This window comes from Oncorhynchus gorbuscha, linkage group LG16 (genome assembly GCF_021184085.1).
Source record: "Oncorhynchus gorbuscha isolate QuinsamMale2020 ecotype Even-year linkage group LG16, OgorEven_v1.0, whole genome shotgun sequence".
NCBI classification, from domain to species: domain Eukaryota; kingdom Metazoa; phylum Chordata; class Actinopteri; order Salmoniformes; family Salmonidae; genus Oncorhynchus; species Oncorhynchus gorbuscha.
Genome location: NC_060188.1, coordinates 80011326 through 80155504, shown reverse-complemented (window position 1 = coordinate 80155504; position 144179 = coordinate 80011326). Strand labels below are relative to the sequence as shown.

The 144179-nt window shown below is 43.1% G+C and overlaps 3 protein-coding genes across 8 annotated transcripts; 1 reads left to right on the top strand and 2 right to left on the bottom strand.

Annotated features, from left to right (window-relative positions):
* Positions 1 to 3080: 3080 nt before the first annotated feature.
* Positions 3081 to 6753, top strand: LOC124000628 (ubiquitin-conjugating enzyme E2 L3-like). The gene is made up of 4 exons (XM_046307147.1): positions 3081 to 3145; positions 4658 to 4753; positions 4920 to 5106; positions 5525 to 6753. The coding sequence occupies exons 1-4, from the start codon at positions 3119 to 3121 to the stop codon at positions 5677 to 5679; spliced, it is 465 nt and encodes a 154-aa protein (XP_046163103.1). The 5' UTR covers positions 3081 to 3118; the 3' UTR covers positions 5680 to 6753.
* Positions 6754 to 9793: 3040 nt separating this feature from the next.
* Positions 9794 to 16465, bottom strand: LOC124000815 (creatine kinase S-type, mitochondrial-like). Its single transcript, XM_046307441.1, has 10 exons — positions 16309 to 16465; positions 13663 to 13843; positions 12934 to 13132; positions 12747 to 12842; positions 12434 to 12655; positions 11716 to 11801; positions 10958 to 11081; positions 10628 to 10762; positions 10379 to 10504; positions 9794 to 10250 (listed from the first exon to the last, which is right to left on the bottom strand). The coding sequence occupies exons 2-10, from the start codon at positions 13809 to 13811 to the stop codon at positions 10134 to 10136; spliced, it is 1254 nt and encodes a 417-aa protein (XP_046163397.1). The 5' UTR covers positions 13812 to 13843; positions 16309 to 16465; the 3' UTR covers positions 9794 to 10133.
* A 35377-nt stretch (positions 16466 to 51842) lies between these two features.
* LOC123999349 (ras-specific guanine nucleotide-releasing factor 2-like) lies at positions 51843 to 132735 on the bottom strand. Of its 6 annotated transcripts, none has more exons than XM_046305007.1 (26): positions 132049 to 132735; positions 121424 to 121530; positions 120378 to 120525; positions 116459 to 116548; positions 116092 to 116345; positions 115893 to 115972; positions 111206 to 111399; positions 110925 to 111034; positions 108047 to 108165; positions 107708 to 107871; positions 107479 to 107545; positions 107108 to 107244; positions 106845 to 106927; positions 106461 to 106709; positions 84676 to 85226; positions 84354 to 84515; positions 83732 to 83838; positions 65190 to 65302; positions 62329 to 62389; positions 61701 to 61796; positions 53975 to 54078; positions 53793 to 53877; positions 53356 to 53633; positions 53107 to 53224; positions 52816 to 52884; positions 51843 to 52711 (listed from the first exon to the last, which is right to left on the bottom strand). In XM_046305007.1, the coding sequence occupies exons 1-26, from the start codon at positions 132385 to 132387 to the stop codon at positions 52616 to 52618; spliced, it is 3981 nt and encodes a 1326-aa protein (XP_046160963.1). In that variant the 5' UTR covers positions 132388 to 132735; the 3' UTR covers positions 51843 to 52615. The 6 variants fall into 6 exon arrangements, with proteins under 6 accessions (XP_046160963.1, XP_046160961.1, XP_046160962.1 ...); XM_046305005.1 differs by having other exon boundaries at positions 84288 to 84515; positions 132049 to 132734; XM_046305006.1 differs by having other exon boundaries at positions 84288 to 84515; positions 121451 to 121530; positions 132049 to 132734.
* Positions 132736 to 144179: the final 11444 nt, after the last annotated feature.

Sequence of the window (144179 nt, the reverse complement as noted above, 5' to 3'; positions counted from 1 at the left end):
GCATCTCAGAGCTAGAGGTGTTACTACAGACCCTGGTTTGATTCCAAGCTGTATCACAACCGGCCGTGATTGGGAGTCCCATAGGGCGGCACACAATTGGCCCAGCGTCGTCTGGGTTAGGGTTTGGCTGGGGTAGGCCGTCAATTGTAAATAAGAATTTGTTCTTAACTGGCTTGCCTAGTTAAATAAAAATTCAATTTACTCCATTCCAGCTGTTGCACTCCATTCCAGCCATCATTATGCACCATCCTCCCCTCAGCAGCCGCCACTGCTCTCCAGCTATCCCTATGAACAGTGGGTCACAAGAAGACGAGGTGAAAAGAGGAGGAGAGGAGATGGTGCCAATTTTATCTTTAATTTATTGTGTGTGTGTGTGTTCTCTGCAAGGGATTATATGTTTACTAGTATGCCCCCTAGAGGACATAGCATAGCATACACTATAATAACAACCATATCAGTATTGTCAACAATGATATATATACTGACAAGATACTTGTCTCTCCGCCCTAACAACAGGAGTCGTTGTCCACAAAGCGGCACGGCGGTTGACAAGTGCCCGCAGATACATCTCTTTGGATTGGTGGATACATCTAATTATTGTAATAAAGTTATTTAATATTCAATGAGGGTTGTTGATGTCAACCGCCTGTATTAAATGTAGAGAGATGCTATGCTACTAGCCTCAGGTCATTAATATTAATATGCATCGCCAACTCCGATATAAAGTGTTTTCAAAAAGTGTCCGGGATGTTCCGCGTCCTACTTATATCACTCATAACAACCAAAACATTACAAAACTTATATTCGATTAAATAATCCTCACGTAGCAAATAAGCCATTCTATTTTTTGTTGATAAAATTTGACACTATCATTGAACTCCATACAAACTCCTTGCTTAGGCAAGCGAAGGAAACTAAACAACGCCACCTTCTGGAGGAGGTAGATTTTTGTCCGAGTTGGGCCTCTCGTTTCACCTCTTTCTCTCTGGTATCGTCCATGCAAGTTTTTGAAAGTATGGCACTTGTGTAAATTACTTAATTGACAACGTTTACTTTTACTCCACTACATTCCTAAAGAAAATATGTACTTCCTACTCCCATACATTTTGGTCATTTTCTGACAATTGAGTACTTTTTCCACCACTGAAGTATGGTACCTATGGTATAGCATATGTTCCATCATGGTAGTAGGCTATTCCATAGATTTTAAGGCAAAAGTTTGATTCAGTGAGGGATCTATTTTTTTCACACCAAATACAAAACATACACCTATGAACAACAATTTACAGACCAACTACATCACATACGAACAACAACTTACAGACCCACATAAACAAGGACTACATCTCCTCTGCCATGACCTGCATTGTTTATGTAGGTATGTAAGTTGTTGTTCGTATGTGATGTAGTTCGTTTACATGTTCTGATGACAAAGGGAGGTTTGTTTGCACACTTTATATTGTTCCTGGTGTATAAAACCTTTTGGGAAAAATAAACTTCAGCACACTGGCATTCTTGTATGCTTCAGAATGCTTTATTGATTTGGAAAATGAGCCATTCAGATTAGGCTCACAAGGGGGCATGGCACTATACAAACCGTTGTTAAATATTTTGTACTATGTTCTCAGTGCTGGACAAAGTACCCAATTGTCATACTTGAGTAAAGGTACCTTGATAGAAAATAAATCAAGTAAAATTAAATGTAATTGCTAAAATATACTTCCTTATCAAAAGTAGAAGCATAAATCATTTCACATTCCTTATATTAAGCAAGCCAGAAGGCCTGATTTTCTTATTTTTATTTATTTATGGATAGTCAGGGGCACACTCCAACAATCAGACATGACTTAAATGTAAATGTAAATAATGTACCAATGAAGCATTTGTGTTTAGTGAGTCCACCAGATCAGAAGCAGTAGGGATGACCAGAGAAGTTATCTTGATAAGTGTGTGAATTGGACCATTTTCCTGTCCTGCTAAGCCTTCAAAATGTATGAGTAGGCCTACTTTTGAGTGTCAGGGTAAATTTATGGAGTAAAAACAACATTATTTTCATTAGGAATGTAGGGGAGTAAAAGTTAAAGTTGTCAAAAAATGTAAAGAGTAAAGTACAGATATATCCCAAAAACGACTTAAGTAGAACTTTAAAGTATTTTTAGTTAACACCTCTTAAGGATCTCATCCTTTTTTCAATTTTCGCCTAAAATGACATGTCCAAATCTAACTAATCTAACTACATGTAGCTCAGGACCTGAATCAAGGATATGCATATTCTTGATGCCATTTGAAAGGAAACACTTTGAAGTTTGTGTAAATGTGAAATTAATTTAGGAGAATATAACACATTAGATCTGGTAAAAGAAAATACAATGAAAAAAAATGCGTTATTATTATTGTTTTGAACCAGAAAAAGGGCATAATGTATTATTCCAGCCCAGGTGCAATTTAGATGTTGGCCAATAGATGGCAGCAGTGTATGTGCAAAGTTTTAGAATGATCCAATGAACCATTGCATATTTCTTCAAAACGTTGTATCAAGACTGCCCAAATGTGCCTAATTGGTTTATTAATACGTTTTCATAATTGTGCACTCTCCTGAAACAATAGCGTGGTATTATTTCATTGTAATAGTTACTGTAAATTGGGCAGTGCAGTTAGATGAACAAGAATTTAAGCTTTCTGTCCATGTCAGATATGTCTATGTCCAGGGAAATGTTATCTTTACCTACAACCTCATGCTAATCACATTAGCCTATGTTAGCTCAACCGACCAACGGGGGGAGGGGGGCACGATTTACACCACTGCATGATCTTATTATTTCAACAGCAACCTGCTATAAGTATGTTTTCAGATGTGATTGCCTCAGCTCAGATGTGATTACACTTTCACTATTTAAATCAGGTGACAAATAGTGGCCCATAATGTGTAGGCTTCTCCCAAACTAGGCTAAATACATTGACAAATGCTCTCATTTGACAAAATAACTTCAAGATAATAACTCAAATCAAAGTACACTCAAATTACAGTGCGTACACAGTACACACAGTGGACAGAGGTGAGAGTGAGTGGACTATTTGGATATCGCTGTGTATTCTGGGTACAGACAGTAATTCCACGATGGCGGCGAGCAGGAGGCTGCACAAGGTACATTTCCTGATCAATCAAATTAGGATTTTCAAATATTAGATTAAAGAGAATAAAACATTCAGATTGCTAAATCTCCGATAAAATTAAAAGTGTCGTTAAATTGGTTTAATTTAGCCCCATACTGTTAGAAACCTCATGAATCTCATTAAGCGGAAAATGAAGCTAGCTAGACGTTAGCATGCTAAGTTAACCAGCTAGCAGTTTTTTAGTGATGTTTTGATGTTAGCACCGGTATATTAATATGCAAGATCCGTGTATTGTTAATATAAATTAAGTACCAATGTGTCATCAAATGTATTTAGATTGAATTCATTATTGTGTCATACATTGCGTGGCGCAGGTTCAACATGATTGAACATTGTCTCAGAAAAACTTGGCTAGCTAGCTAACGTTACTAGCTGGCTAACTTGCGAACCTTAGCAAGGGAGTTAATTGTGCAAGGCACAGCAGTTACCTAGTTAGCTAACAGTGTGGTTCTATGAGAACCAGCTAGTTAGCAACTCAGGTTAATTCCGCTTATTTTTTCAATGTGTAACCGAGGAAGCTAACCAGCTAGCCAATTACATGCATTTCCTCAGATTTGGTTTCTTAGTTTTTAAATGTTTTGAATAGTCATCGAGTGAATCGAAAGCGAAATGTATTATCTGGCAAGTACGTTAGCTAAGCTAGTTGAATTTCATTCATTCGACCTCAATAAACTAGCCAGCTAGCTTTATAGCCAACAGTCACATTAGCTGACCAACACTGTATGTAAACAATCCTCCTGTTCTCAACACTGGGTGTTAACAAACTTAATCGATTAACCTAACTTTAGCTTTTTGTTTATTTGTGCCACCGGTGCCATTTCTTAGAACGTTTTTACATAGGCTTGTAAACCATGTATTTTCTCAAAACAACTGTAGGACATAGAGTAAGTCATACATAATTCAAGCTCAGATTTATATGGAGAGAAATTAAACCAGGAAGCTGTGTGCCCATGTTTTATTGTTATGGGTGTGTTAACTGTAATGTCCTTGTCACAATAACACACTGTAACACTACCCCCAATCTTATGATCTGTAGTGAAAGATTACCGGCCCTGGGATTTATGAGTCATTCTTCTGGTTTGGCAGAGAGCAGTGTTCTGTAGTGAGATCAGAGTGTGAGAATGCACCGGAACACTTCCTGGGTGGGTGTCTAAGGGAAGGGATGTGTCTGCTTGGCTACCAGGATGAGAGAGAGAGAGAGAGAGAGACAGTTAAGGTGTCAGATATAGGCTCATCCCTAGTACTCATTGTAGTCATTCGGTCTGTGTTTACCTGTGTGATTCAGTCATTGGGCTGTTTTGGCCTACCGGACACAGCTTGTTTAATGGTTACTAAGACTCAGCCAACAGACATGTTTTATCAGTCCTTTATCTCTAGTTTGATATACACCTTTCTGCTTCCTGTAGTGGTGATGTTTGTGATTAACTGTCATTAATTAGAAGTACAGGAGAATTGTTCATTATGTTTTCTCTCTCTTTTTCAGGAACTTGATGAAATCCGCAAGTCTGGAATGAAAAATTTCCGTAACATTCAAGTTGATGAAACAAATATTTTGACTTGGCAAGGCCTCATTGTTCCAGTAAGTAGCCTAGCGGCACTACGAACTACTTTCTCCAGACAGAATAACAAGGAGGACCAAGGCACTCACAGCGATATTAAAATGTATTTGTTGCTGTGACATGTTCAGCAGGACTCAGTTCACCTTTTAACCAAACATCATTCTCTCTCTTTCTCCTCTCTAAAAGGACAACCCTCCATACGATAAAGGTGCGTTCAGGATCGAGATAATCTTCCCTGCGGAGTACCCCTTCAAGCCCCCCAAGATCACGTTCAAGACGAAGATCTACCACCCCAACATCGACGAGAAGGGACAGGTGTGTCTGCCTGTGATCAGCGCAGAGAATTGGAAACCAGCCACTAAAACTGACCAAGGTACGGTGGAAAGAAACACACACACACACACACACACACACACACACACACACACACACACACACACACACACACACACACACACACACACACACACACACACACACACACACACACACACACACACACACACACACACACACACACACACACACGAAGAGTGAGACAGAGGCAATGGACACTTGTTTTCTTCTGTAGTTATTATTTGCAATTTTTCATAATTTGTCATGCTGTCTGAACCCTAACCCTCTAGTCTCCTCTCCCTCAGGGGCTCATATCTATTTAGCTGGAGACGTTTCCATCCTGTATCCTCTGCCTGGTTATGGATTTCAATGTGTCTTTCTGACTTGTTTCATATGTCGTCATCCATTTTTACGCCATTCTTACGGTCTCTTTTGTCCTGCTTGTCTCTTTGCAGTGATCCAGTCCCTGATCGCGCTGGTCAACGACCCCCAGCCAGAGCATCCTCTCAGGGCAGACCTAGCAGAGGAATACTCTAAGGACCGTAAAAAATTCTTTAAGAACGCAGAAGAGTTTACAAAGAAACATGGAGAAAAACGACCTATGGACTGAGAACGCAAACGTGTGACTCCCTCTTCCCTTTCTTCCCTCCCCCCGGACCCTCTCTCAACTCCTCTCTCTCCCCCCTTCCAAGACCACCTATACCCCCTTTGTTCTTACCCCATCTCCTGAAAATGGCCCTCACACACGTACACATCCTTCTAGCCCCCCTCCTCCTCCTGGGGTGGTATATCTCGGCTCCACTTTGCCCTGGCAACAGGACTTTGTTGTGAATCAGGCTCGTCGGTCACCTCTGGGTGTTAGCTTGTGGCTGTTACTAACTTTCTACTGATTTCTTAAATTAAATTATAAAAGTGCCGGATTTGGGCCAGAGAGAGCAACCTATAACAGGGAGAGGAAACAAATATGTGGATAAAATGTTGTTCTGCTCATGATTTGTTCACAGAAGTGTATTGATTGCTGGAGCAGACCTGTATAAAGATTGTCGACTGTTTTGAAAGCTATTTGCTAAATGCTCAACTTGTGGTCTGTTTGCTAACCCTTTTCCTCTCACTCCTTCCCCTCACTAAAATATGTAACATAAAAAAACAACCCCAAAAGCAACTAAATGATAAACATTTAAAGCATCCAGGTTCAGGAGGTGTGTGACAAAATGTTTATTTTATATTTCTTTTTATTGTTTTGCTTAAGTTGCACTTTGCTCTGTGGAACTAGCTTTTAAGTTCACCATAAAACTTCAGTTTGTCACCAATACGATGTTCCAGATGTTATAAAAAGGAGAAGAAAAAAATGTGTGTGAACCTTAATTGAGAAATTATCATGAAATGTTTTGTAAAGCAGATATGACACTTCCTGTAAAGGTCTGACCATGTGACAGGAAGTACCCCTCTTTACACCTTAGTCCGATTCCCTTCTTGGAAAAGGCAAGTGGGCAATCACATCTTGTTCCCATGGAAACTGCTTATCATTCTTCCTCTGACTGGGGGAATGGCAAAAACGTTTTCTGGGAATTGAAGTGATCAGCCCTAGAAAGGCACTGCACAAATTCACTAATCTTATACACATATTTGTCATACAAAGTGATTTGTGAATCAGATGATTAAATTGCAGAAGTTTAGTCATTTACAAATGTGTTTAGTCATTCCACCTGACCAGTACTAGGAGAACAGCTGCCATTGGGGAATAATAATGGCATTGGACCAGAACATTTGATTATTTTAGTAATATATGTAATTGTAAATGAAAGTTAGCAAGTAACCACCTAGAGGTAGGAGGCAGTTTCCCATCCAGTCCACAGGGATCTGTAAACACTGAAGGGTTAGGACCAATGATGTGATGAATTGGTTGACTGCCAATGAGATGCATGAAAGGTACTGAAGAGACCAGTATATGTCAGTAACACTTTTTCACCACTAGAGGACGATACTTTACAAGAGAAATGGAGCTCCTTATCCAAAGTTCTCTGGGTCTTCAATTGTTTTTCATTTAACCTTTAACTAGGCAAGTCACATAAGAACAAATTCTTATTTACACTGACGGCCTACCCCGGCCAAACCATAACCCGGACTATGCTGGTCAATTGTGTGCCGGGGTTCCTCAACCGGCGACCCACAGGCCAGGTTGCCTTATTTGGCCCCCAAGGTTTTCTGAGTGTAAAATTATAAAAATAAATGGTTTATTTTCATTTTTTATTGTTGGGCATAAATGACACCAGGAGATCAGCTCCAAGTGATTTTAATTTGATATGTGTTCCCTATTCCCACGCATAATATAGAGATGTATACAAATCTAAGCAAGGTTTTAAATGATTGTTTTAGTCAAATATATCTTATTTGGGATTCTTCAATTTGAAGTCAAATAGTTTGTAATTATGTTCTGCGCAGATTAGTGATTCTGGCACTGCTTTGTTCAGATCGATACCCTCACGTGTAGTAGAAACTAGTGTTGTATTTGTCTTTGAAGTGAATGTGGACTCATTTTCCCATGGTCCTCTAGTCTACACCTCCATTGGAACATTTCCATTGATGGTTTACCCCAGTCTTTTACCCAAAAGGCTCAGACTTGTATGTTTCCATCTACGGGGCCGAGCACCCGTGTCTCACTGGGCCTTTGGCTCCGGGGGACCTGCTCTAATTTGGAGACAACGCAAGGGCCTGGGTACTTTTCAAGTGGCATTTATAATAATGTCTATAACTAACTTTTAACACCTTCTCACAAAGCAACAGTCTTGAGTGATGCTGAGGTCGTTGCGGAGGTTCTGTGCATCACAAGTCTTTAGTGTCCCTCCTGATGGAAACACAACACTACAGCTTACTTTAACATAAAACGCTGGCGAGCCACTAGTGTGGGTGTAAGTCTCAATGGAAAAGCACCGAAGTGAAGGGCCCGTAGGAGCGAGGTCAGTGTGGTGACCCCTGCTGCTGATGATGAGCGACCAAGGACCGTAAAGGTTATGGAAAAATTCATTTACAGACAGCACCACACTATTATACTTGTGTAGAATTACATAGCTTGACCATTATGTGAATTGTCCAACGGAAAATGAACATTTTAATAGAGCTCAATGGCAGTTGTGATATTATTGAAGGGGATTTATTTTTGCTTTTATTTCAGTGGGTCGTCTAGATTCTACTATAGGACAGATCATTGTGGGATACAGATGAAGAGTATGTACGGAAACTTTCAGTAAACTACAAAAAGCTATATTCTGGTTGTTTGTGCATTATACCAAACCCCACGTATTACCATGGCACAAATCTACAACCCTCATCTCTCAAATTTCGAATGTCTCCTCCTTGGTATTAGACAGAAGACTAGTGGTCAGCACACAGAACACTGCTAAAAATACACCGACCAGATTCAGTTTCCTCTCTGACCATATTAGTGGTCACAGACCCTCTCACACCTACACACAGAAACCCACTGGCACTTGCTCTCTCAGTCTTGCAATGTCCAAAGCATAGAAGCAGAACATCTAGAGCAGATCTGCCACCTGGTCTTTCCGACATGCAAAAAAATTTCCTATATGCCCTCTGTTTCTGTGTTCCCCTGACCCTCTCAGTGTAAATATAGCAGGCAGCGATTAGCTGATTATCTCCACGCCACTAAGCTGCTCCAAGTAGCCCAATTACCCTCCTAGAGACAGACAGACGGACGGACATACAGATGGACAGACAGATGGACAGAATCTACCCTTTTAAGACAGACAGACGTTTTGGCACTCCCATTCTAGTCTGGAGCCCTCAACTGCAATTTGTATTTTATCTAATTGAGACTAACCTGGATGAATAAAGGTTAAATTAGAGACATCTGTGCCAATTTTACTGGTAGTTCCATTGGTGGAATTGGACTGCTGCCATGTTTCTCTCTGTTCCTCTGTCTGACCTCTAAAAGTGCTTAACTCAGGGTTAAACTCTGTTACTGCAGTAAACCCATTATGGCATCTCAGCTGGTGGGAGACAGAGGCCTGCTGAGAAAAGAGACTCACTGGAGCGATTGGAACTGTACACTGCCAGACTTCCACCTACAACACAGCTATATAGTGGGGCAAAAAAGTATTTAGTCAGCCACCAATTGTGCAAGTTCTCCCACTTAAAAATATGAGAGAGGCCTGTAATTTTCATCATAGGTACACTTCAACTATGAGAGACAAAATGAGAAAAAAATGCAGAAAATCACATTGTAGGATTTTTAATTAATTTATTTGCAAATTATGGTGGAAAATAAGTATTTGATCACCTACAAACAAGAAAGATTTCTGGCTCTCACAGACCATTATAAATCCTTCTTTAAGAGGCTCCTCTGTCCTCCACTCGTTACCTGTATTAATGGCACCTGTTTGAACTTGTTATCAGTATAAAAGACATTCTCATTTTGTCTGTCATAGTTGAAGTGTACATATGATGAAAATTACAGGCCTCTCTCATCTTTTTAAGTGGGAGAACTTGCACAATTGGTGGCTGACTAAATACTTTTTTGCCCCACTGTATATATAGTCAACTTCACAGTGAATGATGGATCTTCTACACAGTCATTACATATAAAAGTCCAATAACATTTTTGGGGAATGGAAATGTACTACAGTTATTATTATTAATTGAAGGTATTTAAGCTTTTAGTTAGGGTAGAATGATTAGTAGGAGAAAACACAATCTGTAACATCGCCTTGGAATCAGAGAATTAGTTGTTTTATTGATCAGAGAACAGTGGTTTTATTAGGGTTGATTTTTATTGAGGTTAGTGTTACAGGTAAGACTTTCGCTCCTGGTAGAAGCTGTCCCTAACCACAGATCTAGGATCAGATTATGATACCCCCAACCCCAGCCTTAACCATCAAGGGGGATACACCAACACTTGTCCCTGGACCAGTGGAAAGACATTCTACTTCTACTTTACTCCAAATTGCTCAGTTTGGGGATGAGGAGGGATCAGGCCTAACTCCTCTTCTTTGGCCCTCTCTAACCGCAGAGCGGGTCACTCCCTCTCAGACTTGGGGCTCAGGTGTTTCACTTTCTGAACTGGGTGATGGGGGAGGGGACCTTGATGTCCTGGCCCCTTTCCAGCTTCTTCTCACAATCAATCAGATAGTTGACTCCATCAACCAGCAACTGGACCAGCTCCACCTATACACACGCACCAATACACACAGTTATCAGCGGTCAAGGGGAGTTTAATCTCTAGTTCAGATAGAGATGGTTTACAGTTTCCTTCAGTTATTCATTCATTCATAGAATACCGGTTCTAGTTTTACCTCAGATTTTCCTAGACGGTCGTTGTTGGATATATCAACGGTGTCTCCAGTTGTGGCTGAGTCAACTCCGCCTGTCCCTCTCTTCTGCAGACGCATGTTGTCCAGGATCTTACCAAAGCGAGGGTCCTGCATGGTAAGTACAGAACTTTAATAAATGCTTTGTCTAGGGAAAGAGGGGTCAATGCACAGGGACAATCCAAGTAAAAACTTTGAGGAAAAGGAAAGAGAAAGAGAGAGCGTGTGTGTTACCTTGCTGAGGTTGGGCAGTCTGATGTGCACACCAGCCCTGAGTCCAGTACCCAGGTTAGAGGGACAGGTCAGGATGTATCCCAGGCGCTCGTTCCACATGAACTCCCAGCCTCTCTCCTGGATCAGCTTCTCCACCTAGAGGATGGGGGGGCCACATTAATGATGGTTAAAATAAAATGGTTCTTCAGCTATCCTCATAGGAGAACCCTTCAAAGAACCCCTTTTGGTTCCAGGGTTCTCCTATGGGGACAGCCGAAGAGCCCTCTTGGAACCCTTTTTTAAGAGTGTACAGACAAGCATCATTACATGTGACATGTAAATGTAAAGTACCTGTTGGAGTCCTCTGCAGAACCTCTCGAACACTCTCTTCATGTTTCCTCCCTTCTCCATGGAGATGACCCTGGTGTGGTCCTCCTCATTGACCCAGATCAAGAAGGTCTTCTCATTGTTGTGCCTGGAGAGAAAGAACACATTCCTAAGAATCTAGAAACATTTGTTGGTTGCATTGATTGTCAACTTCTGTGATCACAGCACACACATGCTGGTTAGAGGATTCTGCTGATGAGAGCCTTGTAGACCCTACCAGAGGCACCTGCCGTCAGGCCATGAATTGCACACGTCAACAAGGGGGGGACAGGCTAGTCAAACAGGAAGTGGTCTTACAGGGGAGAGGAGAGAGAAGGATGAGGAGGAGGAGAGGGAGGGAGGGGAAGAGGAAGAGGAGGAGGATAAGGAGGTGGTCACGGAAATGGGAATTCAGGGCTAGGACTTTGATGTAATGACACTTTGGGGAGAAGAGGACGAGAGGAGGAGGATGAAGAGTAGTCAGAGGAAGAGACCTTTCCCAATGCCATAATTTTATGGAAACATGGTTCTGCTCTCTACTGGTCTTACCAGATGCCCCTAATCACCGATAGTACGATCTCTACAGCTATTACGATATAAGACAGTGCTACAGGTTTTTAAAGCTACAGGGACAGGGTTGGGCTCTCTACTACTCTGGCCTTACCAGTTTCTTAGTACTAAGTCTCTCTACAGGTAGTGTAGTTTTGGGGACATGGGTTGGCTCTCTACTACTCTGGTCTTACCAGATGCCCCTGGCATCAGGCCAGTCACGGGCCATGAAGGCAGAGGTCAGCAGAGGAGAGACGGGCTTGTCGAACAGGAAATGCTCCTGAGGCAACGTGAGGTTCAGAGGACAAAGGTTAATGAGACTGAAAGTTAAAGATCAAGACTAGTGTAATCTCTCCCAAAGATTACCTCTATTTCCAATCTTAATCTTAGCCATTAGGATTAAACGCAAAGTCACCCCAGTCTGTCTAGACTGAGTGGATTAACTGGGTAAGACCCTTTTTTCCACTGTGCTAAACTTCCTGAAATCATTGGTAGGCCTACCACTGGGGAATGAAGACAAATTAGTGCAATTAAGAACCATGTCCTCAAATGAGTCGGGTCAAATAAAAGTAATGAAGCAATGCTGTCACTACAGTCCAGGTTCCAGTTGCACTACTTCAGCATAATCCTCACAACAATCAATGCCATTAGCATGGCAATATAAGTAGACATTATCATGGATAGGAGGAATCCCATATGCAGTCAGATTATGATAATACATGTATGTACATTTTGGGATAAGAGGCGAAGAGAGACATACAAAGAGGAAGAGAGAGAGGGGGATGCAGAGAGAGAGAGAGAGAGAGAGATACAGACGGATGGACAGACAGAGCCACAGACAGAAAGATAGATAGGTAGATTAGATTAGATAGATAGATCGATAGATAGATAGATGTCCTCTGAGTGTCTCACATCAATAAGCTGCTGCTGCTCCTTCTCTGTCATGTCTCCCAGGCTGTAGTAGCGTCCGGCCAGATCACCCTTCAGGCCGGCCAGGGCCTGGACGGTCACACGCTCTACCTCACGGCGCTCCGAGCGGGAGCAGCACGGGGGCAGGCTCAGACCACGGATACTACGGCCTGTACGCACGCGAGACGACAGAACGTATTTCTCATCAAACATACCGTTGGTGATCTGAGGAGAAGGAGGGTTATCAGTAAATCGGAGAATAATGGACTATCTCATGTAGTGTGTAGAGGTTACTGGAGGTGTGTGTGTGTGTTACCTTGGACCCGTCCAGATCAGTGGGGTGTTTCATTGTTTTGGGGTCGTAGCCATTGTGTCGGTCTTTGATGACGGGGTCAAATATATCAGCAAACACCTGCAGAGGACAGGATGAACAGTTAACCAAAAGGAGATACCTCCTTCAAAATATAGAAAAACACACACAAACTCAAGCACACATACAGTACCTCGTAGCTCTCCTCGTCCCCAGCCACCATGCCAACAGTCTTAATGAACGGGTGGCCAGGGTTGTCCACTCCGGTCTGGATGCACTGGTCCAGGCTCCAGTTGTTCGGGGTCACCTTGTCTCTCAGCTTACCGTAGATAGCAGGGGTCAGGGAGTGCGCCATGCAGTTATTGTGCCTCCTCAGGTCAGGATAGTCAGCGCTGGGGATGATGGGAAAAGTAGACATTCCAAATGAATTATCTGTCTGTATAGGATGTGCACTGTGAAGGACATTTCAAATAGGGTTTGATTATGGAGGGCTGCGGTTTTAGATATAATGTGGATGTCGTTTTTTGGACAGGTACATATTAATTGGTTGTTTGATTGATTGAGACAAGTAGAGGAAGTTATTTTAGAGTGTTGGTGATCTGTCTAATCTATGGCTCAAGCCTTAGTTCCTGATCTGGTCTCCCCTTGGCTCCTGTCCCTGTGTGTGTGTGTGTGTGTGTGTGTGTGTGTGTGTGTGTGTGTGTGTGTGTGTGTGTGTGTGTGTGTGTGTGTGTGTGTGTGTGTGTGTGTGTGTGTGTGTGTGTGTGTGTGTGTGTGTGTGCGTGCGTGCGTGTGTGTGTGTGTGTGCGAGCTATCCTAGGCCCAACACCTGTATTCCAAATTAATTATCCATCTGTATAGGATGGCCGTGCCAGGATGGCCGTCCACAGTCCATTAGAGGCCATGTTGTTTGTAGTCCTACCTGGGTGGATAGAGCTTCCTCCTCTCCTCAGCGGACAGGATGTTGCTGTCGGTCATCAGGTAGCCGGTTGCCATGGTGCCTACTCCCAGGCTGGCCAACAGCACGGCCGTGTTACGGCCGGACATCATTCTTGTGAAGGAGGTCGCCATCTTGGACAGTTCAGAGGTCAGAATCAGGTCAACTGGGGGAGAGAGAGAGAGGAATTAGGGAAGAAGAGAGACAAGATAAAATGTACACATTTCAGAGGTTTTACTTCTTAAAAATTCTTAAATATGTATTTATCTATGCATTAGTTTCTTTGTGTTGTAACGGTCAGGGCCGTCACACTGTGTATGTCCTTCACATCAGGTGAGCTGTGGGAAGAATCTCCTACTACAGAACAATACACTTCCTACCTTTAGCCACTACCTTTTGTCTATGAAATACAGACTGTGGATGCTGCAACTCAAACTTACACCATGTCATCAGTTGAGTTAAAATGCACTTCCAGTTGGTTGATTGTACTGTATTCAATTGTATCGTAACAAGTCAATTTTTTTAATGTTTTATATCTTATAGAGTAGATGTAGGTCGTTGATAACGAGCTTACAGTATGAGACCGGAGTATCAGCAGATGGCTGATTAAGCTCAGTCTCCTAAACAGGCCTCACAGGATGGCCTCTTAGCAAGCACAATCTGGCCGCCACCATCAAGGAGGTGTAGGTAGGATGAAGTTGCCCTATACACTGATCTTAGATGACATCTGGTTTTGCCCCTGCCCGAACAAGTTATTCCTTTCAGTATGTCCTGTGACTAAAATCTAAATGTGAAAGCTTGTCCTCCACTGCAGTGCAGAGGACAGAGAGAGAGAGGGAAAGCTGTCTTAAAATAGAGAGGTCTACTGTATTTAGGTCTGTAGAGGTCTAGTAGAGGTCTATTCACTAATCCCTGTCAGAGCGGAAACAAAAGCTGGGATTGACTTCCTGTCTTGATTATCATTTTACACATCTATTCTATCATGATCTGCAGTCGTCAGTTGACTTAGTTCCATGTGATTGTTCTTCATTAAGAATACAGGAAGAGTACTATTCCATCAGATCATCAGTTGGCATCAAAGCTTATGATCCACCCTCTCTGCTCTATGATCCATATCAAGGAAAAGTACATGCATATCAGTGTCTGGACACAAGGTAACATCTCTGGGTCATTTAAACTCTATTGACATCAAAGTTGTGGCTGTGTTTTCCTTGATACAGCATGACTAGAACACACTAGATGGCTGAGGAGTCGGAATGGAGGAGGCTGTCAGCACTGCAAATAAATGATTATTTATAGAAATCTGGAGGAGAGAAGCAGTGCCAGATGGGTGTAATGCCAAGACCGCTCTTTCTGGAATCAAAACACCACAGGCCTCGTGTTCTGTTCTGCTCTGACATTCTGAATCAGCCACAGTCTCTCGAGACAGGACACAGGCCAAGACAAAGACAGTGGGATGGGAAAGGAGGAAAGAGAGAGAGAGAAACACACACACACACACAGCGAGAATGAGATACAGAGAGTTATAGAGACAGAGAAAGAGATCGAGAGATAAGTGAGAGACAGAAAGAGAGGGATGAGGGATGAGGGATGAGGGAGAGATGGAAAATAAGAGGTGGAAAAGATGAGACCTAGAAAGAGAAAGGGGGGCTTACAGCCCTGCCAGCAAAGACCAGTGAATCAGTGATAAGGTTATGTCAGAAACAACAACTTTCTGGTATGACAGGCCTATATGGTGGTTTATAAAGGCAGCCATCAGTCAGTCACATTGGATTGTAATGCTTTAAAGCCAGGATTACTACAGATCTAGGATCAGTTTAAAACCTACAGGAGGGTAGTTCTCCAGGAACAGGGTTGGAGTGAAAACCTACAGGAGGGTAGCTCTCCAGGAACAGGGTTGGAGTGAAAACCTACAGAAGGGTAGTTCTCCGGGAACAGGGTTGGAGTGAAAACCTACAGGAGGGTAGTTCTCCAGGAACAGGGTTGGAGTGAAAACCTACAGGAGGGTAGTTCTCCAGGAACAGCGTTGGAGTGAAAACCAACAGGAGGATAGCTCTCCAGGAGCAGGGTTGGAGCGAAAACCTACAGGATGACAGCTCTTCAGGAACAGGGTTGGAGCGAAAACCTACAGGAGGATAGCTCTCCAGGAACAGGGTTGGAGCGAAAACCTACAGGAGGATATCACTCCAGGAACAGGGTTGGAGCGAAAACCTACAGGAGGATAGCTCTCCAGGAACAGGGTTGGAGCGAAAACTTACAGGAGGATAGCTCTCCAGGAACAGGGTTGGAGAGCCCTGGTCTAGACTATGTAGACCCGTCTACATTTCAACACCAAAAGGCTCCTGTTCTGTTCATCAAATATCATGTCTTACAATGATAGTGACTACATCAGCAAAATCTTATTAAAATATGCAGAAGGAAACATTAACTTCAAATCCGTCTGTAGTTCTCAAGGTGGGAGGGAGGGGCTCTCACCAAAGTCATTTAGATTTGAACAACTACTTGGCTTCATCTACCATTTTAAAATGTATCAAGTATCTAACTTAAAACAGTTTGTTAATATCCCCCCTTCCAGAATGAATGAGAGATAGAGGAGAGCTATAGAGAGAGGAATCATAGAGAGTACAGTACCTGTTTCACTGCCGGTATCCCTCCCTGCTATAGAATCCTCTTTCAGGAGTCTTTTTCTCTATTTCTCATCCCACACTCCGCCCACTAATGTGGGATTAGGACCTGTGCTTTAAACCAATTAAAAATTCAGAATTTACGCTGTGGGCCAATGGGGAGATAAGAACCTGTGCTGCTGACCAATCGTATTTGTATTCCTCGTGCAACACCTTGGAAGGTCCTTGCTCTGCTGTCTGTCTTGACCTTGTTCGTTCCTTAATGTTTACTAGAGGTAACCCCCGCTCCCACACACACAATGAAAATTGTATTTCCATTGTGAATTCATGAAACATATATTGAAAGGCTATGTCATATAATTTTATCACGTCAGTGCATCTGTTAGATACTAATGCATATAACATAGAGGGATTTGATCAATTAGAGGCACGTGTGAAAGTGAAACCATTGTTGAAATAGGCTACTATAAAAGACAGAGATAATGGGAAGTCGAATGAGAGATCAAAATATGATTTTTATTTGTCAAATGCACCGAATACAACAGGTGTAGTATACCTTAATGTGAAGTGTAGTAGACCTTACCGTAAAGTGTAGTAGACCTTACCGTGAAGTGTAGTAGACCTTACCGTGAAGTGTAGTCGACCTTACCGTGAAGTGTAGCAGACCTTACCGTGAAGTGTAGTAGACCTTACCGTGAAGTGTAGTAGACCTTACCGTGAAGTGTAGTAGACCTTACCGTGAAGTGTAGCAGACCTTACCGTGACGTGTAGTAGACCTTACCGTGAAGTGTAGTAGACCTTACCGTGAAGTGTAGCAGACCTTACCGTGAAGTGTAGTAGACCTTACCGTGAAGTGTAGTATACCTTACCGTGAAGTGTAGTAGACCTTACCGTGAAGAGTAGTAGACCTTACCGTGAAGTGTAGTCGACGTTACCGTGAAGTGTAGCAGACCTTACCGTGAAGTGTAGTAGACCTTACCGTGAAGTGTAGTATACCTTACTGTGAAGTGTAGTAGACCTTACCGTGAAGTGTAGTAGACCTTACCGTGAAGTGTAGTAGACCTTACCGTGAAGTGTAGTAGACCTTACCGTGACGTGTAGTAGACCTTACCGTGAAGTGTAGTAGACCTTACCGTGAAGTGTAGTAGACCTTACCGTGAAGTGTAGTAGACCTTACCGTGAAGTGTAGTAGACCTTACCGTGAAGTGTAGTAGACCTTACCGTGAAGTGTAGTAGACCTTATTGTGAAGTGTAGTAGATCTTACCGTGAAATGCAGATGGCTATTCATGCTCTGTTGGAAGACCCTGCGTTTTGCAGAGTGTGTTTTTAGAGACAGGTGGGACTTTTGCTGAAAGTACAGACTGGCTCATCAGATATAGATGAACAAAACACATTTCATTAGATTTCTGCTAGTATTTAAGACCCACATTACAAAGGCAAACACTTGCCATTCCGGTGCACATCTAAGTGCTTTCCACCATCAGGTTTTGCCATTCCGGTGCACATCTAAGTGCTATCCACCATCAGGTTTTGCCATTCCGGTGCTCATCTAAGTGCTGTCCACCATCACGTTTTGCCATTCCGGTGCACATCTAAGTACTTTCCACCATCAGGTTTTGCCATTCCGGTGCACATCTAAGTGCTTTCCACCATCAGGTTTTGCCATTCCGGTGCACATCTAAGTGCTTTCCACCATCAGGTTTTGCCATTCCGGTGCACATCTAAGTGCTTTCCGCCATCAGGTTTTGCCATTCCGGTGCACATCTAAGTGCTTTCCACCATCAGGTTTTAGCAATGGACACTTTTCAGCGGGAGTTTGCCGATCAGCATCTCACAGTTCTTGATGAGCCTGTGGTTTTATATTCACACATTCGGACATTCAACAGACATTCAACAGACATTAAACAAACATTCATCAGACATTCAACAGACATTCGCCAAAAGCCATTTAAAAATGTAAAAATCAATAACTAATTCACCATTTGTCACAGAATGATCAAACTAGATATGGTTTATTCTATAAATGTCTAGCATTATTTTACAACCTTTGTTTTGAGTAGAAATTCCAGTTGGAAATACATAAAATATATAAAATGGAATTTAAAGCAGTATAAATCATTAACTAATTCACAGTTTGTCACGGAAACATCAAACTAAGTAAATGTATTCTATAAATGTCTAGCATACTTTTACAACCTTTATTTTGAGGACATATTCCAGTTTTGACTTGATAGAAATACATAAAATCTATCAAATGCCATTTTAAACTGTATAAATGAGTAACTAATTCACTGTTTGTCACAGAAACATCAAACTAGATATGATTTATTCTATAAATGTCTAGCATACTTTTACAACTTTTGTTTTGAGTAAAAAAATCCAGTTTTGATTTGATAGAGGGCATGTAGTCCGTCTAAAGGGTGTGTGGTCAAAATTCTAACCAGTCTGGTATACCCTATTAGAAGGGGCCCGGCATAAACTTCTGCATCTTCAGTCATATTAAAATAAATAACTGGAATAAACTATGGGATGAAGGGGTCAGGCCTGACTAACAAAGACAGGTGGATGGACCAAGAGGATCAACATGGACATTCCACAGGGCCACAGAAGGTACAGAATGTCACAGTGGAGATAAGGAAAACTAAGATTGAACCATAACATACACTACCGTTCAAAAGTTTGGGGTCACTTCGAAATGTTCTTGTTTTCAACAGTGAAGAGGCGACTCCGGGATGCTGGCCTTCTAGGCAGAATTGCAAAGAAAAAGCCATATCTCAGACTGGCCAATAAAAATAAAAGATTAAGATGGGCAAAAGAACAGATACTAGACAGAGATTTGGCTTTTTCTTTGAAACTCTACCTAAAAGGCCAGTCGTCTCTTCACTGTTGACGTTGAGACTGGTGTTTTGGGGGTACTCTATTTAATGAAGCTGCCAGTTGAGGACTTGTGACACTCTCATGTACTTGTCCTCTTGCTCAGTTGTGCACCGGAGCCTCCAACTCCTCTTTCTATTCCGGTTAGAGCCAGTTTGCGCTGTTCTGTGAAGGCAGTAGTACACAGCATTGTATGAGATCCTCAGTTTCTTGGCAATTTCTCGCATGGAATAGCCTTCATTTCTTAGAACAAAAATAGACTGATGAGTTTCAGAAAAAAAGTTATTTGTTTCTGGCCATTTTGAGCCTGTAATCAAACCCACAAATGCTGATGCTCCAGATACTCAACTAGTCTAAAGAAGGTCAGTTTTATTGCTTCTTTAATCAGGACAACAGTTTTCAGCTGTGCTAACAAAATTGCAAAATTATCAATTAGCCTTTTAAAATTATAAACTTGGATTAGCTAACAAAACATGCCATTGGAACACAGGAGTGATGGTTGCTTATAATGGGCCCCTGTACGCCTATGTAGATATTCCATTAAAAATCAGCCGTTTCCAGTTACAATAGTCATTTATAACATTAACAATGTCTACACTGTATTTCGTATCAATTTGATGTTATTTTAATGGACAAAATTCTGCTTATCTTTCAAAAACAAGGAAATTGACCGTAAACTTTTGAATGTTAGTGTAAATTAGCATGAGTATTGAAAGATAACAGAGGGTGGATAACACAAAAAAGCACTAATATAAGAAGTGGACAGTACATGTTTTGTTTTTGGGCTGAATGTATACATTATGATTTGCTTCTGAACTGTATGTGAACCCTTCTGCAATCTACTGGCACTGACCATTAAAAACGAGGACTTCAACCAGGCTGTCCCTATGCTATTTGCTCTCTTTCTCTCTTAAACTGCTAGCACAAAGTCTACGTGAAAATGTGTTTTTTCAGAAAAGATCATGAAAAAAAATAAACTGTCTCAAATCAGCTCTACATAATTCAGCAGAGAGGTGAGCAACTACCACACATTATACTCATCATACCAGTGTAGAAACTACGTAATACCTACATATGGTAATACCTACATATGGTAATACCTACATATGGTAATACATTTACATTTACATTTAAGTCATTTAGCAGACGCTCTTATCCAGAGCGACTTACAAATTGGTGCATTCACCTTATGACATCCAGTGGAACAGCCACTTTACAATAGTGCATCTAAATATTTTAAGGGGGGGGTGAGAAGGATTACTTTATCCTATCCTAGGTATTCCTTAAAGAGGTGGGGTTTCAGGTGTCTCCGGAAGGTGGTGATTGACTCCGCTGTCCTGGCGTCGTGAGGGAGTTTGTTCCACCATTGGGGAGCCAGAGCAGCGAACAGTTTTGACTGGGCTGAGCGGGAACTGAACTTCCTCAGTGGTAGGGAGGCGAGCAGGCCAGAGGTGGATGAACGCAGTGCCCTTATTTGGGTGTAGGGCCTGATCAGAGCCTGGAGGTACTGAGGTGCCGTTCCCCTCACAGCTCCGTAGGCAAGCACCATGGTCTTGTAGCGGATGCGAGCTTCAACTGGAAGCCAGTGGAGAGAGCGGAGGAGTGGGGTGACGTGAGAGAACTTGGGAAGGTTGAACACTAATACCTACATATGGTAATACCTACATATGGTAATACCTACATATGGTAATACCTACATATGGTAATTCCTACATATGGTAATACCTACATATGGTAATACCTACATATGGTAATACCTACATATGGTAATACCTACATATGGTAATTCCTACATATGGTAATACCTACATATGGTAATACCTACATATGGTAATTCCTACATATGGTAATACCTACATATGGTAATTCCTACATATGGTAATAACTACATATGGTAATACCTACATATGGTAATACCTACATATGGTAATACCTACATAGGTATTACCATATCCCTTTCAATTCACATTACTTGCAGAAATAACTATTTGAAAACCTTGTAAAAGTTCCAGAAAGACAGTGGTCTTAGAAGGGTATTTATGCTTTAAAATACATATTTTATATGAATGGATGTAGATGAAAGAATTCTGCCAGTGTTTTAATGTCCTATTTTCATATTTTTTCTTTACCTCCAACTCTATATATCCGAGTGAGCCTTTGAGGACCTTGGGGATCAGATTTACCATTATACCCATTGATCAAACGTATGTGTCACGCCCTGACCTTGGAGATCCTTTTTATGTCTCTATTTTGGTTTGGTCAGGGTGTGAGTTGGGGTGGGCATTTCTATGTTTTGTGTTTCTATGATTTTCTCTCTCTACGTTTTGGCCAGGTATGGTTCTCAATCAGGGACAGCTGTCTATTGTTGTCTCTGATTGGGAACCATACTTAGGTACCCTTTTTCCCACCTGTGTTTGTGGGAAGTTGACTTTGTTTAGGGCACATAGCCTTTGAGTTTCACAGTTTGGTTTTGTAGTGTTTATTGTTTTGTTTGGCGTCATTTTGAGTTAATAAAGAAAATGTACGCTCACCACGCTGCACCTCGGTCCACTCCTTTCAACAGCCGTGACAGTATGACAGACAGACACTGTTCGAAAGGAGTTGTTTATCTACACTCAGTTGACACTTTATTATGTTCACCACACGATTCACTAAAATAAATTACTCCTACATACACCAAGTCCCGTGGTCTTGCCTTGCTAGACACTAAAGCTTGCAGAGAAGTATTCAGGTATTCTGTTACTGTTTGTTTGAACTTTAGAATGTGCAAAATGACAGTACATTTTGTGATGGTCTTTTGTAACTCAAAAGTTCCAAAACTTGTACTGACAGTAAACTCCAACTGGACTTAAAAACTTGAACCATCAAATAAAATCAAACCAAATTTAGCAGATGTTAGCGGATGTTAATGCCAGTGTAGCGAAATGCTTGTGCTTCTAGTTCCGACCATGCAGTAATATCTAACAAGTAATCTAACAATTTCACAACAACTACCTTATCCACACAAGTGTAAAGGAATGAATAAGAATATGTACATAAAAATATATGGATGAGCGATGGCCGAACGGCATAGGCAAGATGCAGTAGATGGTATAGAGTACAGTATATACGTATGAGATGAGTAATGTAGGATATGTAATCATAGAAATTGGCATTGTTTAAAGTGACTAGTGATACATTTATTACAACCAATTTGAATTATTAAAGTGGCTAGAGATGAGCCAGTATGTTGGCAGCAGCCACTTCAAACCTTCCGGTTACTAGTCCAATGCTCTAACCACTAGGCTACCCTGCCGCTCCAGGAAGCAACTTGAATTGTCCTAAAGGTCATCTCTTTGTAGCTATGTTTTTATTTCTAATGGGCAAGCCACAACTGAGTGAGACAAATAAAACATTTTTGTTGTACCTAATCTCTGACACCAGCACCTATTTCAGACTCGGAAAATATGTTTTCTTCATATCTTTCTTTGGTTAAGCCATTGTATTTCCTGGTACGGCATTGTATATTCCACACGGGCTTTAAAGGGATTGTTTGGACCATACGGTTAATTAGATTAATTAGAAATGCAAATAGCCAAGGTCGTGCACGGGCACTGAGGCTGAGAACCAATGGTATTTATCAATTGTGTGCATTGGACGTTCATAAGATTGCTTGATATATCATACTTTTTTTAATGCCTACGAACATTCTAAATTCCGTTCGTAAGTAGTATTTTAGAATTGTTTCTATGCAATGTTGACCAATTGAGACCAAATTGAGACCATTAATGGTCAAAATCATCCTTTTAATAAAGCCCGCGCGGAATATACAACGCTGTACCATGAAATACAACATCGCAACCAAAAAAACTACAAGACAGAAATATGTGCTGGTGTCAGAGATTGAGTACAACCAAAATGTTTTATTTGGCTATCTCAGTTGTGGCTTGACCAGTAAAAATAAACCCACCTCTACAAAGAGAGGGCTAATAGGACAATTCAAGGTGCTTTAACAATGTCAAATATGCTTAAAATTAGTAGCCAACACTCACAAATCACAAATAAGCCATCCATCCTCAACAGCTCCCTTCTGTAGGCGTATAGGCGAACATTGCTGTTCTGCAGAATTAACAAGTAATGCATTCCACCTTTCCTCCACATTCAGCAGCGTCTTTGCACATCACAACCTATTACTTGCAGATTAAGAGCGGAACCTTTTCTGTTCACATAGTTGAAATCATTTTGGGATGGTTCTTTTGTGACTATGTGTGTGCTGTCTATTGCTCCGTTCATATTTGGGAACCCATTGATGGCATCATGGCAAAGAAATCCCTCTCGATTTCAACCTGTTGTGCGATGGTGTATGGAAATTGCATGCGTTACTGTTCGTTTTGCTGATGTTTGCATCCAAAACATTGTCTCATCGAGGGCTGTGAGATGTAGGCAAGGTCCCATTGAAAAGTGCCCTTTGCCAAAAAAAACAGGGTGGACAGCACTTGGATGTGAACAGGATTGGCCAGCCCGGTCTCATAGACTAGACATAACATAGTACAAGCAAATCCGGGAGTCAGACACTCAAATTAGTATATTTCAGTATATTATGTTTGTTATGGTTACACGAGACAGAATTTTACTTTAGTCAAAACAAAAATTGCTGTGGCAGATGGACGGGCATATAACGCAAATTTCTAGCAACCCAAAGGTTGCGAGGTTAAATCTCATCACAGACAACTTTAGCATTTTAGCTAATTGGCAACTTTTCAACTACTTACTACTTCTTAGCTACTTTGTAACTACTTATTATGTTAGCTAACCCTTCCCCTAACCTTAACCCTTTTAGCTAACCATTCCCCTAATCCTAAACCTTTAACCTAATTCCTAAATTTAACCCTAACCTTTATCCCTAACCCCTAGCCTAGCTAATGTTAGCCAGCTAGCTAGAATTCACAACATATCATATGTTTTGCAAATTCGTAACATATAGTAAGTTTTTCAAGTTCGTATCATATACTGAACAAAAATATACATTTCAACGATTTCAGCAATAAATTTCATCAATTTCAACGATTTTACTGAGTTACATAAGGAAATCTGTCAATTTAAATAAATAAATTATACCCTAATTTATGGATTTCACATGACTGGGCAGTGATGCAACCATGGGTGGGTCAGGAAAACCATAGGCCCACCCACTTTGGAGCCAGGCCCAACTACTGGGGAGCCAGACCCAGACAATCAGAATGAGTTTTTCCACACAAAAGGGCTTTATTACAGACAAAAATACTCCTCCGTTTCATCAGCTATCCGGGTGGCTGGTCACAGACGCCGGATGTGGAGGTCCTGGGCTGGTGTAGTTACACATGGTCTGCGGTTGTGAGGCCGGTTTGGCGTACTGCCAAATTCTCTAAAATGACATTGGCTTATGGTAGAGAAATTAACATGAAATTATCTGGCAACAGCTCTGGTGGACATTCCTGCAGTCATCATGACAATTGCACGCTCCCTGAAGACTTGAGTCATCTGTGGCATTGTGTTGTGTGACAAAACTGCACATTTTAGAGTGGCCTTTTATTGTCTCGAACACAAGGTGCACCTTGTGTAATGATCATTCTGTATAATCATCTTGATATGCTACACCTGTCAGGTGGATGGATTATCTTGACAAAGGCTAAAATGCTCACGAACAGGGATGTAAGCAAATATGTGCCCAACATTTAAGAGAAATAAGCTTTTTGTGTGTATGGAACATTTCTGGGATCTTTTATTTAATCTCATGAAACATGGGACCAACACTTTACAAGTTGCATTTATTTTTTTGTTCAGTATAAATGGAGTGACACGGATTTATCTACAGAATAATGAAAAATGCTCTGAGACCAGTTGGAATGGTAGATCTTAAGCAAAGATCCTATAGGATTTGTTTTGCGAAACAATATCTAATGAGCCAATCTATACCTTCTGTAGAAAAAATCCCATCTGTCTCAACCTCGCAACTAAAAAAATCGAGACTGAAATAGAGGTCCTAGTGTCATAGACTGATTACAACCAAACGAATTTATTTGTCTCGCTCAGTTGTGGCTTGACCAGTAGAAATATAAACATAGTTACAAAGAGAGGATCTTTAGGAACATTTGAGTAGGCAACAGTCATCAATAAGCCAGCCAGCCTCAACAGCTCCCTCCTGTATGCGTATATGTCAACATTGCTGTATTGCAGTATGAACGATTCGTGCGTTTCACCTGACCACAGTGCAACCACATTCAGCAACGTATTTTGCGCATCACATAACCTCAACTGCACATAAAGAGTGGAAGCCTTTACTTTTCACTTCATTTAAATCGTTTTGGGATGAGGGTTTCCCTCTTGACTTCAAGCTGTTGTGCGATGGTGTATGGAAATTGTATTCGTTACTGTTCGTTTTGCTATGAGATGCCAATCGGAAAGTTCCTGCTGAAAAGGGACCGTTGCAAAATACCCGAGGATGGATAGCACTTGGATGTGCACCGGAATGGTATACGTTTGCCTTTTTAAAGTAGGTCCTAAATCCACGCAAAAATCCTATAAGATTGTTTTTTGGAAACGATATCTGATGAGCCAATCGTACTTTCTGCAGAAAAAGTCCCATCTGTCTCTAAAAACGTCTCTCTGTGAAATGCAGCGTGTGCCAAATCTTCCAACTGAGCAAGATCATCATGATTTACCATTATGTCGGTTTTTAAAATAGTATCTCAAAGGTTTCACTTTCACATGTGCCTCTAATTTAACAAATTATTGTACTTTATTGATTATCGTAACAAATTGATTGATATGGCCAAATTATAAAGCATGGTAAGATATGCTGCATGAATTCACAATCGAAATACAATGACATCGAAAAATAATTTAATTATTACCCTCACAATTTCACAAATGTTCAACATTTATTTTCCCCAAGCAGTTCGCTTATTCCATAACTTGGCATGGTCATGGCTGTGCGTACATTTACGCACACTAATAAGCAAAGTTCATACTGATGAATATCAAACTTTGCGTGGAAATGATCCCATGCATGGAAATATGTAAATTATCCAAGGAAATGCATGGAAAAATACTGCGGTAAAACATCAGGTTTCATAACAAAGTACATGGTCATGTATAAAAGCAGGGCTATCGAATGTATCAAGGTGTGAGAAAGATTCCTGCCATTCAGGACTGCAGAAAAACGAAGCAGTCTGAAAGGTGGTTCTGTTACTACTCTCAGCCAATAAGCTTCACAACAAGAAAATGATCTGAAGAACAACACTGCAAGGAAAGAAACATTTACCTCTTTAATAATAAAAAAGTTCAAATGTATTAATTATTGTGAATATCTGGATTATAGACACATGCCCTTTAAAAAATTGTACATAGCACAGAGCACAAACGTTGAGTGTACAAAACATTAGAAACACCTTCCTAGTATTGAGTTGCACCCCATTCTGTGTTGTAAGATCCCCAAGGCACTGCCACGGTATCCTTCAGATATAAAGGACTATGTAATCAGTTCAATAAAATAGGTATGGTATCAAAATATATCAGCCTAACTTGAGTGTATGATTTTGTTATGCTATACACTGAGTGTATACAACACCCCTTTCCCCCATCAAAACAGCCTCAAATCGTAGGGGCACGGACTGTATAAGGTGTCGAAAGCGTTCCACATGGATGCTGGCCCATGTTCACTCCAATTCATCCAACAGTTATGTCAAGTTGTGTCAAGTTGGCTGGATGTCCTTTGGGAGGTTGACCATTCTTGATACACACAGGAAACTGTTGAATGTGAAAAACCCAGCAGCACTGCAGTTGTTGACACACTCAGAACGGTGCATCTTTCACCTACTACTATACCCCTCAGAACGGTGCATCTGTCACCTACTCTATACCCCTCAGAACGGTGCATCTGTCACCTACTACTATACCCCTCAGAACGGTGCATCTGTCACCTACTACTATACCCCTCAGAACGGTGCATCTGTCACCTACTACTATACCCCTCAGAACGGTGCATCTGTCACCTACTACTATACCCCTCAGAACGGTGCATCTGTCACCTATTACTATACCCCTCAGAACGGTGCATCTGTCACCTACACCATCTGTCACCTACTATATACCCCTCAGAACGGTGCATCTGTCACCTACTACTATACCCCTCAGAACGGTGCATCTGTCACCTACTACTATACCCCTCAGAACGGTGTATCTGTCACCTACTACTATACCCCTCAGAACGGTGCATCTGTCACCTACTACTATACCCCTCAGAACGGTGCATCTGTCACCTACTACTATACCCCTCAGAACTACTATACTATACCCCTCAGAACGGTGCATCTGTCACCTACTACTATACCCCTCAGAACGGTGCATCTGTCACCTACTACTATACCCCTCAGAACGGTGTATCTGTCACCTACTACTATACCCATCTGTCACCTCACTATACCCCTCAGAACGGTGCATCTGTCACCTACTACTATACCCCTCAGAACGGTGTCTGTCATCTGTCACCTACTACTATACCCCTCAGAACGGTGCATCTGTCACCTACTACTATACCCAGAACGGTCAGAACGGTGCATCTGTCACCTACTACTATACCCCTCAGAACGGTGCATCTGTCACCTACTACTATACCCCTCAGAACGGTGCATCTGTCACCTACTACTATACCCCTCAGAACGGTGCATCTGTCACCTACTACTATACCCCTCAGAACGGTGTATCTGTCACCTACTACTATACCCCTCAGAACGGTCTGTCACCTACTACTATACCCCTCAGAACGGTGCATCTGTCACCTACTACTATACCCCTCAGAACGGTGCATCTGTCACCTACTACTATACCCCTCAGAACGGTGCATCTGTCACCTACTACTATACCCCTCAGAACGGTGCATCTGTCACCTACTACTATACCCCTCAGAACGGTGCATCTGTCACCTACTACTATACCCCTCAGAACGGTGCATCTGTCACCTACTACTATACCCCTCAGAACGGTGCATCTGTCACCTACTACTATACCCCTCAGAACGGTGCATCTGTCACCTACTACTATACCCCTCAGAACGGTGCATCTGTCACCTACTACTATACCCCTCAGAACGGTGCATCTGTCACCTACTACTATACCCCTCAGAACGGTGCATCTGTCACCTACTACTATACCCCTCAGAACGGTGCATCTGTCACCTACTACTATACCCCTCAGAACGGTGCATCTGTCACCTACTACTATACCCCTCAGAACTCTGTCACCTACTACTATACCCCTCATCTGTCACCTACTACTATACCCCTCAGAACGTCTGTCACCTACTACTATACCCCTCAGAACGGTGCATCTGTCACCTACTACTATACCCCTCAGAACGGTGCATCTGTCACCTACTACTATACCCCTCAGAACGGTGCATCTGTCACCTACTACTATACCCCTCAGAACGGTGCATCTGTCACCTACTACTATACCCCTCAGAACGGTGCATCTGTCACCTACTACTATACCCCTCAGAACGGTGCATCTGTCACCTACTACTATACCCCTCAGAACGGTGCATCTGTCACCTACTACTACTCAGAACTATCTGTCACCTACTACTATACCCCTCAGAACGGTGCATCTGTCACCTACTACTATACCCCTCAGAACGGTGCATCTGTCACCTACTACTATACCCCTCAGAACGGTGCATCTGTCACCTACTACTATACCCCTCAGAACGGTGCATCTGTCACCTACTACTATACCCCTCAGTGCATCTGTCACCTACTACTATACCCCTCAGAACGGTGCATCTGTCACCTACACTATACCCCTCAGAACGGTGCATCTGTCACCTACTACTATACCCCTCAGAACGGTGCATCTGTCACCTACTACTATACCCCTCAGAACGGTGCATCTGTCACCTACTACTATACCCCTCAGAACGGTGCATCTGTCACCTACTACTATACCCCTCAGAACGGTGCATCTGTCACCTACTACTATACCCCTCAGAACTGCATCTGTCACCTACTACTATACCCCTCAGAACGGTGCATCTGTCACCTACTACTATACCCCTCAGAACGGTGCATCTGTCACCTACTACTATACCCCTCAGAACGGTGCATCTGTCACCTACTACTATACCCCTCAGAACGGTGCATCTGTCACCTACTACTATACCCCTCAGAACGGTGCTCTGTCACCTACTACTATACCCCTCAGAACGGTGCATCTGTCACCTACTACTATACCCCTCAGAACGGTGCATCTGTCACCTACTACTATACCCCTCAGAACGGTGCATCTGTCACCTACTACTATACCCCTCAGAACGGTGCATCTGTCACCTACTACTATACCCCTCAGAACGGTGCATCTGTCACCTACTACTATACCCCTCAGAACGGTGCATCTGTCACCTACTACTATACCCCTCAGAACGGTGCATCTGTCACCTACTACTATACCCCTCAGAACGGTGCATCTGTCACCTACTACTATACCCCTCAGAACGGTGCATCTGTCACCTACTACTATACCCCTCAGAACGGTCATCTGTCACCTACTACTATACCCCTCAGAACGGTCTGTCATCTGTCAGATACCCCCTCAGAACGGTGCATCTGTCACCTACTACTATACCCCTCAGAACGGTGCATCTGTCACCTACTACTATACCCCTCAGAACGATGCATCTGTCACCTACTACTATACCCCTCAGAACGGTGCATCTGTCACCTACTACTATACCTACGGTGCATCTGTCACCTACGGTGCATCTGTCACCTACTACTATACCCCTCAGAACGGTGCATCTGTCACCTACTACTATACCCCTCAGAACGGTGCATCTGTCACCTACTACTATACCCCTCAGAACGGTGCATCTGTCACCTACTACTATACCCCTCAGAACGGTGCATCTGTCACCTACTACTATACCCCTCAGAACGGTGCATCTGTCACCTACTACTATACCCCTCAGAACGGTGCATCTGTCACCTACTACTATACCCCTCAGAACGGTGCATCTGTCACCTACTACTATACCCCTCAACGGTGCATCTGTCACCTACTACTATACCCCTCACTATCTGTCACCTACTACTATACCCCTCAGAACGGTGCATCTGTCACCTACTACTATACCCCTCAGAACGGTGCATCTGTCACCTACTACTATACCCCTCAGAACGGTGCATCTGTCACCTACTACTATACCCCTCAGAACGGTGCATCTGTCACCCACTACTATACCCCTCAGAACGGTGCATCTGTCACCTACTACTATACCCCTCAGAACGGTGCATCTGTCACCTACTACTATACCCCTCAGAACGGTGCATCTGTCACCTACTACTATACCCCTCAGAACGGTGCATCTGTCACCTACTACTATACCCCTCAGAACGGTGCATCTGTCACCTACTACTATATCCCTCAGAACGGTGCATCTGTCACCTACTACTATACCCCTCAGAACGGTGCATCTGTCACCTACTACTATACCCCTCAGAACGGTGCATCTGTCACCTACTACTATACCCCTCAGAACGGTGCATCTGTCACCTACTACTATACCCCTCAGAACGGTGCATCTGTCACCTACTACTATACCCCTCAGAACGGTGCATCTGTCACCTACTACTATACCCCTCAGAACGGTGCATCTGTCACCTACTACTATACCCCTCAGAACGGTGCATCTGTCACCTACTACTATACCCCTCAGAACGATGCATCTGTCACCTACTACTATACCCCTCATCTGTCACCTACTACTATACCCCTCAGGTGTATCTGTCACCTACTACTATACCCCTCAGAACGGTGCATCTGTCACCTACTACTATACCCCTCAGAACGGTGCATCTGTCACCTACTACTATACCCCTCAGAACGGTGTATCTGTCACCTACTACTACTACTATACCCCTCAGAACGGTGCATCTGTCACCTACTACTATACCCCTCAGAACGGTGCATCTGTCACCTACTACTATACCCCTCAGAACGGTGCATCTGTCATCTGTCACCTACTACTATACCCCTCAGAACGGTGCATCTGTCACCTACTACTATACCCCTCAGAACGGTGCATCTGTCACCTACTACTATACCCCTCAGAACGGTGCATCTGTCACCTACTACTATACCCCTCAGAACGGTGCATCTGTCACCTACTACTATACCCCTCAGAACGGTGCATCTGTCACCCCCTCACTACCTACTACTATACCCCTCAGAACGGTGCATCTGTCACCTACTACTATACCCCTCAGAACGGTGCATCTGTCACCTACTACTATACCCCTCAGAACGGTGCATCTGTCACCTACTACTATACCCCTCAGAACGGTGCATCTGTCACCTACTACTATACCCCTCAGAACGGTGCATCTGTCACCTACTACTATACCCCTCAGAACGGTGCATCTGTCACCTACTACTATACCCCTCAGAACGGTGCATCTGTCACCTACTACTATACCCCTCAGAACGGTGCATCTGTCACCTACTACTATACCCCTCAGAACGGTGTATCTGTCACCTACTACTATACCCCTCAGAACGGTGCATCTGTCACCTACTACTATACCCCTCAGAACGGTGCATCTGTCACCTACTACTATACCCCTCAGAACGGTGCATCTGTCACCTACTACTATACCCCTCAGAACGGTGCATCTGTCACCTACTACTATACCCCTCAGAACGGTGCATCTGTCACCTACTACTATACCCCTCAGAACGGTGCATCTGTCACCTACTACTATACCCCTCAGAACGGTGCATCTGTCACCTACTACTATACCCCTCAGAACGGTGCATCTGTCACCTACTACTATACCCCTCAGAACGGTGCATCTGTCACCTACTACTATACCCCTCAGAACGGTGCATCTGTCACCTACTACTATACCCCTCCCCTCAGAACGGTGTATCTGTCACCTACTACTATACCCCTCAGAACGGTGTATCTGTCACCTACTACTATACCCCTCAGAACGGTGCATCTGTCTATACTAGAACTATCTATACCCTATACCCAGAACGGTGCATCTGTCACCTACTACTATACCCCTCAGAACGTGCATCTGTCACCTACTACTATACCCCTCAGAACGGTGCATCTGTCACCTACTACTATACCCCTCAGAACGGTGCATCTGTCACCTACTACTATACTGAACGGTGCATCTGTCACCTACTACTATACCCCTCAGAACGGTGTATCTGTCACCTACTACTATACCCCTCAGAACGGTGCATCTGTCACCTACTACTATACCCCTCAGAACGGTGTATCTGTCACCTACTACTATACCCCTCAGAACGGTGTATCTGTCACCTACTACTATACCCCTCAGAACGGTGTATCTGTCACCTACTACTATACCCCTCAGAACGGTGCATCTGTCACCTACTACTATACCCCTCAGAACGGTGCATCTGTCACCTACTACTATACCCCTCAGAACGGTGCATCTGTCACCTACTACTATACCCCTCAGAACGGTGCATCTGTCACCTACTACTATACCCCTCAGAACGGTGCATCTGTCACCTACTACTATCCCCTCAGAACGGTGCATCTGTCACCTACTACTATACCCCTCAGAACGGTGTATCTGTCACCTACTACCCCTATACCCCTCAGAACGGTGCATCTGTCACCTACTACTATACCCCTCAGAACGGTGCATCTGTCACCTACTACTATACCCCTCAGAACGGTGCATCTGTCACCTACTACTATACCCCTCAGAACGGTGCATCTGTCACCTACTACTATACCCCTCAGAACGGTGCATCTGTCACCTACTACTATACCCCTCAGAACGGTGCATCTGTCACCTACTACTATACCCCTCAGAACGGTGCATCTGTCACCTACTACTATACCCCTCAGAACGGTGCATCTGTCACCTACTACTATACCCCTCAGAACGGTGCATCTGTCACCTACTACTATACCCCTCAGAACGGTGCATCTGTCACCTACTACTATACCCCTCAGAACGGTGCATCTGTCACCTACTACTATACCCCTCAGAACGGTGCATCTGTCACCTACTACTATACCCCATTCAAAGGCACTTACATCTTTTATCTCTGAATGGCACACATTCATAATCCATGCCTCTATTGTCTCAAGGCTTAAAAATCCTTCTTTAATCTGTCTCCTCCCCTTCATCAACACTGATTGAAGTGGATTTAACAAGTGACATAATTAAGTGATCATAGCTTTCACCTGGATTCACCTGGCCAGTCTAGGTCATGGAGCGAGCAGGTGTTGAGGGTACATTATGGTTAGGGTAATTTATATCATATTGCTAATTGTAAAGGCTGTCTTGGGTGGAAGAAAGAGAGGACCAAAGTACAGCGTGGTTAGTGTTCATCTTTTTAATAAACAACTGAACACTTCAAAAATACAAAACAACAAAGTGACAACCGAAACAGTTCTATCTGGTGCTGTTATGCAGGTGAATGAGGACCCAAAAGCGACTTGGCGAAAACAGAGTCTTTAATCCAGTAAAGTAAAAATACAATAATAAAGCACAATTTCCACTCGTAATGACGAGAACAGACTGGAGACTCGATCTTGAACTGCAGGTTGCCTCGGGAAGGCACTTGAACGTAGCAGACTCAGACACCTGCTCACCACGCAGCATCTGAGGGAAACACGACACGACAGGGCGATACACAGACACAGCACGGTGAACAATAGACAAGGATCCGACAGGGCAGAAACGGAAAACAAGGGGAGAAATAGGGACTCTAATCAGGGGGAAGGATAGGGAACAGGTGTGGGAAGACTAAATGATTGATTAGGGGAATAGGAACAGCTGGGAGCAGGAACGGAGCGATAGAGAGAAGAGAGAGAGGGAGGAAGAGAGAAAGAGGGGAACGAACCTAAAAAGACCAGCAGGGGGAAAACGAACAGAGGGAAAAGCAAAATGACAAGACAAAATAAGACAAAACATGACAGTACCCCCCCACTCACCGAGCGCCTCCTGGCGCTCTCGAGGAGGAACACTGGCGGCAACGGAGGAAATCATAGATCACAAACGGTCCAGCACGTCCCGAGAAAGAACCCAACTCCTCTCCTCAGGACCGTAACGAAAAACGATAAAAAGGGAAACTAGGGTACTACTCTAAGAAAAAAAATGAGACACGGGTAGAGAACTGAAAGCTTTAGAGCAAACAGGACCAAACAGGCCAGGAGAGTAACAACTAGGGACAGACTGAGACACAGCAAGGGCAGGAACAAGAACAGGAGAGATGCGATGGCAGGGAACAGACTGAGACCCAGGAAGACCAGGAGCAGAAGCAGAAAAAAAATTACCAGACTTCTTCTGTGCGCAGTCTGAACACGCAGCCACGAAACGGCGCGTGTCACGCTCCTGAGTAGGCCACCAAAACCGCTGGCGAATAGAAGCAAGCGTACCCCGAACGCCGGGATGGCCAGCTAACTTGGCAGAGTGAGCCCACTGAAGAACAGCCAGACGAGTAGAAACAGGAACGAAAAGAAGGTTACTAGGACAAGCGCGCGGCGACGCAGTGTGCGTGAGTGCTTGCTTAACCTGTCTCTCAATTCCCCAGACAGTCAACCCGACAACACGCCCAACAGGAAGGATCCCCTCGGGATCGGTAGAAGCCACAGAAGAACTAAAGAGACGGGATAAAGCATGAGGCTTGGTGTTCTTAGTACCCGGGCAATAAGAAATAACGAACTCGAAACGAGCGAAAAACAACGCCCAACGAGCATGACGCGCATTCAGTCGTTTGGCATAACGGATGTACTCAAGGTTCTTTTGGTCAGTCCAAACGACAAATGGAACGGTCGCCCCCTCCAACCACTGTCGCCATTTGCCTAGGGCTAAACGGATGGCGAGCAGTTCGCGGTTAGCCACATCATAGTTACGTTCCGACGGTGACAGGCGATGAGAAAAATACGCACAAGGGTGGACCCCATCGTCAGTATCGGAGCGCTGGGACAGAATGGCTCCCACGCCCACCCCCGACGCGTCAACCTCAACAATAAACGGTTTAGTGACGTCAGGTGCAACAAGGATAGGAGCGGATGCAAAACGCTTCTTGAAGAGAACAGGACAACAATCATACGACCGGTGAGGAGGAAGGGAGTTGGTTCTGGACCGACTGAAGACCGTGCGCAGACCATGATACTCCTCCGGCACTCCTGTCAAATCACCAGGTTCCTCCTGAGAAGAGGGGACAGAACAAACAGGAGAAATAGCAGACATTAAACACTTCACATGACAAGAAACGTTCCAGGAAAGGATAGAATTACTAGACCAATCAAAAGAAGGATTATGACACACTAGCCAGGGATGACCCAAAACAACAGGTGTAAAAGGTGAACAAAAAATCAAAAAAGAAATGGTCTCACTATGGTTACCAGATACAGTGAGGGTTAAAGGTAGTGTTTCATATAATATACTGGGGAGAGGACTACCATCCAAGGCAAACATGACCGTGGGCTCCCTAACTGTCTGAGAGGAATGTCATGTTCCCGCGCCCAGGCTTCGTCCATAAAACAGCCCTCTGCCCCAGAGTCTATTAATGCACTGCAGGAAGCTGCCGATCCGGTCCAGCGTAGATGGACCGGTAAGGTAGTACATGTACTTGACGGAGAGGACCGTCTAGTAGCGCTTATCAGTCGCCCTCCGCTTACTGATGAGCTCTGGCCTTTAACTGGACATGAAATGACAAAATGACCAGCGGAACCGCAATAGAGACAGAGGCGGTTGGTGATTCTCCGTTCCCTCTCCTTAGTCGAGATGCGAATACCCCCAGCTGCATGGGCTCAACACCTGAGTCAGTGGGGAAAGACGGTAGTGTCGGAGAGAGGGGAGACACAGTTAACGCGAGCTCTCTTCTATGAGCTCGGTGACGAAGATCTACCCGTCGTTCAATGCGAATAGCGAGTTCAATCAAAGAATCCACGCTGGATGGAACCTCCCGAGAGAGAATCTCATCCTTAACCTTAGCGTGGAGTCCCTCCAGAAAACGAGCGAGCAACGCCTGCTCGTTCCAGTTACTGGAGGCAGCAAGAGTGCGAAACTCTATAGAGTAATCCGTTATGGATCGATTACCTTGACATAGGGAAGACAGGGACCAGGAAGCTTCTTTCCCAAAAACTGAGCGATCAAAAACCCTTATCATCTCCTCTTTAAAGTTCAGATAATTGTTAGTACACTCAGCGCTTGCCTCCCAGATAGCTGTGCCCCACTGCCGAGCCCGACCAGTAAGGAGTGATATGACGTAGGCAATCCGAGCTCTCTCTCTGAGTATGTGTTGGGTTGGAGAGAGAACACTATATCACACTGGGTGAGAAAGGAGCGGCACTCAGTGGGCTGCCCAGAATAACATGGTGGGTTATTAACCCTAGGTTCCGGAGGCTCGGAAGAACCGGAAGTAGCTGGTGACACGAGACGAAGACTCTGATACTGTCCTGAGAGGTCGGAGACCTGAGCGGCCAGGGTTTCAACGGCATGCCGAGCAGCAGACAATTCCTGCTCGTGTCTGCCGAGCATCGCTCCCTGGAACTCGAGAGTAGAGTAGAGAGAATCCATAGTCGCTGGGTCCATTCTTGGTCGGATCCTTCTGTTATGCAGGTGAATGAGGACCCAAAAGCGACTTGGCGAAAACAGAGTCTTTAATCCAGTAAAGTAAAAATACAATAATAAAGCACAATTTCCACTCGTAATGACGAGAACAGACTGGAGACTCGATCTTGAACTGCAGGTTGCCTCGGGAAGGCACTTGAACGTAGCAGACTCAGACACCTGCTCACCACGCAGCATCTGAGGGAAACACGACACGACAGGGCGATACACAGACACAGCACGGTGAACAATAGACAAGGATCCGACAGGGCAGAAACGGAAAACAAGGGGAGAAATAGGGACTCTAATCAGGGGGAAGGATAGGGAACAGGTGTGGGAAGACTAAATGATTGATTAGGGGAATAGGAACAGCTGGGAGCAGGAACGGAGCGATAGAGAGAGAAGAGAGAGAGGGAGGAAGAGAGAAAGAGGGGAACGAACCTAAAAAGACCAGCAGGGGGAAAACGAACAGAGGGAAAAGCAAAATGACAAGACAAAATAAGACAAAACATGACAGGTGCAGACACACAAAGACTGAAAATAACCACCCACAAAACACAAAGGAAAACAGGCTACCTAAATATGGTTCTCAATCAGGGACAACGATAGACAGCTGCCTCTGATTGAGAACCATATCAGGCCAAACACAGAAATAGAAAATATAGAAAAACTAACATAGACTGCCCACCCCAACTCACGCCCTGACCATACTAAATAAAGACAAAACAAAGGAATAAAGGTCAGAACGTGACACTAATGATACAGCCATCCTGTTTGACTGTTTAGGCAATTCTGTTGTTATATTTAGCCAACTTTTTTTTTCCCTTTGCTCGTTTTTTTCTTCATTACCCCGTTGTCTCTGATTGGGAACCATACTTAGGTAGCCGTTTCCCACCTGTGTTTTGTGGGTAGGTTTTTTCTGTTATGTGTTTCTGCACCTGACAGAACTGTTCGTTGTCGTTTCTTGCTTTGTTCTAGTGTTCAGTTTTAATAAAAATATTTTGGGGGGGGGCACTCGGGGAGATTGGCGGAGTCAGGCTATAGACCTGAGCCAACTCCCCGTGCTTACCGGAAGGAATGTGGTACTGGTCAGACACCGTGTTATTCGGTAATAGCCCGGTGCACTATATGCCAGCCCTCCGCAAGTGCAATGCTAGAGTGGGCATCCAGCCAGGGCAGATTGTGGAAGCTCAGCTCGCTTGGTCTCCGGTGCGCCGTTTCGGCCCAGGGTATCCTGCGCCAGCTCTGCGCACTGTGTCTCCGGTGCGCTGTGACTGCTCAGTGCGTCCTATGCCTGTGCTCCGCCCGTGCCAGACTAAAGTGGGCATTCAGCCAAGTGGAGATGTGCAAGTGTCAAGCACTAGATCTCCAGTGCTCCCCCACAGCCCGGTTCATCCTGTGCCTCCTCTAAGGACCAGGCCTCCTGTAGGTCTCCCCAGCCTGGTCGGCCCTGCGGCAGCCCCATGCACCAGGTTGTCTCTGCGTCTCCTCCCTCCAGCGACGCCCTATAGTCCGGAGCCTCCAGCGACGCCCTCAAGTCCGGGGCCCGCAACGAGGGTGCCCAGTCCGGGGCCCGCAACGAGGGTGCCCAGTTCGGGGCCCGCAACGAGGGTGCCCAGTCTGGGGCCCGCAACGAGGGTGCCCAGTCTGGGGCCCGCAACGAGGGTGCCCAGTCCGGGGCCCGCAACGAGGGTGCCCAGTCCGGGGCCCGCAACGAGGGTGCCCAGTCCGGGGCCCGCAACGAGGGTGCCCAGTTCGGGGCCTGCAGCGAGGGTCCCCAGTCCGAGGCTTGCAGTGAGGGTCCCCAGTCCGGCGCCACCAAAGTGGGCCAAGCCAGAGGTGGAGCAGGTTCTACGTCCCGCACCAGAGCCGCCACCTTGGATAGATGCCCACCCAGACCCTCCCCTATAGGTTCAGGTTTTGCGGCCGGAGTCCTCACCTTTGGGGGGGGGGGGGGGGTACTGTCACGCCCTGACCATAGAGAGCTTTTTTTGTCTCTATTTTAGTTTGATCAGGGTGTGATTTAAGTGGGCATTCCATGTTAATTTTTCTATGTTTTGTATTTCTTTGTTTTGGCCGGGTATGGTTCTCAATCAGAGACAGCTGTCTATCGTTGTCTCTGATTGAGAACCATACTTAGGTAGCATTTTCCCACCTGTGTTTTGTGGGTAGTTATTTTCTGTTTTGTGTTTCTGCGCCTGACAGAACTGTTCGTTGTCGTTTCCTCGCTTTTTTACTTTTGTTCTAGTGTTCAGTTTTAATAACAATCAGGAAAACTTACCACGCTGCGCTTTGGTCCGATCCTTCTTCATCAGACGAGCGTTACAGTAAGGCTGCAACATGTTATGTTGCAACCCTGTAATGTCCCGTGTAGTTTAGTTGGTAGAGCATGGCGTTGTGATTTTGATTCCAATGGGGGACCAGTAGGAAAATAGTATGAACATTTATTAACTTTCTACTGTAACATTTATTAACTCTTTATCTGGACAAAAGGAACACCTATGTGAGAATGCTGTTCATTGACTACAGCTTAGCGTTCAACACCATAGTACCCTCAAAGCTCATCCCCAAGCTAAGGATCCTGGGACTAAACACCTCCCTCTGCAACTGGATCCTGGACTTCCTGACAGGCCGCCCCCAGGTAGTGAGGGTAGGTAGCAACACATCTGCCACGCTGATCCTAAACACTGGAGCTCCCCAGGTGTGCGTGCTCAGTCCCCTCCTGTACTCCCTGTACACCCACGACTGCATGGCCAGGCACAACTCCAACACCATCATTAAGTTTGCTGACGACACAACAAGGGTAGGCCTGATCACCGACAATGACGAGACAGCCTATAGGGAGGAGGTCAGAGAATATTCTCCTGGTGCCAGAATAACAACCTATCTCTCAACGTAACCAAGACAAAGAAGATGATTGTGGACTACAGGAAAAGGAGCACCGAGCACGTCCCTATTCTCGTCGATGGGGCTGTAGTGGAGCAGGTTGAGAGCTTCAAATTCCTTGGTGTCCACATCAACAACAAACTAGATTGGTCCAAACACACCAAGACAGTCGTGAAGAGGGCACGACAAAGCCTATTCCCCTCAGGAAACTACAAAGATTTGGCATGGGTCCTGAGATCCTCAAAAGGTTCTACAGCTGCAACATCGAGAGCATCCTGACTGGTTGCATCACTGCATGGTCCGGCAATTGCTCGGCCTCCGACCGCAAGGCACTTCAGAGGGTAGTGCGTACGGCCCAGTACATCACTGGGGCAAAGCTGCCTGCTATCCAGGACCTCCACACCAGGCAGTGTCAGAGGAAGGCCCTAAAAATGGTCAAAGCCCCAGCCACCCCAGTCATAGACTGTTCTTTCTACTACTGCATGGCAAGCGGTACCGGTGTGCCAAGTATAGGACAAAAAGGCTTCTCAACAGTTTTTACCTCGAAGCCATAAGTGTTATGCAGGTGAATGAGGACCCAAAAGCGACTTGGCGAAAACAGAGTTTTTAATCCAGTAAAGTTACTTTACAAACAAAAGGCATAATACTACTCGTAATGACGAGAACAGACTGGAGACTTGATCAAGAACTGCAGGTTGCCTCGGGAAGGCACTTGAACGTAGCAGACTCAGACACCTGCTCACCACGCAGCATCTGAGGGAAACACGACACGACAGGGCAATACATAGACACAGCACGGTGAATAATAGACAAGGATCCGACAGGACAGGAACGGAAAACAAGGGAAGAAATAGGGACTCTAATCAGGGGAAAAGATAAGGAACAGGTGTGGGAAGACTAAATGATGATTAGGGGAATAGGAACAGCTGGGAGCAGGAACGGAACGATAGAGAGAGGAGAGAGAGGGAGGGGGAGAGAGAGGGATAGAAAAAGGGAACGAACCTAATAAGACCAGCAGGGGGAAACGAACAGAAGGGAAAGCATAATGACAAGACAATCTAAGACAAAACATGACAGTACCCCCACTCACCGAGCGCCTCCTGGCGCACTCGAGGAGGAATCCTGGCGGCAACGGAGGAAATCATCAATAAGTGAACGGTCCAGCACGTCCCGAGACGGAACCCAACTCCTCTCCTCAGGACCGTAACCCTCCCAATCCACTAAGTATTGGTGACCCCGTCCCGAGAACGCATGTCCATGATCTTACGTACCTTGTAAATAGGTGCGCTCTCGACAAGGACGGGAGGGGGGAGGGAAGACGAACGGGGGTGCGAAGAAAGGGCTTGACACAGGAGACATGGAAGACAGGATGGACGCGACGAAGATGTCGCGGAAGAAGCAGTCGCACAGCGACAGGATTGACGACCTGGGAGACACGGAACGGACCAATGAACCGCGGAGTCAACTTACGAGAAGCTGTCGTAAGAGGAAGGTTGCGAGTGGAAAGCCACACTCTCTGGCCGCAACAATACCTTGGACTCTTAATCCTGCGTTTATTGGCGGCTCTCACAGTCTGTGCCCTGTAACGGCAAAGTGCAGACCTCACCCTCCTCCAGGTGCGCTCACAACGTTGGACAAACGCTTGAGCGGAGGGAACGCTGGACTCGGCAAGCTGGGATGAGAACAGAGGAGGCTGGTAACCCAGACTACTCTGAAACGGAGATAACCCGGTAGCAGACGAAGGAAGCGAGTTGTGAGCGTATTCTGTCCAGGGAGCTGTTCTGCCCAAGACGCAGGGTTTCTGAAAGAAAGGCTGCGTAGTATGCGACCAATCGTCTGATTGGCCCTCTCTGCTTGACCGTTAGACTGGGGATGAAACCCGGAAGAGAGACTGACGGACGCACCAATCAAACGACAGAACTCCCTCCAAAACTGTGACGTGAATTGCGGGCCTCTGTCTGAAACGGCGTCTAACGGGAGGCCATGAATTCTGAACACATTCTCGATGATGATTTGTGCCGTCTCCTTAGCGGAAGGAAGTTTAGCGAGGGGAATGAAATGTGCCGCCTTAGAGAACCTATCGACAACCGTAAGAATCACAGTCTTCCCCGCAGACAAAGGCAGACCGGTAATGAAGTCTAGGGCGATGTGAGACCATGGTCGAGAAGGAATGGGGAGCGGTCTGAGACGACCTGCAGGAGGAGAGTTACCCGACTTAGTCTGCGCGCAGTCCGAACAAGCAGCCACGAAACGGCGCGTGTCACGCTCCTGAGTCGGCCACCAAAAGCGCTGGCGAATAGACGCAAGAGTGCCTCGAACACCGGGATGACCAGCTAACTTGGCAGAGTGAGCCCACTGAAGAACAGCCAGACGAGTGGAAACAGGAACGAAAAGGAGGTTACTAGGACAAGCGTGCGGCGACGCAGTGTGCGTGAGTGCTTGCTTAACCTGTCTTTCAATTCCCCAGACTGTCAACCCGACAACACGCCCATAAGGAAGAATCCCCTCGGGATCAGTAGAAGCCACAGAAGAACTAAACAGACGGGATAAGGCATCAGGCTTGGTGTTTTTGCTACCCGGACGGTAAGAAATCACAAACTCGAAACGAGCGAAAAACAACGCCCAACGAGCTTGACGGGCATTAAGTCGTTTGGCAGAACGGATGTACTCAAGGTTCTTATGGTCTGTCCAAACGACAAAAGGAACGGTCGCCCCCTCCAACCACTGTCGCCATTCGCCTAGGGCTAAGCGGATGGCGAGCAGTTCACGGTTACCCACATCATAGTTGCGCTCAGATGGCGACAGGCGATGAGAAAAATAAGCGCAAGGATGAACCTTATCGTCAGACTGGAAGCGCTGGGATAGAATGGCTCCCACGCCTACCTCTGAAGCGTCAACCTCGACAATGAATTGTCTAGTGACGTCAGGAGTAACGAGGATAGGAGCGGACGTAAAACGTTCTTTTAGAAGATCAAAAGCTCCCTGGGCGGAACCGGACCACTTAAAACACGTCTTGACAGAAGTAAGAGCTGTGAGAGGGGCAGCAACTTGACCGAAATTACGAATGAAACGCCGATAGAAATTAGCGAAACCTAAAAAGCGCTGCAACTCGACACGTGACCTTGGAACGGGCCAATCACTGACAGCTTGGACCTTAGCGGAATCCATCTGAATGCCTTCAGCGGAAATAACGGAACCGAGAAAAGTAACGGAGGAGACATGAAAAGAGCACTTCTCAGCCTTTACGTAGAGACAATTCTCTAAAAGGCGCTGTAGAACACGTCGAACGTGCTGAACATGAATCTCGAGTGACGGTGAAAAAATCAGGATATCGTCAAGATAGACAAAAACAAAGATGTTCAGCATGTCTCTCAGAACATCATTAACTAATGCCTGAAAAACAGCTGGCGCATTGGCGAGACCAAACGGCAGAACCCGGTACTCAAAATGCCCTAACGGAGTGTTAAACGCCGTTTTCCACTCGTCCCCCTCTCTGATGCGCACGAGATGGTAAGCGTTACGAAGGTCCAACTTAGTAAAGCACCTGGCTCCCTGCAGAATCTCGAAGGCTGATGACATAAGGGGAAGCGGATAACGATTCTTAACCGTTATGTCATTCAGCCCTCGATAATCCACGCAGGGGCGCAGAGTACCGTCCTTCTTCTTAACAAAAAGAACCCCGCCCCGGCCGGAGAGGAAGAAGGCACTATGGTACCGGCGTCAAGAGACACAGATAAATAATCCTCGAGAGCCTTACGTTCGGGAGCCGACAGAGAGTATAGTCTACCCCGAGGAGGAGTGGTCCCCGGAAGGAGATCAATACTACAATCATACGACCGGTGAGGAGGAAGGGAGTTGGCTCGGGACCGACTGAAGACCGTGCGCAGATCATGATATTCCTCCGGCACTCCTGTCAAATCGCCAGGTTCCTCCTGAGAAGTGGGGACAGAAGAAATGGGAGGGATGGCAGACATTAAACACTTCACATGACAAGAAACGTTCCAGGATAGGATAGAATTACTAGACCAATTAATAGAAGGATTATGACATACTAGCCAGGGATGACCCAAAACAACAGGTGTAAAAGGTGAACGAAAAATCAAAAAAAAATAGTCTCACTGTGGTTACCAGATACTGTGAGAGTTAAAGGTAGTGTCTCAAATCTGATACTGGGAAGATGACTACCATCTAAGGCAAACATGGGCGTAGGCTTGTCTAACTGTCTGAAAGGAATGTCATGTTCCCGAGCCCATGCTTCGTCCATGAAACAACCCTCAGCCCCAGAGTCAATCAAGGCACTGCATGTAGCACCCGAACCGGTCCAGCGTAGATGGACCGACATAGTAGTACAGGATCTAGATGAAGAGACCTGAGTAGTAGCGCTCACCAGTAGCCCTCCGCTTACTGATGAGCTCTGGCCTTTACTGGACATGAATTGACAAAATGTCCATCAAATCCGCAATAGAGGCACAGGCGGTTGGTGATCCTCCGTTCCCTCTCCTTGGTCGAGATGCGAATACCTCCCAGCTGCATGGGCTCAGTCTCTGAGCCAGAGGAGGGAGATGGTTGCGATGCGGAGCAGGGAAACACCGTTGACGCGAGCTCTCTTCCACGAGCTTGGTGACGAAGATCTACCCGTCGTTCTATGCGGATGGCGAGAGCAATCAAAGAGTCCACACTGGAAGGAACCTCCCGAGAGAGAATCTCATCTTTGACCACTGCGTGGAGTCCCTCCAGAAAACGAGCGAGCAGCGCCGGCTCGTTCCAGTCACTAGAGGCAGCAAGAGTGCGAAACTCTATAGAGTAATCCGTTATGGATCGATCACCTTGGCATAGGGAAGCCAGGGCCCTAGAAGCCTCCCTACCAAAAACTGAACGGTCAAAAACCCGAATCATCTCCTCTTTAAAGTTCTGGTAATTGTTAGAACAATCAGCCCTTGCCTCCCAGATAGCTGTGCCCCACTCTCGAGCCCGGCCAGTAAGGAGTGAAATGACGTAAGCAACCCGAGCTCTCTCGCTAGAGTATGTGTTGGGTTGGAGAGAGAACACAATATCACACTGGGTGAGAAAGGAGCGGCACTCCGTGGGCTGCCCGGAGTAGCAAGGTGGGTTATTAACCCTAGGTTCCGGAGGCTCGGCAGGCCAGGAAGTAACAGGTGGCACGAGACGAAGACTCTGGAACTGTCCAGAGAGGTCGGAAACCTGAGCGGCCAGGTTCTCCACGGCATGGCGAGCAGCAGACAATTCCTGCTCGTGTCTGCCGAGCATGGCTCCTTGGATCTCGACGGCAGTGTTACGAGCATCTGTAGTCGCTGGGTCCATTCCTTGGTCGGATCCTTCTGTTATGCAGGTGAATGAGGACCCAAAAGCGACTTGGCGAAAACAGAGTTTTTAATCCAGTAAAGTTACTTTACAAACAAAAGGCATAATACTACTCGTAATGACGAGAACAGACTGGAGACTTGATCAAGAACTGCAGGTTGCCTCGGGAAGGCACTTGAACGTAGCAGACTCAGACACCTGCTCACCACGCAGCATCTGAGGGAAACACGACACGACAGGGCAATACATAGACACAGCACGGTGAATAATAGACAAGGATCCGACAGGACAGGAACGGAAAACAAGGGAAGAAATAGGGACTCTAATCAGGGGAAAAGATAAGGAACAGGTGTGGGAAGACTAAATGATGATTAGGGGAATAGGAACAGCTGGGAGCAGGAACGGAACGATAGAGAGAGGAGAGAGAGGGAGGGGGAGAGAGAGGGATAGAAAAAGGGAACGAACCTAATAAGACCAGCAGGGGGAAACGAACAGAAGGGAAAGCATAATGACAAGACAATCTAAGACAAAACATGACAATAAGACTCCTGAACAGGTAGCCAAACGGTTACCCGGACTATTTGCATTGTGTGCCCCCCCAACCCCTCTTTTACACTGCTGCTACTCTCTGTTTATCTTATATGCATAGTCACTTTAAATATACATTCATGTATATACTACCTAAATTGGCCCGACCAACCAGTGCTCCCGCACATTGGCTAACCCGGGCAATCTGCATTGTGTCCCACCACCCACCAACCCCTCTTTTTACGCTTCTGCTACTCTCTGTTCATCATATATGCATAGTCATTTTAATGATACCTACATGTACATACTACCTCAATAAGCCTGACTAACAGGTGTCTGTATACAGCCTTGCTATTCTTTTTTCAAACGTCTTTTTACTGCTGTTTTATTTCTTTACTTACCTACACACACACACACACACACACACACACACACACACACACACACACACACACACACACACACACACACACACACACACACACACACACACACACACACACACACACACACACACACACACACACACACACACACACACACACACACACACACCTTTTTTTTCTTCCGCACCTGTAAGTAAGCATTTCACCTGTTGTATTTGGCGCACGTGACAAATACACTTTTGATTTGATTTGAAGTCGCTCTGGATAAGAGCATCTGCTAAATGAATAATATGTCAAATGTAATGATATAGGGAAGAGGGCTGGAGGGAAGGGGAATGGTTCACAGGGGGGTTCTGGGTGTGGAATGACCAATGGCTGGGTTTCATTCTTATTTTCTTTAAACAATGGCAAAGCTAGCTATTCTCTCTTGGGATTTGAAAGGCCTAAACTCTCCTATTAAACGTTCCAGCTGTCTTGATATCCGAGCAAAAAAAACATGATATAGCAATGCTCAAAGAAACACACCTGCTCCAAAAGGACTCACATAGAATAGAGAACCATTTTTACAAACTGGCTGCTTTTTCATCAGCCCCAAACAAAGCTAAAGGTAGTATCATAATGATACATAAGAAACTCAAAATGACCATCTTGGGTAAAGGCAGCAAAGATCAAGAAGGCAGTATCACTTTCCTTAAATATATCCACAATGGAAAGAAAATTGCCTTTATTAGTGTGCATGCTCCAAATTCATATGATGCTACGGTTTTTTGATTCTCTGAACACCATATTGTTAGAATTAAGTTAATTGCATCTGGTTATTGGGACAGACATGAATGCCATTTTGGACATGCGTGACAAATCTAATAAAACCAACTATGATCTACACACTACCAAGGCTCTCCAGCATATACTCTCTGATTACAACCTCATTGATGCCTGGCGGGCACATAATCCTAAAGCAAAAGAGTACACTTTCTACTCAAACAGGCATAAATCATTCTCACAAATCGATTTCATACTATTATTTACACCTCTATTCCCTTTAATTAAGAAAATCGAAATTCAACATGCTTACTATTGCCAACGTCAAATGTCAGAATCTCCTAAAAGAGCCACAAGATGGCGATTCAACATTTCATAATGACAAAATTCTACATTCTGTGAATTGAAATTGAACTAAATGAATTTATAATGATCAATAAAAAGTCAGTCGATGACATCCAGATTCTATGGGATGCCACCAAAGGTTTTATATATATATAAAAAAAGCAACTGAATTTGCATCTAAATCACAAAGAAAATATCAGATTTGGAAATGTTGTTAACTGTGTTAGAGCGGTCTCAACAAACACTATTTTCGGACCAGGTAGCTATTACTCTTTCCAAAGTCAAAACATAACTTAATTTATTGATAAGACAGAGAGCAGAATTAGTCATCCATCGAGTAAGAGTCAACCATTACTTTCATGGTAATCATTAATCATCCCAGTCGTTTGCTGACTAACAAGCTACGCAGTAATAATCAATTAGCTGATACAGTGAGTTTACAAAACATTAAGGACACCTGCTCTTTTCATGATATACACTGACCAGGTGAATCCAGGTGAAAGTTATGATCCCTTATTGATGTCACCTGTTAAATCAATGTAGATGAAGGGGAGGCGACAGTTAAAACAATTATTTTTAAGCCTTGAGTCAAATGAGACATGGATTGTATGTGCCATTCAGAGGGTGAATGGGCAAGACAACATATTGAAGTGTCTTTGAACAGGGTATGGTACTAGGTGCCAGGCACAAGGGTTTGAGTCAAGAACTACAGAGCAAAGGTTTTTCATGCTCAACAGTTTCCTGTGTGTATCAGGGAATGGTCCACCACCCAAAAGACATCCAACCAACTTAACACAACTGTGGGAAGCACTGAAGGGAAGAAAGGGAACAATATTAATAAGGTGTTCTTAATGTTTTGTACACTCAGTGTATAGCAACTATTGAATCTGAAACAGGAAATCAATCTGAAATCAATTACTATCAGAAACCAAATTAATAAAATATTCTCCCGCTTCTATAAAGAACGATACTCTTCTGATTGTAAATCCACAGACTAAGTCCTTTCTAACAGAATTAAGAACTCCTCTTCTCTCAACAGAGGAAGCCACCTCGCTGGGAGCCCAAATCTCTCTCAAAGAACTCAAAAGGGCATTGGATAGCATGAATACAAATCACCTGGATGGGATGGTGTCCTACTAACGTCCATTTAACATTTTGGAATCAATTAGGTCCATTATTGCTCTAAATGATAAATACAGCTGTTCACAAAGGCTCATTTGGGAGATGTAAATACAGCACAAATGTTGCTTTAATGAAATAAAAGGTAAGGATGCCACCCAGTGTTCTCACTATTGCCCGCTATCTTTGATAAACACAGATATTAAACTGTTTTCACACATTTTGGCATCCTTTTCAAGAGCCACATTTTTCACACTTACCAAAGTGGGTCAGTTAAAAATGTTTTATCCTCGGATAACCTCCTGCAAATATGACATATCTTAGATGCTTCATCAGAAACAACAGCTCCTTGAGCTGTATTAGCTCTCGATGTAGGAAAAGCTTTTCATAGACTAGAATGGTCATACCGCTGGTCTGTCTTGGAACATATGGGAATCGGCTCCAATTTCATTAATATGATTAAAATACTATATACCAATGCCTCAGCCATAGCTATATCAGGAAATATCTGCTTTGCTCCGTTATTTACATAAGTATTCAGACCCTTTACTATGAGACTGGAAATTGAGTTCAGGTGCATCCTGTTTCCATTGATCATCCTTGAGGTGTTTTTACAACTTGATTGGAGTTCACCTGTGGTAAATTCAATTGATTGGACATGATTTGAAAAGGCACACACCTGTCTATATAAGGTGTCACAGTTGAAAGTGCATGTCAGGGCAAAAACCAATCCATGAGGTCGAAGGAATTGTCCGTAGAGCTCCGAGACAGGATTGTGTCGAGGCATAGATCTGGGGAAGGGTGCCAAAACATGTCCCCCGCATTAAAGGTCCCCAAGAACACAGTGGCCTCCATCATTCTTAAATGGAAGAAGTTTGGAATCACAAAGACTCTTCCTAGAGCTGCCAAACTGAGCCAAGTTGAAGCCTCTCCTTGTTCGGGCGATGCTCGGCGGTCAACGTCACCGGTCTTCTAGCCATCATTGATCCATTTTTCATTTTCCATTGGTTTTGTCTTGTCTTCCTACACACCTGGTTTCAATCCCATTCATTACCTGTTGTGTATTTAACCCTCTGTTATGGTTTGTTATTCAGTGTTGTGTTATTTTTGTATTGGTGCGTTTATTGTTATTAAATAACTCCATTACACTCAGTTTGATTTTCCTGCGCCTGACTTCCCTGCCACCTATACACACGACACTGACAGTAGCGTCATATCCAAGAAGACTCAATGCTGTAATCGCTTGCAAAGGTGCTTCAACAAAGTACTGAATAAAAGGGTCTGAATACTTAAGCAAATTATAATTTCAGTTTTGAAAAATGTCTGAAAACCCGTTTTTGCTTTGTCATTATGGGGTATTGTGTGTAGATGTGGGGGAGAAAAACAATTGAATCCATTGTAGAATAAGGCTGTAACGTAACAAAATGTGGAAAAAGTGAAGGGTTCTGAATGCTTTCTGAATGCCCCGTATATCCCTTAAATAATGTCAACTACGCTTCTGTCCTTTTATTGCACTAATCATTTCTACTTGGAGCAAAATGTAATAACAATGTAACTGGGAATCAAAATGGCATGCCCCTACACCATAATTTCACAATAATGTCTTGCGATCTGTAGGGCAGCCTTTTGCATCCCCCTACTGGTCCAAATGTAGAATCTGTACCTTTACCGATATTATGGACAGTACTGGTTTGAGAACATTCCAAAATTAGGAAAATAGGCGTGGTGGGGGCATGGTTTCCGGGTGGGGAGGAGGATGTGGGGTGGTGGATGGGGAATGAAGAATGGGTTGGGGTTATTTTTGGATACATTTCTTTAATAGTTTTTTTGTACCTGTAACCCCCCCCCCCCTTTGGAAAATATGGCCAAAAGCAAATACAAATTCAAATAAGTAAAACAAATCTATTAACATACTTTACAAATCAATAGTGCAGTTATTTTAATAATACTGTTGGAACAAGTAATCAGATAACAATCAAACAAATACTAATACATAAACACATCCAAAGATAAACTACAACACATAAATATTCAGACAAAAGCTGTTAGTAACTTTAAAGACTGTACTTCACACTAGCAGTGAGAAATTGTTTGGCTCAAATCCCTTTACCCAATAACATAATCTGAATCTTGTCATCTCCAAAACAGAGATGTTTGAAATAAACATTGCTGAAACGACAATTTGGGTAAAGACTGGGAGTAGTGGAGCCATATACATGTATATTCTCTATATTGTTTGGCTCTGAGGAGAATAAGTTGAGAAAAGTGGCTGTTCACCCGCTATCATCTAGAAGGCAAGGTCAGTACAGGTGCATCAAAGCTGAGACTGAGACTGAAAAACAGCTTCAATCTAAAGGCCATCAGACTGTTAAATAGCCATCACTAGCACAGAGAGGCTGCTGCCTACATACACGACTTGAAATCAATAGCCACTTTAATAAATGGAACTCTCGTCACTTTAATAATGTTTTCATACCTTGCATTATTCATCTCATATGTATATTCTTGTAAGGACCAACGCTGTGAGGTGAGAAGGGAGTGAACAGGGAGTGAACATTCAATAAATAACGGACATGAAACAAACACGGACAGCGTCAGGACAGGGAAAACAAAACAACATTAATGCTGACACAAACTCAGGAAAAGACATATAGAGGAGGCAATCAACAAAGTGAAGGAGTCCAGATGAGGCCAATATTGCGCTGAAGTGCGTAATGATGGTGACAGGTGTGCGTAATGATGAGCAGCCTGGCACCCTCGAGTGCCAGGGAGGGGGAGTAGGCGTGACAATACCCCCCCCCGCCGTCATGACATGGTGTGAAAGCCTGCCAAGCCAAATAAAGCAAGGAAACCTCTCGAGCCAGCTAAGGCATGGGAGCCCAACAAACCAACTGAGGCATCCCCGGGTTCCTCCGGCAACGGCACCTGGACCCGACGTCACCAGAAAAAAATAATAATAATACTCCCTGATGCTTCAAATTGGGGTGTTAGCATTCTGTAAGGACAGACGCTGGGAGACGAGAAGCAAGTACAGGGAGTGAACATTTAATAAACAACTGACAAGAAACAAACAAGGACAGCGTCTGGACGGGGAAAACATAGAGACAATAATGCTGACACAGGGAACAAACTGAGGAACAGACAGATATAAAAGTGGCAATCAACAAAGTGAAGGAGTCCAGGTGAGTCCAATATTGCGCGGACACACGTAATAATGGTGACAGGTGTGCGTAATGATGGGGAGCCTGGCTCTCTTGAGCATCAGGGAGGGGGAGCAGGTGGAGGCATGACAATACTGTATTATAAACTGGGTGGTTCGAGCCCTGAATGCTGATTGGCTGACAGCCGTGGTATATCAGACCGTATACCACGGGTATGACAAACCATTTATTTTGACTGTTCTAATTACATTTGTAAACAGTTTATAATACCAATAAGCCACCTCAGTGGTTTGTGGTATATTGCCAATATACCACGGCTAAGGGATGTGTCCAGGCACTCTGCGATGCGTTGTGCATAAGAACAGCCCTTAGCCGTGGTATATTGGCCATATACCACACCTCCTCGGGCCTTATTGCTTAATTCTATACTGTCTACTGTATCTTAGTCTATGCTGCTCTGACATTGCTCGTCCATATATTTATATACTCTTAATTCCATTCCTTTACTGTGTGTATTAGGTATTTGTCGTGAAATGGTTAGATATTACTTGTTAGATATTGCTGTCGGAACTAGAAGCACAAGCATTTCGCTACACCTGCAAATAACATCTGCTAAATACGTGTATATGACCAATAACATTTGATTTGAAAAATATTTTGGGGAATGCTCACAATCACTTTAAGATATGAGGCTGACCTTCCACTAGTTCACCAGTAGAGGACAATATAGAGACAGCCATTGTCCTTCCTCACTAGTCTCTTCCCACAGCTGCCATTAGTCTGGCCAGCTAAACTTCTCCTTCTCGAAGTCACAGGTACAGCCAAACCTAAATCTAACTGGGTTCAGTCTTCTTCAATGTGAATCCTCTGTAGCTCAGTTGGTAGAGCATGATGCTAGCAACGCCAGGACAGTGGGTTTGATTCCTGGGACCACCCATACTTAAAATGTATGCACGCATGACTGTAAGCTGCTTTGGATAAAAGCGTGTGTTAAATGGCATATATTATTATATGTTACATTGAAATGTATGCAAGATCATCATTATAACAGTTATCACTCCACTAATACAGTGTCTTACAGCATCTTGATATGTACATATTTACAAGCAAGGCACGTCTTCACATGAGTTGTTCATTGGCAATGCTGCTAAAGTAACAAGAACCCTAAACCAGGTGACTCTCAGGGCTCTCCCGTCCATCGGTTCCATGGTTACCAAGCTGATGATAATAAGAATACTAAATACTAAGTGCCACTAAGTGCCAGCTGGAGTGAAACCAACTGTGTGGTGTTTCTTTGTGTTTAGCTAGGAAGGAGGCGGGGTTCAATCTTAAGGGACAGCTCATACAAAGTGTCATCGTCCATCACCAGAGTCCTATCCAGCAGGAATTGAGTAACCTGGGAGAGAGTAAGTAAGCATTTCATGGTAAAGTCTACACCTGATTTATTCGGCGCATGTGACAAAAAACAACTCCATTGATCGACTGTGTAGTGTGTGTTACCTTGGCTTGGTGCTCTATCCTGTAGGGCGCACCCTGGAACTGACGGATCTCTCTGATGATGTGAGACATCTGGAACAGAGACAAGAGACATGAGACAAAATGAGAGAGATACAGGCAGAGTGATTGACTGTGTGTGTGTGTGTGTGTGTGTGTGTGTGTGTGTGTGTGTGTGTGTGTGTGTGTGTGTGTGTGTGTGTGTGTGTGTGTGTGTGTGTGTGTGTGTGTGTGTGTGTGTGTGTGTGTGTGTGTGTGTGTGTGTGTGTGTGTGTGTGTGTGCGTGCGTATGTTTACCATCCTCATCTTGGAGAAGTTGACAAGTCCCTCCTCAGTGAAGTTGGGTGTTGCCTCTTCGATGAAGGCCAAGTCAGTCAGATACATCCCCAGGTAGGGCACACATGGAGGGTTGCAGCTGCACATACATCAATCCATCAATCAATATTCACATAATGTTCATGCTTTTACTAACTTATCACAAAGTCCTTAGTGATAAGCTAGGAGTAAATCCCCAGAGACACACTTTCACCCTTTTTCCCTCCTTACTTTTTTAGGGTTTCTCTCAGGTTCTTGAATCGGCCTTCTGATGACACGGTCTTCTGTAGCCTGCTCATCAGTGACTTGGTCTGTTTGCAGACTTTGGCCCATGTCTTCTTCAGCCTGTAGATGGCGCTGCGGTTGAGAGCTGAGGTGATCTCCAGAACTCCATTATAGTTGTTGAGGCAGCGACAGATACCAGCCACAGCCAACCACTTCTCTATAGAGTTAGCCCTGGAGCCCACGTCTGTATGGGCAATGATCTGAGACGCTACCAGGTTACTCATCTAGAGCAGGACAAAACAGAGGAGGTGAGAGAAATGGGGGGTGGGAAAGAGGCAGAGTTAAAGAAAAGACGGGATAAAGAGATATGTTAAGATATGAATTTAGATCTGAAGTGCTGTCTGGTATAGAGCTATAGAGTATAGATCTGTTTTAAATCTTACATCATTAAAGTGCTGACTGGTCTTCATGATGTATGGAGTTCTCTCCAACTTGTCCAGCTTCATCCAGCCCTGGCCCAGAAACTCTCTGGTGGACACAGAACAAACCACAATTATGCAAAAACAACAACAGCACAACAATCCTATTCTCTGATGTATATATACTCACTCGAATATATACTCACTCGTAAGGGATGCTCCTGAACACAATGTGGTCTAGCAGGGTGATCTGTTCAGCCAGCTCCATCGCAGACAGAGAATCAAAACACTCTGCTTTGGGACACTCCGTCTGTTAAACCAATATTCAATTGGTTGATATATTTTCAAAGTGCCACAAACAGTATTCCATGTCTATACTCTCTCCACTATGAACTGTATACTCTGGGCTTGTTGACAGCTAATATACACAAGGACACAGTGGACTTATGTGGTTCTACAGGGGATAAAACCTGGTTAACATGGTGCATGTCAAATACCTTACAGTATATAAGCTGAGCTTGATTTATTTTCCCTGTAAAATAGAAGCAATGGAGTTCTCAAAAGTGCAACTCTATACTGAACAAAAATATAAAGGCAACATGCAACAATTTCAAAGATTTTACTGAGGTACAGTTCATATGAGGAAATGTGTCAATTGAAATAAATTCATGAGGCCCTAATCTATGGATTTCACATGACTGGGAATAGATATTCATCTGTTGGTCACAGATACCTTTAAAAAATGGGCCTCACAATGGGCCTCAGGATCTCATCATGGTATTTTTGTGCATCATAATTGCCATCGATAAAATGCAATTGTGTTCATTGTCCATAGTTTTGCCTGCCCATACCATAAATTAACATTAAATTATCTGGCAACAGCTCTGGTGGACATTCCTGCAGTCAGCATGCCAATTGGTCCTGTGTAGCTCAGTTGGTAGAGCATGGCGCTCTACCAACTGGGTAGTGGGTTTGTGGGTAGTGGGTTCGATCCCCGGGACCACCCATACGCAGAATGTATGCACACATGACTGTAAGTCGCTTTGGATAAAAGCGTCTGCTAAATGGCATATATTAATTGCATGTTCCCTCAAAACTTGAGACATCTGTGGCATTGTGTTGTGTGACAAAACAAAGGTGACGTACGTAACCATGGTTATGTGAGCTATATGGACCACTCCAATATATGGGTATCACTCCACGGCAGAGGGATACATCTGAGGTGAGGATTTACAGATTTACTCCCGTGTCCACCTGTGTCATGGCTGGGTTCTGCCTCATATATATATATATATATATATATATATATATATAAACCCCATGGCTGTGACACACGTTCTCTACATCATTTTCGATGCGCCTCTAGCACTGTAGAGGATTGGAGTGATCCATATAGCTCACGTAACCTTCGTTATGTTTCACTATATTGGATCACTCCAATATATTGGTATACCTGTACCAGATTTTGTCGGTGCTAGAGGAACCTGGCCAGCCAACGGCGAAGTCCCAGCGCGGGACCAAGATGCAGGGGCCATCAATGTGGAAGGAGATCCCGGCACAGTCCCCAAAAGGGGAGGCGACGCCCAGGACCGCTGACCCAACCGCAGAGGGAGGTGCCACATTCACCCGATAGTACCTAGCAAAGGTTCAAGAGGAAGCCCAGCTGGCCGCAGCACAGATATCAGCGAGGGGCACTCCTCTCAGTAGAGCCCAGGACGCAGCCACACCTCGTGTTGAATGTGCCACCAAAGATCCCAGCACTGGCCTTCCAGCCAGGCAGTATGCTGTCGTAATCATGTTCACGATCCAGTGAGAGAGCCTCTGCTTTGACAGCTCAGCCCCCAGGACTCCCTCACCATAGCAGACAAAGAGCTGGTCTGTTGTTCTCACTGACCGTGTCCGCTCCACCTAGGCAGCCGTTGGTGCCGTTCAGCGGCCAAGCCCAAAAACTGAGGCGGTATGGTCTCAGATGCCACAGAGTCCCCCCAGCCTGAGACAGCAATATGTCCAGCACAGCCTGTATCAGCGGAAAAGAGGGAAATGCGTAAAGCTCCAGCCCTGGCCAACCGTGAGCCAGAGAACTCAAGCCCAGAAGCCCTGGTGGCTCTGAAATGGAGTACCACAGGGGGCAGTGTGCATTGTCCATGGAGGAAAACATGTCCACCTGCCCACTCCCAAACTTGTCCCACAGGTGCTGCACCACCTGAGGATGTAGGCTCCTGTCCCAAGGTGGTGGGCCCTCCCTTGAGAGCATATCTGCTGCCACATTCAGGAAGCCAGGTACGTGCACTGCGTGTAGAGATGCTAGACATCCCTGACCCCAGAGAAGGAACTCCCGTGCCATAAGATGGAGGAGGTGGGACACCTCAGTCCACCCTGATGGTTGATGTAAGCCACCACTGTGGTGTTGTCCGTTCTCACCAGGACATGTATTCCTTCAAATGTGGAAGGAAAGACAGCAGGGCCAGCATTACAGCTCGAAGCTCTAGTGTATTGATGAGCCTGCCGCTCCAAGGGGGTAGCCAACAGCCGATGGCCGACCTGCCCTTGGTCACACCCCCCCAGCCAATCTGGAAGGCATCTGTGCTGACCAGCTCCCGGTGGCATATCCTCAGCATCTCCACCCCACCTGAGAGAAAGGAGCAACAGCGCCACCTCAATAATGCCCTTAGGCACTGTGCAGTCACCCGCAGCTGGCGGTTATGGTGGTGCTTCGGGTGCTTGCTGGTGGGAGGTCGCCGTCAGCAAGCCCAATAGGTGGGGATAACACCCGCCCCTGCCGAAAGTGGTCAAGGCAAGATAAGATCGCCTGAACCCTTCTGGTGGGCAGGCGTGCTCTCGTGAAGACTGAGTCCAGTTCCATGCCGATGAAGGCCACCTTCTGGGTGGGTGTCAGACAACTCTTCTTGGCGTTTACAGTAAAGCCCAGCCTGCCGATGTGGGTCAGGAACATGTCTCTGTCTGACAGGACCTGGGTTCTGGTCGGGGCACAAATCAGCCAATCATCCAGGTAATTGAGGATCAACAATCATCGGGACGTGAGAGGTGCCAGGACAGTGTCCTTGCACTTTGTGAAAGTGTGGGGTACCAAGGAGAGGCCGAATGGAAGAAACATGAATTTGTAAGCTGTCCCTTCGAAAGTGAATCGGAAGTACTGCCAATGAGCTGGGTGAACAGGAACATGGAAGTATGCATCCCTTGGGTCCAGCATCACAAACCACTGGTCCCTGGACACGGCCTGCAACACACAGGCTGGGGACAGCATGTGGAACCTCAGTACCTTCAAGTACCCACTGAGGTTGCGGAGGTCCAGAATCGGTCGAAACCCTCCGTCTCTTTTTGGGACTACAAAATAAGTGGAGTAGAACCCACCTAGCCGTTCTGATGTCTCGATCCTGAGGATGGCACCCTTGTCCAGGAGTGAGGAGATCTCCAGACCCAGGGTTTTCTTCAGGGTGTCGGCCACCGTGGTGACACGAAAGCCCCTGAAGGACAGGGGCAGGCACCGAAATTAGAGTCGGTACCCCTCAAGCATTGTGGATATCACCCAGGTGGACTCCACACCCTCCTCCTACTTTGCCCTTTGAGTCTGTGAGAAGCGGAAGGGTGTGTCAGGGGTCCTGCTGGGGCCTGTCTCACCTCTGGTGCCGCGGGCACTTGGGTCCCCCAAGCATGTCCCTATGGCGGCGACGGTTGACAGGTTGTTGCTCAAACGCACACTGTGCCCCTCACTGCTGTCGTCCCTCAGCACCAGGCGATGGGGCAGGAGAGAGGCCCCACCGTCATTAGGTTAGAGGTGGGTGGCGACGGTCCGTCTGCCTTGATCCCGGGGCCTGAGGATGCGGCATGAACCGTCTCAGGGTCTCCCAGTCCCTACGAACCTTATCGGTCTGCTCCAGAATGTCATCAACCCCTGGGCCAAACGTCAGCCCTGAGGTGATGGGGAGAGTGGCAAATGTGCTCTGGAGAGCAGCTGGCAGACGGGATTGGGCCAGCCAGAGCTGGAGCCAGGAGGTAACCACCCGCACCATGGCCCGTACGTTGATGCGTACGGAGCATGGAAAGCAGGCAAGACACTTCGCTTCCCAGAGGAACACTTCTGTACCCTCCTGCAGCCGGTGCAACAGAGTCTGCAAGAAGGCCTGCAGCAGCATTGCTGCGTTAGTAAGGCGACCAAGAGAGCAGAGGGACCCATATATGGCTTTCAAGGCCGGATCAAAGACTCTGGGGTGTCCCGGCTTCAGTCGCGGGTTTCATACTATAATCTACCCGCCCGGGAGGACCATGGCAGCTATCATGTTGTCCATGGTCGGGTACTCCCAGAAGCCGAGTGACTCTGCGCCCGCAACATAACTCCATGGTCCAGTCTCTGCTGTGAGTTGGAAGCACCCCCTGGCAGAGGCCCAGCTCTCCTGCAAGGCCTCGCGGAACTCAGCAGAGATGGGGACAGATGGAGAGTCATTACTGTTCACCAGTTTGATGTCCAGTGCAGTGGCTACCCGAGTGAGTAGGTTACTCATAACCTCTAGAGCAACTGGGGGCGATGAAGCCCCGCTGCCGGCTTCTGATGGCCTGGTAGCCCCGCTCACGGTGTTGAACAGTGCCAGCATTGTCCCCCAGGAACAGCTTATCACTGGCCAACAGATAACAGCTGTCGTTGCCATCAAAGCTATAAACCCCCCATCCAAGACTGGCAGCAGATGGGCTCTGCCTGCGGCGGCTCCGGTCACGCTTACTGGGAGGGGTATTGGGCCAGTAGAGGGACTAACAGCTCGCTGGCGCACCACTCCTGAGGGAGGGAGCTTGTCCCCAGCCTGAGCCTGGCCTCCAATCACGCCAGGCGCAGGCGTTCTGAGAACACCACACAAAACAGGCATCCAGTAGGGGTGCCACCGCCCTCTTCGCGTGGCTCAAACCCAGGCAGTGCATTCACAAGGTATGCAGATAGATCCCCAGGGCGATGCCACCATCACACCTGTCACATAGGGAGGCCATGAGCTCAGCCAAGTCAACAAGGCCACGGAGCAGGGGTCAGACGCTCTGGGAAAGCTTATGTCGTGACCTGCTTGGAGGAATAGGAACACGGTGAGGGATAAATTATCCAGTACCTCTGCAAAAAACAGGGACGACTCGTGTGGGAAAAACAGACAGACAAAAAAACAGCAACCAGTTAACCTCTTGCTCCTACCTGACACGCAGGCGTACCATCTAGACATCTGGAAATGCAAATGCGCTATGCTAAATGCAAATAGTACTAGTTAAAACTCAAACGTTCATTAAAATACACATGCAGGGTATTGAATTAAAGCTACACTCGTTGTGAATCCAGGCAACAAGTCAGATTTTTAAAATGCTTTTCGGCGAAAGCATGAGAAGCTATTATCTGATAGCATGTAACACCCCAAAAGACCCGCAGGGGACGTAAACAAAATAATTAGCATAGTCGGTGCTACACAAACCGCACAAATAAAATATAAAACATTCATTACCTTTGACCATCTTCTTTGTTGGCACTCCTAGATGTCCCATAATCACTATTGGGTCTTTTTTCCGATTAAAATCGGTCCATATATAGCCGAGATATCGATCTATGAAGACTGTGTGATAAACGAAAAAAAATAGCGTCTTATAACGTCACGTCATTTTTTTAATTAAAAAAGTTGACGATAAACTTTCACAAAACACTTATAAATACTTTTGTAATGCAACTTTAGGTATTAGTAAACGTTAATAAGCGATCAAATTGATCACGAGGCGATGTATATTCTATAGGGGTACGTCTGGAAATAATGTCCGGGTAAATCTCAACCAAAATATCCGGTCCGAGACCTGAAGAAATCGGCTGTCTCTTCTTCGTTTGACCAAGAAACAAAGCCTAGGCAAATGACAAGACTGTTGACATCGTGTGGAAGCTGTAGGAATTGCAATCTCGGCTCCAGGTAATTTGCTTTCCCATAGACAATTCATGCAAGTGGCGCATTGATATATTTTCCAATTTTCAGTGATCAGATTTTCCTGCGCTTTTCGATGAAACGCACGTTCTGTTATAGTCACAGCCGTGATTTAACCAGTTTTATAAACGTCTGAGTGTTTTCTATCCACACATACTAATCATATGCATTACTATATTCCTGGCATGAGCAGCAGGGCGCTGAAATGTTGTGCGATTTTTAACAGAATGTTCGAAAAAGTAGGGGGTAGGAGTAACAGGTTAATGGATTTGATTTATTTGTCTTTTTGTTTTTACGACAACTGCAATATTACCTAGCCAGTTTAATATCCAAGCAGTAAAACACCATATGATGGAGTAACTCCATTAAGTTACTCCAAAGTAATGTTTCAACATAGTGGAAAGCCCATCACTATAATCTTACACTCTGCAGGAGAAAGAAGAAGAAAAAACCCTGCAGGGTAATTAGCAGAGAACCAAGCAGCATGTTAAAGCAATTCACAACACACACATATTTTTTTTAATTTTTATTTTATTTCACCTTTATTTAACCAGGTAGGCTAGTTGAGAACAAGTTCTCATTTGCAACTGCGACCTGGCCAAGATAAAGCATAGCAGTGTGAACAGACAACACAGAGTTACACATGGAATAAACAATTAACAAGTCAATAACACAGTAGAAAAAATGGGCAGTCTATATACAATGTGTGCAAAAGGCATGAGGAGGTAGGCGAATAATACAATTTTGCAGATTAACACTGGAGTGATAAATGATCAGATGGTCATGTACAGGTAGAGATATTGGTGTGCAAAAGAGCAGAAAAATAAATAAATAAAAACAGTATAAAAACAGTATGGGAATGAGGTAGGTGAAAATGGGTGGGCTATTTTCCTATAGACTATGTACAGCTGCAGCGATCGGTTAGCTGCTCGGATAGCTGATGTTTGAAGTTGGTGAGGGAGATAAAAGTCTCCAACTTCAGCGATTTTTGCAATTCGTTCCAGTCACAGGCAGCAGAGTACTGGAACGAAAGGCGGCCAAATGATGTGTTGGCTTTAGGGATGATCAGTGAGATACACCTGCTGGAGCGCGTGCTACGGATGGGTGTTGCCATCGTGACCAGTGAACTGAGATAAGGCGGAGCTTTACCTAGCATGGACTTGTAGGACAAGCAATTGGGCAAGTTGTGTCAGGTAAATTACAGTTTGTGGCAGCAAGAGCCTCTATTCTAATGGATGCACACAGTCATAGTGTAACGCTAACGAAACACAAGTACGACAAACCACAGGCGGAAGATACAGATCACTCAAGAGGAGGGGCTGGCCATGTGGCCAGCTGTTCCAGGCTGCAAACAGCCAGTGAGTAAACTTCCACGCAAGATATTACACTTACCAGTGACCTACCAAGCGAACTTCAGAAAGTCCGTACCTCAAACCATACGGACGTGTCACGCCTTGGTCTTAGTATTTTGTGTTTTCTTTAATTATTTGTTCAGGCCAGGGTGTGACATGGGGTTATTGTATTGTCTTATTGGGGTTTTGTAGGCATTGGGATTGTGGTTGATTAGGGGTGTGTCTAGTATAGGCTTGGCTGCCTGAGGCGGTTCTCCATCAGAGTCAGGTGATTCTTGTTGTCTCTGATGGGGAACCGTATTTAGGTAGCCTGGGTTTCACTGTGTATTTCGTGGGTGATTGTTCCTGTCTCTGTGTAGTTTCACCAGATAGGCTGTAATTAGGTTTCACGTTCCGTTTGTTGTTTTGTATTTGTATAGTTATTTCATGTGTCGGTTTTTTTATTAAAGCCATGAGTAACCACCACGCTGCATTTCGGTCCGACTCTCTTTCTACAAACGAAGAACGCCGTTACAGGACATCCCCGAGAAAATGAAATAGAACGTGTGTCGCGGCCATGGGGCCTATATATAGGGGTGGACCCCAGCCGTGACACAGGTGTAAACGGGAGAAAATCTGTAAAACCTCACCTCGGATGTGTCCCTCCGCCGCGGAGTGATCCAATATAGTGAAACATAACTGCTCATTTCAGAGTGGCCTTTTACACTCCCCAGCATATGCTGCACCTGTGTAATGATAATGCTGTTTAATCAGCTTCTTAATATGCAACACCTGTCAGGTGAATGGATTATCTTGGAAAAGGAGAAATGCTCACTAACAGGGACGTAAGCAAATTTGTGCACATAATTTGAGAGAAATAAGCTTTTTGTCCGTGTGATCTTGCATTTATATTTTGTTCAGTGTTTGAATAAAGCTCACCTCAAATACTTCTAAATGCATTCTAAAGTATTTGAAATAATGTATTAGTTGGGTCTTCAGGGGACAGGCTCCACCACAATACACACCAATACAACTGATTTGTTCTGATTCCTTACGGAGACAACCTTTTCACACAGACTATATCGAGACAACGTCCCTAGACCATGTCTTACCAGGATGAAGTGGAGCAGTGGACTTCTCTGCTCTAAAGTCAGCATTCCAAATTACATCACCATTTATTTACTGACTCAACATAGTGTTACCACTACATCCCTGTAAATTAAACGGCTTAGCATCGAATCTAGATAGTATTTATGTGTGTGATTGAACCATACTTACCATCTGTAGGATGTCTTCTATCTTAAGTTGAGCATCATCTTGATCATCTTGAGAAATGGCACTGAGGGACAAGCAGAGTCTCATTAATAAATATAATAGTGGAGGGGGGCTATGGTTTTGCTATCCTTATGGGGACCATTTTGCCGGTCTCCACAAAGAAAAAGGCTATTTTAGGCTTAGGGTTACAATTAGGGTTAAGAGCTATGGTTAGGAGTTAGGGTTAGGTTTAGGTGTAAGGAAAAATAGGATTTTGAATGGGAATAAAATTGTTTGGTCCCCACAAGGATAGTAAAACAAATGTGTGTATTTGTGTGTGTGTTAGCATGTGTGTGTGTGTGTGTGTGTTAGCATGTGTGTGTGTGTGTGTGTTAGCATGTGTGTGTGTGTGTGTGTGTGTGTTAGCATGTGTGTGTGTTAGCATGTGTGTGTGTGTGTGTGTGTGTGTGTGTGTGTGTGTGTGTTAGCATGTGTGTGTGTGTGTTAGCATGTGTGTGTGTGTGTGTGTGTGTGTTAGCATGTGTGTGTGTGTGTGTTAGCATGTGTTTGTGTGTGTGTTAGCATGTGTGTGTGTGTGTTAGCATGTGTGTGTGTGTGTGTGTGTGTGTGTTAGCATGTGTGTGTGTGTGTGTTAGCATGTGTGTGTGTGTGTGTGTTAGCATGTGTGTGTGTGTGTGTTAGCATGTGTGTGTGTGTGTGTGTGTGTGTGTGTGTGTTAGCATGTGTGTGTGTGTGTGTTAGCATGTGTGTGTGTGTGTGTGTTAGCATGTGTGTGTGTGTGTGTTAGCATGTGTGTGTGTGTGTGTTAGCATGTGTGTGTGTGTGTGTTAGCATGTGTGTGTGTGTGTGTTAGCATGTGTGTGTGTGTGTGTGTGTTAGCATGTGTGTGTGTGTGTGTGTGTTAGCATGTGTGTGTGTGTGTGTTAGCATGTGTGTGTGTGTGTTAGCATGTGTGTGTGTGTGTGTTAGCATGTGTGTGTGTGTGTGTTAGCATGTGTGTGTGTGTTAGCATGTGTGTGTGTGTGTGTGTGTTAGCATGTGTGTGTGTGTGTATGTACTTTAGCACAGTGGTTCCCATCCTTTTTCGGTTACTGAACCACCAACTACATTTTGCTCTGCCTGGAATACCCTGGAAGTACCCATTCATGTGAATTTGACCAGTCTGCCTATGGTCTTGTGAGTCTTCTCAAGTACTCCATGTGGATAGGCCAAGTACCCCCAGGGGTCCTAGTACCCCTGGTTGGGAACAAATTCTTTAGCATGTGCATGTGTTGTGTGTGTGTGCCAGTTGCGGTCAGTGCTGTTTAAGATGAGGGAGGATGATTATTATTTTTCATGAGCATGGCCTTATTTCCAATATAGCATATTGGATTGTATTGGACTGTCATTCATATATTGGACTGTCATTCATATTCCATTCACCCAGTTCAATGTAACATTGATAGGTTTAGGCTACTACATGATACTCAAATGTTTCCCTATACCCATCATGAGGTTGCTACAACCTAGACTATGAATGAAAGTTTACAACATAGGTGCATACAGGTCAAGAGAAACATTTGAGGTGACCACACAGTGACACATTCAATACTGCCTTGCACACTCTTGCCTGCATTTAGCTTATCTAGGGTGTAATCGTTAGTCCAACAATTGCAAACAAGAGTTTCTATTGGACAAATTCAGGTATTTTCATCCCTGTTTCGCTTGCTTCTGTTAAAGATTTTTTTCAACAGAATTGGCGGAATGAATACACCCCTGATTACGTGTAAACACAGTTCACTTTCAAAGCAGCCACGTTGTATTCCTTCTTGCCTCTATGCGCTCTCCTCCTCTCACCTTTTCCCTTCGTTTGTGGACTTCAATGCACGACACATCAGCTGTCTGTGACCAGGCGAAAAACCATGTCATAGCCACTACACACAGCATACATCGTTTGTCCCATATTAGCTAAAGTAACGTCCTAGTCAACATAGCTAATAGAACTAATGTGTTAGTGAACCCACTACAAGCATGCAGTAACATTACAGTGTATAGTCAGTAAGCAGTTTAGCAGTTACACCAGAGGGCCCAGGCGGCAATAAATTAATAAAACCAAAAGCTTACCTTGACTTGGAAGAGTTCCAGTATTGTGTTGGATAGTCATAGTCAGCTAGCTAACATAGCATCCCTCTGTTTGAGCCGGGTGTTTGAGTAGGCTAAACTAGCCAGCTGCATTTGCTAGCTAAGTAAGTGAAACAATGTGAAAAAATTTCTCTCTCTCTCTAGCTTCTCCTTCATTTTTAAATAAATTAATTTGTTGAAAACTGTTAAACTATTGTCTTTCTCTCTCTTTGAGTCAACTACTCACCACATTGTATGCACTGCAGTGCTCACTAGATGCAGTTTATGCTTTCAGTACTAGATTCATTCTCTGATCCTTTGATTGGGTGAACAATATGTCAGTTCATGCTACAAGAGCTCTGATAGGTCAGAGGACATCCTCCAGAAGTTGTCATAATTACCGTGTAAGTCTATGGAAGGGGGTGAGAACCAATAGCCTCCGAGGTTTTGTATTGAAGTCAATGTACCAAGAGGAGGACGGAAGCCAGCTGTCTTCCGGCTACACCATGGTGCTACCCTACAGAGTGATTTTGAGGCTACTGTAGACCTTCATTGCAAAACATTGTGTTTTAATAATTTATTTGGTAATATGTGAACATATTTAGTATAGTTTTATCTAAAAATGATAACTTTTGAAATGTTTTAACATTTGTATTTTTATGAAATTTAGTGAAGATGATGGTCCTCCCCTTACTCCTCTGAGGAGCCTCCACTGGTGTGTGCATGTGTGTGTGTGGTGTATGTGTCTGTGTATATGTGTGTACCTTACTATGTTGCCAGTGGCTTTCCTCTCCTGAGGCAGCAGGTCGGGGTCTCGTAGCACCTCCTCCAGTAGAGTCATTATACCCATCTTTAACTCACTGTTCATCTCAAAGTCCTGACACACACACACACACACACACACACACACACACACACACACACACACACACACACACACACACACACACACACACACACACACACACACACACACACACACACACACACACACAGGCGCGCACACACACACACACAGGCGCGCACACACACACACACAGGCGCGCACACACACACACACAGGCGCACGCAAACACACACACAGGCGCACGCACACACACACACACACACACACACACACACACACACACACACACACACACACACACACACACACACACACACACACACACACACACACACACACACACACACACACACACACACACACACACACACACACACACACACACACACACACACACACACACACACGTTTTAGATAATTTCCTCAATAATTTCCAGTGCAATACATCGACAGAGGATGCTTTAAACCAGCGGTGTCAAACCCGCATTCGGTCTTCAATAAGGTCCGGAGGGCTGAACTGAAAATGTGTTATATTTCCTCTGTGTCAAAGTTTGCAAAACAATTGTCCTCTATCTATTGTTTTTGGAATGTTTGATGCTCCCTGAATTTCTAGCTTTCATTTAGGTGATAATTAGCGAGCTGGACCCAGTCAAGAAACTGTATGAATGTAGGTTCATTTTCATTGACCATGATGTCCTTCTGGACAGACTGAAGAGGTGGGTTGGCCTCTTCGGTCCAGTTCTAAATTGGTTTAGGACCTATTAAACCAGTCAATATTTTTTGTCACCCTTGGTGTGCATAACTCAGAGAAAATATTTATCACAAGTGGCGTTCCACAAGGTTTGATTTGGGTCCGGTACAGTTCAGTTTATATATGTTACCCCTTGGCAGTGTTATCAGAAAGCACAGCATTGATTTTCACTGTTATGCAAATGATAGACAACTTTACATTTCTGTGTCACCAGAGGATTTTTAGCTCCACGGATAAATTATTAGACTGTATTAGTGATTTAAATACTTGGATGTCTCACAACTTCCTCCAGCTGAATCAAGACATGACCGAGGTGCTTATTGTTAGAGCCAAAGCACAGAGATAGAATCTGGCCGCACATTTTAATTCACTGGCAATAAAAATAAAACACCAGGTAAAAAACCTAGGTGCTGTTTTAGATTCTGAACTCAATTTTGAATCACACATTAGGAATGTGACCAAAATAGCTTTTTACCACCTGAGGAACATTGCCAAGGTGAGGCCATTTCTCTCAGGATGATACAGAGAGACGCATCCATGCTTTTATTACAAGCAGATTTGACTAAAGCAATGCTCTCCTGTCTGGTCAACCCAAGAAAGCCATTGGTAAACTGTGAAACATAGAGAATGCTGCAGCACGGGTACTAAAAAACATTACACACATTACACCTGTTTTAAGGTCTCTGCATTTGCTGCCTGTGAGACTCACTTTTAAGATTATTTTATTGGTTTTTAAATCAATCTACGATTGTACACCCGAATAAATGTCAGACATGCTTTTAAGTTATGTACCTAGTAGGTTCCTCATGTCCTCTGGCACTGGCCTTATAACTATCCCAAAGCCTAGACCAAGAGGCATGGAGAGGCAGCCTTTAGTTACTATGCCCCCAGCTTCTGCAATAGCCTACAGTCATGTCTACTACAATCCAGTCATGTCTACTACAGTCCAGTCATGTCTACTACAGTCCAGTCCAGTCTACTACAGTCGTGTCTACTATAGTCATGTCTACTACAGTCCAGTCATGTCGACTACAGTCATGTCTACTACAGTCCAGTCCAGTCTACTACAGTCATGTCTACTACAGTCCAGTCCAGTCTACTACAGTCATGTCTACTACAGTCCAGTCATGTCGACTACAGTCATGTCTACTACAGTCCAGTCCAGTCTACTACAGTCATGTCTACTACAGTCCAGTCATGTCGACTACAGTCATGTCGACTACAGTCCAGTCATGTCGACTACAGTCCAGTCATGTCGACTACAGTCATGTCTACTACAGTCCAGTAGAGTCTACTACAGTCATGTCTACTACAGTCCAGTCATGTCGACTACAGTCATGTCGACTACAGTCCAGTCATGTCGACTACAGTCCAGTCATGTCGACTACAGTCATGTCGACTACAGTCCAGTCATGTCGACTACAGTCCAGTCATGTCGACTACAGTCCAGTCATGTCTACTACAGTCCAGTCATGTCGACTACAGTCATGTCGACTACAGTCCAGTCATGTCGACTACAGTCCAGTCATGTCGACTACAGTCCAGTCATGTCGACTACAGTCCAGTCAAGTCGACTACAGTCCAGTCATGTCGACTACAGTCCAGTCATGTCTACTACAGTCCAGTCATGTCGACTACAGTCATGTCGACTACAGTCCAGTCATGTCGACTACAGTCCAGTCATGTCGACTACAGTCCAGTCATGTCGACTACAGTCATGTCTACTACAGTCCAGTCCAGTCTACTACAGTCATGTCGACTACAGTCATGTCTACTACAGTCCAGTCACGTCTACTACAGTCATGTCTACTACAGTCCAGTCCAGTCTACTACAGTCATGTCGACTACAGTCATGTCTACTACAGTCCAGTCACGTCTACTACAGTCATGTCTACTACAGTCCAGTCCAGTCTACTACAGTCATGTCGACTACAGTCATGTCTACTACAGTCCAGTCATGTCTACTACAGTCATGTCTACTACAGTCATGTCGACTACAGTCATGTCTACTACAGTCCAGTCATGTCTACTACAGTCATGTCTACTACAGTCCAGTCCAGTCTACTACAGTCATGTCTACTACAGTCCAGTCCAGTCTACTACAGTCATGTCGACTACAGTCATGTCTACTACAGTCCAGTCATGTCTACTACAGTCATGTCTACTACAGTCCAGTCCAGTCTACTACAGTCATGTCTACTACAGTCCAGTCATGTCTACTACAGTCCAGTCTACTACAGTCATGTCTACTACAGTCCAGTCCAGTCTACTACAGTCATGTCTACTACAGTCCAGTCTACTACAGTCATGTCTACTACAGTCCAGTCCAGTCTACTACAGTCATGTCGACTACAGTCATGTCTACTACAGTCATGTCTACTACAGTCCAGTCACGTCTACTACAGTCATGTCATGTCTACTACAGTCATGTCTACTACAGTCCAGTCACGTCTACTACAGTCATGTCTACTACAGTCCAGTCATGTCTACTACAGTCATGTCGACTACAGTCATGTCTACTACAGTCCAGTCACGTCTACTACAGTCATGTCATGTCTACTACAGTCATGTCTACTACAGTCCAGTCACGTCTACTACAGTCCAGTCATGTCTACTACAGTCATGTCTACTACAGTCATGTCTACTACAGTCATGTCTACTACAGTCCAGTCATGTCTACTACAGTCATGTTTACTACAGTCGTGTCTGCTACAGTCGTGTCTACTACAGTAATGTCTACTACAGTCATGTCTACTACAGTCCAGTCATGTCTACTACAGTCGTGTCTACTACAGTCCAGTCATGTCTACTACAGTCATGTCTACTACAGTCCAGTCATGTCTACTACAGTCCAGTCATGTCGACTACAGTCCAGTCATGTCTTCTACAGTCATGTCTTCTACAGTCCAGTCATGTCTACTACAATCCAGTCATGTCTACTACAGTCCAGTCATGTCTACTACAGTCCAGTCATGTCTTCTACAGTCATGTCTTCTACAGTCCAGTCATGTCTACTACAATCCAGTCATGTCTACTACAGTCCAGTCATGTCGACTACAGTCCAATCCAGTCTACTACAGTCGTGTCTACTATAGTCATGTCTACTACAGTCCAGTCATGTCTACTACAGTCCAGTCATGTCAAATACAGTCATGTCTTCTACAGTCCAGTGATGTCTACTACAGTCCAGTCATGTCTACTACAGTCCAGTCATGTCGACTACAGTCATGTCTACTACAGTCCAGTCATGTCTACTACAGTCCAGTCCAGTCTACTACAGTCATGTCTACTACAGTCCAGTCATGTCGACTACAGTCATGTCTACTACAGTCCAGTCATGTCGACTACAGTCATGTCTACTACAGTCCAGTCTACTACAGTCATGTCGACTACAGTCATGTCTACTACAGTCCAGTCACGTCTACTACAGTCATGTCTACTACAGTCCAGTCCAGTCTACTACAGTCATGTCTACTACAGTCCAGTCCAGTCTACTACAGTCATGTCGACTACAGTCATGTCTACTACAGTCCAGTCATGTCTACTACAGTCCAGTCATGTCGACTACAGTCATGTCTACTACAGTCCAGTCATGTCTACTACAGTCCAGTTATGTCAAATACAGTCATGTCTTCTACAGTCCAGTCATGTCTACTACAGTCCAGTCATGTCTACTACAGTCCAGTCATGTCGACTACAGTCCAGTCCAGTCTACTACAGTCGTGTCTACTACAGTCCAGTCATGTCGACTACAGTCCAGTCCAGTCTACTACAGTCGTGTCTACTACAGTCCAGTCATGTCTACTACAGTCGTGTCTACTACAGTCCAGTGTCTACAGTCCAGTCCAGTCTACTACAGTCGTCTACTACAGTCCAGTCATGTCTACTACAGTCCAGTCATGTCGACTACAGTCCAGTCCAGTCTACTACAGTCCAGTCATGTCTACTACAGTCCAGTCATGTCTACTACAGTCATGTCTACTACAGTCATGTCTACTATAGTCCAGTCATGTCTACTACGGTCATGTCTACTACAGTCATGTCTACTACAGTCCAGTCATGTCTACTACAGTTGTGTCTACTACAGTTGTGTCTACTACAGTCCAGTCATGTCTACTACAGTCGTGTCTACTACAGTCCAGTCATGTCGACTACAGTCCAGTCCAGTCTACTACAGTCCAGTCATGTCTACTACAGTCCAGTCATGTCTACTACAGTCATGTCTACTACAGTAATGTCTACTACAGTCCAGTCATGTCTACTACAGTCCAGTCATGTCTACTACAGTCATGTCTACTACAGTCATGTCTACTATAGTCCAGTCATGTCTACTACGGTCATGTCTACTACAGTCATGTCTACTACAGTCCAGTCATGTCTACTACAGTTGTGTCTACTACAGTTGTGTCTACTACAGTCCAGTCATGTCTACTACAGTCCAGTCATGTCTACTACAGTCATGTCTACTACAGTCATGTCTACTAGTCAGTCATGTCTACTACAGTCATGTCTACTACAGTCATGTCTACTACAGTCCAGTCATGTCTACTACAGTCATGTCTACTACAGTCATGTCTACTACAGTCCAGTCATGTCTACTACAGTCCAGTCATGTCTACTACAGTCATGTCTACTACAGTCCAGTCATGTCTACTACAGTCATGTCTACTACAGTCCAGTCATGTCTACTACAGTCATGTCTACTACAGTCCAGTCATGTCTACTACAGTCATGTCTACTACAGTCCAGTCATGTCTACTACAGTCATGTCTACTACAGTCCAGTCATGTCTACTACAGTCATGTCTACTACAGTCCAGTCATGTCTACTACAGTCCAGTCATGTCTACTACAGTCATGTCTACTACAGTCCAGTCATGTCTACTACAGTCCAGTCATGTCTACTACAGTCATGTCTACTACAGTCCAGTCATGTCTACTACAGTCCAGTCATGTCTACTACAGTCCAGTCATGTCTACTACAGTCATGTCTACTACAGTCATGTCTACTACAATACAGTCTACTACAGTCATGTCTACTACAGTCATGTCTACTACAGTCCAGTCATGTCTACTACAGTCATGTCTACTACAGTCATGTCTACTACAGTCATGTCTACTACAGTCATGTCTACTACAATCCAGTCATGTCTACTACAGTCATGTCTTCTACAGTCCAGTCATGTCTACTACAGTCGTGTCTACTACAGTTGTGTCTACTACAGTCATGTCTACTACAGTCATGTCTACTACAGTCCAGTCATGTCTACTACAGTCATGTCTACTACAGTCATGTCTACTACAGTCCAGTCATGTCTACTACAGTCTAGTCATGTCTACTACAGTCCAGTCATGTCTAATACAGTCATGTCATCTACAGTCCAGTCATGTCTACTATAGTCGTGTCTCCTACAGTCCAGTCATGTCGACTACAGTCCAGTCCAGTCTACTACAGTCATGTCGACTACAGTCATGTCAACTACAGTCCAGTCATGTCTACTACAGTCCAGTCATGTCTACTACAGTCATGTCTACTACAGTCCAGTCATGTCTACTACAGTCATGTCTACTACAGTCATGTCTACTATAGTCCTGTCTACTACAGTCCAGTCATGTCTACTACAGTCCAGTCATGTCTACTACAGTCATGTCATGTCTACAGTCCAGTCATGTCTACTACAGTCCAGTCATGTCTACTACAGTCATGTCTACTACAGTCCAGTCATGTCTACTACAGTCCAGTCATGACGACTACAGTCCAGTCCAGTCTACTATAGTCATGTCTACTACAGTCCAGTCATGTCGACTACAGTCCAGTCCAGTCTACTACAGCCATGTCGACTACAGTCATGTCTACTACAGTCCAGTCATGTCTACTATAGTCATGTCTACTACAGTCCAGTCATGTCTACTACAGTCATGTCTTCTACAGTCCAGTCATGTCTACTACAGTCGTGTCTACTACAGTCATGTCTACTACAGTCCAGTCATGTCTACTAGTCCAGTCATGTCTACTACAGTCATGTCTACTACAGTCATGTCTACTACAGTCATGTCTACTACAGTCATGTCTACTACAGTCATGTCTTCTACAGTCCAGTCCAGTCTACTATAGTCATGTCTACTACAGTCCAGTCATGTCTACTACAGTCCAGTCATGTCTACTACAGTCATGTCTTCTACAGTCCAGTCCAGTCTACTATAGTCATGTCTACTACAGTCCAGTCATGTCTACTACAGTCAGTCCAGTCTACTACAGCCATGTCGACTACAGTCATGTCTTCTACAGTCCAGTCATGTCTACTAGTCAGTCCAGTCATGTCTACTACAGTCCAGTCATGTCTTCTACAGTCATGTCTTCTACAGTCCAGTCATGTCTTCTACAGTCCAGTCATGTCTACTACAGTCCAGTCATGTCTTCTACAGTCATGTCATGTCTACTAGTCCAGTCATGTCTACTACAGTCCAGTCATGTCTACTACAGTCCAGTCCAGTCTACTACAGCCATGTCTACTACAGTCATGTCTACTACAGTCCAGTCATGTCTACTACAGTCTATTCATGTCAAATACAGTCATGTCTTCTACAGTCCAGTCATGTCTACTACAGTCCAGTAATGTCTACTACAGTCCAGTCATGTCTACTACAGTCCAGTCATGTCTACTACAGTCATGTCTACTACAGTCATGTCTACTACAGTCCAGTCATATCTACTACAGTCATGTCTACTACAGTCATGTCTACTACAGTCCATTCATGTCTACTACAGTCATGTCTACTACAGTCAGTGTCTACTACAGTCCAGTCATGTCTAATACAGTCATGTCTACTACAGTCATGTCTACTACAGTCAGTCATGTCTACTACAGTCAGTCATGTCTACATGTCTACAGTCCAGTCCATGTCTACTACAGTCAGTCTACTACAGTCCAGTCATGTCGACTACAGTCCAGTCCAGTCTACTACAGTCGTGTCTACTACAGTCCAGTCATGTCTACTACAGTCGTGTCTACTACAGTCCAGTCATGTCGACTACAGTCCAGTCCAGTCTACTACAGTCGTGTCTACTACAGTCCAGTCATGTCTACTACAGTCCAGTCATGTCGACTACAGTCCAGTCCAGTCTACTACAGTCCAGTCATGTCTACTACAGTCCAGTCATGTCTACTACAGTCATGTCTACTACAGTCATGTCTACTATAGTCCAGTCATGTCTACTACGGTCATGTCTACTACAGTCATGTCTACTACAGTCCAGTCATGTCTACTACAGTCCAGTCTACTACAGTCTACTACAGTCTACTACAGTCCAGTCATGTCTACTACAGTCGTGTCTACTACAGTCCAGTCATGTCGACTACAGTCTACTACAGTCCAGTCCAGTCTACTACAGTCCAGTCATGTCTACTACAGTCCAGTCATGTCTACTACAGTCATGTCTACTACAGTAATGTCTACTACAGTCCAGTCATGTCTACTACAGTCCAGTCATGTCTACTACAGTCATGTCTACTACAGTCATGTCTACTATAGTCCAGTCATGTCTACTACGGTCATGTCTACTACAGTCATGTCTACTACAGTCCAGTCATGTCTACTACAGTTGTGTCTACTACAGTTGTGTCTACTACAGTCCAGTCATGTCTACTACAGTCCAGTCATGTCTACTACAGTCATGTCTACTACAGTCATGTCTACTATAGTCCAGTCATGTCTACTACGGTCATGTCTACTACAGTCATGTCTACTACAGTCCAGTCATGTCTACTACAGTTGTGTCTACTACAGTCATGTCTACTACAGTCCAGTCATGTCTAATACAGTCATGTCTACTACAGTCGTGTCTACTACAGTCATGTCTACTACAGTCCAGTCATGTCTACTACAGTCATGTCTACTACAGTCCAGTCATGTATACTACAGTCATGTCTACTACAGTCCAGTCATGTCTACTACAGTCATGTCTACTACAGTCCAGTCATGTCTACTACAGTCATGTTTACTACAGTCCAGTCATGTCTACTACAGTCATGTCTACTACAGTCCAGTCATGTCTACTACAGTCCAGTCATGTCTACTACAGTCATGTCTACTACAGTCCAGTCATGTCTACTACAGTCCAGTCATGTCTACTACAGTCATGTCTACTACAGTCCAGTCATGTCTACTACAGTCCAGTCATGTCTACTACAGTCATGTCTACTACAGTCATGTCTACTACAGTCGTGTCTACTACAGTCATGTCTACTACAGTCATGTCTACTACAGTCATGTCTACTACAGTCCAGTCATGTCTACTACAGTTGTGTCTACTACAGTTGTGTCTACTACAGTCCAGTCATGTCTAATACAGTCATGTCTACTACAGTCATGTCTACTACAGTCATGTCTACTACAGTCCAGTCATGTCTACTACAGTCATGTCTACTACAGTCATGTCTACTACAGTCCAGTCATGTCTACTACAGTCATCATGTCTACTACAGTCATGTCTACTACAGTCCAGTGTCTACTACAGTCAGTGTCTACTACAGTCCAGTCATGTCTACTACAGTCATGTCTACTACAGTCATGTCTACTACAGTCATGTCTACTACAGTCATGTCATGTCTACTACAGTCATGTCTACTACAGTCATGTCTACTACAATCCAGTCATGTCTACTACAGTCATGTCTACTACAGTTGTGTCTACTACAGTTGTGTCTACTACAGTCCAGTCATGTCTAATACAGTCATGTCTACTACAGTCATGTCTACTACAGTCCAGTCATGTCTACTACAGTCCAGTCATGTCTACTACAGTCCAGTCATGTCGACTACAGTCCAGTCCAGTCTACTACAGTCGTGTCTACTACAGTCCAGTCATGTCGACTACAGTCCAGTCCAGTCTACTACAGTCGTGTCTACTACAGTCCAGTCATGTCTACTACAGTCCAGTCTACTACAGTCCAGTCATGTCTACTACAGTCCAGTCAGTCTACTACAGTCATGTCTACTACAGTCATGTCTACTACAGTCCAGTCATGTCTACTACAGTCATGTCTACTACAGTCCAGTCATGTCTACTACAGTCCAGTCATGTCTACTACAGTCATGTCTACTACAGTCATGTCTACTACAGTCCAGTCATGTCTACTACAGTCATGTCTACTACAGTCATGTCTACTACAGTCCAGTCATGTCTACTACAGTCATGTCTACTACAGTTGTGTCTACTACAGTCCAGTCATGTCTACTACAGTCTGTCTACTACAGTCCAGTCATGTCTACTACAGTCCAGTCATGTCTACTACAGTCCAGTCATGTCTACTACAGTCCAGTCATGTCTACTACAGTCATGTCTACTACAGTCATGTCTACTACAGTCCAGTCATGTCTACTACAGTCCAGTCATGTCTACTACAGTCCAGTCATGTCTACTACAGTCATGTCTACTATAGTCCAGTCATGTCTACTACGGTCATGTCTACTAGTCATGTCTACTACAGTCCAGTCATGTCTACTACAGTCATGTCTACTACAGTCCAGTCAGTCTGTCATGTCTACTACAGTCCAGTCATGTCTACTACAGTCCAGTCATGTCTACTACAGTCATGTCTACTACAGTCATGTCTACTACAGTCCAGTCATGTCTACTACAGTCATGTCTACTACAGTCATGTCTACAGTCATGTCAGTCCAGTCATGTCTACTACAGTTGTGTCTACTACAGTCATGTCTACTACAGTCCAGTCATGTCTAATACAGTCATGTCTACTACAGTCATGTCTACTACAGTCATGTCTACTACAGTCATGTCTACTACAGTCCAGTCATGTCTACTACAGTCATGTCTACTACAGTCCAGTCATGTCTACTACAGTCATGTCTACTACAGTCCAGTCATGTCTACTACAGTCATGTCTACTACAGTCCAGTCATGTCTACTACAGTCATGTTTACTACAGTCCAGTCATGTCTACTACAGTCATGTCTACTACAGTCCAGTCATGTCTACTACAGTCCAGTCATGTCTACTACAGTCATGTCTACTACAGTCCAGTCATGTCTACTACAGTCCAGTCATGTCTACTACAGTCATGTCTACTACAGTCCAGTCATGTCTACTACAGTCCAGTCATGTCTACTACAATCCAGTCATGTCTAATACAGTCATGTCTACTACAGTCGTGTCTACTACAATCATGTCTACTACAGTCATGTCTACTACAGTCATGTCTACTACAGTCCAGTCATGTCTACTACAGTCGTGTCTACTACAGTTGTGTCTACTACAGTCATGTCTACTACAGTCATGTCTACTACAATCCAGTCATGTCTACTACAGTCATGTCTTCTACAGTCCAGTCATGTCTACTACAGTCGTGTCTACTACAGTTGTGTCTACTACAGTCATGTCTACTACAGTCATGTCTACTACAGTCCAGTCATGTCTACTACAGTCAGTGTCTACTACAGTCATGTCTACTACAGTCCAGTCATGTCTACTACAGTCCAGTCATGTCTACTACAGTCCAGTCATGTCTACTACAGTCATGTCTACTACAGTCCAGTCATGTCTACTACAGTCAGTGTCTACTACAGTCATGTCTACTACAGTCAGTCATGTCTACTACAGTCATGTCTACAGTCATGTCAGTCATGTCTACTACAGTCCAGTCATGTCTACTACAGTCATGTCTACTACAGTCATGTCTACTACAGTCCAGTCATGTCTACTACAGTCATGTCTACTACAGTCATGTCTACTATAGTCCTGTCTACTACAGTCCAGTCATGTCTACTACAGTCCAGTCATGTCTACTCACTACTATAGTCATGTCTACTACAGTCATGTCTACTACAGTCATGTCTACTACAGTCCAGTCATGTCTACTACAGTCATGTCTTCTACAGTCCAGTCCAGTCTACTATAGTCATGTCTACTACAGTCCAGTCATGTCGACTACAGTCCAGTCCAGTCTACTACAGCCATGTCGACTACAGTCATGTCTTCTACAGTCCATTCATGTCTTCTACAGTCATGTCTACTACAGTCCAGTCATGTCTACTACAGTCATGTCTTCTACAGTCCAGTCATGTCTACTACAGTCGTGTCTACTACAGTCATGTCTACTACAGTCCAGTCATGTCTAATACCGTCATGTCTACTACAGTCGTGTCTACTACAGTCATGTCTACTACAGTCATGTCTACTACAGTCATGTCTACTACAGTCATGTCTTCTACAGTCCAGTCCAGTCTACTATAGTCATGTCTACTACAGTCCAGTCATGTCTACTACAGTCCAGTCATGTCTACTACAGTCATGTCTTCTACAGTCCAGTCCAGTCTACTATAGTCATGTCTACTACAGTCCAGTCATGTCGACTACAGTCCAGTCCAGTCTACTACAGCCATGTCGACTACAGTCATGTCTTCTACAGTCCAGTCATGTCTACTACAGTCCAGTCATGTCTACTACAGTCCAGTCATGTCTTCTACAGTCATGTCTTCTACAGTCCAGTCATGTCTTCTACAGTCCAGTCATGTCTACTACAGTCCAGTCATGTCTTCTACAGTCATGTCTTCTACAGTCCAGTCATGTCTACTACAGTCCAGTCATGTCGACTACAGTCCAGTCCAGTCTACTACAGCCATGTCGACTACAGTCATGTCTACTACAGTCCAGTCATGTCTACTACAGTCTATTCATGTCAAATACAGTCATGTCTTCTACAGTCCAGTCATGTCTACTACAGTCCAGTAATGTCTACTACAGTCCAGTCATGTCTACTACAGTCCAGTCATGTCTACTACAGTCATGTCTACTACAGTCATGTCTACTATAGTCCAGTCATATCTACTACAGTCATGTCTACTACAGTCATGTCTACTACAGTCCATTCATGTCTACTACAGTCGTGTCTACTACAGTTGTGTCTACTACAGTCCAGTCATGTCTAATACAGTCATGTCTACTACAGTCATGTCTACTACAGTCCAGTCATGTCTACTACAGTCCAGTCATGTCTACTACAGTCCAGTCATGTCGACTACAGTCCAGTCCAGTCTACTACAGTCGTGTCTACTATAGTCATGTCTACTACAGTCCAGTCATGTCGACTACAGTCCAGTCCAGTCTACTACAGTCCAGTCATGTCTACTACAGTCCAGTCATGTCTACTACAGTCATGTCTACTACAGTCCAGTCATGTCTACTACAGTCCAGTCAGTCTACTACAGTCGTGTCTACTACAGTCATGTCTACTACAGTCCAGTCATGTCTACTACAGTCATGTCTACTACAGTCCAGTCATGTCTACTACAGTCCAGTCATGTCTACTACAGTCATGTCTACTACAGTCATGTCTACTATAGTCCAGTCATGTCTACTACGGTCATGTCTACTACAGTCATGTCTACTACAGTCCAGTCATGTCTACTACAGTCATGTCTACTACAGTTGTGTCTACTACAGTCCAGTCATGTCTACTACAGTCATGTCTACTACAGTCCAGTCATGTCTACTACAGTCCAGTCCAGTCTACTACAGTCCAGTCATGTCTACTACAGTCCAGTCATGTCTACTACAGTCATGTCTACTACAGTCATGTCTACTACAGTCCAGTCATGTCTACTACAGTCCAGTCATGTCTACTACAGTCATGTCTACTACAGTCATGTCTACTACAGTCCAGTCATGTCTACTACAGTCATGTCTACTACAGTCATGTCTACTACAGTCCAGTCATGTCTACTACAGTCATGTCTACTACAGTCCAGTCATGTCTACTCACAGTCAGTCATGTCTACTACAGTCATGTCTTCTACAGTCATGTCTACTACAGTCATGTCTTCTACACATACAGTCATGTCTACTCCAGTCATGTCTACTACAGTCCAGTCATGTCTACTACAGTCCAGTCATGTCTACTACAGTCCAGTCATGTCTACTACAGTCCAGTCATGTCTACTACAGTCCAGTCATGTCTACTACAGTCATGTCTACTACAGTCCAGTCATGTCTACTACAGTCATGTCTTCTACAGTCCAGTCATGTCTACTACAGTCATGTCTACTACAGTCATGTCTTCTACAGTCCAGTCATGTCTACTACAGTCATGTCTACTACAGTCATGTCTACTACAGTCATGTCTTCTACAGTCCAGTCATGTCTACTACAGTCCAGTCATGTCTTCTACAGTCCAGTCATGTCTACTACAGTCATATCTACTACAGTCCAGTCATGTCTTATACAGTCATGTCTACTACAGTCATGTCTTCTACAGTCATATCTACTACAGTCATGTCTACTACAGTCCAGTCATGTCTTCTACAGTCCAGTCATATCTTCTACAGTCCAGTCATGTCTACTACAGTCCAGTCATGTCTTCTACAGTCCAGTCATATCTTCTACAGTCCAGTCATGTCTACTACAGTCCAGTTTACTACAGTCATGTCGACTACAGTCATGTCTACTACAGTCCAGTCATGTCTACTACAGTCCAGTCATGTCTACTACAGTCATGTCTACTACAGTCCAGTCATGTCTTCTACAGTCATGTCTACTACAGTCATGTCTACTACAGTCCAGTCATGTCTACTACAGTCATGTCTACTACAGTCCAGTCATGTCTACTACAGTCATGTCTACTACAGTTGTGTCTACTACAGTCCAGTCATGTCTAATACAGTCATGTCTTCTACAGTCCAGTCATGTCTACTACAGTCCAGTCATGTTTACTACAGTCCAGTCTACTACAGTCATGTCGACTACAGTCATGTCTACTACAGTCCAGTCATGTCTACTACAGTCCAGTCATGTCTACTACAGTCATGTCTACTACAGTCCAGTCATGTCTACTACAGTCATGTCTACTACAGTCCAGTCATGTCTACTACAGTCCAGTCATGTCTACTACAGTCATGTCTACTACAGTCCAGTCATGTCTACTACAGTCCAGTCATGTCTACTACAGTCATGTCTACTACAGTCCAGTCATGTCTACTACAGTCCAGTCATGTCTACTACAGTCCAGTCATGTCTACTACAGTCATGTCTACTACAGTCCAGTCATGTCTACTACAGTCCAGTCATGTCTACTACAGTCATGTCTACTACAGTCCAGTCATGTCTACTACAGTCCAGTCATGTCTACTACAGTCATGTCTACTACAGTCCAGTCATGTCTTCTACAGTCCAGTCATGTCTACTACAGTCCAGTCATGACGACTACAGTAATAATATAATAATAATAATAATGCCATTTAGCATACATTCTGTGCATACATTCTACGTATGGGTGGTCCCGGCGATCGAACCCACTACCCAGTCTACTATAGTCATGTCTACTACAGTCCAGTCATGTCGACTACAGTCCAGTCCAGTCTACTACAGCCATGTCGACTACAGTCATGTCTACTACAGTCCAGTCATGTCTACTACAGTCCATTCATGTCAAATACAGTCATGTCTACTACAGTCCAGTCATGTCTACTACAGTCATGTCTTCTACAGTCCAGTCATGTCTACTACAGTCATGTCTTCTACAGTCCAGTCATGTCTTCTACAGTCCAGTCATGTCTAATACAGTCATGTCTACTACAGTCGTGTCTACTACAGTCATGTCTACTACAGTCCAGTCATGTCTAATACAGTCATGTCTACTACAGTCGTGTCTACTACAGTCCAGTCATGTCTACTACAGTCATGTCTACTACAGTCCAGTCATGTCTACTACAGTCATGTCTACTACAGTCCAGTCATGTCTACTACAGTCTAGTCATGTCTACTACAGTCCAGTCATGTCTAATACAGTCATGTCATCTACAGTCCAGTCATGTCTACTATAGTCGTGTCTACTACAGTCATGTCGACTACAGTCATGTCAACTACAGTCCAGTCATGTCTACTACAGTCCAGTCATGTCTACTACAGTCATGTCTACTACAGTCATGTCTACTACAGTCCAGTCATGTCTACTACAGTCATGTCTACTACAGTCATGTCTACTATAGTCCTGTCTACTACAGTCCAGTCATGTCTACTACAGTCCAGTCATGTCTACTACAGTCATGTCTACTACAGTCATGTCTACTACAGTCCAGTCATGTCTACTACAGTCATGTCTACTACAGTCATGTCTACTACAGTCCAGTCATGTCTACTACAGTCATGTCTACTACAGTCATGTCTACTACAGTCCAGTCATGTCTACTACAGTCATGTCTACTACAGTCATGTCGACTACAGTCATGTCTACTACAGTCCAGTCATGTCTACTACAGTCCAGTCATGTCTACTACAGTCATGTCTACTACAGTCATGTCTACTACAGTCCAGTCATGTCTACTACAGTCATGTCTACTACAGTCATGTCTACTATAGTCCAGTCATGTCTACTACAGTCATGTCTACTACAGTCATGTCTACTACAGTCCAGTCATGTCTACTACAGTCGTGTCTACTACAGTTGTGTCTACTACAGTCCAGTCATGTCTAATACAGTCATGTCTACTACAGTCGTGTCTACTACAGTCCAGTCATGTCTACTACAGTCATGTCTACTACAGTCCAGTCATGTCTACTACAGTCATGTCTACTACAGTCCAGTCATGTCTACTACAGTCTAGTCATGTCTACTACAGTCCAGTCATGTCTACTACAGTCATGTCATCTACAGTCCAGTCATGTCTACTATAGTCATGTCTACTACAGTCATGTCTACTACAGTCATGTCTACTACAGTCCAGTCATGTCTACTACAGTCCAGTCATGTCTACTACAGTCAGTCATGTCTACTACAGTCATGTCTACTACAGTCCAGTCATGTCTACTACAGTCATGTCTACTACAGTCACTGTCTACTACAGTGTCTACTACAGTCCAGTCATGTCTACAGTCCAGTCATGTCTACTACAGTCCAGTCATGTCTACTACAGTCATGTCTACTACAGTCATGTCTACTACAGTCCAGTCATGTCTACTACAGTCATGTCTACTACAGTCATGTCTACTACAGTCCAGTCATGTCTACTACAGTCATGTCTACTAGTCATGTCTACTACAGTCCAGTCATGTCTACTACAGTCATGTCTACTACAGTCATGTCTACTACAGTCATGTCTACTACAGTCCAGTCATGTCTACTACAGTCCAGTCATGTCTACTACAGTCATGTCTACTACAGTCATGTCTACTACAGTCATGTCTACTACAGTCATGTCTACTATAGTCCAGTCATGTCTACTACAGTCATGTCTACTACAGTCATGTCTACTACAGTCCAGTCATGTCTACTACAGTCGTGTCTACTACAGTTGTGTCTACTACAGTCCAGTCATGTCTAATACAGTCATGTCTACTACAGTCATGTCTACTACAGTCCAGTCATGTCTACTACAGTCATGTCTTCTACAGTCCAGTCATGTCTACTACAGTCATGTCTTCTACAGTCTAGTCATGTCTACTACAGTCATGTCTTCTACAGTCATGTCTACTCCAGTCATGTCTACTACAGTCCAGTCATGTCTACTACAGTCCAGTCATGTCTACTACAGTCCAGTCATGTCTAATACAGTCATGTCTACTACAGTCATGTCTACTACAGTCCAGTCATGTCTACTACAGTCATGTCTTCTACAGTCCAGTCATGTCTACTACAGTCATGTCTTCTACAGTCCAGTCATGTCTACTACAGTCATGTCTTCTACAGTCATGTCTACTACAGTCCAGTCATGTCTACTACAGTCATGTCTTCTACAGTCATGTCTTCTACAGTCCAGTCATGTCTTCTACAGTCATGTCTACTACAGTCATGTCTACTACAGTCATGTCTTCTACAGTCCAGTCATGTCTACTACAGTCCAGTCATGTCTACTACAGTCCAGTCATGTCTTCTACAGTCCAGTCATGTCTACTACAGTCCAGTCATGTCTTCTACAGTCCAGTCATGTCTACTACAGTCCAGTCAAGTCTTCTACAGTCCAGTCATGTCTACTACAGTCCAGTCATGTCTACTACAGTCCAGTCATGTCTACTACAGTCCATTCATGTCAAATACAGTCATGTCTTCTACAGTCCAGTCATGTCTACTACAGTCCAGTAATGTCTACTACAGTCCAGTCATGTCTACTACAGTCATGTCTACTATAGTCCAGTCATATCTACTACAGTCATGTCTACTACAGTCATGTCTACTACAGTCCAGTCATGTCTACTACAGTCATGTCTACTACAGTCCAGTCATGTCTACTACAGTCATGTCTACTACAGTCATGTCTACTACAGTCCAGTCATGTCTACTACAGTCATGTCTACTACAGTCCAGTCATGTCTACTACAGTCATGTCTACTACAGTCCAGTCATGTCTTCTACAGTCATGTCTTCTACAGTCATGTCTACTACAGTCATGTCTACTACAGTCATGTCTTCTACAGTCATGTCTTCTACAGTCATGTCTACTACAGTCATGTCTACTACAGTCATGTCTTCTACAGTCGCCAGAACACCAGAGTGCCCTTGGGGAGCAGAGTGACATTTCTCTGGGCATCATGAGTACAGAGCAGGTCTGGCAGGGGGTAGGCAGTGTGTGTGTGTGTGTGTGTGTGTGTGTGTGTGTGTGTGTGTGTGTGTGTGTGTGTGTGTGTGTGTGTGTGTGTGTGTGTGTGTGTGTGTGTGTGTGTGTGTGTGTGTGTGTGTGTGTGTCTGAGTGTGGTTCAGACCTGTGAGTGCTTGGAGACCCAGTGACGCAGTACATTGAGGACTCTGTTGGTAGCAGCTCTACGGATGATAAACTCCTTGTCACAGGTCCTCTCGCTATTATTGAAACCTGAGAGAGAGAGAGAGAGAGAGAGAGAGAGAGAGAGAGAGAGAGAGAGAGAGAGAGAGAGAGAGAGAGAGAGAGAGAGAGAGAGAGAGAGAGAGAGAGAGAGAGAGAGAGAGAGAGAGAGAGAGAGAGAGAGAGAGAGAGAGAGAGAGAGAGAGAGAGAGAGAGAGAGAGAGAGAGAGAGAGGGAGAGAGAGAGAGAGAGAGAGAGAGAGAGAGAGAGAGAGGAGGGAGAGAGAGAGAGAGAGAGAGAGAGAGAGGAGAGAGAGAGAGAGAGAGAGAGGGAGGGAGAGAGGGAGAGGGAGAGGGAGAGGGAGAGGGAGAGAGAGAGGGAGAGGGAGAGGGAGAGAGAGAGAGAGAGAGGGAGAGGGAGAGAGAGATAAGGAGGAAGCGAGAGTCAAAGAAGGAAATTTACTACGCAGGTATTTACCAGGTGTTGATCTTGTCTTTTACCCTGGGAACTGCCGTGTCCGGCAGCTGCTGTTGCAATAGCATAGGCTGAGGCTGGAGACATCGTACCACGATTGTTCTCCCCCGTGGAGCCTCCAGACTGTCTGTATCGCATGTGTCTGTGTGTAGAGGGGGAGTGACAGGGGGACTCCGTCAGGGGGACTCTGTCCTCGCTGACTTGAGGGTTAGACTCTGGAAGGAACTTCTCCAGAGAAACGGTCTCCAGAACAGCTGTTAATTAAAATACACAGGCACTCAGTAAGTGTGCGTTATTTGTGTGTGTGTTCGTGTGTTCCTGCGTGTGTGTGTATTTTCATGTGTGTGTTTTCCTGCATGTGTGTGTGTATGTTCGTGTGTGTGTGTTCTTGCATGTGTGTGTGTGCCAGCCTACCCCTGCGGATGCTGCGTCTGAGTTTCCCACAGCAGGCGTCGATGCGTGGCATGTCTCCTCCTCCGTCTTCCAGCGTTGGAGGGGCAGGTTCCGGAGAACTGGGAGGATGGTCCAGAGAGGTGGTGTGAGGGAAGTTGGAGAGCCCCGGGATTGTTGGCAGGCTGGGAGCCCGCGTGCAGGTGGGAGGGGGGGACGAGAACCCTGACGGAGCCCGGTTGGTGGTGGGAGGGGGGGACGAGAACCCTGAGGGAGCCAGGGTGGAGGTGGGAGACCCGGAAAAGGAGGGAGTGGTGGGGGAGTTAGCAGCAGAGGAGGAAGGGCTGGAGAGGTCTAGGACTCCTGCCTTGGAGGAGAAGGGGGAGGAGAGGGAAAGTTTGCGGGAGTGGAAGGGGGAGGAGAGGGAGAGTTTGCGGGAGTGGACAGGGGAGGAGGTGAGAGAGGGGGTTGTGAGAGGAGGAGAGGAGAACTTGCGACAGAGACGGGGAGATTTGTTGTTGAAGTGCTCGCCGCCCCACGTCCCCTGGCTGGTAGCAAAGAACAACTCCAGAGACCTGAGAGGAGGAGAGGAGAGACCAAAGGTAGAAGAAGATGAGGAGAAAGAAAAAAATGGACACACTTATTACTACTGCGAAAGACGTCATGTGACAAACCGCTGCAACTGGGTCATTCCACGAAATGAGTGCCTTTTGATATTTTAGGAAGAAATTGTGCACAAATATTGAATTTTAAAAGCCTGTTATATTAAATTAAGTGACCTATATACCACATGGAAAATTCAAGTTTTCCATGTTTTCCAAAATTCCTAAAGTTTTTATATGAATATAAACTTGCTAAAGTGCCAAAGCTCAGCATCATGACATCTCCCTCTGTGCACCCTCTGAATTCTAGGAAGATTTGAACCCCCTTAACCCCAACATTTCTCCAAGTTTTCACCATCATTGTAAAGCCCTCATTATTTTGTTGCTTTAAGAAAGTCATTTCTAAAGTATTAAGTCATTTCTGAAGCACTAACTCATTTCTGAAGATGTATTATGTATTTAATGTGATTAGTGATTAAATGTAAGGTAAAAAAAATACCTGTCAAGTGTTAATGTTTTTTAAAGAAACATTGAACATCTAATAGTCAGATAATATTGTCAAAGCAGGTGAACTGATTCTCTTTTTGGCCATTTTTTTGTGTTTTGGGGTGGAAAACTAAGCGGGTCGAGCATTACGAGTCAACCCTGTTACCCATAGATAGGCTAGAAATGTTTAAACAATTAAAAAAATTGTGTGAAGCTTGCATTCAATTACTCGTCCTTGTTGCACAAAGCAAGCTTTCTTCCCTCTGTCACAAGGGGATTTATGGCTGATTTAAGATTACATCTGTCATGATTCCAACTGTCACGAGAGGGTGGCAGAGACCGCCCAGGAGACATTAAATGACACTCAGGTGTGTCCTATTACTAATTATAATTTCCCTCTAAGAGAGGTGTGTTTTCTGTATCGCTTTGTAGTAGCTTGATTTCTGTTCCCTGTGTGATCGTCCCCAGAGTGAGTTGTCCAGTGTTGGTTGTTTTTCCCAGTATCACTGTTATCCTTATATTTACGTTTATCTCAAATTGTTGATTCCTCATCTGGTCCATTCTCTGCACCTGGGTTCAACCTCAGCCCCTCACAAAACCATCAACCTTGTAAAGACACTTACTATAGTAATTTGAGATGGGAAAAGTTGTATTTCATTAAGTTGAACATGTGATATTTATAACAGAATGTTACAATTCATGTTACAATATTTTTGTTTTAAAGGATCTACTGTATGAACTACTGTAGGAGTGAAATGAAGGATGTACTGTATGAACTACTGTAGGAGTGAAATGAAGGATCTACTGTATGAACTACTGTAGGAGTGAAATGAAGTATCCACTGTATGAACTACTGTAGGAGTGAAATGAAGTATCCACTGTATGAACTACTGTATGAGTGAAATGAAGTATCCACTGTATGAACTACTGTATGAGTGAAATGAAGTATCCACTGTATGAACTACTGTATGAGTGAAATAAAGTATCCACTGTATGAACTACTGTATGAGTGAAATGAAGTATCCACTGTATGAACTACTGTAGGAGTGAAATGAAGGATGTACTGTATGAACTACTGTCGGAGTGAAATGAAGAATCTACTGTATGAACTACTATATGAAATACTGTCGGAGTGAAATGAAGAATACACTGTATGAACTACTGTATGAGTGAAATGAAGTATCCACTGTATGAACTACTGTATGAGTGAAATGAAGGATGTACTGCACAAACTATTGTTGGAGTGAAATTAAGGATGTACTGTATGAACTACTGTCGGAGTGAAATGAAGAATCTACTGTATGAACTACTATATGAAATACTGTCGGAGTGAAATGAAGAATACACTGTATGAACTACTGTATGAGTGAAATGAAGTATCCACTGTATGAACTACTGTAGGAGTGAAATGAAGTATCCACTGTATGAACTACTGTATGAGTGAAATGAAGGATGTACTGCACAAACTATTGTTGGAGTGAAATGAAGAATCTACTGTATGAACTACTGTAGGAGTGAAATGAAGAATCTACTGTATGAACTACTGTATGAGTGAAATGAAGAATCTACTGTATGAGTGAAATGAAGGATGTACTGTATGAACTACTGTATGAACTACCATATGAGTGAAATGAAGGATGTACTGCACAAACTATTGTATGAGTGAAAAGAAGAATCTACTGTAGGAGCGAAATGAAGGATGTACTGTATGAACCACTGTATGAGTGAAATGAAGGATGTACTGTATGAACCACTGTATGAGTGAAAATAAGAATCAACTGTATGAACTACCGAATGAGTGAAATGAAGAATCTACTGTATGATTTACTGTATGAGTGAAATAAATGATGAACTAATGTATGAGTGAAATGAAGCATCTACTGTTTGAGTGAAATGAAGGATCTACTGTTTGAGTGAAATTAAGAATCTACTGTATGAGTGAAATTAAGAATCTACTGTATGAGTGAAATTAAGAATCTACTGTATGAGTGAAATTAAGAATCTACTGTATGAGTGAAATGAAGCATCTACTGTATAAATTACTGTATGAGTGAAACAAAGGATCTACTGTATGAATTACTGTATGAGTGAAATAAAGGATCTACTGTATGAGTGAAATGAAGGATGTACTGTATGAACTACTGTATGAGTGACGTGAAGCATCTACTGTATGAACTACTGTATGAGTGAAATAAAGGAGCTACTGTATGAACTACTGTATGAGTGAAATAAAGGATCTACTGTATGAGTGAAATGAAGCATCTGCTGTATAAATTACTGTAGGAGTAAAATGAAGGATATACTGTATGAATTACTGTATGAGTGAAACAAAGGATCTACTGTATGAATTACTGTATGAGTGAAATGAAGGATCTACTGTATGAACTACTGTATGAGTGAAATGAAGGATGTACTGTATGAACTACTGTAGGAGTGAAATGAAGTATCCACTGTATGAACTACTGTATGAGTGAAATTAAGAATCTACTGTATGAGTGAAATGAAGCATCTACTGTATAAATTACTGTATGAGTGAAACAAAGGATCTACTGTATGAACTACTGTATTAGTGAAATTAAGGATCTACTGTATGAACCACTGTATGAGTGAAATGAAGGATGTACTGTATGAACCACTGTATGAGTGAAATGAAGGATGTACTGTATGAACCACTGTATGAGTGAAATGAAGGATGTAGTGCATGAACTACTGTATGAGTGAAATTAAGGATCTACTGTATCAATTACTGTATGAGTGAAATTAAGAATCAACTGTATGAGTGAAAATAAGAATCAACTGTATGAACTACTGTATGAGTGAAATGAAGCATCTACTGTATGATTTACTGTATGAGTGAAATAAATGATATACTGTATGAAATACTGTATGAATGAAATGAAGGTCCTAATGTATGAACTAATGTATGAGTGAAATGAAGCATCTACTGTTTGAGTGAAATGAAGGATCTACTGTATGAGTGAAATTAAGAATCTACTGTATGATTTACTGTATGAGTGAAATAAATGATATACTGTATGAAATACTGTATGAATGAAATGAAGGTCCTAATGTATGAACTAATGTATGAGTGAAATGAAGCATCTACTGTTTGAGTGAAATGAAGGATCTACTGTATGAGTGAAATTAAGAATCTACTGTATGAGTGAAATGAAGGATCTACTGTATAAACTACTGTATGAGTGAAATAAAGGATCTACTGTTTGAACTACTGTGAGTGAAATAAAGGATATACTGTATAAACTACTGTATGAGTTAATTGAAGGATCTACTGTATGAACTACTGTGAGTGAAATAAAGGATCTACTGTTTGAACTACTGTGAGTGAAATAAAGGATATACTGTATAAACTACTGTAGGAGTGAAATTAAGTATCCACTGTATGAACTACTGTATGAGTGAAATTAAGAATCTACTGTATGAGTGAAATGAAGCATCTACTGTATAAATTAATGTATGAGTGAAACAAAGGATCTACTGTATGAATTACTGTATGAGTGAAACAAAGGATCTACTGTATGAATTACTGTATGAGTGAAATGAAGGATGTACTGTATGAACTACTGTAGGAGTGAAATGAAGTATCCACTGTATGAACTACTGTATGAGTGAAATGAAGTATCCACTGTATGAACTACTGTATGAGTGAAATGAAGGATGTACTGCACAAACTATTGTTGGAGTGAAATGAAGAATCTACTGTATGAACTACTGTAGGAGTGAAATGAAGGATCTACTGTATGAGTGAAATGAAGGATGTACTGTACAAACTATTGTAGGAGTGAAAAGAAGAATCTACTGTAGGAGTGAAATGAAGGATCTACTGTATGAGTGAAATGAAGGATGTACTGTATGAACTACTGTATGAACTACCATATGAGTGAAATGAAGGATGTACTGCACAAACTATTGTAGGAGTGAAAAGAAGAATCTACTGTAGGAGTGAAATGAAGAATCTACTGTATGAACTACTGTAGGAGTGAAATGAAGAATCTACTGTATGAACTACTGTATGAGTGAAATTAAGGATCTACTGTATGAACCACTGTATGAGTGAAATGAAGGATGTACTGTATGAACCACTGTATGAGTGAAATGAAGGATGTACTGTATGAACCACTGTATGAGTGAAATTAAGGATCTACTGTATGAACCACTGTATGAGTGAAATGAAGGATCTACTGTATGAACCACTGTATGAGTGAAATGAAGGATGTACTGTATGAACCACTGTATGAGTGAAATGAAGGATGTACTGTATGAACTACTGTATGAGTGAAATTAAGGATCTACTGTATCAATTACTGTATGAGTGAAAATAAGAATCAACTGTATGAACTACTGAATGAGTGAAATGAAGAATCTACTGTATGATTTACTGTATGAGTGAAATAAAGGATCTACTGTTTGAACTACTGTGAGTGAAATAAAGGATATACTGTATAAACTACTGTATGAGTTAATTGAGGGATCTACTGTATGAACTACTGTGAGTGAAATGAAGCATCTACTGTATGAGTGAAATAAATGATATACTGTATGAAATACTGTATGAATGAAATGAAGGTCCTAATGTATGAACTAATGTATGAGTGAAATGAAGCATCTACTGTTTGAGTGAAATGAAGCATCTACTGTATGATTTACTGTATGAGTGAAATAAATGATATACTGTATGAAATACTGTATGAATGAAATGAAGGTCCTAATGTATGAACTAATGTATGAGTGAAATGAAGCATCTACTGTTTGAGTGAAATGAAGGATCTACTGTATGAAATACTGTATGAATGAAATGAAGGTCCTAATGTATGAACTAATGTATGAGTGAAATGAAGCATCTACTGTTTGAGTGAAATGAAGGATCTACTGTATGAGTGAAATGTAAGAATCTACTGTATGAACTACTGTATGAGTGAAATAAATTATATACTGTATGAAATACTGTATGAATGAAATGAAGGTCCTAATGTATGAACTAATGTATGAGTGAAATGAAGCATCTACTGTTTGAGTGAAATGAAGGTGCTACACCTGCATTGTTTGAGTGTTTGAAGGTTTTATGAACTGGGTTTCTGTGAAACTTTGAGATATCAGCTGATGTACGAAGGAAATCTATATAAATAAATTTGATTTGATTTGATTTGATCTACTGTGTATGAGTGAAATTAAGAATCTACTGTATGAGTGAAATGAAGGATCTACTGTATAAACTACTGTATGAGTGAAATCTAAGTATGAAATACTGTATGAGTGAAATAAAGGATCTACTGTATGAATGAAATGAAGGTCCTAATGTATGAACTAATGTATGAGTGAAATGAAGCATCTACTGTATGAGTGAAATAAATGATATACTGTATGAAATACTGTATGAATGAAATGAAGGTCTAATGTATGAACTACTGTGAGTGAAATGAAGGATCTACTGTATGAGTGAAATGAAGGAACTAATGTATGAGTGAAATGAAGCATCTACTGTTTGAGTGAAATGAAGCATCTACTGTATGAGTGAAATAAATGATATACTGTATGAAATACTGTATGAATGAAATGAAGGTCCTAATGTATGAACTAATGTATGAAATGAAGTGAAATGAAATCTACTGTTTCTACTGTTTGAGTGAAATGAAGCATCTACTGTATGAGTGAAATGAAGGAACTACTGTATGAGTGAAATGAAGCATCTACTGTTTGAGTGAAATGAAGCATCTACTGTTTGAGTGAAATGAAGGATCTACTGTATGAAATACTGTATGAATGAAATGAAGGTCCTAATGTATGAACTAATGTATGAGTGAAATGAAGCATCTACTGTTTGAGTGAAATGAAGGATCTACTGTATGAGTGAAATTAAGAATCTACTGTATGAGTGAAATGAAGGATCTACTGTATAAACTACTGTATGAGTGAAATAAAGGATCTACTGTATGAAATACTGTATGAGTGAAATAAAGGATCTACTGTATGAATGAAATGAAGGTCCTAATGTATGAACTAATGTATGAGTGAAATGAAGCATCTACTGTATGAGTGAAATAAATGATATACTGTATGAAATACTGTATGAATGAAATGAAGGTCCTAATGTATGAACTACTGTGAGTGAAATGAAGCATCTACTGTATGAGTGAAATGAAGGAACTAATGTATGAGTGAAATGAAGCATCTACTGTTTGAGTGAAATGAAGCATCTACTGTATGAGTGAAATAAATGATATACTGTATGAAATACTGTATGAATGAAATGAAGGTCCTAATGTATGAACTAATGTATGAGTGAAATGAAGCATCTACTGTTTGAGTGAAATGAAGCATCTACTGTATGAGTGAAATGAAGGAACTAATGTATGAGTGAAATGAAGCATCTACTGTGAAATGAAATGAAGCATCTACTGTTGAAATGAAGCATCTACTGAGTGAAATGAAGCATCTACTGTATGAAATTACTACTGAAATAAATGATATACTGTATGAAATACTGTATGAATGAAATGAAGGTCTAATGTATGAACTAATGTATGAGTGAAATGAAGCATCTACTGTTTGAGTGAAATGAAGGATCTACTGTATGAGTGAAATTAAGAATCTACTGTATGAGTGAAATGAAGGATCTACTGTATAAACTACTGTATGAGTGAAATAAAGGATCTACAGTATGAAATACTGTATGAGTGAAATAAAGGATCTACTGTTTGAACTACTGTGAGTGAAATAAAGGATATACTGTATAAACTACTGTATGAGTTAATTGAGGGATCTACTGTATGAACTACTGTGAGTGAAATAAAGGATCTACTGTATAAACTACTGTGAGTGAAATAAAGGATCTACTGTATAAGTGAAATTAAGAATCTACTGTATGAGTGAAATTAAGAATCTACTGTATGAGTGAAATTAAGAATCTACTGTATGAGTGAAATTAAGAATCTACTGTATGAGTGAAATTAAGCATCTACTGTATAAATTACTGTATGAGTGAAACAAAGGATCTACTGTATGAATTACTGTATGAGTGAAATGAAGGATCTACTGTATGAACTACTTTGAGTGAAATACAGGATCTACTGTATGAACTACTTTGAGTGAAATAAAGGATCTACTGTATAAACTACTGTGAGTGAAATAAAGGCTCTACTGTATGAGTGAAATAAAGTATCCACTGTATGAACTACTGTAGGAGTGAAATGAAGGATGTACTGTATGAACTACTGTAGGAGTGAAATAAAGGATCTACTGTATAAACTACTGTGAGTGAAATAAAGGCTCTACTGTATGAGTGAAATAAAGTATCCACTGTATGAACTACTGTAGGAGTGAAATGAAGGATGTACTGTATGAACTACTGTAGGAGTGAAATAAAGGATCTACTGTATAAACTACTGTGAGTGAAATAAAGCCTCTACTGTATGAGTGAAATAAAGTATCCACTGTATGAACTACTGTAGGAGTGAAATGAAGGATGTACTGTATGAACTAATGTATGAGTGAAATTAAGCATCTACTGTTTGAGTGAAATGAAGGATCTACTGTATGAGTGAAATTAAGAATCTACTGTATGAGTGAAATGAAGGATCTACTGTATAAACTACTGTATGAGTGAAATAAAGGATCTACAGTATGAAATACTGTATGAGTGAAATAAAGGATCTACTGTTTGAACTACTGTGAGTGAAATAAAGGATATACTGTATAAACTACTGTATGAGTTAATTGAGGGATCTACTGTATGAACTACTGTGAGTGAAATAAAGGATCTACTGTATAAACTACTGTGAGTGAAATAAAGGATCTACTGTATAAGTGAAATTAAGAATCTACTGTATGAGTGAAATTAAGAATCTACTGTATGAGTGAAATTAAGAATCTACTGTATGAGTGAAATTAAGAATCTACTGTATGAGTGAAATTAAGCATCTACTGTATAAATTACTGTATGAGTGAAACAAAGGATCTACTGTATGAATTACTGTATGAGTGAAATGAAGGATGTACTGTATGAACTACTTTGAGTGAAATACAGGATCTACTGTATGAACTACTTTGAGTGAAATAAAGGATCTACTGTATAAACTACTGTGAGTGAAATAAAGGCTCTACTGTATGAGTGAAATAAAGTATCCACTGTATGAACTACTGTAGGAGTGAAATGAAGGATGTACTGTATGAAGGATCTACTGTATGAACTACTGTAGGAGTGAAATGAAGGATCTACTGTATGAACTACTGTATGAGTGAAATGAAGAATCTACTGTATAAGTGAAATGAAGGATGTACTGTATGAACTACCATATGAGTGAAATGAAGGATGTACTGCACAAACTATTGTAGGAGTGAAAAGAAGAATATACTGTATGAGTGAAATTAAGAATCTACTGTATGAGTGAAATTAAGAATCTACTGTATGAGTGAAATGAAGCATCTACTGTATAAATTACTGTATGAGTGAAACAAAGGATCTACTGTATGAATTACTGTATGAGTGAAACAAAGGATCTACTGTATGAATTACTGTATGAGTGAAATGAAGGATGTACTGTATGAACTACTTTGAGTGAAATACAGGATCTACTGTATGAACTACTTTGAGTGAAATAAAGGATCTACTGTATAAACTACTGTGAGTGAAATAAAGGCTCTACTGTATGAGTGAAATTAAGAATCTACTGTATGAGTGAAATGAAGAATCTACTGTATGAGTGAAATGAAGGATGTACTGTATGAACTACTGTATGAACTACCATATGAGTGAAATGAAGGATGTACTGCACAAACTATTGTAGGACTGAAAAGAAGAATATACTGTATGAGTGAAATTAAGAATCTACTGTATGAGTGAAATTAAGAATCTACTGTATGAGTGAAATGAAGCATCTACTGTATAAATTACTGTATGAGTGAAATAAAGGATCAACCGTATGAACTACTGTGAGTGAAATAAAGGATGTACTTTATGAACTATTGTATGAGTGAAATAAAATAATCTATGTATGAACTACTGTATGAGTGAAATGAAGAATCTACTGAATGAGTGAAATGAAGAATCTACTGTATTAGTGAAATGAAGAATCTACTGTATTAGTGAAATGAAGGATCTACTGTATGAACTACTGTAGGAGTGAAATGAAGTATCCACTGTATGAACTACTGTAGGAGTGAAATGAAGGATGTACTGTATGAACTACTGTATGAGTGAAATAAAGTATCCACTGTATGAACTACTGTAGGAGTGAAATGAAGGATGTACTGTATGAACTACTGTAGGAGTGAAATGAAGGATCTACTGTATGAACTACTGTATGAGTGAAATAAAGGATCTACTGTATGAGTGAAATTAAGAATCTACTGTATGAGTGAAATTAAGAATCTACTGTATGAGTGAAATGAAGCATCTACTGTATAAATTACTGTATGAGTGAAACAAAGGATCTACTGTATGAATTACTGTATGAGTGAAATGAAGGATGTACTTTATGAACTACTGTATGAGTGAAATTAAGAATCTACTGAATGAGTGAAATTAAGAATCTACTGTATTAGTGAAATGAAGGATCTACTGTATGAACTACTGTAGGAGTGAAATGAAGGACTGTATGAACTACTGTATGAGTGAAATTAAGAATCTACTGTATGAGTGAAATAGAATCTACTGTATGAGTGAAATGAAGCATCTACTGTATGAACTACTGTATGAGTGAAATGAAAGATGTACTGTATGAACTACTGTATGAGTGAAATAAAGGATCTACTGTATGAACTACTGTATGAGTGAAATAAAGGAGCTACTGTATGAGTGAAATGAAGCATCTGCTGTATAAATTACTGTAGGAGTAAAATGAAGGATATACTGTATGAACTACTGTATGAGTGAAATGAAGGATCTACTGTATGAACTACTGTAGGAGTGAAATGAAGTATCCACTGTATGAACTACTGTAGGAGTGAAATGAAGGATGTACTGGATGAACTACTGTAGGAGTGAAATAAAGGATCTACTGTATGAATTACTGTATGAGTGAAATGAAGGATGTACTGTATGAACTACTTTGAGTGAAATACAGGATCTACTGTATGAACTACTTTGAGTGAAATAAAGGATCTACTGTATAAACTACTGTGAGTGAAATAAAGGCTCTACTGTATGAGTGAAATAAAGTATCCACTGTATGAACTACTGTAGGAGTGAAATGAAGGATGTACTGTATGAACTACTGTAGGAGTGAAATGAAGGATCTACTGTATGAAAATGAAGCATCTACTGTATGAAAATGAAGAATCTACTGTATGAGTGAAATGAAGGATGTACTGTATGAACTACCATATGAGTGAAATGAAGGATGTACTGCACAAACTATTGTAGGAGTGAAAAGAAGAATATACTGTATGAGTGAAATTAAGAATCTACTGTATGAATTACTGTATGAGTGAAATGAAGGATGTACTTTATGAACTATTGTATGAGTGAAATAAAATAATCTATGTATGAACTACTGTATGAGTGAAATTAAGAATCTACTGAATGAGTGAAATTAAGAATCTACTGTATTAGTGAAATGAAGGATCTACTGTATGAACTACTGTAGGAGTGAAATGAAGTATCCACTGTATGAACTACTGTATGAGTGAAATTAAGAATCTACTGTATGAGTGAAATTAAGAATCTACTGTATGAGTGACGTGAAGCATCTACTGTATGAACTACTGTATGAGTGAAATGAAAGATGTACTGTATGAACTACTGTATGAGTGAAATAAAGGAGCTACTGTATGAACTACTGTATGAGTGAAATAAAGGATCTACTGTATGAGTGAAATGAAGCATCTGCTGTATAAATTACTGTAGGAGTAAAATGAAGGATATACTGTATGAACTACTGTATGAGTGAAATGAAGGATCTACTGTATGAACTACTGTAGGAGTGAAATGAAGTATCCACTGTATGAACTACTGTAGGAGTGAAATGAAGGATGTACTGGATGAACTACTGTAGGAGTGAAATAAAGTATCCACTGTATGAATTACTGTATGAGTGAAATGAAGGATGTACTGTATGAACTACTTTGAGTGAAATACAGGATCTACTGTATGAACTACTTTGAGTGAAATAAAGGATCTACTGTATAAACTACTGTGAGTGAAATAAAGGCTCTACTGTATGAGTGAAATAAAGTATCCACTGTATGAACTACTGTAGGAGTGAAATGAAGGATCTACTGTATGAACTACTGTAGGAGTGAAATGAAGGATCTACTGTATGAACTACTGTATGAGTGAAATGAAGAATCTACTGTATGAGTGAAATGAAGGATGTACTGTATGAACTACCATATGAGTGAAATGAAGGATGTACTGCACAAACTATTGTAGGAGTGAAAAGAAGAATATACTGTATGAGTGAAATTAAGAATCTACTGTATGAGTGAAATTAAGAATCTACTGTATGAGTGAAATTAAGCATCTACTGTATAAATTACTGTATGAGTGAAACAAAGGATCTACTGTATGAATTACTGTATGAGTGAAACAAAGGATCTACTGTATGAATTACTGTATGAGTGAAATGAAGGATGTACTGTATGAACTACTTTGAGTGAAATACAGGATCTACTGTATGAACTACTTTGAGTGAAATAAAGGATCTACTGTATAAACTACTGTGAGTGAAATAAAGGCTCTACTGTATGAGTGAAATTAAGAATCTACTGTATGAGTGAAATGAAGAATCTACTGTATGAGTGAAATGAAGGATGTACTGTATGAACTACTGTATGAACTACCATATGAGTGAAATGAAGGATGTACTGCACAAACTATTGTAGGACTGAAAAGAAGAATATACTGTATGAGTGAAATTAAGAATCTACTGTATGAGTGAAATTAAGAATCTACTGTATGAGTGAAATGAAGCATCTACTGTATAAATTACTGTATGAGTGAAATAAAGGATCAACCGTATGAACTACTGTGAGTGAAATAAAGGATGTACTTTATGAACTATTGTATGAGTGAAATAAAATAATCTATGTATGAACTACTGTATGAGTGAAATGAAGAATCTACTGAATGAGTGAAATGAAGAATCTACTGTATTAGTGAAATGAAGAATCTACTGTATTAGTGAAATGAAGGATCTACTGTATGAACTACTGTAGGAGTGAAATGAAGTATCCACTGTATGAACTACTGTAGGAGTGAAATGAAGGATGTACTGTATGAACTACTGTATGAGTGAAATAAAGTATCCACTGTATGAACTACTGTAGGAGTGAAATGAAGGATGTACTGTATGAACTACTGTAGGAGTAAAATGAAGGAGCTACTGTATGAACTACTGTATGAGTGAAATAAAGGATCTACTGTATGAACTACTGTAGGACTGAAATGAAGTATCCACTGTATGAACTACTGTAGGAGTGAAATGAAGGATGTACTGTATGAACTACTGTAGGAGTGAAATAAAGTATCCACTGTATGAACTACTGTAGGAGTGAAATGAAGGATGTACTGTATGAACTACTGTATGAGTGAAATAAAGTATCCACTGTATGAACTACTGTAGGAGTGAAATGAAGGATGTACTGTATGAACTACTGTAGGAGTAAAATGAAGGAGCTACTGTATGAACTACTGTATGAGTGAAATAAAGGATCTACTGTATGAGTGAAATTAAGAATCTACTGTATGAGTGAAATTAAGAATCTACTGTATGAGTGAAATGAAGCATCTACTGTATAAATTACTGTATGAGTGAAACAAAGGATCTACTGTATGAATTACTGTATGAGTGAAATGAAGGATGTACTTTATGAACTACTGTATGAGTGAAATTAAGAATCTACTGAATGAGTGAAATTAAGAATCTACTGTATTAGTGAAATGAAGGATCTACTGTATGAACTACTGTAGGAGTGAAATGAAGTATCCACTGTATGAACTACTGTATGAGTGAAATTAAGAATCTACTGTATGAGTGAAATTAAGAATCTACTGTATGAGTGACGTGAAGCATCTACTGTATGAACTACTGTATGAGTGAAATGAAAGATGTACTGTATGAACTACTGTATGAGTGAAATAAAGGAGCTACTGTATGAACTACTGTATGAGTGAAATAAAGGAGCTACTGTATGAGTGAAATGAAGCATCTGCTGTATAAATTACTGTAGGAGTAAAATGAAGGATATACTGTATGAACTACTGTATGAGTGAAATGAAGGATCTACTGTATGAACTACTGTAGGAGTGAAATGAAGTATCCACTGTATGAACTACTGTAGGAGTGAAATGAAGGATGTACTGGATGAACTACTGTAGGAGTGAAATGAAGAATCCACTGTATGAACTACTGTAGGAGTGAAATGAAGGATCTACTGTATGAGTGAAATGAAGGATGTACTGTATGAACTACTGTATGAACTACCATATGAGTGAAATGAAGGATGTACTGCACAAACTATTGTAGGAGTGAAAAGAAGAATCTACTGTATGAGTGAAATTAAGGATCTACTGTATGAACTACTGTATGAGTGAAATTAAGGATCTACTGTATCAATTACTGTATGAGTGAAAATAAGAATCAACTGTATGAACTACTGTAGCTCAGTTGGTAGAGCATGGCGCTTGTAACGCCAGGGTAGTGGGTTCGATCCCCGGGACCACCCATACGTAGAATGTATGCACACATGACTGTAAGTCGCTTTGGATAAAAGCGTCTGCTAAATGGCATATATTATTATTATTATTATTATATTACTGAATGAGTGAAATGAAGAATCTACTGTATGATTTACTGTATGAGTGAAATAAATGATATACTGTATGAACTACTGTATGAATGAAATGAAGGTCCTAATGTATGAACTAATGTATGAGTGAAATGAAGCATCTACTGTTTGAGTGAAATGAAGGATCTACTGTATAAACTACTGTATGAGTGAAATAAAGGATCTACAGTATGAACTACTGTATGAGTGAAATAAAGGATATACTGTATGAGTGAAATTAAGAATCTACTGTATGAACTACTGTAGGAGTGAAATGAAGGATGTACTGTATGAACTACTGTATGAGTTAATTGAAGGATCTACTGTATGAACTACTGTGAGTGAAATAAAGGATCTACTGTATAAACTACTGTGAGTGAAATAAAGGATCTACTGTATGAGTGAAATTAAGAATCTACTGTATGAGTGAAATTAAGAATCTACTGTATGAGTGAAATTAAGCATCTACTGTATAAATTACTGTATGAGTGAAACAAAGGATCTACTGTATTAATTACTGTATGAGTGAAATGAAGGATGTACTGTATGAACTACTTTGAGTGAAATACAGGATCTACTGTATGAACTACTTTGAGTGAAATAAAGGATCTACTGTATAAACTACTGTGAGTGAAATAAAGGCTCTACTGTATGAGTGAAATAAAGTATCCACTGTATGAACTACTGTAGGAGTGAAATGAAGGATGTACTGTACGAACTACTGTAGGAGTGAAATGAAGGATCTACTGTATGAACTACTGTAGGAGTGAAATGAAGGATCTACTGTATGAACTACTGTAGGAGTGAAATTAAGTATCCACTGTATGAACTACTGTATGAGTGAAATGAAGGATGTACTGTATGAACTACTGTATGAACTACCATATGAGTGAAATGAAGGATGTACTGCACAAACTATTGTAGGAGTGAAAAGAAGAATCTACTGTATGAGTGAAATTAAGGATATACTGTATGAACCACTGTATGAGTGAAATGAAGGATGTACTGTATGAACCACTGTATGAGTGAAATGAAGGATGTAGTGCATGAACTACTGTATGAGTGAAATTAAGGATCTACTGTATCAATTACTGTATGAGTGAAAATAAGAATCAACTGTATGAACTACTGAATGAGTGAAATGAAGAATCTACTGTATGATTTACTGTATGAGTGAAATAAATGATATACTGTATGAACTACTGTATGAATGAAACGAAGGTCCTAATGTATGAACTAATGTATGAGTGAAATGAATCATCTACTGTTTGAGTGAAATGAAGGATCTACTGTATAAACTACTGTATGAGTGAAATAAAGGATCTACAGTATGAACTACTGTATGAGTGAAATAAAGGATCTACTGTTTGAACTACTGTGAGTGAAATAAAGGATATACTGTATAAACTACTGTATGAGTTAATTGAAGGATCTACTGTATGAACTACTGTGAGTGAAATAAAGGATCTACTGTATAAACTACTGTGAGTGAAATAAAGGATCTACTGTATGAGTGAAATTAAGAATCTACTGTATGAGTGAAATTAAGAATCTACTGTATGAGTGAAATTAAGCATCTACTGTATAAATTACTGTATGAGTGAAACAAAGGATCTACTGTATGAATTACTGTATGAGTGAAATGAAGGATGTACTGTATGAACTACTTTGAGTGAAATACAGGATCTACTGTATGAACTACTTTGAGTGAAATAAAGGATCTACTGTATAAACTACTGTGAGTGAAATAAAGGCTCTACTGTATGAGTGAAATAAAGTATCCACTGTATGAACTACTGTAGGAGTGAAATGAAGGATGTACTGTATGAACTACTGTAGGAGTGAAATGAAGTATCCACTGTATGAACTACTGTATGAGTGAAATGAAGGATGTACTGCACAAACTATTGTTGGAGTGAAATGAAGAATCTACTGTATGAACTACTGTATGAGTGAAATGAAGAATCTACTGTATGAACTACTGTAGGAGTGAAATGAAGAATCTACTGTATGAACTACTGTAGGAGTGAAATGAAGGATCTACTGTATGAGTGAAATGAAGGATGTACTGTATGAACTACTGTATGAACTACCATATGAGTGAAATGAAGGATGTACTGCACAAACTATTGTAGGAGTGAAAAGAAGAATCTACTGTAGGAGTGAAATGAAGAATCTACTGTATGAACTACTGTAGGAGTGAAATGAAGATCTACTGTATGAACTACTGTATTAGTGAAATGAAGATCTACTGTATGAACCACTGTATGAGTGAAATGAAGGATGTACTGTATGAACCACTGTATGAGTGAAATGAAGGATGTAGTGCATGAACCACTGTATGAGTGAAATTAAGGATCTACTGTATCAATTACTGTATGAGTGAAAATAAGAATCAACTGTATGAACTACTGAATGAGTGAAATGAAGAATCTACTGTAAGATTTAATGTATGAGTGAAATAAATGATATACTGTATGAACTACTGTATGAATGAAATGAAGGTCCTAATGTATGAACTAATGTATGAGTGAAATGAAGCATCTACTGTTTGAGTGAAATGAAGGATCTACTGTATAAACTACTGTATGAGTGAAATAAAGGATCTACTGTATCAATTACTGTATGAGTGAAAATAAGAATCAACTGTATGAACTACTGAATGAGTGAAATGAAGAATCTACTGTATGATTTACTGTATGAGTGAAATAAATGATATACTGTATGAACTACTGTATGAATGAAATGAAGGTCCTAATGTATGAACTAATGTATGAGTGAAATGAAGCATCTACTGTTTGAGTGAAATGAAGGATCTACTGTATAAACTACTGTATGAGTGAAATAAAGGATCTACAGTATGAACTACTGTATGAGTTAATTGAAGGATCTACTGTATGAGTGAAATTAAGAATCTACTGTATGAGTGAAATAAAGGATCTACTGTTTGAACTACTGTGAGTGAAATAAAGGATATACTGTATAAACTACTGTATGAGTTAATTGAAGGATCTACTGTATGAACTACTGTGAGTGAAATAAAGGATCTACTGTATAAACTACTGTGAGTGAAATAAAGGATCTACTGTATGAGTGAAATTAAGTATCTACTGTATGAGTGAAATTAAGAATCTACTGTATGAGTGAAATTAAGCATCTACTGTATAAATTACTGTATGAGTGAAACAAAGGATCTACTGTATGAATTACTGTATGAGTGAAATGAAGGATGTACTGTATGAACTACTTTGAGTGAAATACAGGATCTACTGTATGAACTACTTTGAGTGAAATAAAGGATCTACTGTATAAACTACTGTGAGTGAAATAAAGGCTCTACTGTATGAGTGAAATAAAGTATCCACTGTATGAACTACTGTAGGAGTGAAATGAAGGATGTACTGTATGAACTACTGTAGGAGTGAAATGAAGGATCTACTGTATGAACTACTGTAGGAGTGAAATGAAGTATCCACTGTATGAACTACTGTAGGAGTGAAATGAAGAATCTACTGTATGAACTACTGTAGGATTGAAATGAAGGATCTACTGTATGAACTACTGTATGAGTGAAATGAAGAATCTACTGTATGAGTGAAATGAAGGATGTACTGTATGAACTACTGTATGAACTACCATATGAGTGAAATGAAGGATGTACTGCACAAACTATTGTAGGAGTGAAAAGAAGAATCTACTGTAGGAGTGAAATTAAGAATCTACTGTATGAACTACTGTAGGAGTGAAATTACATTTACATTACATTTAAGTCATTTAGCAGACGCTCTTATCCAGAGCGACTTACAAATTGGTGCATTCACCTTATGACATCCAGTGGGACAGTCACTTAACAATAGTGCATCTAAAAACTTAGGGGGGGGGTGAGAGGGATTACTTATCCTATCCTAGGTATTCCTTAAAGAGGTGGGGTTTCAGGTGTCTCCGGAAGGTGGTGATTGACTCCGCTGTCCTGGCGTCGTGAGGGAGTTTGTTCCACCATTGGGGGGCCAGGGCAGCGAACAGTTTTGACTGGGCTGAGCGGGAGCTGTACTTCCTCAGTGGTAGGGAGGCGAGCAGGCCAGAGGTGGATGAACGCAGTGCCCTTGTTTGGGTGTAGGGCCTGATCAGAGCCTGGAGGTACTGAGGTGCCGTTCCCCTCACAGCTCCGTAGGCAAGCACCATGGTCTTGTAGCGGATGCGAGCTTCAACTGGAAGCCAGTGGAGAGAACGGAGGAGCGGGGTGACGTGAGAGAACTTGGGAAGGTTGAACACCAGACGGGCTGCGGCGTTCTGGATGAGTTGAAGGGGTTTAATGGCACAGGCAGGGAGCCCAGCCAACAGCGAGTTGCAGTAATCCAGACGGGAGATGACAAGTGCCTGGATTAGGACCTGCGCCGCTTCCTGTGTGAGGCAGGGTCGTACTCTGCGGATGTTGTAGAGCATGAACCTACAGGAACGGGCCACCGCCTTGATGTTGGTTGAGAACGACAGGGTGTTGTCCAGGATCACGCCAAGGTTCTTGGCGCTCTGGGAGGAGGACACAATGGAGTTGTCAACCGTGATGGCGAGATCATGGAACGGGCAGTCCTTCCCCGGGAGGAAGAACTGTATGAACTACTGTATGAGTGAAATGAAGGATCTACTGTATGAACCACTGTATGAGTGAAATGAAGGATGTAGTGCATGAACTACTGTATGAGTGAAATTAAGGATCTACTGTATCAATTACTGTATGAGTGAAAATAAGAATCAACTGTATGAACTACTGAATGAGTGAAATGAAGAATCTACTGTGAGATTTACTGTATGAGTGAAATAAATGATATACTGTATGAACTACTGTATGAATGAAATGAAGGACCTAATGTATGAACTACTGTGAGTGAAATAAAGGATCTACTGTATGAGTGAAATAAAGGATCTACTGTTTGAACTACTGTATGAGTGAAATAAAGGATCTACTGTTTGAACTACTGTGAGTGAAATAAAGGATCTACTGTATGAGTGAAATGAAGCATCTACTGTTTGAGTGAAATGAAGGATCTACTGTATGAGTGAAATTAAGGATCTACTGTATGAGTGAAATAAAGGATCTACTGTTTGAACTACTGTATGAGTGAAATAAAGGATCTACTGTTTGAACTACTGTGAGTGAAATAAAGGATCTACTGTATTAGTGAAATAAAGCATCTACTGTTTGAACTACTGTGAGTGAAATAAAGGATCTACTGTATGAACTACTGTGAGTGAAATAAAGGATCTACTGTATGAGTGAAATAAAGGATCTACTGTTTGAACTACTGTGAGTGAAATAAAGGATCTACTGTATGAACTACTGTATGAGTGAAATAAAGGATCTACTGTTTGAACTACTGTGAGTGAAATAAAGGATCTACTGTATGAGTGAAATAAAGGATCTACTGTTTGAACTACTGTGAGTGAAATAAAGGATCTACTGTATAAACTACTGTATGAGTTAATTGAAGGATCGTCTGTATGAACTACTGTGAGTGAAATAAAGGATCTACTGTATGAACTACTTTGAGTGAAATAAAGGATCTACTGTATAAACTACTGTGAGTGAAATAAAGGATCTACTGTATGAGTGAAATTAAGAATCTACTGTATGAGTGAAATTAAGAATCTACTGTATGAGTGAAATGAAGCATCTACTGTATAAATTACTGTATGAGTGAAACAAAGGATCTACTGTATGAATTACTGTATGAGTGAAATGAAGGATGTACTGTATGAACTACTTTGAGTGAAATACAGGATCTACTGTATGAGTGAAATTAAGAATCTACTGTATGAGTGAAATTAAGAATCTACTGTATGAGTGAAATGAAGCATCTACTGTATAAATGACTGTATGAGTGAAACAAAGGATCTACTGTATGAATTACTGTATGAGTGAAATGAAGGATGTACTGTATGAACTACTTTGAGTGAAATGAAGGATGTACTGTATGAACTACTTTGAGTGAAATAAAGGATCTACTGTATAAACTACTGTGAGTGAAATGAAGGATGTACTTTATGAACTATTGTATGAGTGAACTAAAATAATCTATGTATGAACTACTGTATGAGTGAAATGAAGAATCTACTGAATGAGTGAAATGAAGAATCTACTGTATTAGTGAAATGAAGGATCTACTGTATGATTTACTGTATGAGTGAAATAAATGATCTACTGTATGAACTACTGTATGAGTGAAATTAAGGATCTACAGTATGAACTAATGTATGAGTGAAATTAAGGATCTACAGTATGAACTACTGTATGAGTGAAATTAAGGATCTGCTGTATGAACTACTGTATGAGTGAAATTAAGGATCTACAGTATGTACTACTGTATGAGTGAAATTAAGGATCTACTGTATGAACCACTTTATGAGTGAAATTAAGAATCAACTGTATGAAGCATGTACTGTATGAACTACTGTAGGACTGAAATAAAGGAAAGAAAGAAAAAAGAGTGTTACTCTTGTTGGTCCAGAGTAAGCTGTGTGATCTTCAAACTGTAGTCAGGACAGAGAGACGTGATGGACAGACGATCAGAGGAGTGATACTGAACCCTGTGAGGAGAGGGGAGGAGGAGGATAGCACAGGAAAGGATGGGAGAGTAAGTGGAGGAGTGAAGTGGAGGAGAGGAGCAGAGTAGAGGAGGGGGAGGAGTAGGGGAGGAGTGGAGGATGGGGGTGGAGTAGGGGAGTAGTGGAGGACAGGAGAGGAGGAGGGGAGGGGAGTGGAGGAGGACAGGGGTGGAGGGAGAGAAATGAGAGTGAAAGAGACAGAGATGGTGATGGTCAGCATGCATGTTTAATATATGAGGATTGAGGGGGGAAGAGAGAAAATGGATAAAGGAGTGATGGATGAATGAGAAGATACATATTGTGTATGTGTGTGTGGGTTCATACAGTATATCTTTCTACCTGACCGGTATAGAGGTAAAGGGTTTCTTGTATATGTCAGCCAGTTTGTCCATGACCACAGCAGCAGTAGTAAAGATCCTGTATGTGTGGAGGAAGGTGTTGAGGAAGTCGATGGAAAGGAAGCGCAGGTCAGTCAGTCTTTCCAGCAGCCGCTCCACGCTGGCGTAGCGGATCTGGGGGACCTTGCAGGAGTTGAGCGTCTTGCTGAAGCAGATTTCCACATCATCTTTGTGCAGACGTGCGTCCGATCTGGTGGGACACGTATGAATAAGATCAACATGATCTCCCAGAGAGGACGAAGGGAATTGGATAACCTGGGGATTATAAACCCTCACTGGTGTAGAAAAGGGAAATAAATGATTTAAACTTTATTTGAGCTCTTACTTGATCATGTGCGGCACAGTGACTTTAGAGTTTTCCTCAAACACACTGGTCATCAGGCCATTACAGCGGATATTATCTATACACTATCAACAGAGAGAAAGAAATAGTTACAGAATGAAAGACAGAGGGAGAAAAGAGTGGTGAGACACATGTCCCTGTCCCTGGTTCTGAACCTCTTTCAAAATTAGTGGTTAGAGGCTTGCAGAAGCAGTTGGAGTATGAGTTGATTTGGGACTGGGCACCTCATCCCCAGGTGTGTTTACCTGACTGATGTCACTGGTCCAGCCAGCTTTCTCCTGGCGGGAGGGAGCCAATAGGATGACAGAGAAGGCGGGGCCATCAGGGGGTTCCACCATGATCTTAAACTCCAGGTGGTTTAAGCCCTGACTTCCTGCATTGTCTACATAGGGGAGAGAGGGGGAGAGCACGAGAGAGAGTGAGAAAACAAGAGAGAGAGAGAGAGAGAGAGAGCAAGAGAGAGAGAGAGAGAGAGAGAGAGAGAGAGAGAGAGAGAGAGAGAGAGAGAGAGAGAGAGAGAGAGAGAGAGAGAGAGAAAGAAACAGAGAGACAAGATTAATAGACTTCTTGTTGATTGGGGGATTGATTTGTTTGATTGATTAAGAAAGACACTTACAGTCCTCATCATTGGCGTCCAGCTCCTCTACAAGTGTACATTCTATCAGGGTCAACACCCCACCCTGCTGTTAGGATCAAAGGGCAGAGGTTAGAGGTCATACATCATGTATAGAGGGAAGGCCAGTTGAGTTAAAATCTGCTTGACATACAAATGTTTCCTACTACCTTGTGTACAGGTGTTTGACCATGCGAAAGTACATGCATGTGTGTCTGTGTTCGATTCTCACCTTGATCAGGTGCAGCTTGCCCCCGGAGGTGCGTGTGCAGACAAGGAAGTGTTTTGTAAACAGGAAACACTGTCGCTCTCCTTCCTTCTTGAGTGACAGAGAGCCCAGACGGACCTTACTGAGCATGCCCCGTTCATTGCTGGATGGGAGCTGGATCAGTGAGCCTGATGGGTAGATGGAGAGGGGGGATGGTGTGTGTGTATATTTGGTGGGAGGCGGGGAAACAAAAAACATAGGTTACACATACTGTACTACTGATGACAGTTACCGGCAACCATCTTATAATGCTGTGTATTCTTCCTGGTGTGTGTGTGGGTGATAATACGCGTATGTACTCACCCTGTCTGACAAAGGTCTGGCTGGTATCCAGTAATATGTCACAACCTTCTACGATCATTCTCTCAATGGCCAGATTCTTACGAATGTTCTCTGTATCGCTCACCTCATCATGCATCATCCTGACAACAAAACCACAGTTAGCTACATTATCAATACAACTAATGTTACCTACATTATGAACACAACCACCGTTAGCTACATTATCAACACAGTGACAGTTAGCTACATTATCGACACAGCCGACGTTAGCTACATTATAGAAACAACCACTGTTTGCTGAAAATACATTATCTAAACAACCACTGTTAGCTTAAGCTATATTATCCAAGCAACCACTGTTAGCGACAGCTACATTTTCTACACAACCACGCTTGGCAAAATTATCAACACAACCACTTTTAGCTACATCCACACAGCCACTGTTAGCTACATTATCTACACAACCACTTTTAGCTACATTATATACACAACCACTGTTAGCTAAATTATATACACAACCACTGTTAGCTAAATTATATACACAACCACTGTTAGCTACACCACATTTTTTACGCAAGAACTATTAGCTCCATTAACTACACAACAACCCTTAGCTAAATTATCAACATTATCTACACAGCCACTGTTATTAACTACAGCTAAATTATCTACACAACCACTGTTAGCTACAGCTACCTTATCTATGCAACCACTGTTAGCTACAGCTACATTTTTTACACAACCACTGTTAGCTACATTATCCACACAACCACTGTTAGCAACATTATCTACACAATCACTGATAGCTAGATTATCAACACAACCCCAGATAGCTACATTACCTACACAACCACTGTTAACTACAGCTGCATTATCTACACAACCACTGTTAACTACAACTACATTATCAACAAAACTACTGTTAGCTAAATGATCAACACAACTACTGTTAGCTAAAGCTACAGTATCCACACAGCTACTGTTAACTACATGATCTACACAACCACTGTTAGCTACAGCTACATTATCTACACAACCACCCATAGCTACACTATCGACACAACCACTGTTAGCTACATTATCAACATGACTACCATTAGCTACAGCTACATTATCCACACAGCCACTGTTAGCTACATAACCCACACAACCACAGTTAGCTACATAATCTACACATACACCGTTAGCTACATTGTCAACACAAACCATGTTAACTATATTATCACCACAATCACTGTTAGCTACATATACAACATACACACTGTTAACTACAGCTACAGTTGAAGTCATAAGTTTACATACACCTTAGCCAAATACATTTAAAACTCAGTTTTTCACAATGCCTGATATTTAATCCCAGTAAAAAGTCCCTGTTTTAGGTCAGTTAGGATCACCACTTTATTTTTAAAACGTGACATGTCAGAATAACAGTAGAGAGCATGATTTATTTCAGCTTTCATTTCATCACATTCCCAGTGGGTCAGAAGTTTACATACACTCAATTAGTATTTGGTAGCCTTGCCTTTAAATTGTTTCAGTTGGGTCAAACGTTTCGGGTAGCCTTCCACAAGCTTCCCACAATAAGTTGGGTGAATTTTGTCCCATTCCTCCTGACAGAGCTGGTGTAACTGAGTCAGGTTTATTGGCCTCCTTGCTCGCACACACTTTTTCAGTTCTGCCCACAAATTTTCTATAGGATTGAGGTCAGGGCTTTGTGATGGCCACTCCAATACCTTGACATTGTTGTCCTTAAGCTATTTTGCCACAACTTTGGAAGTATGCTTGGGGTCATTGTTAATTTGGAAGACCCATTTGCTACCGAGTTTTAATACTGATGTATTGAGATGTTACTTCAATTATATCCACATCATTTTCCTCCCTCATGATGTCATCTGTTTTGTGAAGTGCACCAGTCCCTCCTGCAGCAAAGCACCCCCATGCGTCACAGTTGGGATGGTGTTCTTCGGCTTGCAAGCCTACCCCTTTTTCCTCCAAACATAACGATGGTCATTATGGCCAAACAGTTCTATTTTTGTTTCATCAGACCAGACGACATTTGCACACCGTAGGCTGTCTTTTCTATGGCAGTTGTGGAGCAGTGGCTTCTTCCTTGCTGAGCGGCCTTTCAAGTTATGTCGAGATAGGACTTGTTTTACTGTGGATATAGATACTTTTGTACCTGTTTCCTCCAGCATCTTCACAAGGTCCTTTGCTGTTGTTCTGGGATTGAATTGTACTTTTCGCACCAAAGTATGCTCATCTCTAGGAGACAGAACGCGTCTCCTTCCTGAGCAGTATGACGACTGCGTAGTCCCATGGTGTTTATACTTGCGTACTATTGTTTGTACAGATTAACGTGGTACCTTCAGGTATTTAAAACAAAGGAGAGCCGCACACTTAAAGAGCTCAGATGCAAAAACTTAAACGTGTTTGGAATTTGCTCCCAAGGATGAACCAGACTTGGGAGGACTCCAATTTCTTTTCTGAGGTCTTGGCTGATTTCTCTGGATTTTCCCATGATGTCAAGCAAAGAGGCACTGAGTTTGAAGGTCGGCCTTGAAATACATCCACAGGTACACCTCCAATTGACTCAAATTATGTCAATTATTAGATGCTTCTAAAGCCATGACATCATTTTCTGGAATTTTCCAAGCTGTTTAAAGGCACAGTCAACTTAAGTGTATGTAATCTTCTGACCCACTAGAATTGTGATACAGAGAATTATATGAGAAATATTCTGTCTGTACAAAGTAGATGTCCTAACCGACTTGCCAAAACTATAGTTTGTTAACAAGACATTTGTGGAGTGGTTGAAAAACTAGTTTGAATGACTCCAACCTAAGTGTATGTAAACTTCCTACTTCAACTGTACATTAACAGATACATTATCCACACTCACTTTGACAGCTCCTCTAGTTTGGACTTGGCGAACTCCAGGCTCTTGCGCTCCACGTGCTCATGAGGTGTGTGTGCCAGCAACTCATGGAGAGTGATGATGTAACGAGGAATCTAAAACACATCGGAAAACTGTCTGACTGTCTGTCAGTCAGGCGACATATAGCTCTACATGTGAGGAGAGAGGAGGTCTGGGTCATATGGTAGATGTGGAAGTTGAGGGGTTAAAGGTCGGAGGTTAATGAGGTCTGGATGTGTGTGTGTGTGCGCGCGCGCGTGTTTTACCTGGAACATGGGGTATGTGAGGAAGGTCTCCAGCATGCGTTCCTCACAGGCAGTATTAGTCTCATACTGCTTCAGCAGCTTGTCAAAGTCTCTGTTCTGTTTACAGTTGGCCAGGACCTGCAGGCTGTACTGGTGGTTCCTCACAAACTCCTGGTAGATATTCAGCATGGGCAGCAGAATGTCAAACAGGTCCGCTTAGAGAGAGAGCAAGAGAGACATTACTACACATTATACACACGTAATAAATTACACTGAACAAAAATATTAAAACATATAAATGCAACTGAGTTACAGTTCATATAAGGAAATGTATTAGGCCCTAATCTATAGATTTATCATGACTGAGAATAAAGATCTGCATCTGTTTGTCATAAATAAAAAAATTAAAGGTAGGGGCGTGGATCATAAAAACAGTCAGTATCTGGTGTAACCACCATTTTCCTCATGCAGCATGACACATCTCCTTCGCATAGAGTTGATCAGGCTGTTGATTGTGGCCTGTGGAATGTTGCTGCATATTGGTTGGAACTGGAACATGCTGATGCACACGTCAATCCAGAGTATCCCAAACGTGCTGATGCACACGTCAATCCAGAGTATCCCAAACATGCTCAATCGGTGACATGTCTGGTGAGTATGCAGGCCAGCTTCCAGGAATTGTGTACAGATCCCTGCAACATGGGGCCGTGCATTATGATGCTGAAACATGAGGTGATGGCGGTGGATGAATGGCACGACAATGGGCTTCAGGATCTCGTCATGGTATCTCTGTGCATTCAAATTGCCATCAGTAAAATGCAATTGTGTATGTAGCTTATGCTTGCCTGCCCATACCATAACCCCACCGCCACCATGGTGAACTCTGTTCACAATGTTGACATAAGCAAACCGCTTGCCCACACAACATCATACACGCTGTCTGCCATCTATGACACCGAACTGCAGCCAGGTCAAGACCCTGGTGAGGAAATTCACTATTTTAAATATGCTATTGGACCAAAAACAGATCTGGCGAATTAATCTGGGCCAAATAATGATGATCCACACTTCTTCAAAAATATATATATTATAATCTATTGAGCTCACAAGCAACAAATTAATCTATTATTATTGTGGGAGATTATAATATTGTTTTAAGTACCTCAATGGATCGTAAAGGATTCCCACTACAAACATTCACCCTCAAGCACTTAAGGACATCACAAATATCATGGCTACATTATAACTAGTGGATATATGGAGGCTACCTTGTAGTTTACCAATAAAATGGGAGGATGGTGAAGTAGACATACCTGGTATTCATATTTCAAAAAAATAAAAAATGTACTTACCACAATCAATTTCAATAGGAAGTTTGCAAAAATAGATAAGATTCTGCAACCATGGAGAGGTAAATACCTGTCTATTTATGGAAAACCCACATTGATGAACTCTTTGGTCCGATCACAGTTTACTTACTAATGGCTCGGCCTACTCCTGACGACTCGTTTTTTAAATAAATAAAACAATATTTCCTTTTATTTGGAATGCTAAGTCAGACAAAATTAAATGTGCCTATTTATATAATAAATATGAATTTTGGCGGGCTAAAATGATTAAATATTAAAGCTTTAAACCTCTCACTAAAAGATTAACTCATACATTGGTTAAACTTAAACCCCAAATGGTTCTCCAGTAGATTATAAAGAAAGGCCCATGCTTTCTTCAAAATGTGCCCTTTTGCCTTTATACAGATTGCAATTTCTAATTTCTGACTAATTGAAAATGACATTTTGCTTAAAGTATCGCCCTTTCTTCAACAAGCCATACAAAGCTGGTTACAATTTCAGTTTTATCCTCCAGAAAAGATAGAACAAATGTTATGGTTAAACTCAAATTTACTGATGAATAAAAAAACGTTCTTTACGGAAAAAATGTTTTAAAATGTGATTATATTTATGAATGATATTATTAATAGAAACTGTGGAGTTATGTCACATATGCAGCTATGGTAAATATGAGAATGTCTGTTCAATCCAAACGTACAACCAACTGATTGCAGCATTACCACATGGAGGAGGCAAGTGGAAAAGGGACAAGGTAGAGACTGTTTTGTCTGCCATATATTAAAGATACAAATTGGCTGAAAGGAATTGAGATAAATAGATAATACCAGCTTCATTTGAGGACAAAAATGTTGACAGCTGCACCATACAGGTTGCAAAATAAATGAGAAGAGATTTTTGATGTACCGATTCCATGGCACATGGTTTATGAACTTGTACAAAAAACAACATTTGATTCAACACTTGAGTTTTTCAAAGTAAATTACCATACAAAATAATTGCTACCAATAGAATGCTATATACAGTTGAGGTCGGAAGTTTACACACACTCAGGTTGGAGTCATTAAAACTAATTTTTCAAGTCGGTTAGGACATCAAATTACTAAGTCATTTTTCCAACAATTGTTAACAGACAGATTATTTAACTTAATAATAATAATAATTCACTGTATCACAATTCCAATTGGTCAGAAGTTAACATACACTAAATTGACTGTGCCTTTAAACAGCTCTGAAAATTCCAGGAAATTATGTCATGGCTTTAGAAGCATGTGATAGGCTAATTGACATAATTTGAGTCAATTGGAGGTGTACCTGGGGATGTATTTCAAGGCCAACCTTCAAACTCAGTTCCTCTTTGCTTGACATCATGGGAAAATCCAAAGAAAACAGCCAAGACCTCAGAAAAAAATTGTAGACCTCCACAAGTCTGGTTCATCATTTCCAAATGCCTGAAGGTACCACGTTCATCTGTACAAAGAATAGTATGGAAGTATAAACACCATAGGACCACACAGCCGTCATACCGCTCAGGAAGGAGACGCGTTCTGTCTCCTAGAGATGAACATACTTTGGTGTGAAAAGTATCAATCAATCCCAGAACAACAGCAAAGGACCTTGTGAAGATGCTGGAGGAAACAGGTACAAAAGTATCTATATCCACAGTAAAACAAGTCCTATATCGACATAACCTGAAAGGCCGCTCAGCAAGGAAGAAGCCATTACTCCAAAACCACCATAAAAAAAACAGATTACGGTTTGCAACTGCACATGGGGACAAAGATCATACTTTTTGGAGAAATGTCCTCTGGTCTGTTGAAAAAAAATAGAACTGTTTGGCCATAATGACCATCGTTATGTTTGGAGGAAAACGGGGGATGCTTGCAAGCTGAAGAACACCATCCCAACCGTGAAGCACGGGGTTGGCAGCATCATGTTGTGAGGGTGCTTTGCTGCTGGAGGGACTGGTGCACTTCACAAAATAGATGGCATCATGAGGGTGGAAAATTATGTGGATATATTGAAGCAACATCTCAATACATCAGTATTAAAACTCGGTTGCAAATGGGTCTTCCAAATGGACAATGACCCCAAGCATACTTCCAAAGTTGTGGCCTGGTGTGTTTACGGACATATTCAATCAATCCCTATGCCAGTCTGCTGTTCCCACGTGCTTCAAGAGGGCCACCATTGTTCCTTTTCCCAAGAAAGCTAAGGTAACTGAGCTAAATGACTATCGCCCCGTAGCGCTCACTTCTGTCATCATGAAGTGCTTTGAGAGACTAGTTAAGGATCATATCACCTCCACCCTACCTGACACCCTAGACCCACTCCAATTTGCTTACCGCCCCAATAGGTCCATAGACGACGCAATCACAATCACACTGCACATTGCCCTAACCCATCTGGACAACAGGAATACCTATGTAAGAATGCTGTTCATCGACGACAGCTCAGCATTTAACACCATAGTACCCTCCAAACTCGTCATTAAGATCGAGACCCTGGGTCTCGACCCCGCCCTGTGCAACCTGGTCCTGGACTTTCTGACGGGACACCCCCAGGTGGTGAGGGTAGGAAACAACATCTCCACCCCGCTGATCCTCAACACTGGGACCCCACAAGGGTGCGTTCTCAGCCCTCTCCTCTACTCCCTGTTCACCCATGGCTGAGTGGCCATGCACACCACTAACTCAATCATCAAGTTTGCAGACGACACTACAGTGGTAGGCTCGGAGTGTGGTGTCAGGAAAATAACCTCACACTCAATGTCAACAAAACAAAGGAGATGATCGTGGACTTCAGGAAACCACAGAGGGAGCACCCCCCTATCCACATTGATGGGACAGTAGTGGAGAAGGTGGAAAGTAGTGGCCTCTCTCATCTTTTTAAGTGGAAGAACATGCACAATTGGTGGCTGACTAAATACTTTTTTGCCCCACTGTATTTATATGTACATATTCTTATTCATTCCTTTACACTTGTGTGTAAAAGGTAGTTGTTGTGAAATTGTTTGATTACTTATTAGATATTACTGCATGGTAGGAACTAGAAGGACAAACATTTCACTACACTCGCATTAACATCTGCTAACTAACATCTGCTAACTATGTGTATGTGTAATAACATTTGATTTGATTTGTGCACACATTTTTGTGTGTATCGAAAATACATAGGATCTTTTATTTCAGCTCATGAAACATGGGACCTTTACTTGCTGCATTCATATTTTTGTTCATAGCTAGATTCATGCACAGATCCTAGAAATACAATACATTGATAGAACAGGTTGCAAGACGATTCAATATCGATAATCAAAGAGTTCAGCATTAAATAACCCACTGTTTAAGCACTCTACTCACCCAGCACCAGAGTGGGCCAGTTGGCTATCCGAGCCTTCAGCCCCTGGTGGAAGATCTCATGGAGGAACATGATAGTCTCACTGAGGACAGAGAGAAGAAGAAGAAATGTAGTTGAGATCTCAGGCCTACCAGGTGAAGAAGATGCTTCTGACATCGTAGTCTGCGTGTGTGTGCGTGCTTTCATATGCATGTGTGTTACCTGTTGAGGAAGATGCTGCTGACGTCATCGTGGCTGATGGGAGGTTTCTTGGAGCTGGCGGCCATACGTAGTGGTCTGAGGAAGAAGTTGACCAGGACAGAGAGCTGGCATACGTACTCTGTCTCTGCCTCCACCATGTTAAATACGATGTGGTTCCTCTTCCTCATGTTCTCAGCTTGTGGAGAACAGATGTAGTCCTGAACAATGATCTTCCACTTCCTCCGACACAGCCAGCCTCGCATGAAACTCTGGACCTGGAGGGGAGACAGGACACACCGGTCAGAATACACACATAAATATAGGTCAGAATACCTATCAAAACCTTGAGGGAAAAGTAATCAAATACCGTAGAGACAATTGCTGATACCTTTTTGATCTTTTTAATGTCTGGATCCTCCTCCTCTTCATTAGTCTGGCAAGGCAGCATCCTTTCCTTGTCCTTATTCAACAGTACGATCTCGAAGAACACAGTCAACAGTCAGATCCTTGTGAGTGTGTGTGTATGTTTGTGTGGGTATGTGTGTGTGTATGTGTGTGTGCGTATGTGTGTGTGTGTGTCTATTAGAGGTCAACCGATTATGATTTTTCAATGCCGATATCGATTATTGGAGGACCAAAAAAAGCCGATACTGATTAATCGGCCGATTTTTATTTATTTATTTGTAATAATGACAATTAAAACAATACTGAATGAACACTTATTTTAACTTAATATAATACATCAATAAAAATCAATTTAGCCTCAAATAAATAATGAAACATGTTCAATTTGTTTTAAATCATGCAAAAACAAAGTGTTGGAGAAGTAAAGGTGCAATATGTGCCATGTAAAAAAGCTAACGTTTGAGTTCCTTAACATGAGACTTCAATATTCCAAGGTAAGAGGTTTTAGGTTGTAGTTAATATAGTATTTATAGAACTACTTTATCTATACCATTTTAATTTTATATACCTACCTGGGCTCGAACCAGGAACACATCGACAACAGCCACACTTGAAGCAGCGTTACCCATCGCTCCACAAAGGCCGCGGCCCTTGCAGCGCAAGGGGAATAACTACTCCAAGTCTCAGAGCGAGTGACGTTTGAATCGCTATTAGTGCGCAACCCGCTAACTAGTTAGCCGTTTCACATTGGTTACACCAGACATTAGGCTGATAGGCTTGAAGTCATAAACAATGCTGTGCTTGCAAAGAGCTGCTGGCAAAACGCACTAAAGTATTGTTTGAATGAATGCTTACGAGCCTGCTGCTGCCTACCACCGCTCAGTCAGACTGCTCTATCAAATCATAGACTTAGTTATAACACACAGAAATACGAGCCTTTGGTCATTAACATGGTAGAATCCAGAAACGTCCAGAAACGTTTATTGTTTCAGTATTTTATCGAACGGGTGGCATCCCTAAGTCTAAATATTCTTGTTACATTGCACAACCTTCAATGTTATGTCATAATTACGTAAAATTCTGGCAAATTATTTCGCAATGAGCCAGGTTGCCCAAACTGTTGCATATACCCTGACTCTGCGTGCAATGAACGCAAGAGAAGTGACACAATTTCACCTGGTTAATATTGCCTGCTAACCTGGATTTCTTTTAGCTAAATATGCAGGGTTAAAAATATATACTTCTGTGTATTGATTTTAAGAAAGGCGTTGGTGTTTATGGTTAGGTACAGTCGTGCAACGATTGTGCTTTTTTTTCAAATGCGCTTTTGTTAAATCATCCCCCGGCGTTGCATCGATTATATGCAACGCAGGACACGCTAGATAAACTAGTAATATCATCAACCATATGTAGTTATAACTAGTGATTATGATTGTTTGATTGTATTTTATAAGATAAGTTTAATGCTAGCTAGCAACTTACCTTGGATTCTACTGCATTCGCGTAAGAGTCTCCTTGTGGAGTGCAACCAGAGGCAGGTGGTTATAGTGTTGGACTAGTTAACTGTAAGGTTGCAAGATTGAATCCCCTGAGCTGACAAGGTGAAAATCTGTCATTCTGCCCCTGAACAAGACAGTTAACCCACCGTCCCTAGGCCGTCATTGAAAATAAGAATGTGTTCTTAACTGACTTGCCTAGTTAAATAAATGTATAAAAAACAATATATACAGTGGGGAGAACAAGTATTTGATATACTGCCAATTTTGCGCAGGTTTTCCTACTTACTAAGCATGTAGAGGTCTGTAATTTTTATCATAGGTACACTTCAACTGTGAGAGACGGAATTGTTAGAGGAAATTATGGTTGAAATGACTAATTATGTATACATTCCAATCAGAACTGACTAGTCCAAATGCTATAATGTACTGTACATGTGAATTTTCTCTCTTGCTCCCATTCCCAATTGTATATAATGTAGTCAGGAGTTTAGTAACAATGAAGGTCTGTTCCTTAGTGGATTCAGTTGTACAAATCTCCAGATGGCGGGAACGGCCCATCTCCAGATTGTCTAGAATGTTGATTTATACTGACTGGCCTTGACTTCGTGCTGATAACGCGAAGGCTCGAGAGCTAGAGGGCCCCTCTACTTGTGAAATAGATAGAACGTTTGGAAAACGCTGACGTCATTTTCAGTTTATAACCTGTGGAAATATGTGTATGCGTTTAGTACTCTCTTGAAATAAACGCTGTTACCTTTGGCTTTTAAGACTGGTCTCAATATACTTCATGCATAATTAATGAACTTACAACTCATTAATGAATTAGATTGAGTGAGAATCTGGTTTTGGCTACAAAACACGTAGGAATTTAGAATTCCTCTATCAGGAATCTAAAACAAAAATCCAGAAAATCACATTGTATGATTTTTAAGTAATTAGTTAGCATTTTATTGCATGACAAAAGTATTTGATACATCAGAAAAGCGGAACTTAATATTTGGTACAGAAACCTTTGTATGCAATTAGAGATCATACGTTTCCTGTAGTTCTTGACCAGGTTTACACACACTGCAGCAGGGATTTTGGCCCACTCCTTCATACAGACCTTCTCCAGATCCTTCAGGTTTCGGGGCTGTCGCTGGGCAATACGGACTTTCAGCTCCCTCCAAAGATGTTCTATTGGGTTCAGGTCTGGAGACTGGCTAGGCCACTCCAGGACCTTGAAATGATTCTTACGGAGCCACTCGTTAGTTGCCCTGGCTGTGTGTTTCGGGTCGTTGTATGCTGGAAGACCCAGCCACGACCCATCTTCAATGCTCTTACTGAGGGAAGGAGGTTGTTGACCAAGATCTCGCGATACATGGCCCCATCCATCCTCCCCTCAATATTGTGCAGTCGTTCTGTCCCCTTTGCAGAAAAGCATCCCCAAAGAATGATGTTTCCACCTCCATGCTTCATGGTTGGGATGGTGTTCTTGGGGTTGTACTCATCCTTCTTCTTCCTCCAAACATGGCAAGTGGAGTTTAGACCAAAAATCTCTATTTTTGTCTCATCAGACCAGATGACCTTCTCCCATTCCTCCTCTGGATCATCCAGATGGTCATTGGCAAACTTCAGACGGGCCTGGACATGCACTGGCTTGAGCAGGGGGACCTTGCGTGCGCTGCAGGATTTTAATCCATGACGGCGTAGTGTGTTACTAATGTTTTTCTTTGAGACTGTGGTCCCAGCTCTCTTCAGGTAATTGACCAGGTCCTACCGTGTAGTTCTGGTCTGAACCCTCGCCTTCCTCATGATCATTGATGCCCCACGAGGTGAGATCTTGCATGGAGCCCCAGACCGAGGGTGATTGACCGTCATCTTGAACTTCTTCCATTTTCTAATAATTGCGCCAACAGTTGTTGCCTTCTCACCAAGCTGCTTGCCTATTGTCCTGTGGCCCATCCCAGCCTTGTGCAGGTCTACAATTTTACCCCTGATGTCCTTACACAGCTCCCTGGTCTTGGCCATTGTGGAGAGGTTGGAGTCTGTTTGATTGAGTGTGTGGACCGGTGTCTTTTATACAGGTAACGAGTTCAAACAGGTGCAGTTAATACAGGTAATGAGTGGAGAACAGGAGGGCTTCTTAAAAAAAACTAATAGGTCTGTGAGAGCCGGAATTCTTACCGGTTGATAGGTGATCAAATAATTATGTCATGCAATAAAATGCAAATTAATTACTTAAAAATCATACAATGTGATTTTCTGGATTTTTGTTTTAGATTCCATCTCTCACAGTTGAAGTGTACCTATGATACAAATTACAGACCTCTACATGCTTTGTAAGTAGGAAAACCTGCAAAATCGGCAGTGTATCAAATACTTCTCCCCACTGTATGTATGTGTATGAGTGTGTGTGTGTACCTCTGCTTTCAGCCTCTCTATCTCTGTGTCCTGGTCCTCTAACTGGGTGCGTATCTGGTTGGCCGCCACCTTCTCTGTCTCCATGATCTGGACCAGGTGGATGTACTTCTGCATCAGGACTTCACGCTCAATGATGATGTCAGAGTAACTACAGGTGGAATGGTAAGTGTTGAATGTTAAAACTAAGTTGACATGGTGAACATTGCACAGCGAACATTGATACATATTACCAAGAAAAATTATTTCAAAGTTAACATTATAGCATTCATATATTCATAATCCATCAATGTACATTAGTAACAGCAAAACATACACATCTAGTTCAGTGGTAGTCTCTGGGAGGGAGGGAGGGAGGGAGGGAGGGAGGAAGGAAGGAAGGAAGGAAGGAAGGAAGGAAGGAAGGAAGGAAGGAAGGAAGGAAGGAAGGAAGGAAGGAAGGAAGGAAGGAAGGGATGGATGGAGGGAGGGAGACAGATGTTATGATTAGTGGGATCAAGAGAAAGAGAAGAGACAGAGAGAGTGAGGTGGAGTGTTGAGGTCAGGGGTGTGTTGTAATCACTATGGCACCAAAGTACAGCACCAAAGTGTGAACTAAATGTGAGCCGCTCTGAGCAGAGCACGCACACACACACACACACACACACACACACACACACACACACACACACACACACACACACACACACACACACACACACACACACACACACACACACACACACACACACACACACACACACACACACACACACACACACACACACACACACAATCTCTTGCAAATGGAGCAGACATGTGGAGAGGGGATTGTGTGTGTGTGTTTAGCGTGTGGATCACTATACAGTCACTGTGTGCCTTAGAGCAGACCAAGCCACACTGGCTACTTAGGGGAGAGTCAGCTGTTGCATTTACATGTGTGTCATGAGTACAACAAGCAAGCCAGACTCAAATCAGGCCCTAACTCCTATCCTTCCCCCAGCCCCTAGCTGCTACCTCTTGTAAAGAGGTGTTGAGGTTTTGTTGTTGGATAGACTCCACCCTCATACCTGGCCTGTTGGATATACTCCACCCACTTATTGCAGTCTGACTCCTCCTCTGTCCGCAGCTCCAGAGGCTTCTGACCGTCATGGCCAAACACCACCAGGAAGTAGTGCTGAGGAAACAGGAAACATAAATACTATTAGCTGGAAGTAAACAGGAAATAGAATCAACATGTGAAGGTGCTACTCAATCAATTGCAGGTATCAGATCAAATCAAAGTTTATTGGTTACATGCGCCGAATACAACAGGTGTAGTAGACCTTACAGTGAAATACTTAATTACAGGCTCTAACCAATAGTGCAAAAAAATATTTTAAGTGAACAATAGGTAAGGAAAGAAAAAGAACAACAGTTAAAAAGACAGTGAAAAATAACAGTAGCGAAGCTATAGACAGTAGCGAGGCTATAGACAGTAGCGAGGCTATATACAGTAGCGAGGCTATATACAGTAGAGGCTATGGACAGTAGCGAGGCTATATACAGTAGCTAGGCTATATACAGTAGCGAGGCTATATACAGTAGCGAGGCTATAGACAGTAGCGAGGCTATATACAGTAGCGAGGCTATATACAGTAGAGAGGCTATAGACAGTAGCGAGGCTATATACAGTAGCGAGGCTATATACAGTAGCGAGGCTATAACAGTAGCGAGGCTATATACAGTAGCGAAGGCTATAGACAGTAGCGAGGCTATAACAGTAGCGAGGCTATATACATTAGCGAGGCTATATACAGTAGAGAGGCTATATACAGTAGAGAGGCTATATACAGTAGTGAGGCTATAACAGTAGCGAGGCTATATACAGTAGCGAGGCTATATACAGTAGCGAGGCTATATACAGTAGAGAGGCTATAGACAGTAGCGAGGCTATATACAGTAGCGAGGCTATATACAGTAGCGAGGCTATAACAGTAGCGAGGCTATATACAGTAGCGAAGGCTATAGACAGTAGCGAGGCTATAACAGTAGCGAGGCTATATACATTAGCGAGGCTATATACAGTAGAGAGGCTATATACAGTAGAGAGGCTATATACAGTAGTGAGGCTATAACAGTAGCGAGGCTATATACAGTAGCGAGGCTATATACAGTAGCGAGGCTATAGACAGTAGCGAGGCTATAGACAGTAGCGAGGCTATATACAGTAGTGAGGCTATAGACAGTAGCGAGGCTATAGACAGTAGCGAGGCTATATACAGTAGCGAGACTATATACAGTAGCGAGGCTATATACAGTAGCGAAGCTATAGACAGTAGCGAGGCTTTAACAGTAGCGAGGCTATAGACAGTAGCGAGGCTATAACAGTAGCGAGGCTATAGACAGTAGCGAGGCTATAACAGTAGCAAGGCTATAGACAGTAGCGAGGCTATAACAGTAGCGAGGCTATAACAGTATAGATGCTATAGACAGTGCGAGGCTATAACAGTAGCGAGGCTATAGACAGTAGGGAGGCTATATACAGTAGCGAGGCTATATACAGTAGCGAGGCTATATACAGTAGCGAGGCTATAACAGTAGCAAGGCTATAGACAGTAGCGAGGCTATAAAAGTAGCGAGGCTATAACAGTAGCGATGCTATAGACAGTGCGAGGCTATAACAGTAACGAGGCTATAGACAGTAGGGAGGCTATAACAGTAGCGAGGCAATATACAGTAGCGAGGCTATAACAGTAGCGATGCTATAGACAGTGCGATGCTATATACAGTAGCGAGGCTATATACAGTAGCAATGCTATAGACAGTGCGAGGCTATATACAGTAGCGAGGCTATATACAGTAGCGAGGCTATATACAGTAGCGAGGCAATATACAGTAGCGAGGCTATAACAGTAGCGATGCTATAGACAGTGCGATGCTATATACAGTAGCGAGGCTATATACAGTAGCGAGGCTATAACAGTATTGAGGCTATAACAGTAGCGAGGCTATATACAGGCACCGGTTAGTCAGGCTGATTGAGATAGTATGTACATGTAGATATGGTTAAATTGACAATGCATATATGATGAACAGAGAGAGTAGCAGTAGCGTAAAAGAGGCGATGTTTGTAGTGCTTTCAGAAGTGTTTGATTTGCACAGCAGCATGTCCTGGAATGCCATGTTCACACACACATGGTTAAACACACACACACACACACACACACACACACACACACACACACACACACACACACACACACACACACACACACACACACACACACACACACACACACACAGTTGCTCTTTCTCTGACAGGAGTCCAATAAACACACAATTTCCTCCATGTTAGGTGTTCCCACCAAATAAACAATACTCTCAGAAAATAAAGAATGAGTTTAATTGTTTATTTTTATTTTTTTAAATGTAGAGAACATTTCTTGAGTCCTTGCCACTGGGCATGAAAAGCAGGAAATGTTGTCCCAAATGACTGCTATCTGTGACTCAGTTCACTGACCAAAACACATTAGAGGGAACAGGAGAGTGCTATAAAGGTCATAGTACAGAACCAGGTTTCCTGCAAAATAAATAATTGTCTTATTTACCCAGCAAACATGACCCCATTGGCCCCATATGGATATTCAGTGGGCAAGGTGGGCATGGGCTAGCACACCGCAATCCCACATCAGCCCAATTAATACATTCCTATTAAATAGCAAAGGCTCATTGATCTAATGTGGGCAGCCTACACTGGGACAATATTTTAGCCCGGACTGGGCCCACATTGTCAATCAAATCAAATCAAACCATTGTGTCAATGTGGACATGTTTGCTGGGTAACTACTGTGGGTAACTTCTGGCCACTCATTACTTGGGGGGAAAGGAGAGTGACTGTTTATGTAAGAAAGAATGTCTCTATTCTATTCTATTTGACAATATTGTTACATTTTGTTCAATTTCTATTTTAAATTAGAATGTCATTTAATACAATTATTACTATAATGTCACCACTGATCTGCTAATTTAGAAAATAAAGATGTGAATCTGTATGCGATACATAAAAGGCTGGACTCAATGACAATATGTTTTCATAGAATTAGATTCAAATTCCACCACAAGCCGTTGTTTATATCAAATAAAATCAGATGATACAAAAATGTGCATGTATATAGGAGGTTAAGAGACACTAGCGTGAGCAGAGAGAGGCTTGGGGGCTTGTTTGTGTGTGTGTGTGTGTGTGTGTGTGTGTGTGTGTGTGTGTGTGTGTGTGTGTGTGTGTGTGTGTGTGTGTGTGTGTGTGTGTGTGTGTGTGTGTGTGTGTGTGTGTGTGTGTGTGTGTGTGTGTGTGTGTGTGTGTGTGTGTGTGTGTGTGTGTGCAGGTTACATAACGACCAGGGCTTGTGCAGCTTCTTACTGCTGCTAATCCGGCCTCCCCAGCCTAAGGTCTGCTGTCAGCTGGGGGATAACAATGAGAGAGAGTACTTTATTTTTAGTATTTGGCCCAAAACAAGTACTTTTATTTTAGTATTTGAATGGTTATTTGTAAAACCAAATAGTCTACCAAATTGTATTCGAGGGTATTTTCAAATACTTATTTGTAATGCTATTTTCAAGTACCTGGGATAAATGCATGGGTGTGTATTTGAGTATTTCCAAATACATTAAACTACTTGTCTAAAAATATTTATAATAAAGTAGAATACTTACTTTGAAAGTATGTGAAAGTAACAAATATTTGAAATAGTATTCGAACCCAGGTCTTAATAAATACTGTCAATCACATCCCAGCGCTCTCTCTCTCTCCTTATTAGTTTTTTTTTTTTTAGTTTTATATGCCATTTAGCAGACACTTTTATCCAAAGCGACTTACAGTCATGTGTGCATACATTCTACGTATGGGTGGTCCCGGAGATCGAACCCACTACCCTGGCGTTACAAGCGCCATGCTCTACCAACTGAGCTTTATCATCTATATTTCTCTCTACTCATCTTCAGCCTCTCTCTCTCTCTCCCTCAATCCATACCTCTTTCACTATTTCCCCAGCCTCCTCTTAGCCTTATCACCTCCCATTCTCTCCCTCCTTCTCTTTTTCTCTAATTATCTCTCCCCCTCTTTCTGAGAAAACTTGTAGTCTACCTTACATAACATTTCTTGAAGTGCTTCTGTGTGTATGGTGTGCGTGGTGTGTTAACAGCAATGTGTGGGTGTGTGTGTATGCGTGTGTGTGTGTGATGTGTTCTAAAACTGTGCCACTTCAACAACCATAGTAACCATGGTAACCCCTCAATCAGCCGACTGGCTGGCGCTGAAGTAGCCATCTTATTAGCACAAAGAACTTTCCTCTGCAGAGAGGTATATTATATAACAACTTACATAAAGAGAGAGATCAGAAAGAGAGAGAAAGACATAGATAGAGAGACAGACAGAGAGACAGAGAATGCGAGAGAGAGAGACAGAGACAGGCAGTGAGACAGACAGAGAGAGACAGAGAGAGAGGCAGACAGGCAGAGACACAGAGAGCGTGCGAGAGAGAGAGACAGAGACAGGCATTGAGACAGACAGAGACAGACAGAGAGAGAGAGAGAGAGAGAGAGAGAGAGAGAGAGAGAGAGAGAGAGAGAGAGAGAGAGAGAGAGAGAGAGAGAGAGAGACAGAACACTTACAGGCAGGCAGTATTCCCTATTTTTTGCAGCCCCTCCCTACCCTCCTTCGCTCGTCCTCCATATAAAACAATTCATGGTTTATTTGGCCTCATTTGCATCTGCAGCTCTCAATGTTGCTTCAGGGTCCTTTGCACGCCCCCCTCCCAAAAGCATTAAAGGAAACACTGATTCCCAAACTGCTGCTGTTTGCTAATTTACAGTCTGATCTGACACCCCCCCAACCCTGCCTTTTCACCAGCGACTGAGCCTTCACATGGAACTATCTCCCCTCTCACACACTGTCTACAGCCTCAGAGCCCACAGCAAGGCTACAGAGACACATGCTATCCTCCACTACCTCACAAGACCAACACCACACACACACTCGCACATACACACACACACACACACACACTCAAACACACACACACACACAGACAACCAGGACCAGAGACATTAACACAATGCACAGCCCAAACCCCCCAGACATGTACAGTTGCTACGGTAGTTGATAAAAGTTTTTTAAATGATGACAACAGCAACTTTAAGGAGATGAGGCTGCTGCTAGGCACAATATATTCCAAACTGCTCAGTGTGTGTGTGTTTGTGCTATCTGCAATGTTTTTGTCTGGTTTAAAGACAAAGCAGCTAGCAAGGTACTTCTCCGTGCAGTCATGGGCAGCCTAGCTGTAGGCCAATGGAAAAGAGGGTGCTTTCTAAATCCATGAGTGTCCGGATATCCGTGACCTTTGACCTGTTTGAATCCTTTTCGACTGTAATTGTGATACATAGGATTAAAATGAGATATCTAATGTGTGTATGTGTGCACGTGTATCACGCCTTGTTCTTAGTATTTTGTGTTTTCTTTATATATTTGGTCAGGCCAGGGTGTGACATGGGTTATTGTGGTGTGTTTTTTGTCTTGGGGTTTTGTGGTGTGTCTAATTAGTCTAGGGCTGACTGAGGCGGTTCTCAATCAGAGTCAGGTGATTTATCGTTGTCTCTGATTGGGAACCATATTTAGGCAGCCATATTCTGTGAGTGTTTTTGTGGGTGATTGTTCCTGTCTCTGTGTTAGTTATTCACCAGACAGATCATGAGTAACCACCACGCTGCAATTTGGTCCGACTCTCCTTCAACAGACGAACGCCATTACAGAATCACCCACCAGACCCGGACCGAGCGGCGTGGTAACAGGCAGCGACAGCAGGAGCAGCGAAAGGAGGAATGGATATGGGAGGACGTTATGGACAGCTTGAGTATAGAGTATACGACTTGGGAGGAAATAGACAGGTGGGCGGTCGACCCAGAGAGAGTGCCGGAGCCCGCCTGGGATTCGCTGGAGCAGTGCGAAGAGGGCTATAGGAGAATGGAGTCGAAGAGAAAGACACGGCGGCGCAGAAAGAAACCCGAAAGTCACCCCCAAAAATGTATTGGGGGGAGGCTCAGGGAGAGTGTGGCAGAGTCAGGGTTCAGACCTGAGCCAACTCCCCCTGTTAATCGGGAGGAGCAGCGATCAAAGGACTTCTGGACTTGGGAGGAGATATTGGACGGAAAAGGACCCTGGGCTCAGCCTGGAGATATCGCCGCCCCAAGGAAGAACTGGAGCCGGGGAAAGTGGAGAGGCGCTGGTATGAAGAAGCAGCACGACGAAGCGGATGGAAGCCTGAGAGTCAGCCCCAAAAATGTATTGGGGGGGCTTACAGGGAGTATGGCTATGCCAGGTAGGAGACCTGCGTAAACTCCTTGTGCTTACCGGGGGCTAGAGAGACCGGGCAGGCACCGTGTTATGCTATGGAGCGCAGTGTTTCCAGTGCGGGTGCATAGCCCGGTGCGGTTCATACCAGCTCTTCGTATTGGTCGGGCTAGAGTCGGCATCGAGCCAGGTAAGGTTGGGCAGGCTCGGTGCTCAAGAGCTCCAGTGCGCCAGCACGGTCCGGTCTATCCAGAGCCACCTCCACACACCAGTCCTCCGGTATAGCAGCTCCCCGCACCAGGCTTCCTGTGCGTGTTCTCTATCCAGTTCCACCAGTGCCAGCACCACGCACCAGGCCTTCAGTGCGCCTCGCCTGTTCAGCACAGCCAGAGCCATCCTTCTCTCTAGCGCTGTCGGAGCCTCCCGCCTGTTCAGCGCAGCCAGCGTTTTCCTCCTCTCCTGCGCTGTAGGAGTCTCCCGCCTGTTTAGCGCTTCCAGAGCCTTCCTCCTCTACAGCGCTGCCGGAGCCTCCTGCCTGTTCGGAGCAGCCAGAGCTGCCAGACTGCATGGAGCAGCCAGAGCTGCCAGTCTGCATGGAGCAGCCAGAGCTGTCAGCCTGCATGGAGCAGCCTGAGCTGTCAGTCTGCATGGAGCAGCCTGAGCTGTCAGTCTGCATGGAGCAGCCAGAGCTGCCAGTCTGCATGGAGCAGCCTGAGCTGTCAGTCTGCATGGAGCAGCCAGAGCTGCCAGTCTGCATGGAGCAGCCAGAGCTGCCAGTCTGCATGGAGCAGCCAGAGCAGCTAGATCCGCCAGTCAGCCATGATCTTCCAGATCTGCCAGTCAACCAGATTCTTCCAGATCTGCCAGTCAACCAGACTCTTCCAGATCTGCCAGTCAACCAGACTCTTCCAGATCCGCCAGCCAGCCAGGATCTGCCGGAGCCAACTACCTGCCTGAGCTTCATCTCAGTACTGGGCTTCCTCTCAGTACTGGGCTTCATCTCAGTACTGGGTTTCCTCTCAGTACTGGGCTTCCCCTCAGTACTGGCTTCCCCTCAGTCCCGGGCTTCCCCTCAGTCCCGGGCTTCCCCTCAGTCCCGGGCTGCCCCTCAGTCCCGAGCTGCCCCTCAGTGCTGAGCTGCCCCTCAGTCCCGAGCTGCCCCTCAGAGCTGCCCCTCAGTCCCGAGCTACCCCTCAGTCCCGAGCTACCCCTCAGTCCCGAGCTACCCCTCAGTCCCAAGCTGCCTCAGTCCCGAGCTGCCCCTCAGTCCCGAGCTGCCCCTCAGTCCTGAGCTGTCCCTCAGCCCCGAGCTGCCCCTCAGTCACGAGCTGCCCCTCAGTCCAGTGGGGTTCTGGGTGAGGACTACTAGGCCATGGTCGGCGACGAGGGTGGATTATCCCAGGACGCAAAGGGGAGGAACTATGACATTTATGTAGTGGGTTCCACGTCCTGAGCCGGAGCCGCCACCATGGACAGACACCCACCCGGACCCTCCCTATGGTTTTGAGGTGCGTCCGGGAGTCCGCACCTTAGGGGGGGTTCTGTCACACCTTGGTCTTAGTATTTTGTGTTTTCTTTATATATTTGGTCAGGCCAGGGTGTGACATGGGTTATTGTGGTGTGTTTTTTGTCTTGGGGTTTTGTGGTGTGTCTAATTAGTCTAGGGCTGCCTGAGGCGGTTCTCAATCAGAGTCAGGTGATTTATCGTTGTCTCTGATTGGGAACCATATTTAGGCAGCCATATTCTGTGAGTGTTTTCGTGGGTGATTGTTCCTGTCTCTGTGTTAGTTATTCACCAGACAGGCTGTATAGGTTTTCACGTTCCGTTTGTTGTTTTGTAATATTTATAGTTATTTCATGTATCGCTATTCTTCATTAAAGATCATGAGTAACCACCACGCTGCATTTTGGTCCGACTCTCCTTCAACAGACGAACGCCGTTACTACGTGTGTGTTTGTGTTTGCGTGTGTGTTACTGTTTGAGTGTCTGTGTGTGTTTGCGTGTGTCTGTGTCTGTTTGTGTGTGTGCGTCTTTAAACCCCTCTCACTTTGCAGCCTTTGGAGCTGTGTGTTTGTTGTCCACTAAGTGGCCTTTATCCAACAGGATCAAGCACTGTATTGTTTGGGATGTACCATGAATATGCTAAGCTGAAGCACCAGGTAGAAATGAATTAGGTTTACAACACCTTAGTAATAACATTGTAATAATATCTATTGTTATACTACTGTTATAAGACTGTTCTATACCTGTTTGCTGCTCAACTGTATCAAACCTGTTAAGGAGCATGTTCCCTACCATGGGGTCAAAACGTTGACCTCACACACACTATAAACCAGGGGTTCCCAGTCCCAACTTTTGTCTCCCAGGGCCCCCTTTTTTGCCTTTGAAATACACCACCAAAAGCTTGATTGTGTATAATTTGAGGGACCTAGGAAAGTTTTTATTTTTATATATTGAAGCTCATTTCCTGAAATTCCACATAGTTTTACAACACTCATGACATAATTTAGGTAGGCTATTTAATGATCATTTAAAAATAATAATAATAATAATAATGGATAAGGAAAATAAAGTCTAGACCCGATTTCCCCAGATGTTATTCCGCTACCTAATATGTTTTATTATAATAATTTATATTAACCCTCTATTTAATTATATATAGTCTTTTACAGAAAGTAAATATATCAATTGATAGTGACAGAGTCACACATTGTATAACTGCTTGAATTTAAGCCGTAGCTCAGATTCTGAATGTCATAGAGACAGACCATATATCCCCCATGTGCATCAGAGTTGCGTCTTCCCCCAGCGTTTTACAGCTTGTTTCTAGCCAAAAGCATCACAGATTTCAGAGCCGTTATAGATCGGTATATAAAATCGCAAATAACCCTCAAATCAAGGAAAGTTCCACGCCCCCAGGTAACTTTGGGGGGCGCGACCCCTAGAATGGGAACCTCTGCTATAAACCACATGCGCACATCACATACACATCACACACACTTCACACACACATCACACACACACCTGAGCTGAGCAGAATACAGTGCACACAGGAGGTTCAGTGACCTCGTTTATAACATGCAATCACTGGAGTAACAGAATCTGAGGGGGGGAAGAGAGTAATATACTACAGTTGCAAATTCTCATGTTGCAATAAGGTTTGTTCAATGTTTAATGGAGACATATGACTATAACTGAGTACCACCAGAGCTAGCTGTGAGAGCTAGATAAGGGTGTCAGACATGGGGTGCAGGGGCCATCTGATGTGGCCAAATGTTATCAAATCAATGTGTGTTCCCAACACCAGCAACCACCAACCTCTCAGATAACATGGCCAGATCTGATGTGACAATAAAAATCCCTCTTCCTGGTGCCTCCAGGCTATGAGCTAATCACTGTCTTACGAGATGATGAATGCGGTGGTGTGTAGGGGATTTTTGTTGTCGTCCTATTTTCACCAATGAGCTACCTTTCTGACACTTCTGATCTAATTAGTGTTTTCAACTCAAATAAAAATGTAATAAGCACAAGGACATGGACATGATTTTTGAAGCTAAATGATGTTGATACCCCTGATTTAGAGGCTGTAAAGTGATGTTAATATGAAGTGAGTAGCCTATATTTAGTACAGGACAAGGATGCAGGTGTTGGTTTCAGGGTCATTTCAAAGGCAGGGGTTGAATACCGTGCCAAGGTGATGTCAAGAGGCACACATTGGAGATACACAGACAGATACTGAGTATGCAAAGAGCTTGAGAAACACAGAGATATATACAAATACAGATGAATGGAAAAACATTTATATAAGAAACATTTGCATTGATGTGCGTATCCAAAGGGAGACTACTGTACTGTATACAGAGAAAGTGAACATGCTGTCTCCACTCTCCGAATGTGAGGATGTAAAGTAAACAGGAAAACGTCTTGTTGCCAGTTACTGACTCCATGCAGCTCGACACAATAACAAAGATGTCGGCCAGTAATGGAGCTCTTCATATGGCTACTGGACTAGTATTTCCATATTTAGCTTTAGTTCACTACATTGGAATATAGTACAGCAACTGTCATGAGGATATGGCAAAGTAGTCTGCACTGCCATGTTCTAAAACCACAACACTTCTAGTGTAAAGCCACATTTAGAAATATTCTACATGTATTCCAGGTAGCCTATGGAGGAAATCAATTGTCATCCCTCCATCCCACCTCTCCTCTCAACTAAAGTGCACCTTCTCTGCTTAATCCTCGTCCTTAATCTGTTTTATGCAAGAAAACAGGGAGACAAACCTGTGTCAACACTGCGAGCAGAGACCAAAACACAGAATCATGTCTGGTGCACTGCACTACAGTGGTAACTAGGGTACCTAACCCACCTGCTGCTTGTCCACAGTCTCCTTGCTGACCGCGGAGCCTTTGTGCGCGGGAACCCTCTCGCACGTGCACCCCTCCAGCAAGTAAATCCCAGAGGGCCGAGTGCTCTGGTCATTGTCGAAGTAAAAGAGCACATTCTGGTAGAGAGCGAAGTACTTGTCGTTCCACCGACTGTTCTCCGTAGACTTCTTGCTCAGGATACCGCGTTTTGTGCCCTCTTTGCGCGCGACAACCGACAGATATAGAGCGTGGCCCTCATTATATCGCACGCTCTTCTGCATTTTCCGTGAGACCCCTTCTCGCTGTCGATTTCGATAAGTGATCGTTGTTGTTGATGTCATATCTGTGACATCTCTCTCATATTTTCAAAGAGAGTTGGACAGGAAATGAGGGAGAGGAAGTAGATGTGGAGGAGCGAAAGAAGTAATCCAAGTTTACCACGGACGTGCAGGGAAAAGTTTGGAGTCCTATCCACGCAGCGCTGCAAAGCAGCAGACACTAGCGCCTTCTACTCACTCAGGACTCACCAACCAGAAATTAATCTATACACCCACGTTGCAATGCCTCAAACTTTCAGAAAGTGTTCTGAACGGACCCAAATGACAAGAACATGTATATACACAATGGAAAATCGCAAAATCGTATCGTTCAGGCTGTAGCTGCGTAAAACCAAAATAGATTGAGGGAACAAACGGTGAAAACAGCGCTAATCGGATTTGACAGGTCGCTCTGGACTAGAGCTACTGTGTCACTGTAGAATAGCCTGGTTACGGTCTGTCTTTGGGGCGGGATGACTGACGGTCATTGTACAGTCCAGCTGCAGCGTTTGCGCCTCCCTCACGCTCAGTTGTAGGGGCGGACTGGGACAAGAATTCTGCCTACATCACTGCATGTGCCACCAACTCATCGCTAACCATACACACACAACCCATCACTACAAATACACCCTACACCCTGACCCTACACACCCGATTTAGACACATGCAGTAGTGCTGACATATAACATTGGCAGTACAGTACAGATTTCGCAACCATTTCTGTACCAGTGACTGGCGAGACATGGTCCTCTTTCTAACCAGCTCATGTTGAAAACAAATACAAGATGTAAACACACCACTGGAGATACAGCTCACGAGTGGTGTAAAGTACTGAAGTAAAAATACTTGAAAGTACTAATTAAGACATTTTTGTGTGTATCTGTACTTTACTTTACTATTTTTGACTACTTTTACTTCACTACATTCTTAAATCAAATAATGTACTTTTTCCTCCATACATTTTCCCTGACACCAAAAAGTACTCGTTACACTTTCAATGCTTAGTAGGACATGAACATGGTCCAATTCACACACTTATTAAGAGAACATCCCTGGTCATATTGCCTTTGATCTGGCAGACTCACTAAATACAAATGCTCAGTTTGTAAATGATGCCTGAGTGTTGGAGTGTGGATAAGGACACGAAAAGTGTGCTGTCTGGTTTGCTTAATATAAGAAATTTACTTTTGATACTTAAGAATATTTGAGCAATTACATTCAATTTGAATACTTATGTATATTTAAAACCAAATACTTTTAGACTTTTACTCAACTAGTATTTTATGGGGTGACACCATTTCTTGAGTCATTTTCTATTAAGTTATATTTTCTCAAACTCGAGTATGACAATTGGTTACTTTTTCTACCAGTGCAGCACACCACTGTGCCTCTGTTCTAGTCATTTTGTTACCTCCCTGTTGTGCTGTGTTGGTGTTTGGTATGATTCCCAATTAGAGGCAGCTGGCTATCATTGTCTCTAATTGGGGATCATATTTAAGTAGCATTTTTTCCACCTGTGTTTGATGGGATATTGTTTTGAGTTAATGTATGTTACACCTCTTAGTTACGGTTTGTTGTTTGTTTCGTTCTTTCTTTGTTGTTTTGTGCATTTCTAATAAATAATATGTGGAAACCATATCGCGCTGCAGCTTGGTCCGATAATTATTCCAGCGAACGTGACAGAATATCCCATCAAACCAGGACCAAGCAGCGTGCCTAAAGAGGGAAGGATTTCTGGACATGGGAAGAAGTGATGGGAAGATGCGAAACCCTTCCTTTGCGACAGACGGAAGGAGATTATGGAGGACAGCGACGACGACAGAGTTCGCGGCTACAGAAAGCCCAAAGATAACCCCAAGTTGTTTTTGTTTTTTTTGGGGGGGGGGGACATGGAGCTGGTGGCTGAGCAGAGGGAAGAGCCAGAGACTGTCAGGGAGGCAATGGCAAAGTTGGAAGAGAGTGAGATGAGAGAGATGTTGTGAGAGAGAATACAGTAGACGGCACGGGTAAAAATGATTGATTGATGACCGTGTACCGTGTACACGTGTACATGTCTGAATATGGGCCTCCGGCCCGTCCCCCCTGCTCATGTGGTCCCGTGTTAGAGGGTCTGTGTTATTTTAGGGGTCTTTCTGTAGCTCAGTTGGTAGAGCATGGCGCTTGTAACACCAGGGTAGTGGGTTCGATTCCCGGGACCACCCATACGTAGAATGTATGCACACATGACTGTAAGTCGCTTTGGATAAAAGCGTCTGCTAAATGGCATATATTATTATTATTATTATTTTTATATCTCTATGGTATGCTTTGAATTAGTCATGGTGCTTGATCTCTAGGGGGGCTGGTTGAACTGGGGAGGGTGGGGGTTGAGTGTTTGAACTTTTGGGACCGTGTATGTCCCCCACCCCCAGCTTTATCTCCCTTATGGTTGTTATCTATGAAGCAGGAATGTCCAGGGTTATAGATCTGGGGCATAGGCTTTGTAAATGGCCAGAACAAGCCATTTTTAAGACCTGAATATTAAACATCTAAAATATGTCTACAAGGGGAATTCTCGGAGTGCTCTGCAGCTCATGTCATGAATCCAACGGCAAAATCCTGGAGGATATTTTGGTTGAGGCTCCAGAATGTTTTAAAGGATTTTTGTGTACAAGCGAGGGACATATTTCGTACATATTCAACCTGGAGGAATCTACGGTTAAGATATTCACAGACAGCATGTCCCAACCCTTTTATCGGGCAGAACCCGAGCCTTTTTCTCCAGCGCTAAGGATGCGAGAATGGCTTAAAATAAGGATAGCTTTATGTCAAATGGAATGCGCCCCGAGTGCTTCAAGGCTGTCAGGACCCGGTTACAAACCCGGGTCTCCGGAGTGAGAAACAGTCACTTAACCAACTGAGCCACGAATAGTCGGCAGAACCCAGAAGATGAGGCAGACACAGCAGTACTTGAGACGGTGTATTTAATGAAGTAAAAAGTAAAGTTCTTCAGGAAAACATGTAACTCCACAACCTCAAAAGGAATCCTACAAGAACAAAGGTAATCCTCCAAGACAAAAAGGGAAAATCCACAAGGTGGAAGGTAAAGCACAAAAAGCCTCAAAAGATACTCAAAAAACAAACAAACAAGAACAAAAAAAAACAGAATTCCACAAGAGAGTCCACCGGGATCAACAAGAGTTCTCAGAGTACTAGGGATGGGTGCTAACATACAAACACAGAGCAAAGAACTGAGGAAAACAAAGGGTTTAAATACAATCAGGGGAAACGAGGCACAGGTGCAAATAATAATGGGGATCAAGGGAAAACAAAAGGTCAAAAGGCACAATGGGGGCATCTAGTGACCAAAAACCGGAACAACCCTGGCCAAATCCTGACAGAATCCCCCCCCACACAGGAACGGCTCCTGACGTTCCTACCAGCTCTCTCAGGGTGGAGGGCCCTGAACTGACGAATGAGGTCAGGGTCCAGTATGTCTTAGTTAGTCGTCTCAAATAAAACTGTGAAGGACAAAAGTTACTCTGGACCTGATCTCTCTTTTTGAAGAACATATCAAGACTAGAAGCTTCTACGCATTGCAAAAATCAGAAACTTTCTGTCCAAAAATGATGGCAGGAACCCAGGAGCGCTCCTCGGGACCGTAGCCTTTCCAGTCCACCAGATACTGCCAGGACCGCTGCACCCGGCGGGAATCCAGTATCCGATGGACGGTATAAGCCGGCTGGCCTCCAATGAAACGAGGCGGAGGGGGAGGTCTGTCTACCGGGACAAGGGGAGAAAAAACAACAGGTTTTAATAAGGAAATGTGAAACCTGGGATTAATCTTAAGGGATCTGGGTAAGTGTAGGCGATAAGAAACTGGGTTAACTCTCCTGGCAACCTTAAAGGGACCGATGTATTTTTGGGACAGCTTGCGAGACTCCACCGGTAGTGGTAAGTCTCTTGTGGAGAGCCAGACTCTCTGGCCGGGGGCGCAGGGTAGGCCCGGGACGGTGACGTCTGTTGGCTTGTTGTTGGTACCTCTGTGAGGAACGCATAAGATTAAGACGGGTCTTCCTCCACATAAGCCGACAGCGTCTGACGAACTTCAAGGCTGAAGGCACTCTGACTTCTGCCTCCTGGTCTGGGAACAATGGAGGGGCATAGCCAAACTGACACTCGTGCGGGGACATACCAGTGGAGGAGGAGCGCAAGGTGTTGTGCGCGTATTCGGCCCAAACAATGAAGGACGACCATGTGGACGGGTTGTTACGAGTCATACAGTGGAGGGTGGTTTCCAGCTCTTGATTCATCCTCTCAGTTTGGCCGTTGGACTCCGGATGGTACCCTGAAGATAGACTGGCAGAAGCCCCCATGAGTTGGCAGAAGGCCTTCCAAAACCTAGAGGCGAACTGGGGACCTCTGTCAGAAACCATATCTTGAGGAATGCCGAAGACTCGGAACACATGATTAATTACCAACTCAGACGTTTCCTTGGCAGAAGGTAACTTAGTCAGAGGGACGAACCTGGCCGCCTTTGAAAACCTGTCGATAATGACTAGGATAGTAGTATTGCCATCGGATGGAGGAAGGCCAGTAATGAAGTCCAACGAGATATGGGACCAGGGTCTGTGGGGAACAGGTAAAGGGTGAAGGAGTCCTTGCGGGCGGAGGTGAGAAGATTTGCCCTGGCAGCACACGGGGCAGGCATTGACGAAAGTGGCAACGTCTTCTCTTATGGTAGGCCACCAGAACTTACGCTGGATGAACTCCAAGGTGCGACCTACGCCCGGGTGACAGGTGAGGCGAGAGGAGTGCCCCCACAGAAGGACCTGAGTCCTCACTGCCTTGGGGACAAACAACCGATTGGCAGGACCTCCTTTCGGGTCCGGTTCAATAGCTTGAGCTCGTCTCACGGTATCCTCAACTTGCCACGAGATCAGAGCCACGATCTTAGCAGCAGGAAGGACAGGCATGTCCGTGTCATCTCGAATGGCAGGAGCGTAGACTCGGGACAGGGCATCCGGTTTGAGATTCTTCGACCCGGGCCGATAGGTGAGGATAAACTGGAATCGATTGAAGAAAAGAGACCATCTAGCTTGTCTAGAGTTCAATCGCTTCGCCTGCTGGATATACTCCAGATTTTTGTGGTCCGTAAGCATTTGAAACGGGTGAGAAGCCCCCTCGAGCCAGTGTCTCCATTCCTTTAATGCCATCTTAACCGCTAGGAGTTCACGATCCCCCACATCGTAGTTCCTCTCAGCCGGGGTAAGCCGGTGTGAGAAGAAAGCGCACGGATGAAGCTTCTTGTCTTCACCCCTCTGAGACAGGACAGCTCCAACACCAACCTCTGAGGCGTCTACCTCCACCACAAACGGTTCATCCGTAGTCGGTAGTATCAGGATGGGAGCAGAGAGGACGCGCTGCTTGAGTCCTTGGAAGGCCGTCTCAGCTTCTCTTCCCCACAAAAACCTTGCATTGCCACCCTTGGTTAAAGCTGAGAGAGGGCTGCCACCAAGCTGAAGTTCTTGATGAACTTGCGGTAAAAGTTAGTGAAGCCCAGGAAACGCTGAACTTCCTTAACGGATTTGGGGGTGGGCCAATCCGCTACCGCCCCTACCTTCCTGGGGTCCATTTGGACTCGACCGGGTTCCACTACAAATCCCAGGAATTGTACTCGGGATGAATGGAATTCACATTTTTCCGGCTTAACGTACAGATGGCTGTCTAGGAGGCGTTTGAGTACTTGTCTGACATGCTTAGTGTGTTCTTGAAGAGAGCTCGAAAAGATGAGGATGTCATCCAAGTAAACGAACACAAATATGTTAAGCATATCCCTAAGCACATCGTTTATGAGCGCTTGGAACACCGCTGGGGTGTTGGTCAGGCCGAAGGGCATCACCAAGTATTCAGAGTGACCAGTAGGCGTGTTGAAAGCGGTCTTCCACTCGTCACTAGGTCTGATCCACACAAGATGGTATGCGTTCCGCAGGTCAAGCTTAGTGAAAACAACTGCTTCCTGGAGCAGCTCGAAGGCTGTGGCCATAAGGGGTAGCGGGTAATGGTTACGGAAGGTTATGGCATTGAGTCCCCGGTAGTCGATGCAAGGACGTAATCCACCGTCTTTCTTGGCCACAAAGAAAAAACCTGCTCCCGCCGGGGAGGTGGATGGACGCATGAGGCTTGCTTCCAGAGCGTCCTTGATGTAGGTATCCATAGCAGCTCATTCGGGTGGAGATAGGGAAAAGATCCGACCCCTGGGAGGGCAAGTGCCCGGAAACAGTTCGATGGGGCAATCATAAGGTCTATGGGGTGGTAGCATGGTGGCCCTCTGTTTGCTAAATACCAGTTTGAGGTCATGGTAACACTCAGGAACTCGGGTCAGGTCGATGGATTCTAAAGACTCGGGAGTAGAACTCGGGGAATTCGGGAAAATACAAGTAGCTTGGCACGTAGGACCCCACTGCTTGATAGTGCCCACAGACCAGTCATTGTGAGGGTTATGGCTGTGAAGCCAGGGGTATCCGAGGACGAGAGGGAACTCGGAACAGGAGATCAAATGAAAGTTCATCAATTCCTGGTGTTGTGAAACTGAAAGTCGCAAGGAGGTAGTGACATGAGTGACAAGTCCAGATCCCAAAGGGCTTCCATCCAATGTAGTAACCCTCATGGGGTCACTTAAAGGTTCAGAGGGAACGCCATTCTCCTTCGCCCAGACACCATCCATGAAGTTACCTGCGGCTCCAGAGTCTACCAAGGCTTGAAGGTGAAGCTTGTGGTTGTCCCAGGAAAGGGTGACTGGAATGAGCAGACGGGAGTTGGACGGATGGGAGGAGGTTATGTTTCCCATTACAGTTCCCCCCGGTCTGTACGGGACAGAGCGTTTCCCTGGAGCCCGGGACACGTGGAACGGAAATGGCCCAGTTTGCCGCAATATAGACAGCGTCGCTCCCTCATCCGGCGGTCTCTCTCAGCCTGGGAGATGCGTCCAATCTGCATGGGTTCCGGTGGAGCCAGCGAGGATAAAGATGGGGACTCGAAGCTGGGACTGATAGGGGCTAGAGGTCTAAGGTTGAGTTCTCTCTCTCTCAGACACTGGTCAATGTGTGAGGCCAACTTGATCAGGGACTCGAGATTGTCCGGTGGTTCCCGAGTGGCCAGTTCATCTTGGATAGTGTCGGAAAGGCCTTTCAGAAAGCACACTGTGAGCGCCTCGTTGTTCCAGCCACTCGCTGCTGCCACCGTGCGGAACTGGATGGCATAGTCCGTCACGCTGCGCCGACCTTGGTGGAGAGTCAGGAGCTGTTTGGCTGAGTCAGGACCACTGCTTGGGCCTTGAAACACTCGTTTGAATTCCTCAGCAAAGGCATAGTAGCTGGCACAGCAGGAACTATGGGCATCCCACACAGCAGTAGTCCAGGCCAGGGCTTTTTCCAACAACAGGGTGATGATATATGCGATCTTAGACCGGTCGGTGGGGAACGACGAGGGTTGCAGCTCGAAGGAGAGAGAACATTGGGTGAGAAACCCTTTACAAGCACTTGGATCACCTGAGAACCGTTGGGGAGGTGGAAGATGAGGTTTAGCCAGAGGGTTAACTGCCATGGGTACGTGAATCTGAGGTACTGGGACGGGAACTGTTGCCGGGGTAAGTCGATCAGATATCTGCTTTATGGAAGTCAGCATCTCCGACAGAAGATGAGAATGTCTAGCCATTAAGGCCTCTTTCTGAACCAGGGCGGCTTCGTGGCGGTGGACAGTCTCCTGGTGGTGGGACAGCATGGCAACAAGGTCCTGGGAACTGGCTGCCTCTAGGTTCATTTTTGGCTCTGTGTTTCTGTCAGGACCTGGTTACGAACCCGGGTCTCCGGAGTGAGAAACAGTCACTTAACCAACTGAGCCACAAATAGTCGACAGAACCCAGAAGATGAGGCAGACACAGCAGTACTTGAGACGGTGTATTTAATGAAGTAAAAAGTGAAGTTCTTCAGGAAAACATGTAACTCCACAACCTCAAAAGGAATCCTACAAGAACAAAGGTAATCCTCCAAGACAAAAAAGGAAAATCCACAAGGTGGAAGGTAAAGCACAAAAAGCCTCAAAAGATACTCAGAAAACAAACAAACAAGAACAAAAAAAACAGAATTCCACAAGAGAGTCCACAGGGATCAACAAGAGTTCTCAGAGTACTAGGGCTGGTTGCTAACATACAAACACAGAGCAAAGAACAGAGGAAAACAAAGGGTTTAAATACAATCAGGGCAAACGAGGCACAGGTGCAAATAATAATGGGGACCAAGGGAAAACAAAAGGTCAAAAGGCACAATGGGGGCATCTAGTGACCAAAATCCGGAACAACCCAGGCCAAATCCTGACAAAGGCTGCCCGGATATGCATTGGAAGAACAAGTCTGTGGACGAAATGATCTAATGGCTCTGAGAGTCACTTCCATGGTGTATACCCTGGACTACCCCTACGTCATGATGACGCGTGCATGTTTAAATATGTTCCCCCGCCACGCCCCACCCCCCTGTTCGTGTGGTCATGCCTTGAAGTATTCAAGGTGTTTGATGAGTAGGGGGGTCTGGTTGTGTGTTGTGCGTGTTTGAGTGTTTGAACTTTTGGGACCATGTATGTCCCCCACCCCCAGCTTTATCTCCCTTATGTTTGTTATCTGATGAAGCAGGAATGTCTGGGGCTATAGAGCTGGGGCATCAGCATTATAAATGTCCAGAACAAGGCTTGCGAACCCAGAACCGTAAACCCTATTTTTTAAACATGGATTTTGCGATCAGTGGCAAAGCTGTGATGACTGTAGCAACGGAGGCAGGACCGCGTCTGAAACATTGAGAAAGGGCAAAGTATACAGCCGCAATATACGATGCACCAAAAAAGTGGTTTCTAAATGTGTATAGAACCCAGATACCTCCCGCAACTGCGCTGAAAGATGAAGTGCTGATGTCTAACGGACAGCAGTGGGGGTATCTGTTTGATTACTTGTCCTGTAGCGTGAAACTCTATACGTTAGCCGAAGGAGAAGAATATACCGACCAGAAATTAGGAGTGGCTTATGGGGATGAAGACTGGACAGTTTTTCGACAGGTTTTGTGTCCCGAACTGAGCCGTATCACCAAGGGTTACAGCTTGTTCACAGGCTACGAGACCCGTTGGGAAGGTACCCCGGACACCTCAGGAATAGTATTTCACCGGGTGAAAATACAGAGAAAGAATGGACTTCCCTGTGGCTGCGTGGAGTTCTATGTCAGCACAGCGGAAATCCAAAACCAAAACATCCGGGATGGCGGTTCGGACGGGATTTCCGGCTTTGAATGCTTATCCCCTTTAAAAGCTGGCCTTTAATGGAATTGAAAATGTTGGAGATGTTGGACGCTCTGTTTGTACAGAGCCAAAAGCGCCAGAGCATTGTTCGGCTAAAGAAGTGCATAATATATACGAATCCGGAGGATTACGACTCAAAGCTGCCCCAAGAAGGTACAATGTCAGGAGAGGCCCAGATACCCCGAGGTCTGGTTCAACAATAAAAGGAGGGTCCTTAAAACCTACAGTTCTTAACCTACGCATTAACCATGGATATACCTAACGCATACCCGAACTCCGAAACGGCCTGGGCTCCCGACACTAAGGATTGTATGCCTCGCAGCCCTACATTCTACTCCCCCCTGGCAAGACCCTCGACACCCCCGACATGTACACAACCTGAGGACGTGTTTGATGGGGTGGTCAGTACTATTTTTGTGGACACAATCAAGGCCTCAGTAGCCACGCTTTTAGACGTGGTGATTGGAGAATATATACGAGAAAAATGCATCGGTTGTGAGATTAATCACCCCAGCCAGCGCAGGCATCCATGCCTATATGACCCCCCAAGATACTACTTCTTCAACCATTTTGAGGCACTGGTGAAAAGACTTTGGTCCTGCCGGTTTATACCATCGCTGGTCAGAGCCCTGGAGGCTATGGGCCTTGTGCCGTCTATCCCCAGAGTTTACGGGGTAACCGAGGCGTTCCTACATGAACTGAAGGAGGCGATTCACATACACGAGAAACTCAAAGAAATCCGACACACCCTGGTGGACGATAACAAATACCGGGAGGCGGTGGTTGCTGATGTGATGACTTTCTGGCTCGATAAAACCCAAGAGACCGAGTGACATTTTTGTTATTTAGATGTAGAGCAATGGGTAACTATGTGTATCCGATGTTAGAGAGAATAAATACATTTTTTATTTTGAGAGAACTTACAAGTGTTATGCATCAAATGATTGAAAATAACGTGAACAATGTCACGTTCTACACAACCCACAATTCCGGGGCTAATGTAGAGCGTGTTTTGAAAATGGACCAAATCATGAATCATGTACGACAGGCGGGCGAGTGTCTACAATGGACACAAATGGTAACCCGGCTTGGTGGTGATTCTGAAGAACTAGAAACAACCTTGTCTAAGATTTTACTTTATTTGTTTGAAACACCCTTTAATTGTAACATGTATCATATTTGTTGTTTATATACTTTTATAGCGGATGTGTGTGTTGTAAAAATTCAACGAAACAAAACTGTTAATCTAAACCAAATATACAAGGTTTTGCATGATTTGATCATAGAGAAAGGGGGGGCATGTACCCTGCAACGAATTCAGAATTGTCCGTATACGTAATACATAATGTTTTCTTGAAAATAAAAATCCCAACAATGAAAATGAAATGTTGTTGTTATTTGAAAGTGGCTCATTAACGTTATTGTACCTCAGAGAGGCAAGAAGGATGGCAGAGCAGATTTTGAAAAACATTTATTATAATCCCTCTAACCCGGGGTCTTATGGGGATAAGGAACGTTTACAGCGAGCTTTAGCCGAAGAAACAGGTCACAGGTTAAGCGAGGCTAAAGTGAATGAGTGGCTATCCGAACAGGATGCGCACACTCTGCATAAGCCCGTAAGAAAACATTTTCCTAGAAATATAGTTTTTTCTACACACCCATTGTCCCAATTTCAGGCGGATCTATGTGACATGCAGGCCCTTGCAGATAAAAATGAAGGAAATTGCTACATGCTAAAGGTCATTGATATTTTCTCTAAAATAGCTTTTGTCCGGGTCTTAAAAAATAAGAGCAGCGCTGAGGTGACCCGGGCATTTGCCTCTATCTTGAAGGAAGGAGGCGCCCCCAAGAAAGTGCAGACCGATGGCGGAAAATAATTTTTTAATAAGACTTTTCAGAAACTCATGAAAAAGCACAATATAGTACATTTTGCTACAGGCTCGGATTTGAAAGCTTCTGTTGTTGAACGCTTTAACCGAACTCTGAAGGAGCGGATGTAGCGCTATTTTACAGCTCACAACACGCATAGATATATCGATATAGTTCAAGATTTAGTAATTGGGTATAACAATAGTTATCATAAAAGTATTGGGATGAAACCCGCCGAGGTCTCTTCGGAAAACTCTTTTGTCTTTAAAAATCTGTATGGTTTGCTCTCCCTTTGCCATAAGAAAAAGATACATTTTACATTTATTGTGGGGGACTTGGTGCGTATATCCAGGTTGAGGGGTGTTTTCGATAAAAAATACGTGCAATGATACAGTGACGAGCTTTTCACGGTTACAGAATGTCTGCCGGGCATACTCCCAGTCTACATATTAAAAGATTATGATGGCGAACTTATAGAGGGATCTTTTTATGAGCAGGAATTACAGAAGGTAAAGGTGGGTAAAGACAAGGTGTTTCACGTAGATGAGATTCTAGATTAAAAGAGAGAGAAAGGTCAAAAATGGGTGCTGATCCGCTGGAAAAACTGGCCACTAAAATTCAACAGCTGG

Bases quoted from the DNA above. Each gene is read 5' to 3' on its own strand.
- LOC124000628 (XM_046307147.1), top strand. From the start codon at position 3,119: ATGGCGGCGAGCAGGAGGCTGCACAAG. The intron at 3,146-4,657 runs GTACATTTCCTG...TCTCTTTTTCAG, and splicing joins CGAGCAGGAGGCTGCACAAG to GAACTTGATGAAATCCGCAA. The intron at 4,754-4,919 runs GTAAGTAGCCTA...CCTCTCTAAAAG, and splicing joins GGCAAGGCCTCATTGTTCCA to GACAACCCTCCATACGATAA.
- LOC124000815 (XM_046307441.1), bottom strand. From the start codon at position 13,811: ATGGCGACCTCCTTCACAAGAATGATGTCCGGCCGTAACACGGCCGTG. The intron at 13,133-13,662 runs GTAGGACTACAA...CATCATCCCCAG, and splicing joins AGGAAGCTCTATCCACCCAG to CGCTGACTATCCTGACCTGA. The intron at 12,843-12,933 runs GTACTGTATGTG...TGTCCTCTGCAG, and splicing joins GGGACGAGGAGAGCTACGAG to GTGTTTGCTGATATATTTGA.
- LOC123999349 (XM_046305005.1), bottom strand. From the start codon at position 132,387: ATGACATCAACAACAACGATCACTTATCGAAATCGACAGCGAGAAGGG. The intron at 116,549-120,377 runs GTACACACACAC...GTGTTCTTCGAG, and splicing joins TAGAGAGGCTGAAAGCAGAG to ATCGTACTGTTGAATAAGGA. The intron at 52,712-52,815 runs GTAACACACACT...ACTCTCTCCCAG, and splicing joins GGATAGAGCACCAAGCCAAG to GTTACTCAATTCCTGCTGGA.